At 40.7% G+C, this 144,179-nt stretch overlaps 2 protein-coding genes across 9 annotated transcripts; both read right to left on the reverse strand.

Annotated features, from left to right (window-relative positions):
• Positions 1–1,360: 1,360 nt before the first annotated feature.
• On the reverse strand, positions 1,361–14,229 carry Abhd10 (abhydrolase domain containing 10, depalmitoylase). Its single transcript, XM_051191550.1, has 5 exons — positions 14,070–14,229; positions 11,195–11,378; positions 8,082–8,193; positions 7,431–7,568; positions 1,361–1,957 (listed from the first exon to the last, which is right to left on the reverse strand). The coding sequence occupies exons 1-5, from the start codon at positions 14,182–14,184 to the stop codon at positions 1,613–1,615; spliced, it is 894 nt and encodes a 297-aa protein (XP_051047507.1). The 5' UTR covers positions 14,185–14,229; the 3' UTR covers positions 1,361–1,612.
• A 2,801-nt stretch (positions 14,230–17,030) lies between these two features.
• Positions 17,031–112,557, reverse strand: Phldb2 (pleckstrin homology like domain family B member 2). 8 transcript variants are annotated; one of them, XM_051191553.1, is made up of 19 exons: positions 112,479–112,557; positions 94,656–95,992; positions 74,821–75,204; positions 65,930–66,073; positions 64,728–64,865; positions 51,865–51,993; positions 46,056–46,211; positions 45,046–45,156; positions 43,788–43,877; positions 40,766–40,840; positions 37,938–38,078; positions 36,569–36,668; positions 31,944–31,964; positions 28,238–28,442; positions 26,153–26,243; positions 25,110–25,256; positions 22,857–23,076; positions 19,549–19,634; positions 17,031–18,775 (listed from the first exon to the last, which is right to left on the reverse strand). In XM_051191553.1, the coding sequence occupies exons 2-19, from the start codon at positions 95,976–95,978 to the stop codon at positions 18,635–18,637; spliced, it is 3,702 nt and encodes a 1,233-aa protein (XP_051047510.1). In that variant the 5' UTR covers positions 95,979–95,992; positions 112,479–112,557; the 3' UTR covers positions 17,031–18,634. The 8 variants fall into 8 exon arrangements, with proteins under 8 accessions (XP_051047510.1, XP_051047508.1, XP_051047511.1 ...); XM_051191551.1 differs by having other exon boundaries at positions 40,766–40,909; XM_051191554.1 differs by lacking the exon at positions 51,865–51,993 and having other exon boundaries at positions 40,766–40,909.
• Positions 112,558–144,179: the final 31,622 nt, after the last annotated feature.

A 144,179-nucleotide genomic window follows, 5' to 3' on the forward strand; every position in this document is an offset into this window, starting at 1 on the left:
GTTAATGTAAGCACAGTGAGCTACTGAGATCAGTGCTGGCCATAGTGGAAGTCCCTGAAATTCAAGTTCCCAGACAATCAATGGCCAACTCAAAAGGTCTGTTTCTCAGGATGTTCTGCTATCCAGGTGTAACACTTTCCTGCACAGGAATTTTATCACCGCCTTTTTCTTCAATGCCTATAAATACCTGTTTTTTTAAACTGTTCTTTGAACCAGGGTTACCATCTGCTGACTCCCATTTATAAGTTTTTGACACATACTCATTTTGTGAGTCAACTTTTCAACTTAATAATTCAGATAAACATAACTTTTATAGTAACATTTCTTGTTTCCTTACTGGCTCTACACTTCTGCCATCCTAAGGTAGAAATCACCTGACTTTGCACATAGATTGGTAGAAAGTATTCTTGAAAGCAGAGCTAATACAGAAAGATCATTTTTCTCTTCAGTCTTAACCAATGACTGTAAAAATAAATGCATTATTAGATAAGTGCCATTTAAATATAAGACATGTTTGCAGGAAAATGGGTAGAACTGAGATTCTATAAAGTGAAATACATTAGATATGGTGTTTTCTCTCACATGTAGCACGTAGATTTAATTTAAACACACATATATTATATGGCTGGAGAAAGTAGACTACGTCAGAGAAGAGTCTTCTTAAGGTGGGGGGAGGGGAGCACGAAAGGGTAATGGTGGGAGATTATGTTGTCTCTCACAGAGAGATGTGACTTGAAGACAGAAAGGTGATTGAAAAGAGAAAGGGTATGGGGAAAAGCAGAGTGAGACAGGACAGAGCAGTGGGATACGTATGAGTGATGTACAATGATAAAATTGAGGTGTTAGAAATTATAACTGGCTGGGCAGTGATGGTACACCTTTAATCCCAGTACTTGGCAATCCCAGCACTTGGGAAGAGGCAGCTAGATCTGTGAGTTCGAGGCCAGCCTGTCTACAAGAGGTAGTTCTAGGACACCTACCCATTATTTTATATAAAACTAAAAACAAAACAAAACCTGGAAGACTTTCATAAAAATGACAATACGAAATTTAGAAATACCTTTTACGTCACTATAAAAGTTAACCTTAAGAAAATTAAATAGTAATTTTAGTTTCAAATACAGCATGGTAGCCTCATTGTTTCAACTTTATTGTGCTTCAGACATTTTTAGAATAATTTCAAAATTTATTGCAATAAATGTCTCCCTCTATTTTGTGAATGGCATTTCAAGATCAGAATTTTACAAACTTCCACATATAATGGTACCAAACAAAAACCAAAATATTCAAGCTTTACTGAAGTAGAAGGGAACACAAGAGCTGGCACTGCTAAAGTATATGTAAGAAAGGTAAACATCTCTTGAATAAAAAAATAGGTACTATTTTAATGGGAAAAATATCAAAGATAAAAGGAAGGACAAAATTTTCCAAACAGCAGCTAATACTTTTGTCACAATTTGTGTATTTGTGCAAAGACATCATTAAATAAATACTTAGCGGTATTTACAAAGGAAAAGTAAGAGGGAACCCTAATGTGTCTGGGTCTTTGATTTACTACCATTCTTTCAATCTTCTGGATGCATTAGAGTGCATACCAATCACAAATGTGATTCTAGTTAACTGTAGTTGAGAGCTTGTCAATCAAGTCATCAATAGTGCAAACAAGCAAATGGATATCTGCTTTTTCCTTCATTCTATGGTCACCGTGTTTCCGGAGGATGACATCTACATCTGGGCTGACTACTCGGTCAGCCACTTGCAGAGATGTGTGCCAAGGAACTATGTCGTCCTTCATGCCATGGAGCAAGCGCACAGGGCAGGTCACAGGGATGGGGCTATGTAACAAGCAGTGGTGTTCCGCTTCTTTAATGAAACTGTATGGAATGTGGTAAAATCCGTCTTTGCTGTATTTAGATGGTAAGGACCACTCCCCTTTTGCTTCTATCTCCTTTTTCGCCTAGTGGGAAAAATAAAAGCAGGAATATGAATAACCCAGGGGCAGAGTCTGAGAAAGGCAGTCCTTAAGTGACAGGACAGAGGCAATACAGGAGCATTAAGAGTGATCACCAAAAATTGGGCCAGATGGGGTGCACCTTTAATCCCAGCAACCTCTAGGTAAAGGCAGGCAGATCTGTCAGTTTGAGGACAACCTGATCTACACAGCCTGTTCAAGTTCCAGGACAACCAGAGCAACACAGTGACCTCATCAAAAGAAAACATAAATTAATTACTACATGCAAGGCACATTATACATACTACTTCATGCAGTCCTGGAAATAATTCTGTAATTACTCTATTTTTATAAAAGAAAAAAGGCTTATTGTTAAAATCATATTCAAAGTCCAAAGACAGAAACTGTTTTAGCTAGCAATCAAACTCAGATTTCCCTATCACTCAAGTCTTTATGGCAAGTTCTGCTTTACCCCGACTGAAAGGGGAGATGGAAGGTAGATAAGTACAGCAATTTCTGGGAACTGGTCTCAAGACAGTGATGTTTATACAAAGCAAATCTTAGGATAATTGTTTTTGAAATTTCAAAACAATCAGTCACTTAATTTAGCAATTTAGGTTGAAAGAAATTGTTGAAGTGCACAGATATACCTCCCAGCACTCCAGGGGTGAAGATTTACTGGTTTGGGTAACAGAAGCCTTGGAAATGCTGAATAATGTATTTCTCTATATTATGATAAAATGAAACATTAACATATCTTTGAGGACTGATTTTTAAATTTCATTTATTTACATTCAATAATTTTTCTAATTAAAAATTGGAATTTTCTGATTGGAGGGATGGCTCAGCAGTTAAAAGTGCTTCCAGCTTTTACACAGGGCCTAGCTGGGTTCCTAGAACCCACATTGGGCACCTCATGGTCTATAACTCCAGCTCCAAGGGATTTGACACTCTCTTTAGGTCTTCATGCAGGTTTATGCAGGTATGTGCAGTTAAGGTATTGACATAATACCTTATGTCATAAACATGCACTGGCATGCACACACAGAGTTAAAAATATTTTTCAAAACCTGGAAACTATGCAAATCATAGAAAATATATAAAAGTACACTAAAAATCACTATAATCCTACCTTATGGCTATATTATTATTCTGATTTTCTTCCAATAGTTTTCTAAATGTTTTGTTTTTAAGTTTATAACATATAAAACATATTATCAATTATATATTTACATAATTCCAATTTTTTACTTATTTAGTACATGTATTTTAAGCTTCCATGAAAAGATTTTAAATGCTTATAAATTCCCATTTCCAAATTATTAAAAAAAAAATCACTGACATTTTATATCTGAAAAATACATGAATCCATGTTAGTATCACAAATGCAAAATAAGTTAAAGAAAAAATTATTATCCTCAAACAACACTGTACTATACCCCAGCAGTGAAAACTTTGTTCCACCTATGTTAATTATGAAAATACTGATTAGTAATTTTTATTTTAAACATCCCTGATCTTCACTTGTTATCTGCCCTCAAATGGAAGGAACAGTTATTTGAAGAACAAAGTTTTTCCAACTAAACTCTAAAAAAGTTTGGCAATAAGTAAGATGGCATTACCCAGAGCAACTATATAAGATGCATGAGTTGTACTCTCAGAAGCTTGTTCAAGGCAGTATGGTTTTTAGCTGGTTAAATTCCAAATGCCTAGGAACTCTGTCTGTGATCCTCTAAAACACAAAGAAGACAATGACCATAGACAGTTCTTTCTGGATAATAATGAGAAATACTGCACACGACAGCCCAAAGCTTTGGGAAGTTGGCAAAGTTCTCCACTTTGGCTCTCTTGACATCTTAGGACCAGTGGTTTAATGGGGAGGCAGGGCTCCCAGTGTCCCTCTGCTTTCTTCTGGGCTGTTTGGTTTTATGACAGCTTGACAAAGGCTAGAGTCATTTGGGAAGAGGGTCTCCTAGCTGAAAAAAATGCCTCCCTAATTAATACTGGCCTACAGGCAGTCTATAGGGCTTTTTATTGATTAATGACTGATGGGGGAAGGACCACTCACTGTGGCTGCTGCCAAACCTAACAGTCCTGAATTGTATAAGAAAGCATGATGAGCAAACCAAGCACAAGCAAGAAGCCTGTCTCTGTGGCTTTTGCTTCATTCAGTTCCTGTTTTCAGTTCCTGGCCTGACTTCTTCCTCAGTGACAGAGTGTGACCTGATAGTTGTAAGATGAAATAAAACATTCCTTTCCTCCCTAAGTACTTTTGGTCATGGAGTTTTATCACAGCAAAACAAATCCTACCCAAGACACCTTGCATTTGATTTTTAATGCCCACCTTCTCAACATGCTGAGCAATTTAGTTACACACATGCAAAAAGAATGTGCATAAATCTTGTAATTTACAAAAAATCAACAAACAAACAAAAAACTGTTTTTTAAAGAACTCCTTTTCAAGCTATATATTTTCCTTGAGAAAATCTCCTATCATGAAAAGCGTTGTATTGGTGAGTCAGAGTAATCTTTTTGTATACTGTAAAGAAATGTCACTCTGATTTGTTTAATAAAAAGCTAAACAGCCAATAGCTAGGCAGGATTTTCAGGTCAGAGACAACTCTGGGAAGAAGGTAGAGTTGCCAGCAGAGGCAGAGGGAACAGACATGCAAGAAAAGTAGTACAAGTCATGAGAGTCATGTGGCAACATGTAGATGAGTAGAAATGGATTGATTTATGTTACAAGAGCTAGGTAGAAACAAGCCTAATCAATGGCTGAACTTCCATAATTAATAAGAAGTCTTCAGATTGTTTACTTGGGAGCTGGCTGGCAGGGCAGAGAAAGACTAGCAACAAAGAGCATAAAGCATGGGTCAGTTTCAGAGTCACGAACAAGAAAAAGCTAATCACTGAGGGGCTGTATTTAAGGGGGGAAAAAAAAAAAAGAGTTAAACATTCTAGACATCAGAGATAAGCACAGGGAAGACCAACTTCATAATTTTAACTCTGACAGAAAATATCAGGACTCTCACGAGGTAAATTTGTATGTGAGAGTGCACAACCTCAGGTGACATTCCTCAGAAACACTGTCCATTGTTGGTTTACTTTTCAAAAAAGAAAAAGGAAACATTGTGTACATTGCTTATGCCTGTAGAAGACATGAAGGCCAGAGGAGGGGGCAGGGATGTTCCTCTATCATTCTCCACTCTTAGTCCTTTTGCAGCAAAGTCTCACTCTGAACTTGGTGCTCATGTTTTCCCAGCTAGACTAGCAGCAAGCCTTAGTGATCTCCCTGTTTCCTCCTCTTGGAATTGGGCCTGCAGATGTTTGTGGGAACACCTGGCTTGTTACTTGGGAGCTGGGATCTTAACTCTAGTCCTTATAACAGTGTAAATGATCTTAACTGGTGAGCCATTTTTCTAGCCCTCCTATCTTGTTTTTGTAAGCATTTTAAACATTTATTATTTATTTATGTGTATGTGTGTGTGCATGACACATGGGTGAAGAGGTCAGATGGATCAAACTCAGGCTATCAGGTTTGGCAACAAGTATCTTTTTAAGAAGATGTCCTGTAGGCTTCCTTCCAGCCCCATCTTATGGATTCATTTTGAGGCTGGATCTCTCACTAGCCTGGCATTTACCCAGTGGCCTATGTTGGCTGGTCAGGAAGCTCCAGGAATCTACCTATCTGCCATATCAGTACTGGGATTACAAGGGCACACCACTATACTTAGCATTATTATTTCTTAATTACATTTAGTGTTATTTTTGCAGAGGGAGAGGGGGGAAGGGAATGCTTGTATGTGCCACAGAACATGTGTGGAAGTCAGACGACTACCTGCAAAAGTTGGTTTTCTTTCTATCACGCCAGTCCAAGGGACAGAACTCAGGTTGTCAGTCTTGCTGTCAAGCATTTTTATCTGTTGTGTCATTTCCCCAGCCTATCAGCTTTCAAAAAGCAAAACAAAACAAAAAGCAGGGGTCTGGAGTTAGCTGAGATCCTTATGCTTGCACGATAAGCATTTTAACAACTGTGCTATCTCCCTAGCTCCAATAAGGCTGTCTTAAGAAATGAGAAAAACAACAGGAACTAAGGACAAACTCAGACATTCTATGGCAGAGATCAAAGAACCCGAGGCAAAAGTCATTAATACTTACTATTCAATGTTATGTACTTCATTTTTATTGTTTACCTCCCTGCTTCTTCCTGAACTCTTAAAACTGGTTCTTAGACTTTACTGTGGGGGAAGCTTCTTGAACACATTTCTAACTCAATATGAAGCTCAAAGTTGATCACTAGGTCTGGAAACCCATTTTGAAACACTGTTAACCTTTTTAATTTCTATGTCTTTGGCCTATCAGGAACTAAGTTTTACAGGAGAGGAAAACTCAAATGATTGCACTGAAACAACACAAATGTACAAAAAGATAGCGATTACATTCCATTGTCCTTGCAGGTAACTAGACTATCTGTGTTGGATAGTTTTGCGTCAAGTTGACACAAGCTAAAGTTATTTGAGAGAAGGGAACCTCAATTAAGAAAATACTTCCATAAGATGGGGCTGGAAGGAAGCCTACAGGACATTTTCTTAATAAGTGATTGATGGAGAAGGGCCCAGTCCATGTGGGTGGTACCACCTCTGGCTGGAGGCCCTGGCTTCTATTAAGAAAGGAAGCTAAAGAAAGCCATGAGCAGCAAGACAGTAAGAAGCACCCCTGAATAGCCTCCGAATCAGCCCCTGCCTCCAGGTTCCGGCCCTGTTTGAGTTCCTGTCCTAATCTCCTTCAATGATGGACTATAATGTGGAAATACATACCAAATAAACTCTTTTCCCTTCAGCTTGGTCCCAGTGATAGAAACCCTAACTAGGACACTGCCTAAACACATATCCAAACAGAGTTTAGGATCAGAAACTCCATTTTTACAATGAATCGCTGAAGAACCCTGATGAAAAGCACTGTTTCTCTTTTGCTATAAGACATGAATTAGTAGAAAAGAATGCACCAAGCACCCAAGCCAGAAAAAAAAAAAAAAAAAAAAAAAAAGCTCTCCCTCTTGTATGCTGTCTACAGAACGTAATGCTGTTTTTAGGCTTAAAAAAAAAAAAAAAAAAAGGTTTCACACTTGTTTAGTCCAGTTTCACACAATGTAAGAACAGGTACTCCCCACACTCCACAAACGAGACCAAGGGGATAAAAAAGGGAACAGTGATGTGGAATTCCATTGGGTGAATGAAATAAATATAGCTAAAAGAGAAAGTATGCAGCATGACTTCACTGGCATGGCTCATGTATTTGGCAGGATGTTTACAAGGAGCCATGAGAAAAGGAAACCTTAGGAGACCCCACAAAAGGGCAGCAAAGACAAAGGACAGGTCACTCTAATAAGTTAGAGGCAGTCAGTGTACAAGTACAGAGAGAAAAGGCAGCAGGATGTTAGTGAGCACTCACTGGGGTTGTCAAATGGCTTGTGACTTACCTCAACAGAAAGTGCACGGAACTGTGTCACCAAGCCATCTGCAGCAGTAGCTATACCAATCAGCGCGACCACCTTTTCAGGCCGTGCAACTGCAGCATGCAGCATGAGCCATCCTCCAAGGCTAGATCCAACCAGAATCTAAAAATAAACATCTATGCTTTAAAGATTCTCATACTGGTCTATAAAGAGAATGGCTTAATAGAAATGTATGGACTTTGCATTTTATATCCATGTAGATCCTTTTAATAGACTTTTAGTAGACTTTTGATATGTAACACAAAGTAAAATTCAATTAAACTATTATAATAACTAGCTGGTTTTTATTTTTTTTTGTTTTTTGTTTTTTTTCCTGGTAGTCCTAGCTCTGCTGGACTTGCTTTGTGGAGCAGGCTGGCCTCGAACTCAGAGATCCGCCTGCCTCTGCCTCCCAATATAACTTTTGCAAAGCTATTATGTCTATAATATAGAACTATGAAAACAAACTTTGTTCAATAAGTGTTTATTGCTTATTAGAAAGTAGAAATAGAATAATTTTAAATCAAATTGTTCATCAAAATCAAAATTGACAAAATATTATCAATTGACATATCTAAAGAAACAAACCAAATATTGCTTGAGTCAGAAATCATTCTACTTAACAAAAACAGTTACCTGTGGTCCTTCAGCTACATCATCAAGTATAGAAAGTACATCCTTTCTCCATTTCCCCACTGTGCATTCTGCTAAGTTACCATCTGAACTTCCAATTCCTGAGTAGTCAAACCTGGAAGAAGGCAAAATATATATTTATACCTAGATGTTTGCATGTGGAAATTTGCCCATGCTTGCTTCTTTGATTTTTAAAAGCAAAGTAGGACATTCTTCATTACTACAATGACAAAACTACAGTAAAACATCACTCAGCATGTACTTTCGTAAATCCTACTGTCTTAACTTCCAAGTACCTCTCACGTCAATCATTTTCTTATATGTTCCACTGCTACCCTTAGTTCAAGTTATGATCTTTATTAGACCAACACAGAGTCTTCTAAGTCTCTTGTCATTTCTATATTTCATCCTCATAACCTATCCCAGATAGTAGTCAGGACGATCCTTTTAAATGAAATACCATATCATACATGATTTGTATATTTAATAAAAGTCAAAACCCTTACCATACTTCCCTGACTATCTATCACTCTGACCTCCTTTTTTCAGAGATCTCATTCCCTCTCAAGTGAATTCTCACTTTCATTCTTGAAGTTATCTCCAGACATCCATGAGATACCCCTCACTCATTCAGTCTTTTAGCTCACACATTGTATTTCATGGAAATCAGGCTCTGGCCATTCATATGCTGAAACTGCTTCTTTCACAGCTCTGTATTATTATTGTTTTATTTTCTTCATAGCCTTTACTGCTGCTTAGGACCAGAATCAACTTCACCATGAAGTTTCACCTTCTAAATTTTCCTAGGGATCCAAGATCAAAGTCTGTCAATAAACTATGAAGTATCCTATCATGTCTGCCAATTATCAAAATCCCCAGTCATTCTAAACTACTCTATAACTATGAGATTTTGCATGCCATTCTACTGCCTTGAAAACTCCCCACCAAACCCCTAACCATTCTTTAAGTCACATCACTTCTTTTGATGTCCTCATTCAAGTACCTGTGCTGAGAGGCAGAGACAGGTGGATCCCAGGGGCTCCTTGTAGCTACTCTAGCCTACTTGACAAGCTTCGAACCAGTGAGAGAATCCTTGTGTCTGAAAATAAGGTGGATGACTCCTGAAAAATCAACAACCAAGGTTGTCTCCTGGCTTTCACATGCATGCAAACATGCATGCCTGGTCATACTCACACATGATCATGTACATACACAGTGGATTTGGAAGGCACTACACTCAGCATTATTACAATGCTACACACAAAGAACTTGATTAAACAATCTGTAGTAAAAGGGTTAGTTTACAAATGCATATATATCATCCAACATGCAGAAAACTAAATTATGTCTGGAATTGGATATAGCTTTTATTTTCAAATGAAACTGAAGAATTAATAAAATGGTGATTTCTATTTTTAAGTGTTTTGCTGTATGTGTTCCCATGTGTGTGGGTGCATTTATGTATGTGGTACACAGGAACATGTACACATGTTTGAAGGGGCCAGAGGCTGACATCCAGTGTCTTTCTTGATCACTCTCCACCTTATATGTTGACTCTGAGGCTCACTGTTGCAGCTCATCTGGCCCAGTTTGCTTAGGAGATTCCCTTTCTCTGCCTTCCAAATGCTGGGATTTCCAGGCAGGCAGCCATACCCACCAGATTTTACATGGTTGAATTTAGAGATCTCAACTCTGGTCTTCACACCTGCATAGAAAGTTCTTTACTCACTGAGCCATCTCCCCAGTCCTAAAATGCTCATTTTTTTTTCTTTATTTTTCTGACAAAAAAAGCAATGGCAGCAATATTCCTGATAATTATGTATGTTCTCAGTGGTCTCTCTCCATAGATATAACTGTCCTTCTACCCACATCTTTATTTTTTTCCAGAATCCCTTTGTAAAGTCTTGTCCATCAATTCCCTCCTCAGTGTCTCTCACCTTATGTAATTTCTTCTCTTTTGAATGACATTCTGATGAGTACTTCTGCCTAATAACATGCATGTATTTTCATCCATTGCTTAAGGGCAAATACTACATTTTATAATTCTTAATGTATTATTCAGCTCTAGTCTTCAAAGCAAGTTAAGTCAAGAGATTTACAAATAAATTCTGAGAATGAAAATAAATAATTTTGCTAGTCTGAAAAGGAACTGGACTAAATTCATCTTAATGACATAATATCTGCAAATACATTGAACAGATAATGCCTAAAGGTTTTAATGCAGCTGTATTTTCTAGAACTACTGAATGAGTACTAGTGAGACTATTCTTTTTAACATTTAGATGAATGGCTTTTTAGGCTGCTTGTGCTATTGTGCTAGGAAAAAAAAAAAAAAAAAAAAAAAAAAAACAGAAATTTCCTGCAGTCCAGCCTTCTACTGGATGACAAACCTCTATCTACTTTGTATTACTGATTTGTTTCTTCAGCTGCTGAAAGAATTCAGCCTTCGATCCTGTTTCTTCAATTCTATCATTGTTTTTTCCCATTAAATTATATTTCCCTCTTTATATTGAAAAATTTGATAAAACTAACAAACTTTGTTACATGAATAAATTTTTATTAAAGTATCTCAATGAAAAGGAACAAATAAATATAAAATTAAGTTTTAACTAAACACTACCTATCCTTTTTTATGCTCACACACATTCAGATTATAATAAGTAAAGGAGAAAGAAAACAGAAATGTAAATTACACAGTATCAATCTTACGGTTTTATATTACATTTAAAAATCCTTTTTGTATATGTGGGTTGTGCTAGGGATTGAGTCCAGGATTTTGTGCTAAACACATGCTGTACCCCTGAGAGACTTTAGAAAGTAATAATTAACAATGATCAGATTAAGTTCTATGTCTTCAGGACATAATCCATAATCACAAGTGATTACAAAGAATCCAATGAGTACATGTTTTTTGCCACACAGATGTATCTAAAGATCTAGTTGGTAGTTCCCTTATGATGCTCTTTTCTGCCAATCTAGCCAGCATGGCACAGAGACCTTAAAGATCCTAAACCACTAATAAAATAAATTCGTCTACTCAAATGCTGGCAATTACTTCAGTTGGCTCTATTACAATGCTAAATGGCAATATATCCTCTGAAATGTATTATTCCTACCTTATATAGGCGTGACCTAGAGATTTGCAAAATTCCTCAATTGCCAGTGCCTTTTTACCATTCATATCAGAAAGAAAGCCAGGGATGAAGATAATTCCTGGGTTTTTGCCTTTTAGCCTCTTATAAGCCAGGTTTGGAAGGTCTGGTCGGTTAAGGAAAGAGAGTGATACCTTTTGTCTGCAAGCTAAACAAAGTAGACAAAGTATGAATTATAGCTTGAAAATTATTTTTGGAAAATAACATATATTTTCAAATCTTAACTTTCTTAACTCATTGCATTTGATAGGAAATCAAAATAGGCTTCGAGCATAAGACTTTTAGTTTTTAAAGATACATCAAAATATTTACCTTCTTAGAGCAAGGCCCAATCACATAATCTTCTAAAATACACAATGAGGAGGAAAGTTCAGTGAAACAAAAGACAGAGACCCATCAAAAAATATCTTCATGTTGGTGCCACTTGATTTTCCTCAACAGTAGCAATTAATATTTAATTTAAATACAGCCCTTAGTCTCTCCCAGGAGATTTCTTTTTGTTTTAACAATGTTTCAGGAATTCCATGTTGTCTACTTATGGACATATGAGTGTGGAAAAGAGGTGCAGGCGTACTCTGTCTTTCCCTTTCTCCTGCCTTTAGAAGAATATTTCAAAGAGGAACTGGCAAAGTTGCAGGCACCGCAATCCCATGATCTGGGAGGCAGAGGTAAAAGGATCTGGAGAAGTACTTAGCAAGGAAGGAACGATGCCTTTAGTACCGGGCTCTTTCTGATCAGGTTACCACTGAGCAATCCTCCCCGGGAATATAAAGAAACAGGTAAGAAACCACTGTAATTTCCTACCAACTGGGGTTTCAAAAAGCCGTCCCTTTAAAAAATAACTTTGGATCAAGTATCATTCTTGGAAAAATACTTCTCACCCAACTCTGATTGCTGTGTTTACTTCTGTTGGCTGGCTTTTTGTAAGTGGTACACATAGAGTTATTTAAATATAGCAGGGCAAATTGTGAACATTGCAGGGCTAATCTAGTTCATTGTTTTAATTTCCCATTTTAAAAACCAAAGCCATATAAATATTTAAAAAATAAAATCACACTTTCTTCCTTCCAAAGACAGGCTTGAATACATCTGAATAGTCATTTTATGGACCAATAAATCTTTTAAAAAATTACTTATTTAGTGTATATGTACATGCTATGCATATATGAGGAATTCAGGACATAGTTCTCTCCCTCCACCTTATGGTTCCAAGGTGTCTTTACTTGCTTAGCTAGCTCTCATTTAAAAAAATAAATATTAAACAGTCTGTGTGTGGTTGGAGAAACTTCTGGGTCTCTCCCGTGTGTCCTGCTAAAACTTTTCCCATTTTCGGTTTACATTTTTAAAAAAAGATGGTTAGAGAGTCTAGTGTGGTGTTATACCCCAATAACCACATATCATAATACTTGAGTGCTACAGGCAGGAAGGTGTCACTACATGTCCCTGGAGAGCAAGATATTATATGGTGAAGCCTTGTCTCAGAAACCAAGCAAACCATGTACACTTCCCAAGCACACACTAAGAATCAAAAGCTTTAAAGCTATCGCTTTTACCTGCCAACCAGATCCTAAGTTTCAGGGTATGGAAATTTATGTCAACTTTAAATAATCTGTCAAAAAACAGAGCTTCTGGGGATCAGTTTGTGTTGGTCAATAGACTGTATCAATGTTCATTCCCCAATTCCTTAATTAAATGCACAAATAATCCTTTTATCTCCTTTCAGACATTATCTCTCATTACATGAATTTCATCCTACGAAGTTATTATTGATTTGTTTGAGGCTATAAAACAAAGTGCTTGCCGGGCGGTGGTCGAACATGCACTTGGGTGGTAGAGGCAGGCGGACCTCTGTGAGTTTGAGGCCAGCCTGGTCTATAAATCGAGTTCCACGACAGCCAAGGCTGTTTCACAGAAAAACCCGTCTCAAAACAACAACAACAAACAAAACATAAAAGAAAACATAAAACCAAAAACAAGAGGTTCAACATAAATCACCTCTATACAATATGATGCACATATGGTCAATGAATACGGCTAAAGAGATAAAGGAATATTTTATTTTTGCTAACAAATTGAAATACTATACTTTGATGAGATACATAATAGTGAAGTTTTTTTTTTTTTTTTGAGTGCAGTGTAAATTAAACTGGTTACGTACTTTACAAAATTTGACCATGTTAATTTATATGACATTCCTATTCCTAAACTCTATGCATCTAACAGCTGTGTGGCAAGTTGCGAAAGGCACCATAGATATTATTCAAGGTTATACCGTATGTATGTATGTATACATATATATATATGCACATACATGTATATATCCTCTGAATATATGACATATACCATATACTCTATGTATGTATTATTAATACAAATTCTAGTTTTCATTGTAAAGAAATTACAGTTCTTTCGAGAAGAAAAACCAGGTATTAGTCCAAAGGTAGCGTCTACATGTACAAAGAACGTTCCTCAGACTCTATGTTTCCTTAAGTCAACCCTGGCTGGGCAGGACTAAGCATTTAACAAAGTAAGGGCATGCAAAGCCCTAGAAGCAGCTAGTAACCAAATACATTACATGCACATCTGAAATTTTTTTTTCTTTTTCTGGTCTTAGCGTTTGATTCAGAGGCCGCAGAAACCCCTTAAATAGCAGAGTAAATCGCCGCCAAGGATCTCCAAGGGCGCGCCGGGGCTCCAGCAGAAAGTTTTCTCCCCCCCCCCCCCCCCCGAAGTGTTCACAAAGCCACAGAGCGCTTCTGAATGGGGCGCCAGGCCGGCACTCGGCGGCCGCCGGACGAGCGTCGGGAGGAGCCCGAGTCCCCGCCTTCCGTTCACTAACCTGGGGGCCACCATGCCCGCGGGGGCTTCCGAGCAGGCGACGCGCTCAGGCCTCGGTGCCGGCCCAAGGACACCGCCTCCCAGCCCCACCTCCGACAAGGTACCCAGGCCGCCATCTTCCCAGCTGCCCCTGCGCCTGCCAAGGACGTGCGCGGGTCACGGGGTCGTGAGGTCACGCACGCGCAGTCCGCAGGAAGGCGGAGGGTACCAAAGGGCGTCATGTGGGATTTGCGGTGTGCGCGGAGACGCATGCGCAGGGTGGCGACTGCCGTGCAGCTCTCTCTACTAGGCTCTTTTGTCTCCCCTAAGGGCGTGTGGCTTGTGACATTGGGGCGGCCTTGGCCGGCTTTCTCCACTGTAAGCTGTGGAAATCTCGGCGAGGAGCCAGGCAAACCGAACGTTCGTAGAAGGGAAACCGTGTTATCATCCGGAAGATCAAAGGCCTGAGACTTCTTGCATCACCAGTCCCCGACGCTCCGTGTCAGCCTGTGCGGGAAAGGTTTCCCGGAGGCGACCTTAATCTTAAATTATTCACATCACTGGAGTAGCGTCAGCATTCTTTGCTCTCCTCCAAACATTTTCCCACTCGCCAGATTCCTTTAAATTCAAATGAGCTCACGTAAGCCAAGATACTAGAGACATAGGGTTGCTAGGTGAGCGGCAGTCTATAAAGTCTTATGTCAGGCAATCTGGTCGTGTTTATTACAATGCGCATAATTTTCGGTACTCTGAACTACCGCCCCCCTTTTGACTATCCTAAATAAAAAGGACGAGGGTTCATAAGGTCGTGTATTGCCTATGACAGCAACTTTTTTTTTTTTTTTAAAGATGGAAAAAAAGGTGGGGAACAATCAATGGCTATAGAAAAACAATTGAACAAATTGTGATAATAGGATCTCTTAAATTCTGACAGCCTTCAAAGTAGTGGCGCGCGTGTGTGTGTAATCAAGTATCACTCAGTATATGCCTTATCTTGTCTATTCTAGTTGAAATGGTTGTACTTAGTGCAATACTTTAGGTAAAACCATGCTACTATTTGTCTTGGTTGGTTTGGTCAGCTTTGAGTATCTGCAAAGAGGGAACTTCGACTGACAAATGCCCACATCCATCATACTTGCCAATAGGCACATCTGTTAGGCATTTTCTTAATTGCTGACTGATGTAGGAGGGCTTAGCAGTATAAGAAGGTGGGTAGGTGGGTCTGGGTGTATAAGAAAAACAGCTGTGAGCCTGGAAGCATGCTAGTAAGCAATATTCCTTGGTGGTCTCTGCTTTAAGCCTATGCTGCCTCAGCTTTCCCCAGTGATGAACAGTGACCTGAAAGTTAAATAAACTCTTTTCTCACTTGAGTTGCTTTGGTCATGCCAGTCATCACAATGACAGATGCAAACTTGAACACAGTCTCTTTAGAGATTTGGGAGAAGTTATTGGTATCAGAGTTAAAAGCAAAGTCAGGCATGTCTTTGGAGTCTTGAGAATATGATCTGTTAAAACACACTGGAGAAGCTTGGTGGAGAAAAACAAAATAAACCTTGTTTTTTTTTTTTAATCATTTTGGTTTTGTTTCTCTATGTCCCATTCCTAAATTAACTAATTAAAGTCATCATTGTCTGAAAATATGAGAAAGCATTAAGGAACAGATCATAGATGTACATTCCCCTTTCAGCTTATAGGACATCCTGGTGACTGTAAACAGCATTGGAACTTCAAAAGTACTGCTTCAAGTAGCCAGGTGTCCCCCTAGATATGCTAAAATGAGGCTCCCCACAATCCCATGGACTCTGAATTTCTTCTGCTTCCACCTGCTAGCCTGGTGTCAATAAAACTCTGTTTTCCTGTCACTGTCTCTCAAGTCATTGCATGGTCTGTGTGTCCTGGGCAAAACTGAAGTTTTCACAGTCCTATTTTGGTTGTTTGGATATAGGACAGTTCAGAGATAGGACCATAGCAGATATAGTCACCAAAGGACTGAATCACAAAGGTAATGATGTCCAATGAATTCTACCTCACTCTTGTATCTTTCAGCAAGAAACTTATCTTTGATATTGTTAGCCCCCATCAATTTCTTCCACTCTATTTTTGAGCATCACCTTGTACTTCATATGAAGCAGAATTTTAAAAATCTGCTATACTAATGAGGAAAGTACTGTGATGCACACAGAAGTGGGGAAACCAAGTTTTGTTTTCTCAATCCACTCTTACCAGCCAAACAAATCAGGAACCTAAGTGGATTTGCAGCACTATCAAAATACCTTCCCTGACAGTAATAGGCTTGCAGTAAAACATTTTTGCTTACTCTAAAGGCTTTTTTTCCCTCATCATTCCTTTTGTCAGCATACAAAAGTAAAAGGCCATTTTTATTTATTTATTTTTTTGAGGGCATCTTCTCTCTCTGACATCCAGAAGAAAGAGGTCCCCTCAGGGCTTTCCTTCACTTTGCATTATTGAGGTTAAATAAGAATCAGGATAAACAAATAGGCCGAATAGATGTTTATTCAGGGAGAAATAACTTATAACCTAGACAGATGAACACCAGCAAGTTCCACCGGATGCTCTCCGGATCCACCAGCAAGAGCCTGTCCCCTGGATCCTCCTCAGATCTCCTTCTACAGGTCACTTCCTCCCCTGGCTCCACCCCAATGGGCGTGGTCAGTGCCATGGAAGGAGACAAAGTGAATATCCCACTACATTGCATTATACCCTTTAGGGAAGTAATAGCTAATCATTACAAAAAGATAAGAATAATATGTGAGATTTTTCAGTGTTAACCTCATTTTGTCAGTAATATAAATGTGGCCAGAGAAGCTTCCAATTATTTTAGTTTTATGAACTGCTAATCACAATGTCAGTACATAGCAAACTTTATGTAGAATCTACTGTCAAATTTTGCTGATTAACTCATCCTCTGTTATGTTACACAAAGGTGATTGTAGAGTGAAAGATAAGAGTCCACTTTCAAATGTGAAATCAGGTCAACACTTTAATCCAAACTCAATACATTTAACACGTATATATCTAAAAGGTTCAAACATGCAAATTGATTAAAACACCCTTACAATCCTATGGAGAAAGTACAGTACAGAAAAAGTGTGTCTTTTCATCAACTAACCAAATCTCAGCAATTGCATTTTAATGTTTTAGATCACCAGAGTTGAAGGGGGACGGACTGATGCAAAAATCACAGATGAGAAATACCTCCTACAGTCATGATATTTGTCCCTCATTATTCAAGTAGAACCTTGCACCATCCAGTTGCAAAAGTTGTATTAATGATAACACATATGCAGGTATAAAAGTACACTGTAAGTTTAAAAAAAAATTGTACCCAGTCAGGCCTGACAAAATTTTATGGACATTTCTAATCATTTCACGTGTACAAGTAAGTAATGTCATTATTTTCTACTTCTATCCATTTGGCATATTTTAGGAAAGAGTTCATTCATACTTAAAAACACAAAACACAAAAACTAAAATAAATGGCACTTGGAAAACTATTATAAAAGAGACTTGCCTGAAGTCATTTCATTCAACAAAAATTAGCTCTAAAGACAAGGTTATTTGTAAAGATGTATATAAAAGATATAGCATAGAGTACGTTAACTTGAATTTTGGTTGTCTCCAAAAAAAAAAAAAAAAAAAAAAGATATTTTAAATGTTCTGTTGTCAGCAAAACAGAGATGGTTTCATAGTTATCCATGGGAGGGCACAGGTAACAGCCTTGCCCATAAGCAAGAGGAACTGGGCAGTCTAGAGGAAACTGGTTACTGGTTGCTTTTATCTTCAGCACCAGGAATGGACAAATGTTCAACAGAACAGGCTCCTCCCACTAAATGTTCTCCTTAATGAACACTACCTAATGTCACAGGTTTCTCTTGTCTGAGATGGCTTTTTATTAAAACAAGGAGCTTTTAAAAAAATGTTTATTTTAAATTCCCTTAAGAAAGCAGTTTACTATCTATGCACAGCTTCTTTGGGAGGTACTACATGGTTGGCACCAAAAAAAAAAATAAAACAAAAACAAACAAACAAAAAAAAAACATTTTAAAGCATAGTTAGTGAGTAACACTGTTGTTGAACAGAGTCCAGCCATGTCTTTGGTTTTTGGGCAATTTTTAAAAATTAAGGCAAAAATGTCGAAAATCTGTTGCCTTCTAAATCATAATCTGCTTATTTTTATAAAATGCTACTTCCTCCAAAGAAGGCAGTTGATTACTTATGGCAATGATTTGGGTGCTAAAATAATCTCATTCTAAGTACATATTTACAGACACTGTGTAAACTGTTAAGTTTATTCAACCAACATCAGCTGATAAAAAGTTTATGAGAAATGCACATCTAAATGATGCTTTTATCAAAATAGTGTTTTGCTTTTGTTTTTGTCAAAGGAGTTTTTCACTATGAGCCCTGCTTTCCTTTTTTCAAAAGGCTCCCCAGTATGAAAAGAGTTGTGAATGCACACAATTAAACTGGTGGTCTGCTGGGCCTTTCCATCTGAGGCTGGATATGGCTTCATTCTTGCAAGAGACTGTTGCAGTCTGCCCTGAAGTGGACCATTGCCAAAGTTCATCACAACAGGAAGTGAGTATATCCTTCTGCCCCAGTTACTATTACATCCATCCAGATCCGCATGGCCTCTGGGGAAGGGGCCACCATGTAATAGATTCTGTCATGTGTCTTCACGCTAAAGGTGAGTAAGGGGTTAGGGCTCTGGAATTCAAAACAAGAAAAGAATGTCAAAGAAATAGTTAGAAAGTTGAGCATAATGTTCTTCTGCTTTAAAAGTTGCCCTTGACAGAAATTTATGGAGCTACACTGCAACATCCCCGGCACTCCTTCCACCTTCCTCAGGATGGGCCATCTGCCAGGCTTTTCTAGAAGAAATCTCATGCTAAGCTCACAGACTCACTAACTAGCTGGTAAACCATGGTGTCTAGCTGACGGGAGATGCTCAGTCAATAATAGTGGTTATTCCTGGCCTTTTAAAGGTTCTGATGAGTTATGATTTGCCTTCCTAACTATATACTAAGTAATTCCTTCCAAAAATGCGTTCAGAGTGGCTCCGCGGGATCTCCCAAATCATTATATCCAGAACCTTTCCTTATTTCATTTTGACTTTCCTTAAAAACAATCATTTACACAATGTATTTTCAATGTTAACCTGTAGCACTGTTCTGAACGTATTTGTCCACCATGTGAGAACACAGCCTCTGAATCACTTAAAATCCCAAAATAACCTAACTTAATTATACATTCAAATTGTAGAAATTGTCCAGGCTTAGTTGCACATGCTTGCGACACCAGCTACTCAGGAGGCGGAGGCAGGAGCACGGCAAGTTCAAAGCCAGTTCAGGCAACATAGTGAGACCCTGTCTCAAAAAACAGAACATGAAAAGGGGCTGAGGATAAAGCAAATAGCCTGGAGTACAAAGGGCCCTAGGGGGAAAAAAGCAGTTACAGAAACTGAGGAAATCGATACTCACCTTATTAGCATTCTTGAGGTGATCATAATACACTTCTTCGATGGCTTGAAAGTATATCACTCCTTTTAATTTAGCCTCATGCTTGTCTGCAAAGATAGGTAGTACTTTAGTGCCACCAACGAACAGGGAAAACCTTAAGTTCATGATTAATTATCCTCATTAAAATGTTTATCTAATATTTAAATGATAACTTAGGAGTAATGCAGTTCCCCCGGTGAGCCCACCAGGCTCCAGTGGACTGCTCCAAACCCCTGGTTAAACTCAATGGGTCACAGAACAAATACGCGAACATGGTGAGGAGACTGGTAGAAGACAAGATGGGGTGAGTACACGAATGATCAGAATACATCTTGTCCATGTGCGGAACTGTCAAAGAACAAGTTTAATGCTTTATTTATTTAAATGCATTTATTTATTTTGAGGCAGGATCTCCTTACATAGGCGTGCCTGTCCTAGAACTTACTATGTAGAGCAGGCTAGCCTCAAACTCACAGGCCTGCCTCTCCCTGAGGAGAGCTGAGATTAAAGAACAAAGCAAAAATAGCCGCTGAAAGAACAAACTGATCAGTCAACACCCTGTACCCTCTTCAGTGACCATTTTCTGGGGGTGTACAGATGAGGGGCAGGGAAGCAGCTATGGGGGACCGGGAAGCAGTTATGAGGGGCTACTGGTGGATACACCGAAGAGACGGCCCCTTTAGAGTCCAACTAGAAAAATAACTAGAAAAGACACACACCCCCTTTCCTTGAGTTCCACTTCAAAACTTCATCGCAGGAGATCTGTTCATGAGCCGCAACTGCTCTGAACGTGTGGGGGAGGGCCTGCTTGAATCTGAGGAAGAGACTGACTGAGTGACCAGCTAGCCACACACAGTGGGATCACTGCAGGGTGGAAACGAGTGAAGCCTGCGTGCGTTCACAAGTGAATGTCTTACATGACTCGACATGAGCAGACTGAGTAACTCTGTACTCAGACTGTGTAAAGCAGGTAGGAAAATAACCCAGTTTGAGCTTTGCCTAACAATCCAAGATCACAAGGTTTTCAGCTCTAGCACAATGCATGTGTGTGTGTGTGTGAATACAATGTATAGAAGGAGACATAAAACAGTCTATTTTAGGCTTACCAGTGGGAGGACGGAATGTGTAGCAGGGAAGAGACGTTTTGTATGCAGACTCCATTGAATTTTAGTATTTTTACTGAGTGAATGCCTCCCTTTTTCCACTAATAATATAGAACTGGTTTGTAAACAATGACCCAGAAAATAGACCTACATCTTTAGTTGCATTTAACTCAGTCTTCCCTAACATAAGTGGCCAGGGGCCATAGTTTTGTGTATTTGTTTTTGCTCTTCCTTGAATATTATTGCTTTAATTACTATCATGCTCAGTGGATTCCAATTAGAGCAAGTTGAGAGAGGAGGGCATTTCTTGGGAAAGATCCTGCAGTTAATTCGAGGAAATACAGTAACACCTTGTTAGCTCAGAACAGATGTAAGATTAAAATCTGGAGACAAAAGTAAATGTCAGTGTTCTCAGAAGGCAGAACATGGTGTAATGAGGGTTTTTTTTTTTTCAGGCTGCTTCATCTGGGATAATGTGCTCTGGAAAACACGAACCTCACAACTGCACTGAGCTGATGGGTATGGGTGAGATACTTGGATTCTCTCTCTCTCTCTCTCTCTCTCTCTCTCTCTCTCTCTCTCTCTCTCTCTCTCTCTCTCGGCAGCATCAGCCCATCAGTTTACAGACCTATTTCCATGTCTGTTTTCTTTAAAGACTCTCTTAAAGAGCTAGTATAGAGGGCAAGGTCATGCATACCAGGGGCCAAGTGCTCTTTAAAGCTTTCAGCATTCATGTTTGCATGTATCTATGCATGAGGCCATAAACTTTGATGATAAGCCAAGGGGGTGTGGCTTTTGTAGGGTCAAGGCTAGCCTGAGCTGCATCATGGTGAGTGACTGGAGATTGATCTACACCCATGCTTGAGGGTGTCTGGAAAAGGGATGGGGGCAGGGTCATATAGAGCACACATAGCTGATGATTGACAGCTGTTCCTCTGCTCAATCACTTCTGATGTGAATGCGAAAGAGCTGGAGGAATGTATTTCTTATCTGTTTGGGCACTAGGGTTCTGAACATGCCAAACTGGTATTTAAAATAAAATGGAAAAATCAGACATCAAAAGTTTTCATTTAGATACAGCCTTTGTATGGGTTAGAGGGAGGGAGGTTTGGAGAAGCTGGTAGGGTCCCTGAAATACACACCCGATTAATAGACACGAAACTGAAATCAGGTTCACAGACCAGAGAAACGGAGTAATGAAGATGCTCTTTCTTCTAAGGCCTTTTAATCTTTTCTGTTGGAACATTCTGAGTGAGGCTGTCTATACACACTGGCTTGCTACACACCGTGTCTGTGAGTTGTGTGGATGAAAGCTAGGTTGGATTTCTTTTGAAGCAGGTTATCTTTGCTATTGCACTAAAGGTTGCTAACTGTGGGTCTTTTTTGGGAGTCCGGATAGGAAAGCAGGCCCGTATGAGGGCCAGGCTGTTTGCTCTAATCAGCAACTTCAGAGCTAACTGGAGCCCACTCCAAAAGCCCCTCACTGGAAGGTGTGGGTCTCAGGCTGCTTCTCCAGCCCGAGACTGGGACTCCTTGGGTAGTATTTCCTTTCATCTATTGGTTCTGGCTTCTCATTCCACCCTCAGTGCAAATTGTGATTCTGACAAATGCTCTCCTAAGTGCTCCCACAGTGTCTCCAAAGCATGGGAACTGGGTGGTCTCACCCCTTCTTAGCAGCTAGAGATTTGGGCTAGACTAATGCCTATAAAGAGCGTGTTTCGCATTAATGGGATAATTTTTCTGGTCTTGTGTTTTAAAGGGCCATACTTTAATGTAAAAATACAGTCCATTTAAAAAATATTTGGACTATAGTCTATTTCAGAAACAGACTAGATTAATTCATGATAGATTAATTCACACTTTTAAAGCCACATGATTTCTATTTGTAAAAAAGTAATTCATGGCCCATTCAACTGCTTAAATAGGAATATAAAATAATGCATGCCTACCAAATATCTTTGCCATTTTTTCACATACCAACCTCTTCCTTCCCTCCTTTCTCTCTTTTCCTTTTTCTTTTGGAGATAGGATCTCACTATGTTGTTGCCTAGGTTAGTCTCACACTCATAGGTTCAAATGATCCTACTGTCTCAGCCTCTCAAATGTTCTAGGTTCAGATGATGAATTTCAATTTCCTCTTATTTTTAATGGATTCAAATGTCACTTTAATTTTTTTTTAATACTCACCTGCATAATAAGAAAATGTCCGCTTATTCCGGTCAAAAACAAACCAGCGTTTCTTCCATGTCTTAATTTTCCCACCCATTTTGATAAGGTACCCTCGGCAGGTCTTCTCTGTGATCGACACATGAAAACAGGTGTCAATATTGTGGCCTGCCGTCTCCACGTGACTCCGCAAATCGAAGTCTTCCTTCCGGACAGGCAGATAGCGAGTCAGAGGACGAGCCTGGAAAAGTGCAAAACCCATTAGAGAATGTTCTGCTTCAGATTGCTTATGTTAGATGTGAGAAGGAAACCCATTTCGTCTATAGAGAACTGCTTTGTTATGTTAGATCGTGTATGTTAAATCACATATGTTAGATTTCGAGAAAGAAGTGTAGAGCTGAGGCCTTCAAATGCCAAGTAATTTACAAGAACCTGAGATAAACAAGGCGTCTGTCATCTGGAGACTAACAGACATAATAACAGAATGGTACATTAGAGAAGGTGTGGCTAAAGGCAGGCCTGTTGCTTCCACTCCTTGAGGAGGGCAGAATCGAGAATGAAAAGACCTCACAAATGTAACATCAAAGAAGTCAGCCTGGAAGAAGCCATGTAGGGAATGAGACACAACAGTGCTCCCAAGGTAATCCCCACACAGCCCCATCCAACACACACTGTTTGTAGGTATAACCCTCAGAAGATGCCCCAGAGTTAAAACTGTTAGTTTGCCCACTTAAAGAAGAGGTGTATGCTTTGGAAAGAGAAGTTAAAATAAATGGAGGGGTAGGATCAATTCTGGAGCAGAGGCCCGAGGGATGTGCACAGATGTCTTGTTTTACTAATGATGAGGGCCAAGGTTCACATCATCCAGAGAGCACAGATCACATGGATGCCGCTTCCAAATGCTCCCTCTCTCTTTAAAATTCTGCTAAATAATGCCATGCTTTTGCCCTGGGGAAATGATCTAATCGTATAGTTGGCGGAAGAGCTTATAATCGAGACTAAAATAGAATTCTGCCCTTTGGCTTGGCTTCAGATGTTAAACAGGCATGGATGACCTTCACTGTCAGTCAAGTTTAGCAGAGTCCACATCATAAGCCAATGAAAGCATCCATTTCAGTTTCCATTTTCTTATCATTTTACCTTCACTGGAAGGCAGCTGCCACAGGCTTCCCAAAGCCCCAGCACACATAAAGTGTTAAAGACCAGTCGCTGTAGGACCAAATGGTCAGCAACTGGAGAAGATGAGGGAAATGATGCCTTCGGGTCTTCTAGATGAATGACCAACTTTTATGAAACTGATGTGAGCTTTACATGATGTGGTATTTTAAAAATCTCCATCCTCAGAAAATATGTACACTATTAGCAGCTATAGGGAAAAGAGCAGGGAAATCTAAGATGACCAAGAAAGAAAGCGAAACCAAATGGATGTTTTTCCTGCTTTTCCTGTCTTGGTTGAGTTTGTTAATTGAAGGAACATGTATTATAAATTGGTATAGGAAAGGGGACACATGTGTTTAGAAACAATCAATCAAACAAACAAAAAGGTAAAATTACTACCACCAGCCCAAGAAACTAGACTGGTAATATTTAAGTTTATCCTGTTTTGGAAAGTTTGCTTCTAGAGATTGTCTGATAGAATCTTCCCTCTATCAGTTTTTAGTTTGCATGGTATATATATCTATATGTATACTACACACACACACACACACACACACACACACACACACACACCTATACGCCAAGCTACGTGTTTTTTTAAACATTTTTAATTTGATTTTTAACTTAATTGTGTGTGTGTGTGTAAATGTGCACTTGAGTACATGTAGTACCATTGGGCCCCATGGAGCAGGAGTTTCTGAGCTGCTAGACATGAGTGCCAGCAGGGAGCAGAGCTCTAGTACTCTGGAAGAGAAAAAAGTGCTCTTAACTGCTGGCCATCTCTCTGGCCCTCTCTGTGTGTTTTTAATGACCACTGCAATGGCACTTTTCAAAGCTAGACAAAATATGTTCTCCTTTTCAATGTGCCTAGAGAATGGATGGACAGCTCTCTTTCTCCTGCATGTGAGTAGATCATGTGAGTCACATGTGAGTAGAGCAAAGTGTCTGTTGCCTGGTGATTCCCTAGAAGTTCTAAAATGAACACAGCCTGCACAATAATCCATTACTGAACCCTTCTGTCAAGCACAAGGTAGGTAGTCAGACAAATATAATATCTTCCACAAAATGACCACCAGGGGGAAACCTACACTAATGCATCCACATTGACTGACCAACCTGTGCCCTTTGTTTCTCTCTTATTTTCACTTCTTTTTCTATTAACTTCTGCCTCTGGCTGGTTTCTTCTTGCAGTCGTTTTTCTAGGATTTCCCGGCGTCGTTTTTCTTCTTCCAGAGCTCGTTTTTTGGCTTCCATTTCCCGTTCCTAATTATTATCATACAGAGTAATAAATTACTTAAAAGCATGGCATTTGAAAGGACCAATTAATAAATACCCAAACTCCAATTATCATTAGACAAATTTCATGTTGTATCCTAGTTTCTTGAAATATATAACTTGGGCTAACACAGACCATGATCACCTTCCGTCTATAGCTCCCAAAGTTATGCCATTAACTAATCAACCAATAAGTAAATATTAGTCTTCAGTAAAAATTTGGCTTGTGACTACAAGCAGGCATTTTGTTCTTCCTTGCAAACTGTCATGAAGCACTAGCCATGCAGCTTGGGTTGTTCTCTGGGAGACTGTCCTGGGTGAAGGCCACAGGTCCCTGCAATTCCTGTTATTGCTCTGTAGATTCCTGGCTGGAGGTCAGGGAGGAAGTTTTGTGGGAAGTGGGAAAGGAAAGGAGGTGCCCCCAGGGCAGGATGTGAAGGCCTTGGGAGGGGGATTCCTAAGGAAGTTCTCCTGATTCTGGCCTGAAATAAAGTCACAACAACATGGGGGTTTTGAATTGCACAACAGTGAGATCAGCAATGAGTTGGGAAGGACAAGAGAACACATAAGGAAACGTCCTTCCTCCTTCCTCCCTCAAGAAAACACCCACATGGCCATCAAGGGGAAACACAGTAGCAAGCAAGCATCCAGATCTCATTTCGGTCTGTGTAAAACACAGGCACACTCTACAAAGTTCCTGGACACAATAGCAAAGCAAAGGGCCTGGAAGCCACCTCTCTAGCACCTTCTCTTTTCGGACAAGAAAGGAGGCTGAGTGGCTACCCAAGGTCAGAGCCTTCAGTCAGGGCCCTGAAGCGAGGCTGCTGGCTCCTGGCCTCCACGCCCATCAGGGCCTCCCAGAAGGAGCTGTCTGCCTTCCTTACCCTGGACTCCAGCAGCCGGGTCTTCTCAGCGTGAGCCTGTTTCAAGAGTCTCTCCATTTCTTCTATTCTGCCAATATTGGACGTGCTGGCACTGATGTGGATAAAAATACCTTTTAAGAACATTTGCTGAGGGAGAGGAGTCTCGGAGGGTGACTGTGATTAAAATACGTGGTATGCACAAGGGAACTTCTCAAAGAATTAATAAAAATATACTTAAAACACATTTATTCAGCCCGGTGAGTCTCTCTGACACACACACTAAAGTTACATATCACAATCAAATCACACACACATACACACACAGAGTCAAGTTAAACGCCACAAATCAAAGATTTATAATTTGAAGGATATTACTCATGATGAATTGGTCTTCGGGCCAATCAATTCATCTCTGAAAATCACAGCTGAGATACCACAGTGTAGGAGTCAAAAAACAAGCATGCAAGCAAGGCCAGTGTAAACCGGTTAGAAACAAACAAGGCAAAGCTAATTCTTATGAAGTGGGCATCCAAAACGCAGCCTTCAGGTGTGACAGTGACAGCCATGTGAGCCTTTCCTTCAGTTACTGACTCTCACATTGTCATACAAACCAGATTGTCATCCTGTCCTATGTACATTATGCCTAATGTGTGAAGTTGCTTTCTTCAGCTAGGGACTATGTGTCACCCCTGCGGCTTGCTATGCCTTTGTATGTGTGAACATACAATGACTTTCTTTTTCTTTTTTCTCTTCTTTGCTGGAAGACACCATGATGAAGTCTAAGCAAACAAGTAGTTCAAAGACTATTGGGAGCAGGCTCTGTGGAGCACTGCCTTCCTCGGGATCATCTTGAAGCTGGTACACACAACAATCAAGGACTTTAAAAAAAAAAAAATGCTGCGCCAAAGGTTTTTTTAAACTATGCATTAAAACATCCCAAAATTATAAGTCTATTAAAGAAGTAATTCCATTCCAAAATTCTAGTGACACAAACTTGGTTTTGTGGTTTATTATGTCACAAAAAGCCATTTGCAGAGTGATAGAGTTACTTGGTTGTGGGCACATTTGCCTTCACTTTTTGTTGAAACATCGTTTTCAGGAGTACCAGAAAATGCCTGGAGCTGGGGTTGGTTTTGGTCTTTATTTAGACTGTCAATAAACACAAGGGTCAGAAAAACAGGTCTTGGTACACAGAAGTGGATGTCGTTCAGAGGCGGTTGGAGGGATAAGTGGGTAAGGGTGGTGAATGTGATCAAAATACATTACATATGTGGGGGTAGATTGTCAAAGAATAAATTTTAAAACATCTAGTCCATAAAGTAGGAAAAGAAGGTCTTAAGTCTCGGAAAACAGATAACTGAAGGCAAAGTCTGCAAAAATCCCATTCTGTTGAAATTCCAGAACTACCTCTTAGGAGAACATTCTGGATGCCACCTCCTTTTTTGCTTTTGCCTTTTTACTGACTTTGCAAACCCAGACTTTGTGCTCAGACTGTGAGAAAACATTAAGCTCCAGCTTTCTCAGTGTATTGGGAGCCCTCATCCTGGAGGAGAGCTAGGAGGAGGCCGGAGAAGAGGGACAGTTGGGGCTGGAACACTGGCTCCAGGTTTCACCTGAGCCGGTAGATGGCAGGGCATTCGTGGCCAGGGCTCCGGAAAAAGGAGAAGTGTTTGCTCCTGAGTCCATAGCACCACTTTTGCTTGTCTCGAAAGATGAAGGCAAATATGACTGGCTAAATCCTTTGCACAAATTTAAATATAGAATAATTAAAGCTTTCTCTCTACCAAAGCAAAAGGGCCAAAGGTCTTTTGAAGTTCTGACTCTGGTCTAGGAGATCATTGCCTTATTAATAAAAAGCAAGCACATACATAATTTGGAGTCTACCGACAGTGGTATCAACACAGCATGAATCAGAAACCAAGCACAAAGAGCTCAAAGTGAGAAAATGGATCATGTGATGCAAGGAAATGGCTTCCCAGGGTCCCCAGATTCCCTGCCCCATCTACACTGTAGATTTTATATCTAAAATTTGAGCTTATAATACACATTGTGTCTCAAACTGGTGTTTATGTTTGAAACCGGAAGATGGTTTTCATCAAGCGTTACCTAGAGATATTGTCTGGTGAACAGGCAGAAATGCTGGTCTCCATGCTATCTGAGCTGTCCAGGCTCAATGTGTCATAGGCCTGGTCCTTGTAGCTGTGATCTGGGTAACGGAAACTATTCAAGTAGACATTTGACTCAGATGCTGTGCGGTTGTAAAATTCAGGTTTCTGTCTCTGTCCTTCACTCATCTGTTGGTGATTATAACCTAAGGAGAAAGCCATAAATATGTAAATATGTCTCATTTATCAAGCTCAAAAATATCACAAATCTACAGACTCAAGCCAGCAATGAGAAACATCTGCATGTGAAATCTGGACACTGCTCAAATATAGTCTGAAGTCAAGAAAATCAAAGAAACAATGCCAGGCCCAGTGTGAGCAAGAATTCGAAGGAAGTGATCATGTGAGGGATTTTATTTGTCAGTGAGATCACTTGGCACTTCTTAAATCTCATCCCTACAACTCAGCATAGCCAGGAGTAATATATCAGGACATTAAAAGACACACACACACACACTCTCTCTCTCGCATGCATACATGCACACATGCACGCACACACATGTACACATGCATGCACAATCCCCCGAAGCCAGAAGCACAGTTAGAAGCTCTGAATCTTCTAGAAATTTCTGTGTTTCAGTGAAGCACTGTAGTGCCCAGTATAATGTCAGCATGACGGCACAGTTCTGCTGCTGCAACCCCATCCGTATCTTAGGAACATTCACAAAACAGCAAATGGATCACCCAGGCAGGGGTAGATGTTGGGAAATGTGTATTTCACGGTGTCTGTTTCAGATGCAATCAGCCTCTGCCTCTTTCATAGTCTCTGTCTTTTGTTCTCCCTTTCTCCTCCTCTAATTTCTCTTGTATGCCGATTACTTTTTAAAATAGTCAGGGTCAATAATCCTTCCTATAGACAGGTTCCTTCTCTTTGCTATGTTGCTAACTCTGCTTTCCCCACTTTAATAGTCAGCCCTGAGCTAACTGCTGTTAACTATTTGAAAATGTGGGTGTCAAAAGGATCAAAAGCACCATAAATGACAGGCACTTTCTTTCCCCTTGTACTCTGACAGCTGGCATATGAGGTCATTGCTCACTTGAGCTTTTGCTGTAGCTACCTCTGGGTGTTAACTATCACACTGTCTCCTTTTCAGTTGTCTACCATATGTACCCAGGAAGCAGGGACAGGAGCAAAAAATGGTTTATCATTTTTTTTTTCTGATAAGAGAAAAATCCATTTCCCATTAACCCAGGGAGTTGAGAGAAGTCCTATTAAGAGTTTACTAGACCACTTAAATATGGCATCTTTTCTTGGAAACTACCTTTCAATGAGGATTTTAAATAAGAGGGAACATTTGCCTAAAGGAAATAAACAACAACAACAACAGCATTACCACCACCACCACCAAAACAAAACAAAACAGTTTCAACAGCTGCTGGTTTACATTTGTTTAAAAATAGGGGCCTCACCCACGCCATGATGCCTTAATAAAGTACCATCTATCTAAAAGCTCTATAAAATTTATGAGCAACATGCTATTTTGTGTCTTTTGTATTTGTGTGGTTCTAAGGGGCTATGTGAAAATGTGCTGTTCAGACTGATGCATGTCTAGGACGATGAGATTTCCTCAAACGATCTGCCATTATTAATTACAGACACATATCACGGAACTAGGGGAAGACGTGAAGCACAGAGGCCACTGTGGAATCAGGCAGAACACCCTTTACAGCAGTGATCAGCACACACAGCTCCCACAAAGCCAGGCGTTCCAAGTTTCACTTGGAACATTATTCGGACATTTACCTTTTACACTTGAACTTTTGCAATTGTTAATTGTCCCTTTTCCAGATTTTCATTAGGAAAGGAAGGGAGAATGACAAGAGAAATTATTTGAGAAGGCTACCCGCAATTATTTCCTTATAACTTTCAGACAATGCCGAAGCTTCTTAGAAAGCCTTCACACTGGTATCAACTGCACCACAGACGGGTCCTCATGCTAATGTGAAAAATAAATCTCTAAATGACATGTGCATAATTTAGAGCATATGAGAGTTATATCCCTGGCTGTGATTTCTGTCCCGGCCCCTCCTTCTCCCCTCCCCCAAAGAGCTTTCTTCAGTGAAGAAAAGTCAGGAATGAAGATTCTGTGGACAGCAAAAAGGAGAGCTTGCACTTCTCAAACAACCCATGGCTTGTCTCCTCAATCTTTCAGAGTTCTTGGTTTTGTCTTGTTCTCTTCAGAAATATCCCAGACTAAGAAAATTAGTTTATACCTTTCAGTGAGAAAGGCAGGAAACAAAAAAAAGCTCAAAGTTTTCAGACATGCGCACAAGAAACAGTTACGCAACAATGAGAACTGCCCTGTGGCTTGTGGACCTCAGCTCCAAAGACCAACTCCGAATTTGCTGAGTTTTGCTCTGCGCTAAGGGGCTCACACCGTCATTCCAAACGCAGAATAAGGACCTAAAGTTCTACCGCAGTTTACACATCAAAGCCTGTGGACAGTGAACCCATTTCCAAGGCAGGATTTTCACTTCCTATATGAACAGGATATTCATCTCATCGAGATAGTCAACATTGCCAACTGGCAATATTTGTCTGTTACAACTATCAACCTGAGATGGATTTTCTCTACCAAACACATTTTTAAAAATGTTCTCCAGCCATTATAAATAAGGGCATGGCCATGGTACTGCGTGGCTGTCTGATGTATCAGCACTCAAGAGGCCAAGCAGTAAGGTTATTGTGAGTTCCAGCTTAACCTGGGATAAATAACAAGATTATTTTTCTTCCCGTTTTAAGAAAAGTAACAAATGAGTCAATAATAAGATAATAGATCTCTTCCTTGTAATCTTAGAACTTGAGTGAGCCAGTTTGGGGATTTGGGCTCAGATCTGACCATCCAAAGGCATGGACACGTTCTATGGAGGAAAGACCAGAGCACAAGCGACCTGGAAGAGCTGCACAGAGCAGCAGTCCCAGGAACTGCTGAGCCAAGAAACACCGCGGAGCAGCCTTAAACTGGTTGAGCATTTCCACTCTGGAGGTGCTGTGAGGGAGACACAGGTACCCACCTGGCTCACAGCAGACACCCTGCTGACGTACATCACAAAACCGGCACTGAATGAGTTCACCTTTTGTCTATAAACTCCAACGATCTGAGCGATCGCATAAAGCAGGAATGCATTTACTTTGGGGGATGGAGAAAAGAACTAGGGAAACTGGAGAGGTTTTTGACTCAAGTCTATTTGGTTTTGTGGCTACTTTTTTGTTATATAGCAAGAAAAACATTTAGTGGAATGAAAAGAGCTAAAAAAAAATAAATAGAAATAGAAATAAAGGCTCTTGAAAGTAGTGTGTGAAGGGGTAGTTCTAAAGTCTACAAAGCAAGACCTCATGCCTAGGCTTAGGCACAGAAAGTACCAGAAAACAGTAACTCTACCCTCATCCTTGCCCAAGAAAGCCATTAGATTGGAGGGCAAAGACCAGTCTTTTTTTAATTTTTATTTTTAATGCCAGTTTCAATAAATTCTGCCTTATTGGTACTCAAAGTTTCCTTGTGAATTAACCACACAATAGATGTAGTTTTCCCAACTTATTTCAAATACATATGATACATTTCTAATGACTATGTGTGTCTTAATTAGGAAATCGGGATGATTTAAGATTACAACCAAGGCTTAAGATGGAAGTGTGCACTTCTCACCTGCTGAGGGATTCATTCTTCCTAATGACAGTCCACAGCCAGAAGAATGGACCAGTCAGGAGGGGAGGGAAAGGCAGAGAAAGAGGAGAGATATAAGGTCAGAAAGGCTGATGAGGGGATGAAAAACTATTTACTCTAACATGCACTCTCTGGCTTTTTGTTAGTAATAACAAGTATGAATATGAATGACAATCACATCCAATCTAAGATTAGAAAGAAAAACTGAAGATTTTTTTTTTAAAAAAAGGCTCATGGTACATGCAGAGTTAGAAAAAAAAAAAAAAAGATTTTCTACAAAAGAAAAAAAAAAACCTTTACACATATCCACCAACCAGAAAATAGTGATGATAATAATAATAAAACTCCAAGATTATATTTATAAAAGCCTTTATTTTTCTCAAGCAGACAGTAGCAAATAGTATTCAAGAACTTAGGATAAAATGTCCTATTCAGGAGGCTGGAGAGGTGTCTCAGTGGGTAAGAGCACTGCCAGCTCCTCCAAAGGACCTGCGTTCCATTCCTAAAACCCATATGGCTGTTCACAACCTCCTGTAACTCCAGATCCAGGAGAGAGCTTGCTCTCTTCTAGAATCCCTGGGCACCAGGTACATATGTGGTAGATAAGAATACATGCAGGCAAAAACCCATACACATAAACATAAATAGACCAACCAAAATGTACATGCCATTCAATTATTGGATGCACAGCCCATGATACTTTTCAACAAGTTCTCTCTCATGCTATGCATTGCTACCTAACTTCACCAAGCTTATTCAAGCCAGGTGTTTACACTTTGCTTCACCCCGCAAAATCTTTCTTACCAAATGAGCTTAAGTGAAGCAAATATTGGAGAGATTCCCAAATCCTTCTATCCTTCCACCTAGCCTCTTATAAAGAGAAACATCCTAGTTTGCACTGAGCCTGGATACATTCCATGCCCACCCTTCTCTCTAAGTAGCCCCTCCAATGAGTGTAGGGCTACAATGGATCTTATTAATGACTGCTGTCATGATATTTGTGTCTCCTGCATGGTCTGAACTTGTTATAAAAGCCCACAAAAGTCATGCAGCTGCCTTTGAAGGAACAGCAACTGCCAGGAGCATTGCATGCCTTAAAAATGTACATCAATTGTTTTGTTTCATTTTGTTTCTCTCTATTGGATAAAAAGAACATTCAGACTAAAAATCTACCATTGTAGACTCTAAAATCAGAGCAGGCCATAAAGATGACTTGACAATGACATTTCCATCATGTTTGTTGGAAACAAAAACACCATACAAGGAGGTTGTCATACCTTTCTTGGGCTTTCCTGCATTTAACAAAAAAAAAAAAAAAAAAAAAAAAAAAAAAAAAAAGATAAAAATCTCATTCGTTCTAAAGCTTACAAAGTACAGTTGACAAGGTGCAAGCTGCATTTAAAAAAAGGCAACGACTTCTTGAGGAGTCCTCAGTTCTTGCCTTTGAACTCAGTTCCTTTCAATGTTTCTTGACTCACATTGTCAGTGCTATGAAAACAGTACTGATTGAAGAAGGCTTATACTTACACCATCATCCTTGATGTATCCATTACGAGTAGCAGCAAAAAAACAGTGCACTTTAGTTAATTGTGTACATAAAAACTAAATGATGAAGTCTACTAAATTTGACATAATGAAAACGTAGTAGATATAAATTTTGCAGACTGCAATTTTAATCACATTTGCTATTTTAATGACATCAACAAGTGCTGTGGAAACAATTCTAAATACATGATTCACCCCTCCTGGTCTCTGTGAGACACCCATATGGACTTTGTGTAAACTCCTGCCAATTTTTACCATCTGCTGTGGCTTGAAGAAATCTCATCCCTGGCTATTGCTCCTCTGGGGAGAGGAGCAGGGCTGAGTTCACAGAACACATTGGTCATGGTTCTTCAGAGCTGTCAATCAGAGGCCCATGAAGCTCTAAGCAAGTTGTTACTTTAGCAGGTACAGCAAAGCCTGAAGCTACAGTTTTCTCATGTGCACAGGAGTTACGGCAAAGGAGAACAAGAGCACCAAAGAGAGATAAGGCAGTAGACTTTGCAGTGCCTATATCCATAACATGACTTCAGAGATTGGTTTAGGTTCTTTACAAAACTACCCCATTATCCAAGGGTTTGAAATGCAGATTTGAAAAGTAGACCAGAAATTCCCCACCTTCATCTTCTCACAAGAACCCAGCTGCGTGGTGCTGCAAGCAATTCTCAACTTCATGGATCTAGTCATTTAGTAGATCCAGCTTTCCATGCTCTCCAATTTAAAAAAAAAAATGTTTTTGGTACTGTGTTGTGGAATATTAATTTAAGATGTGTTACATTTGTTTTTGCTATGGAAAATGTGTTTAATGATGCAAAGATGTGTTGCATTCTTTTATGATGCATTTGTTTAATTCTGTGAAGCTGTGCTACTTTGCCTGCCTAAAACACCTGACTGGTCCAATAAAGGGCGGAACCATCAACAGCTGTACAGGAGAAAGGATAGGCAGAACTGCCAGGCAGAGAATAAATATAAGGAGAAAAAGAAAAGGAGGGTCAAAAAAGGAGGAGAGGAGGATGGCAGAGGCCAGCTACCCAGTCATACAGCTAGACACAGAATAAGAAGGAAAGAAAAGATATAGAGAAACAGAAAAAGGTAAAAGCCCTGAGGCAAAAGATAGATGGGATAATTTAAAATAAGAAAAGCTAGCAAGAAACAAGCCAAGCTAAGGCAGGGCATTTACAAGCAATTATAAGTCTCTGTGTGTTCATTTGGGAGCTAGGTGGTGGGTCCCCAAAGAGCAAAGAGGTAAGAGTAGGAAAAACAAAACAAAACAAAACAAAAAAACCAAAACCAACTACAGTACTAGGAATAGTTATTTCTGATGCAGATTCCCTTTCCTCGGGGCTCTACCTTTTCCTAAAGCTCAGTAACACTAATAGCTCATGCATATGCAGGATAAAAAGTTCATGAATACGCAGAAAAGTCTCAGCTGCATGGCCACTCCAAGTTTGGATGCCTTCCACTAGTGTGGAATAAACATTTTAAGGGAAACATAGTTACAGAAAAATAGTTCAATAGGGAATAGATTTGACCTTCAAGTTAACAGACATGAGAGCCAAAATAGATTTCCATCCTTATTGTGAATACTAAGAAGTATTTTATATTCCTAAGAAATTATAAGTAAAACAGAAGTCTATCAAACATGTTTTATTTAAATATTACAAATATAAACCTCAAATAAACACTATAGCCTACCTTAACTCTTTTTTTTTTGCTACCTAGCTCAGGCTAGCCTTGAATTCCTGAAACTTTCTGCCTCCGTTTTACCACTTCCAAGAAAGGAGATTACAGGCATATGCCACTTTGCCCAGCTTTATTAAGTCCTTTCTTTTGAGACAAGGTCTCACTCACTATGTAGCTCAGGTTGACTTAAAACTTGTGATCCTCCTGCCTCAGCCTCCTGAAATACAATATTTACTACCGAGAAAAAATATTAATGTTTGCTCCATTAACTCATTAAATCACATTTAATGCTAACCTGAAACCTCATCCCAGTAATGTATATGTAGTATGTGTGTGTATATATGTACACACACACACACACACACACACACACACACAGTGATTATACCCTAATACCATCAGTAGAGAAGCCCACCAATTAGAGTTCAATTTTAATTTGCATAAAGGGAAAAATTTTAATCCATTAATTCATGAATGCATTTGATGGTCAAAACCTGACAGATTTTTCCTTTATATCTTCAATAGACCTCCACCATTACATTTGACATTTTATTAAAATCACCTGTTATGTGTCTCCATCCTTTCCCTCTAGACTCAAAGTATTTCAAAGTTAAATAATATGCCATTCATTTGCATTCTTGGTGTCTAGTACAAATCTGCTAAAAAATTAAAGCTAATATGAGTTATTGTTGTAAACTACTGTACTAACACAGCAACTTCATTTCATTAAGAGTCTTGCTTCTGGAATGATACTGTAGTAACTTTCACTTTCCCTTAAAGACTATTTGATAACCCTATTTCACATGTAATATGTTGTTTTAAAGAACATACACCAAGAACCCAGATCCACCTAAAACCTAAACACACAGCAGAAGGTCTCAAGCTTACAACCAAAAGGCTCAAAGAAATTCTCTTCTGGGCCTATTAACCATGTGGTCATTTAACAGTGTCAGCCACAGACAAGCCTAGTGATTCGGTGAAGTACCCTGGAAATTTCTCAGTATTTCAGTGATTTTCTTTCTTTTCTTGTCTTCTCTCTCTCTCTCTCTCTCTCTCTCTCTCTCTCTCTCTCTCTCTCTCTCTCTCAAATGGGAAGGTTAGTAATTCTCTCAAGGCCTTTCGAGTGTGGAAGTTTGACTGAACTTGTAAAGCACAACTGGTGTGTTTACAATGCACTGGCCATATGTGCAAACAGAGAAGTGTTACCGTGTTACAAAGGTGATGTCACACACGTCCTCTCCCAAAGGCAAACATACTAATAGTAAAATTTAGGACATGGTTGATCTTCCCCCTAGCACCTTCAACTTTGTTCTCATCACCTCTCCCTGGAGAATTCCCATGCTTAAAAGAAGACCATGATAGGTGATTTAAAGGGTGCATACCTCTGAGCATCCTCCGTGATTCCGAGTCCTTGGTCATTGTTGCCAACGAGTGGGGGAGCACACTGCCACAGCTGTTGCTCTGGCCCAAAGGCAGGTGAGCCTGAGAGAAGTGGAGGGGGGCGCAATTCAGGCAAAGTAGACTGAACATCAAATGGTACCCAAGGACATGGTCACACTCCTGTTTTGAACGCTCCTCTCTAAGTACAGGGGGAAGAGCTGTTTGCTCTTAAGTCCCACTTCTTGATGCCAAAAGGTGAAGGCTAGCCACCCACTGTTGCTCTCAAGAAACTCTACTGCGGTCTCCGAATCACAGCACATCTTTCACCAGCAACAATTTCAAAAGAGAACATGGGTGGAGAAAGACACTGTTTCGTGAGAGTGACGGAAAGCTCCTCATGCATAAGGTACAGAGGGCAGGTGCACGGCCAGGGATGCATGCACACCATGCAAAACCACAGGGACAAGCTGTCCATGCCCAAATGGTATAGTCTCTCTGCTACGCTGAAACCCAGTAAGAGCCACTGGCTTTAGCACATTTCCTTGGGTATTTGCTGTTTGTGATAAGGTCTTGCTCTATAGGCAAATTCATACTGAGCCCCTCTTCAGCCTTCACAGGTGTCCTCACCATGTACAGCTCTTAATCTTTTTAAATAGAGAAATCTATGTAAATCTAGTCCGTGTGAATGAAGTCCATTTAAAGCACCATTTTGTAAAATAGATTACAATACAGTTACTCTAATTATGAATATGAGAAGGGCTGAAGGTCTATCCCACTAAAAGCTTCCCCTCTACTCCATTCTCTCTTTCTAAATAACCCCCTGAACATGCCCGCAGAGGGCACAGGTGTCAGATCACTAGTGTTCATAGTCTGACTCCTCCAGTTTCCAGCTGAGGGATCTTGGGTTGTCACTTAGCTTCTTCTCCCCGTTCTTCTTGAGTTTATCCACTACTAGGGTGGTGACGAGTAAGCATTTACATAGTGGTGCTAGGTTCACATAAAGGGCTAACCCTGGTGCCATGCTTGCAGACACTGCCTGCTAACTATTGAGTACTGTTATTCCTGAAGCTCGGAGCCTATGTTCTGGGTTACTTCTAAATATGGGTACAGCCAGAGGGCATCTGTCCTATGAGTGAAGAGTACCCACCATGTGTACGGTGGTTGCAGAAAATACATTCTTTAGCCCAGAATGTGCAATTCTGGATACCCTCAGAATGGGACAGAAGAAGCAATTTAGTTATGACATCTGCCCAACAAGCAAATGTAACGACATAGTATTCAGTTATTTTTGCATTTGAAAGACTTGGCCTTTGTTGGCAACCACAGCAAGATGTTACAGAAAGAGAAGGCCTTGGCTCTTCTGAGTCCTACCTTCGGGGTGCTGTCTCTCCCCATGGTGGCACTGCTGAAGTGTGGGGAGACGGAAGGTGTGGTTTTCTTTCGAGGCAAAGTGTCACTCAGATAGAGACCTTCTTTGTGCTGTTTTTTCCTTTCTTCCAGACTTCTAAAGTGCTTTAAAAGCAAATGCAAAGCAGAACGGCAAAACTTGACTGACTGACACACATCATTGCCACAGGGAAGAAGCAGGGTGCTCGCAGAGGAGCTTTGAAGTTGAATTTTGAAGTTTCTTTCACATTAACAGATCAGAGTTAACTCTGGGTGTGACGAGACATGGGAAATTATTATTATTATTGCCCTATGACTTTTATTTTCTTTAAGAGAATCCACCTTTTACTTCTATAGTGCTGTTTACAAATTGCTGCATCACACCATTGCTGTGATGGTCCCACTGGGTGGATGGAGGAACAGCAGATGGACAAAGCAAGCCAGGGATTCCCTACTCCCTGTGTCTGTTTAGAGAGTTCTGTGTGGTGACACAGACGCCAGTGAGGGAGATGAGAAGTAGGAAGTGGGAGAGGATGAAGAGAATGGACAGTACCAGGACAGTTGTAAAATAGTAACCCTTCATATCACATTATACTCCAAACCAATGTAGATGGCTTCCGTCTGGTACTTCTATTTTAAAAGCTCATCATGGTCAAGGAGATCCCATAATAATCTCTCATATTTAAATGCTCCAATAGACTACTCCTTCCTTCTTTCCTTCCTCCCTCTCTCCCTCCCTCCCTCCCTTCCTTCCTTTCCAATCAGATTTCTAGGGCAAGATTTTTACCACCTTAAAACATCCAAATTTTGCTTGACCTCTCTACACTCCTCAAAATGTCTTGGGATAGTAAAACGACGTCATAATAAAGTATCCTTTCTTTAGGTCACTTTAGTGCTAATCTCGGGCTTTTGAAATACATAAAAGCTAATGTATGCTAGTGGTGTTAATGTTTGCATTTTAATGTTATAACGATATATTCCTAGCAGCTAGTATTTATTCAGAGCTTCCTATGGGCCAGGTTTGATGTTCCACGTTCACGATCTCATTCGGCTCTTCTAGCAATCTTCTGAGGTTGGTATTCTTTCTGTATTTCCTAAGTGAGGAATCTGGGGTACAGAGATATTTCATAAGCTTGCCTGAGGTTCTGCAGCCAGAAGGTGGCAGAGTTGGAATACATGGGGCCAGAGAACCCTCATCATCATAAAACCTCAACAATGATTGGGTGACTGATTTCAGTTAGAGAGCAGCATCAGAATACTTTTTGTTATCACTGTGACCAAATGGCATAAGTTCCTAGGCTTTGACTTTTCAGAATTCGATAAACTAAGTAAGATACTGTATTGAAATTGGTCTGTTAATACTGGGCATAAGGCTCAAAAACTGATTGTTTTGCCACCAAAGGTGTTGTGTGTCCTGAATGAAGGTGCTAATGAGGTTAACATCACATTAAAACGAAAGGCAAGTAATGCTTTCATTCTCCAGGTTCATCAGTTACTTGACTCAACTCTTTCACAGGTTCTGTTTTACATCAGTGCAGATGACAGTAGCAGGAGACACAGGCCTTTTACAAAGGTACCAAGTCTCAGATGGACAGAAATCCTTTTCTACAGGGTCAGTAAAAGGATGGAGAGTTGTAAGGGGCTTAGCAAATCTGGACAGAGCACTGGAATGACATCTACTATTACAGCTTCAATAACATAATAAAAATGTGTTGTCACAACTTTTTACGCTATGCATTTTATGGAAACACTTGTTGGCATATTGAGAAAGATGTGAGACAAGCCTCACTATCTTGTTGAATGGGAGCTGAAAAGCATGATGAAACATATCAAAGCTTTAATAGCCCCAGTACCCTTAGCTCACACTAAATATCTCTAAGAAGGAGGTAAGAAAGAAAACTACTCTGCAGCTTGCCTTTCCAAAAAAAAAAAAAAAAAAATCAGCTTTGGAAAAGACAAAGATACCGTATCAATGATGCTTTTATTAAGGTAAAATCCCCAAGCTCTGTCCACCTTTCAAGTTACCTGTTGCTCCAGCTGCTGCTGCCTTCTGTGTTTCTTAGCTGGCAGAGGAGGAGGGGTATCATTTAAAGGGAAAGAATCGACAGATGTAGCCATGACTTCAGGCCAAGGGGCTGATGAAGGCTGAGTGACAGGATGGAGAGAAAGGGTGGAAGGAAACATAGATCCGGAAGAGACAGCTGACCTTGGCTTTAGAGGAGAAAGAAGAGGTATACACAGACCAGCATGAGATGAGAGGGCTAAGGAGGCGGACATGAAATCCATAATCTGGTTGTTTAGACTGATGGTGTACAGGCACAATCTTCCAATTTAGCCTCTTGTTAAAATCCCACCCAGCAGGGAATGCGATCAGTAGAAGGTAATTACCTTTCACTTCACTGGCCACTCCCAAGAGTGCTTAACATTAAGTGTTATGCTTAAGAAAGCATAACAATTAAAGCATGATTCAATATTGCCAGGCAAAACAGACAACAAAACCCATCAGAGAAAGGTGAGTTTGAATCTAAGAAAACTAGGTTTGGTTATAATGCTAAGACATAGACCTTATTTGTTGGCACTTATGTCTAGCCCTAAAGTATTACCACACATTTCATGGTTTCTAACATTTTTAGTGTAGAACAATGTACCTTCCCCCCACTCCAATATGGTCTAATTCATATACTCAACATTTTTCTGGCCCTTTGGAACACAGACATTCATTTTGCTAATTTTCAGTGAACTGTGGGTTAATTTCTGACATGAGAAAAAGCAGTGAATGAATGAATGAATGAAAGAAATGCATGCCCACACACCTCTGAACTCTGGGGCTGGCTCACCGGCACAGCCAAGGCAGGCTCAGTGACAGCAGCATCAGCATCAGCAGGGAACTGAGTGGAAGGGGATAGATTCGTGGAATTGTCACATGACTCATTAATCTCATTTACATTGACATAGCCCTAAAAGGAGGAATTCAGAAGTTAAACACAAAGAAAGCAAAAGCTGAGGCATGCGAGAGGATTAATGTTCCCAGTACAATGAGTTAGCTGAGCACATCACAGCCAGGTACCTGGGCAATACTCAATGTCTCATGAAGTGAATGATCAGCAATGAAAATGGATTTGCAGTGCTCAAAATTGAAAAATGTCATTCAAAGTATTAACCATAATTTCTGGTGAAATCAAGATGACCATATGATAAATATCCAGAGGTCTCAGCATCACTCTGTCAACGAAATGTTATTATCTCTACACATATACTGAACAATCACATACACAATAGACAGTGTAACCACTCACTCTCTGATTCACAAGTTTTTTTCCACAAAGATGCATGGTTTTTATTTTCTCTTTTGAAAATTACAACATCAGAATAAGTGGGTTGATGGGCTACTGGGTTTTGCATCAAGAAAACATTTATAAAAATAGCAACTTAGTTTTAGTGGTATTTTGTTTTGGATATTTCAGCTCAGAAAGAATAAGAAGGATATTCTTTACAGAGTTGCAGCCTATCACTGAGTAATGCTACCACTCAAGGCAATTTCTCCAATGCAAACTCTGTTTCTAGGACAGAGACGTTCTAGTTACTTTGAACTCAGTGATCCAGTTCCATCTGTAGCTTAAAGAAAATGCCCATGAATCAAAATCTCTCAATCAAAATGCTATCTTTGTGGAAAAGGCACTCAGCATGATTGTCATGGAAAGTTATTACACAAGTCAATCGAGATTTTTGTCACATCAATGAAACATCTGAAACACAGGATAAAGCATACAAAATAACAGTTCTTTGAAAGTGGATTCAATTTGACCTTGGGGTTCCATTTTTATATCATTAATGATGGAGACACTACTATGATTTTCAACAAGTGACTCCATGCAGCAAGAACTCTAACCTGGAAATGAAAGGTTTGTATGGACAACCCATCATTACAGCAAAGCAGGGAAAATTAGAGCTGATTATTACCAACCAATGTCCTAAAGTCTTGCAGAGCAGAAAGGGACACAGGTATTAGGTGATATTTTATGCAGTTCAACTGAAGCAAGGGGTAAATTAGGCTGTCCAAATTTCATTTTGTCTGTGGTAGTGGATCAGAATGGAAATTATGTTTTTGCTGGGTTGATATAAAAGCTTTAAAGTTGGGCTTTGAAAATTCCCTTTTGTGAGTATTAGGCCATACAGTTTAATTGATTCAAAGAGCTGTCTCTGTGTCAGATGCAGGTGATCTGTAAGAACCTGGTAAAGTGATCATTCTGCAGAAGGAGGCTGGCAGAGAAAAGAGAGAAAAAGAAGGTGAAGGCAAAAAGATTGGAAACTAGCAAATCAAAACACCCTACCAGTCAAGTCATCATATTACATGTTGAGAACATGCAGATACTGGACAGATATTGTACAGACACACACACAAAGTAGTCAAAAAGTAAATAGACCTTTAGACACCCAAGAGTCTTCAGAAAAAGCAAAAGCCAACTCATCAATATGACAGGAGACATTTTTGCCCATTGGGGGGTAGACAGAAAGGATTAAAGGCCCATGTAATCCATTTGCTACCATTTGCTACCCTCCCTCAGGGTCAACCTCCATGTTTCCCTATAACCTACTCTTGCCTCATCTTTGGATACCCCAGCAAGAAGCATTAGCCATTCACCTCACCCAGAAATTGGGAACATGCATCATTCTCGAATGTTCCTTTGTCATCTCACCACAAAATCCAATGCATCATCAAGAACTTTCAATTCTATTTGCAAAATACATATAAATCCAACCAGCTTTCCATCTCACTGCCATTGCTGGAATCTAAGCTCTATCCTGCACTACTGGAGCCATTTCTGACCCAGTGATTTCTGAATGGCCCAGAGTGAGCTTTACAAATGTATATCAAATGTCACATCTCTACTTAAAACCATTTAGAGGCTTCCCAGAACACATAAGCAAGCTGTGTTACATTAACACAGCTCACAAGGCCTACCTTACACCTTACTGATCTTATCTTATTCCTATATGTTTCATTCACAACCATAATCACCTCATTGACCTTGCCTATTATATGTTCCCAATAATGAAAACTGTGAAATGCTATGACCTAACAAAGCTTCTAGAGAAATATTTTTAAAATGCTTCTAAGATACAAACATGGCCACACTAGTCATTGTGATGGACATTTTATTTTGTATACCTGCACATGCATGAATAAGCATGTGTACACACACACACACACACACGAATTTTCTAGCTATGAATTCCTCACTCTGCTTTCCTATAAATAAAAGCATTCTTTTGGTTAGGCAAATTTTTAGGTAGCAACAATCCTTTTCCTTAGTTTATAACTCAATATAGAGAAAGTTACTTTATCATTGGCGTCATACTCTTCCACAGCAGAGTCAAAATGTCCAATCACAGCAGCTCTGGGAGAGAATATTTGGACAAGAGTGATACTGGGGACAAGAGGGTGATTGTTCAAGAGTATGTATGGCTAATGCAAATAGGGGCTTCCAAGTGAAGGGAAAAGTAAGATCAAAGGGGGGAAAAAGACAGCCATCTTCTCAAATACTTATGTTCTTATTCTATAAGACTCATGAGGCAAAGAAGAAAAGAGAAAAGAGGAAGAAAGGATGAGGAAAGGAGATGTGTCTTGACACACACACACAAACATGCACACACACGAAGATGACCCCTAGACTCCTCGAAACATAAATAAGGAATGACATGAAACTTATCAAGCATTGCGAGTTTCCCCAAGCCATTTAAGTAAGCTAAAGTTTTTATTAGTTAACTTATACAAAACTGAGGTTTATCTGATTTTCAAGTTGACATGAGAGAACTTATAAAACTGTGGCTTACCTCTTTCAGAGTACTGGGGTTAATAGGAAATCCTTTTCCTCCAGTGAGGCTGGAGTACTTCTTTTCCAGATGACAAAGATTCTCCTTTTCCTAAAAGCATACAAAATCTATTATACTGGAGACAAACATCAAAACCCCAGACATTCCCATTTCTATTTTATTCCCTCATACTCACTAAAGGCTTGTCACTACAGCTGTCTCACCTACTATTAGCTGATATGATGCATGCACAATTTCCCAAACATATTTAGTTAGATAACCCATCATTCAAGATGAATTTTACAAAGTAAAATACAAAGTATTTTCTCAAGGAAAATACAGGCTGTTCTAATTGAAGCAGAAAATGGCACCACTCAAGGGTTTCTGGAAGCCAACAGAGCAGGAAGAAGCTGCCAGGATGTATGAGGGATGCAGAGGCCTCTCAAGTGGACTAACAGTTTTACAAAAAGGTCCCGTCTCTGCTGTCATAAGCAAAAGTAGCTGAGAAGGGAATGCACACTTCTTGCTGGTGGGTATCATGGTCCACCTCATTCTGGACTCTGTCCTCCTCCTGCTCTCTGCTGTGGGGCCATCACATATTTCCACTACCTCAATACATGTCCCCAGGTTGTGGCTTTGACCTGAGATCCCATCAGCTTTAGTGTTTGGTGTCTTATATCATCAGAGGTGGCTACAGCTTTTTTGTTTGTTTGTTTCATTGTCTTCATCCAAGGAATCCTTTTTAAGAGTCACTTTATGGGGACAGATAAAGACACAGGCCCAAGGGAGGATGCTGGTGCTCTTCTAACCAAGCCATATGGAATATCTCCAGATTCAGCTAAGTCAAACTAAATTCAATGAGAGCTTTATGAGGAAGATCCCCACACACAAATAATCGCAGTTGGAAACACTGAAGGACTTGAGTCAAAATTTTCAAAGGCTGTATAAAGAATATTTCCCCTAAATCTACCACAACCTATTGTTAGACTACCTTTAACTGCCTGATGAAATGTATGGTTTTTTTTAAAATAGGAAATAAGAGAAAATACAGATTTGCCACAGTCTTTTTCAGTGATTAAAGGATATGATGGAAATCTCCCGATGACTGTCTGAGTCGTAGGTAATCATCAGAGAGTATTGTTACCAATGGGGAAGATGACACAGCAAGTGAAAATAAATGACTTTCTCCGAGTATAAAGTATGACACCAGAAGAGACTGCCGGTGCCCGGCCGGAAGTAGTGATTTCACTGTTGCCGCTGCCGAACAGGAAGTACTCACTCTTTGGAGCATCGTTATTAGATTGTTCTTTTCTTTCACGAAGTGATCTTGTTCCCTCTGAGCCTGCTGAACAATGTGACTGGCTTGCTTTTTCAATGCAGAAATTTTTTCCTGGGGAACAAAAGTAATCGTAGAAAGATGCACATGAGGCAATCAAAGGTTTACCAGTCTGTCCTGGGCAAAGAAGAAAAAGGGCTTTGGAGCCTGAATAACGCTGCTCACATTTTAGTTGCCAGTGGACCACCATGATCACCTAAGGCTAAGAAGCATCGGCCTTGACCGACCAAGCTCAATGCTTCTTGATTTACAGACAATGCTGTAAGTCACAGCACTTGAAAGATTATTCTTAAAAAAACAGAATTCAATAGGAAATCAGTTGATGTTTTTTAACATGCTGAAAAAAAAAAAAAAAATGAATTCCTCCGTCAAACCAGAAGTCACTTTCTTTCTCTGGCTTTCATCCTCTCCATCAACTTTATCCTTCAAGTTTACCAAATTAGTACAATGTCCTAAGGTAAGCTTATGAATTCTGGAATAAATTCGAGATGCATCTAGGTGCTATGGGCTGAGTCCACAGTAATCAGAATGATTTTCTACTAGTCTGTTGCTAATGGTAACGGGCTCCCAGTTAGCACTGGAGATTATTAATCAATGGGAAGAGAAAATTCCAAAATAGATTTTGTCCACAGAATTATTCTAACTCTAGTTCTTTCAAATGCCAGAGGGAGAGACTTGAAACAAAGAGCTGATTATGTGGGTTTTCATGCAAGTTAAATAAAAAGGGAGGGCTGTATTATGCATAAATACCTTTATAATATTAGAACAGTGACTGTAACATGTCTCGATTCATAGAGCATAGAGCAACATTGTTGCAGGGCAAATGTGATAAAACAAAAAGAATGCTCAGATATAGAGACCGAGTCTACGGCTATATGAATGACCATGATTACTGTAACACAGTTAATAGTAAATTTTCATGTTTTAACCTCCAGTGTCCCAGAGCAAATTACCTTCCTAGCGACGATGTTCCGCTGATACTCCGCCACCTCTCTCAGGAGCTGTTGAGTCAAGTTCTCCTTTTCCTCGTCAAGACGGCTCTCATGCTCAAGCTGCTGGAATTCCAAGTCTTCAAAATGTTTGCTCTCAACATCCAACAGGTCAGCATCCTTTGGAGAAAATGGAATGAAAATGAAGCATGCCAGAGTGGCTGCAGCCTTCCCAACATGAAGAAAGAGCAATTCAAAGTCCTCATTCCAATACAGATACCCGGTTACACACCGTGTGGGGCTAGAACAAGGTAAGGTGGTAGAGGTAGTAAGCCCAGCCGTGGTTGTTCCAGGGAAGGGTGGGGGTATGGTGCAGAGGGCACTTTTCACCAACAGTGGTTGTTTTTCCTGTGTAGGCAAATATTTTTCCTGTAAAGCCACTAGATGGATTTGAATGGACAGAGAAGTATAAAAATATTTCCAGAAACAATTAAACGTTATTTGTAGACCAGTCTCTTAAGAACATTATTGTTTCCCCTAGTTTTCATATGAATTAGAAAATAAAATAATAACAATAAAATAGCCCACACGTTAGTCCATAAGTAGATGAGAGGTCTCTAAAAGGGATAAACACACCAAATGTGGCAACACAATCCACTGGAGCACAAGGAGAAAACAGTAAACGTTTTTATGTTTAGTGTTTATTTTCCTTTTCAATTTTGTTTCCTCTTATCTCTTCTCTCTTTGTTTTCTTTCCTTGCCTTGCCTTGCCTCTCCCTCTCTCTGGACAGGGTCCCTCCAGTTCTCCTGTAGCTCACCAGCCTCCCGCAACTTCCTGAGCACTAGGATTACAGGCATATGCTATCATACTCAGCCGGGTTTCTTAACAATTGTTTTCTACTATACACACAAGAAGAAACGTATATATGTGTAAGTTAAAATATATAAATATTAAGCAGCTATGCAATAAATGTATTTTATGTACTATTATGTCATTGACTATATAATATAGAGAAGGGTTGCATGCTCCAGAAATTTGACTGAAAGGAGCCATCAGCAGCACCCGAATTTGAACTCTGTTGAGAATGCAGTAGTTTGGAAAGGAACTTTAATAATGAAACCTAAGCCTGTATGAGGGAAGGCATGTGGGAAGCCTCTGATCTCAGTTTTGCTGGGAGCACACAATTCCCTAAAATCTCATTTGGAGGGCTGGCGAGATGGCTCAGCAGTTAAGAGCATACATTGCTCCAGAGATCCTGAGTGTGGCTCCCAGCGCACCATGCTGGACAGCTTATGACTGCCTATAATGCCAGTTTCAGAGAGATCTAACACCCTCTTTTGGCATCTGAGTGTACCTGTACTCACATGCACGTATCTACACAGAGACATGGATAAACACACATATAATTTTTAAAAAATACATCTTTTTTAAGAGGCATTGGGAGAACAAGATGTTTTCCACCGACTCTTTATGGATCCATTACACTTGTGCACAAATCTCTTTCTTCATTGGAAAGAATGGAACCAAAGCTCTCATCAGGAAAGAGCAAGACTTTGCTGCTCCTGGTATATGTCAACATGACACAATTAGTCAGGACAGAGGAAGAACCTCAACTAAGAAAAATGCCTCCCTAAGTCTGAGCACTAGGCAGGCCTGTAGGATATCTTCTTAATTACTGATTGAGAGGGGAGGGAACACCCCTGGGTTCTCTAAGAAGGCAGGCTGAGCAAGCCATGAGGAGCAGGCCAGCAAGCAGCACTCCTCATGTGCATCAGCTCCTGGCTCCAGACTCCTGCCTTGTTTGAGTCCTTGCCTTGGCTTCCCTCAGTGGACTGTGACTTGTGACATGTACATCAAATAAAGCCTTCCCTCCCCAAGTTGCTTTGGTCATGGTGTTTGATCATAGCAACGGTAACCCTAACTAAGACAGAGATTCAAAAAGTTAGGCACCATTACTCCATGGATAATCTTGAAGGAAGATGATGAGAAGGAATATGCGTTCTTCTGCCTCCAAATGTTCTTAAAAAACATTTTTTGTGCTGGGGCTGGGACACACTGTATAAATTATTTTTGAGTCAATTAAAAAAAACTACTTCTTTACTTTTGGATCCACTAACAGAATTACAAATGTGGTCTGTGTAGCATATTTTTAAAATTATAACAAAAAATATTTGGTCAAATGAAGAAAATACTTAGGCAGTGTGGTTAACAGAGCTGCAGAGCTCTGGGGCGTTCCTTGCTGCTGTCGTTCAATTGATCATTAAAGAGAGTTTAAAGTAATGATTTGATAAGTCGTATATCACTATCTAACTCCTCCTCCTTCTGGGTTTTGTTTGCTGATAAAGTATGATTTTTTTATTCAAGTGGAATCTTTCTATCTCTGCAATAAATTATATTCTAGAGATGAATCATAGAAAGGCTGTTGGTTGCCATGAAATTACAGACAACACCATACCAACAAGGTTATTATGCTGATGCACACTGGATTTAAGAAGCATAGAGTAGGAAAAACACAATTTGAAAAACATTCAAAGTTGGATGTGGTAGTGCATGTCTACAATCCCAGCACTCAGGATGTTGAGGCAGAAAGATCTTGAGTTGTGAGACTCTTTCTCGGGCAGGAGGTGTGTGAGTGTGTGTGTGTGTGTGCGCGCGTGCGTGCGCGCGTGCGTGCGTGCATGCATGCGCACGTGTATGTCTGTTGGGTATTGGGGAAGAATGATACCAAATGTGTCTGGGCCAAATTTTAAGAAGTCAATTATGAATACATTTTAAGAGGATTTGAATACATAGACACACTCATTGGTTTTCCAAGGGTATCTCGATGTCTAGGCTTTGATTAACATTTTCAGCTTATTAAAATTGTTTAATTATAGGAATTAAGGGAGAATTCCAATGTTATCTTGAACAAAATGTCTGAAGTCTTGAAATAATGTACTAGATTACATATTTATTCATACAAGCACATATAATTAGGTTTTCAAGCTAGTCTAATTAAGCTCAATTTGGGGTTAAAGGTAATTAAGAGGAAAAATGTAAAGTCCCCTCGATGGCTTCTGAATCATTTTTAAAATGTGCATATGGCTCATAGTATACACCATACTAGCCAGCTGCTTACTCCACATGTGGTTACTATACAGCACGTGTCGTTTTAGCCCTGAAAGACAGCAACAGTCACCCATTAATTTGTAGTGAATATTTCAACTACTCAATGAAAATAATAGCGCACTTGGGGTAGAAAAGCTGAAAACTCATCCATGGGTTCTATGAGTATAACCATCTCCGCGGGCTACTTAGTGCATAGAAACACTGAAAGGAAAACTGTGTGTGTGTGTGGAGGGGGGGGGGTTAAAGCCTTTAAAAAGTTTAGATAATGAGAATTTGGGAATGGAGTTTGAGACAGGAGAATGGACTCAGGAAGCTCTCAGTCAAGTACATGCATAGCTGAATGAAAAAGGGAACAAAACTTTCACTCATTGAAAGGACAGCACTTGACACATCATCTCATCCTTTTACTGGCTGGCAGGTGTAAGGGCAGCAGGAGACACACAACAGCTGCACCAAGAAAAGAAAAATTTGGTGCCATTCCTTTTTTTTTTTTTTTTTTTTTTTTTTTTTTTGGAGAGTTTTTAAGGAAGACATTTACAAGCAGATCTTTAGTTTTCATTGTCCAACAGAGGAATAGAATGAGAAGAACAGGTGTGGTATGGCTGGGTGTGGTTGCAGAAATAATCTCAGGATGGGTTACGGCCAACTCTGGAGGTAAACTGAGATGGGACACAGCGTGTGTAAACTTCTCCCCACATCATGCGGTGGAGTCAAACAGTCCTGATGCCTGTGCGATATGGGAAGAGACAAGTGTGTCGACTTCCCGTCTTACACAGAAAGACAGTGAGGACAACAGGAGCTGTATAACTTTTCTTAGACTGTGGAAAACCAATTAGAGCCAATGATGGAAAAGGGGACTTCCAGTTATAGGTGTTGTTGCATAGAATTTGTAAAACCAAAAAACCAAGATCAACAATCTAGACCGTTGGTTCTTCATTTTCCAAATGCTGCCACCCTTTAATACAGTTCCTCATATTGTGGTGACCCCCTCCCAGCCATAAAATTATTTCATTGCTACTTCATAACTGTAATTTTGCTACTTTTATGAATCGTAATGTAAATATCTGACATGCAGGATATCTGATGTGTGACCCCTAAAAGGATCACAACCACCATGTTGAGAAGCCCCTGATCTAGAGGGACAGTAACTATAAACAACTTTAGAATGCCACCCCAGCTAGGTTTCTGCCTCATCCACTATCCGACAAATAAAAGGAACCCTTAATCTCAGCTTTCTCCTTGGTGCTGATAGCTGCCCAGGACTGGCAAGTCTCTCCGGACTAAATGGCAGCCAGGGGCCACATGTCATCGTCTACATGTTTGTTCTGATTGGATGCAGTGATTTGTCAGTAAGGTGTCACGAGTGCACAAGACATTTCAGCTGGGGTTTTCAAGACAGCACACAGCTTAAGTATTTAATTATCCTCTTATTCCTTTTTATTCCCTGCAGCCTGCCATCTAGTGGAACATGCTGCCAGAAAATAGACTATTGGTTCTAGTGTTATGCCTCGGGGAAGCTTTTTGCAGGCTGAAGAGAAAGAAATGTGCTGTAACAACACAGGGGATGCTAATAGGGAATGAACTTCCTGTGGAGGGAGAAACTTCTACTGGTTAGGTCAAGAAACTGGTGAGGAGCTAAACAGACATACAGCCTCCACAGCAGAATTATGAGGTCTCTTACTATGAGGGGAGCAGATGCTACCACAAGTTAAGGCAAGGGCTTATGATCAGATTTTTTTTCTTCTGTTTGGAGAGGATGAGGAAGGAGTCTTTTTTGTTCATATATTTTTTTACGTGATGGAACGAACCACTGTTTATATCATTCTCGTCCTTCCCTTGAGTTATAATTCCTAGAGCATATTTAGATTTATGAGTGATCATAGAGAATCAGCTACCTCAAGTGGAATCATAAATTGTTACTCACTTAGGACTAATTAATATTCCTGTGATTCCTTGAGAGGCACAAGACTGATCATGCCTACTTCCCAGGGATCACTGTTGATTTGGACTGCTGGTTCAGAGATGACCCAGTTGTCAAATGCTCGGAAATGATATGTGGCTGAGCCAGCACTTGTGAAGTTATCCACTTATGAAGTCTCTTTCCAAAAAAGAAACCAGCAGGTACCATTAAACTCTACCAACATGAGGAATGGGAGAGTGAGCTGGTAACAACTTTCAGCTAGCAGGACCCTTTTAAAATTTAAGACGCCTATGTGAGATGTCAAAGGTATCTGTAATACTCTGCATCTTTGATCTTGATGTTTAATTGTTGTCATCATGCTAATAAACTCAATGTCTCTAAATCCCAGGAAGAAAAATGTAAAGGCTGGGTGCAAATAGCATAGGTTAATTTTTAAATAAGAGCTTAAAATCAAGCTAAGAAGAAAGACATTTAAGGACAAACAGTACATACGATCCAGTAGAGGAAGATGCTAGTTGATTTAAATGCTACAATCTTGGTGACAATTACATGTCTGGAACAATTTCTCCTTAGTTATCAAGAAAGTCTCCAAAAACATTTTTGCATTATAAACAAGAGACAGAAGTCTAATAAGGACTATTTTGGCTGGTTGACATTGAACCATACACACTGTTAGCATGCATTTTTAAAGATTTCAGAACTAGAATTTGGGCAAATGTGAAGTGGTAAGTCACAGATAAGCGCAACTTAACAGCAAAGAAAAAACAAACCAAACAAGCAATGCATTCCTGCTTGCTACTGACCCTCTTGAGTTGTTGCTGTAACTGCTCCCTCATGGACTCAGGACAATTGTCCAGCTGGGTCTTCTGCTCGGAGTAAAGCTCCTGAAGCCTCTCTAGCTTTTCCCTCTCAGCATCAAGCTTTACCTTCTCCTGAAGTTCAGAATCAGAAAATAGAAGAACAGAACATTAACCTTCACACCCCAGGCAGGTGCTAGTGAACATTCCCCGGTGGTGGTAACAAACAGGCACAAGCATACACTAGGAATGAACAAACAAAGCTTGTTAGTGGTTAGGGCAAAGACATAAAAGCAGAATGGAAGACCCTGCCTCCTTTAGTCAGTCTCCTTCAGCTGGTATTGACAATCACCTGCCAACGTCCCTTCCCTCCTTCCTTCCACCACATCCAGGGGGCCAATGGGAATGGCAAGTGCTGGCCACTGGTCCACAAGGAACAAAAGAGGTGTTAACTGTACCATACGCTATCCCAGCCAAGAGTCCTTTGTCAGAAAGCTGGATAAAAGAGCGGCAGTTTATTTACCTCGAAGAACTGTCATGATCCAAACCGCTAGAGTATTTGCTAGACTATTCAGGATTTACTGCAGCCTGTTCTTGGGTCAGAAGTGGCTGTAGGCACACTCCTGGCAGCCTTTTCATCTGAAATGGTTCTAGCAACACAGAAAGCTCTGAGATAAACCAAGAACATCCAGAGAAAAGATATAGCACAGACAGCAAGAGAGAGGAGAAACGATTGCCAGACTGATTCAAGCAGCAAAGAAGGGAAATCAAGCAGAACGGACACAAGGCAGACCCTGAGCCTGCAGACAGTTTCCTGACAATGCCACCCCATTGAAAGAAAGAAACGGTGAAGAGATAGACTATGAAATGAAGGAGAGATACCAAGAGCCAGCAAAGAAAAGAGGGAAGAAACTGTTAATCCCTCCGTCTAAGACATGCCCAAGTGACTTCGTGATATTATTGGTATATACTATGTGCAGTGGTGGTGTGGCCCCATAGGGCCCCTCTTGAATTAAACAGTATTTTAAGGAAACTTATGCAAGGTACTCTCATAGAGTACTCTCATGCAATTCTAAATGACCTATGCCTCTTCTATAACAAAAGATCCCTTCAAAAGATGAGGATTTCAAATATAACTGAAACATCGTCCTTTCTGTAATTTTTTTTTTTATAAGAATGGCCACGATTCCCTGCATAAATGCATATCTAGATTCTTGAAAAAGATGTTATAGTTCAAAAGCTGTGATATTAACATCCATCTAGGTTCAGGCAGGGCAAGTCTCCATTTTTTGGGGGGGTGATTTTAAATTTTCAAAGGTCTTTTATGAATCTGTTTTATTTTCCTCCAAATAATTGAACCAGGAAGTCACAAACTCTTAAATCCAACCCCATTTATCAATCTAGGATAATTCCACAACTACATTAACAAACTATAAGCCCATCCCTCCAAGCTTCAGCAAGCAGTCCACCTGCTCTCAGCGTGGCTAGAAGAAAGCCAGGGTTACAGCCAACAGAGAAGCTCTGCACAAAGATCACGATACTACAGTCCCTGCTAGGTGCACTCATTAGTTGCAGAATCAGTATCTGTCCCTTAATGTAAACAGCAATGCATAACACTTGCTGATTTCTGTCTAAGAAAATGTTATTTATTTCCAGTGGATCAAAGACAGTTTGATTTAAACAGAAGAAGAAACGTATCCAAAAAGAGTTCCATTTCTAAATACTGTGTCATCAGACTTGGCAACAACTCTAGGTCTAGATAGATAGTCAACAAAATAAACAAACAAACAAAAAGACTACACACCCTATGATTAAATATCAAAGGGTCAAAGACCTGCAATGTAAAGTTATTCCGGTCGGATAGAGTAATGTGATATTAGGATATTGGGTAATAAGCAGAAAACCACTGGTCTCCAACTCACATCTCAAATCCAAAGACACTACCAAATCCTTGCTCTATGTGATCAGCAATTCAAATTGTTAATAGTAAACACAAATAAATAACTTGTGAAGGAAAAGAAAAGTACCTCACGTTTACATAATGCCTTCTGTCTGAGATGCTGGAAGCCTTTCACAATTCCATACAAGGGTGCAGTTAAAAGAATTATGCAAGCAGGCACCATTAGAGCCTTCTGCAGCTTCGATGTGTGTTACCAGGAATGCTCTGACCACTGCATTGGTCCCAGAGCAAAATCTTAGTGGGACCAAAGCCAGGGCAAAGGAAGCAAGAGAGGGGAAGGATGCAGGGAGGATTAGTGGCAGGTGGGCTCACACTGACCACAGGGGTGACATCACTCCCCGGGAGCCCTGGGTAGAACAACTTTGAGCCAGAAAGAAATTAATATTCCTCTGTTCTATTGATAGTGCAGGAAGTCTTCAACTGAAGGACTTAGTAGCTAACACTTCACCTTCCACAGGGAAGGGAAAAACAAGTATTCCAGAGTTCAGGGATTCTTGCTTTTCCCATGTAAATTATTAAAATGGTGCATTATTCCCTTCCCTAGGCTCATGCGAATAAACACCCTATTCTAAAGACATAGTGGTATTTTCCAAACACCAAAGTAGAAATGAATATAATGTTTTTTTTTTAATATTTATTTTTCTTTTAAGATTTATTTCCACTTTAAAGAAATAAATGACTTAAAATGTAGCAAACTTTGCTTTGTTAAAAAAAAAAAAAAAAAAAAGCTTATATAAAGACAGGGAATTCCCCAGCAAAAGACCCAGTTTACAAGGAGACACTCATAAATCCAAGAGCAGAACGATGTGACCTCAGAGGTTGGCTGCTCCTTTAGGGACCATTCTCTGTTCTGGGTTGGCCTTGTTTTCTGGTGACGCTTGGGCAAAATTCAGCCGTGTCAATGCCCACAGCCTGCCTGTTTTGAACATTTTAAGGAAGCTCTTCCTAAACTTTCCTACTCATATAGAGTTAATGGTAAGTTATTCACAGGTAAACTGATGCAGAAATCATTGTATAAATGTTGGCTTGTGCAGTTGTCCCTCAGTAACTGCAACAGATTTCTTCTGGGACTACCAAGGTTAACAAAGTCAGTGCATGCTCAAGCCTTTTATGAAATGGTATAGCATTTGTATGTAACCCTCCTGCATAGCTTAAATCACCTCTAGGTTATTATATTTAATACGATGCAAGTGATGCACAGTTGTTATACGGAATTGCGCAAGCAATAATGACTGGGAGGTCTACATGTGTTTAATACAGATGTTGGTGGTTGTTAATATCACTGACTCTTGGGATTAGCTGAATCTGTGGGTGTGGAATGCAAGGATGCAGACAGCTGGCTATATTTGTTGTTATAGAGGATTTGTTCATTCACTCCATTAAGACCAAGAGAGAACTGGAGATAGACAAAAGAAGGGTCAGTCATTCTCCTTTCTCTGCAAAATGCATTTAGTCCTTTTCACTGCCCTGATTGCTCATTAGAATAGCACAGCAAGGATTTACAGATCCTATTTCCAAACCTTGACTCAGTCACAAATACAGAGATATAAGACAGACTAAGAAACCTTTCAAAAAAAAAAAAAAAAAAAAAAAGAAGATCCCTCTCTCCTTTCTTCCATGTTGCCAGATTGGGAACCCCTAACTTAGCCATCTGGGACTAGGAGAGGCAATTACAATTTCATATTTCTAATGACACAAGCCAGTAACTTAAATCAATCAAATAGTGTTCCTATGGGCTAGGGGCTAGGGAAATGACTCAAGTTTGAGGCCCTGAGTTTGAGTGTCCAGAGCCCATGTGAGGCTTATGTGACAGCATGTGTCGGGAATGCCAACAGTTCTCCAGTGAGAAGCGAGTGGAAAGAGGAGTGAGCATCTGGTAGCTGATGGGTTAGCTGGCCTGGTGTGTGCTGAAGCCAACAAAGATTTTGTCTCAACCAAGAAGGACCAAAGAAGGTAGCCTTCTGCCTCACAGGAATGTCATGGCACAAGTGTACCCACGCTCTCATGGAACACACGCTCCAAGAAAACACCTTCCTAAAGTCATCTACCCTGCTGTCCTAACTTCAGAGTGTATAAAGTCTCTCTTAGGAGTAAATTCCTAAAGAATGAATCCTATTGCCCAATAACATCCAGAAAGGAGGACAGAGTTCAAGTTCAGGTACCAATGAGTATTTTTGAATCACACAAATGACCAGGAGTGTGCTTAAGTTTACTCTAAACAATTTGCATTTATATGTAAGAGTGGCCGATATTCAGTAAACAACAACAACAAAAAACCTCAAGAGCCACATAGAAGTATTTATCTTGCTAGATCTTTTGGTTAGAAGACTGACATGAATTTTCTTTCTTCTAGGCTGTATTCTTGAAGGTCAAAGCTGAAATGTAACTTGCTGACTTTCTGTGAATTCTAACAGCATACCAAAAATACCCTAAGTACAATAATGATCACTGCACCACATATAAGCCTCCACTGCACTCTCCATAAGCAAGTGGTTCAAGGTCACCCTGAAAATATGCCAGACAAAATAAAGGGTATCCTGATAAATCTGATTGCAAATGAATAACTCATATTTTAGTGTAAGCATGATCCAAGTATTGCCTAGGGTATAGATTTAAAGACTTGTTCTCGGTTTACCTGAAATTCAAGCATAACTGATTTTTCTGTACTTATATTTGTTAGTTCTCCCATTTCTACTAGCTTTAAAGAATGATATCACATGTACATGCACTTGGATACTCACAGAAGCCAAAAGAAGGCATAACATCCCCTGGCACAATATCCCCTGGTATTGGCTGTTGTGAGCTGTTCTATGTGGGTGCTGAGACCTGGAGTCCAGCCCTTTGCAAAAACAGCAAGTGCTCTTGACTGAGGCATCTCTGTAGCCCTTACTGATAGTGCTATTGCATTTCCAGGCTTGTGAGGTTTCCCCAGTATCTATCAATGGTTTATCATTGAATTTCTCTGTAGTGGGCTATCACAATATTATGGACTGAATCCTCTAAAAAAAAAAAAAAAAGGGAAAAATGGTATCAAGAAGTAAAGTCTACTCTTGTAATTTTCAAATGCTTTAGCTCAGACCACAGCACAAACACACAGTAGGCATTCAGGACTGGCTCAGGTTTGGAGCTGATGCAGCAAGGTGTTAAATCTAAGATGTAAGCCATGAGTGCTGAGGGGAGGGCCTTTCATAGCTTTCCCCAAACCCCCTGAGCAACTTTCCTCCTAGTTCCTAAAAACCTGTGCTTGCTTGGGAGCTGAGAGCATCTTGTTGAACTCACAGATTAGCCAACAGATAAGCTAATGTTTCAAACAATCACTTACTTGACATTTATCTACAAAAAAGGAATATTCTATATATAAAAACAGGTAAATCTGAACAGTGGGTTTCCGTAAGCAAGAAACACTAGGAAAAAAAAAAATCCTGTCTAGAATCCAGTGGGTTTAATCCTCAAATCCCATGATCTGGTTCCACTTCCTTTTGCCAGGGAGCTGACTTTGAAATGTAAGAAAGAGGCCCTGGGAGGGCCAGTTCCTCCTAACCCTAACTGTGACCCTGGCAAGTGTGCTATGCTCCTGGTATTAACACCTGAGAGGAATGTGAGCCAGGCTGCTGGCCATCCCTCTCTCCCCCCATCCTCCCCAGGAAGGGCAGGGAGGAAGCAACAGCTACACTGGCAAGACAATACTGAGAAATAAAAAGTATCCACTTCATATGCAGTAACATTTGCTTATTGTTGAAAAGCTAAGACATCAAAGACTTTCAGGTTTTATCTGGGAGCATGTCATGGCAACAGTGTCCTACACTTGGGCTTGGCTGGCAGTTCAGTGTGTGCAGATGAGGGTGGACACTGAGCAACAATGTGGATACAAATATATGCAGAAAAGAAAAAAAAGATTCGCCTTCAAAAGGAAGGATGGCTTGAGTTTTATGATTACCATCCGGGCAATGGAAAGACTTAAGGGAAAGTAAGAAGTGAGGGCTTTCCTTTAAATTTCATGTTTGATTTTCAGCCCAAGTGACTATTTTACTTCTTATATGCTAAGATACACAGATGACACACAGAAACACAGATAACCTCCAAAGAGAGGAAGTGGAGAAGCTATTTTTAATATAGTCAAAAATAGACAAAGATAGAGAAAAAACAGATAACAGATGCGCATGTCCACACTTTCTCCCAAATCAAGGTTTGCTCTTGAAGTAGGAAAGGAATAAGAGGGGAAGAAGGAGAATTCTCAACCTTTCCAAACCAGCCTGGGTGTATAGGAGGCTGGGTGTATAGGAGGCTGGGTGTATGGGAGGCTGGGTGTATGGGAGGCTGGGTATATAGGAGGCTGGGTGTATAGGAGGCTGGGTGTATAGGAGGCTGGGTGTATGGGAGGCTGGGTGTATGGGAGGCTGGGTGTATAGGAGGCTGGGTGTATAGGAGGCTGGGTGTATGGGAGGCTGGGTGTATGGGAGGCTGGGTGTATAGGAGGCTGGGTGTATGGGAGGCTGGGTGTATGGGAGGCTGGGTGTATGGGAGGCTGGGTGTATGGGAGGCTGGGTGTATGGGAGGCTGGGTGTATGGGAGGCTGGGTGTATGGGAGGCTGGGTGTATGGGAGGCTGGGTGTATGGGAGGCTGGGTGTATGGGAGGCTGGGTGTATGGGAGGCTGGGTGTATGGGAGGCTGGGTGTATGGGAGGCTGGGTGTATGGGAGGCTGGGTGTATGGGAGGCTGGGTGTATGGGAGGCTGGGTGTATGGGAGGCTGGGTGTATGGGAGGCTGGGTGTATAGGAGGCTGGGTGTATAGGAGGCTGGGTGTATAGGAGGCTGGGTGTATGGGAGGCTGGGTGTATGGGAGGCTGGGTGTATGGGAGGCTGGGTGTATAGGAGGCTGGGTGTATGGGAGGCTGGGTGTATGGGAGGCTGGGTGTATGGGAGGCTGGGTGTATGGGAGGCTGGGTGTATAGGAGGCTGGGTGTATGGGAGGCTGGGTGTATGGGAGGCTGGGTGTATGGGAGGCTGGGTGTATAGGAGGCTGGGTGTATGGGAGGCTGGGTGTATGGGAGGCTGGGTGTATAGGAGGCTGGGTGTATGGGAGGCTGGGTGTATAGGAGGCTGGGTGTATGGGAGGCTGGGTGTATAGGAGGCTGGGTGTATGGGAGGCTGGGTGTATAGGAGGCTGGGTGTATGGGAGGCTGGGTGTATGGGAGGCTGGGTGTATGGGAGGCTGGGTGTATGGGAGGCTGGGTATATAGGAGCCTGGGTGTATGGGAGGCTGGGTGTATGGGAGGCTGGGTGTATAGGAGGCTGGGTGTATAGGAGGCTGGGTGTATAGGAGGCTGGGTGTATGGGAGGCTGGGTGTATAGGAGGCTGGGTGTATGGGAGGCTGGGTGTAAGGGACTTGTAGCCCCTTGTCGTCAAGGCAAACAGTCCCCTCTCCCTTCTTTGCTTAATGCTATGCAAAAGGGGGATGATGGTCTCTTTGCTTAGTGCCTTATTAAATAAACATCCCTTCTGATTCATGTTGAAATCAGGAACTCATGTTTGCTCAGGGTTTATCCATGTTTATAGAGGCTGTATGTGTGATATATTTACTAACCCGGAATAGCAACAGGCAGGGAGCCTTTATCTCAAGGATCACACAGAAACAAGCTGACCATGGTTCCCTAAAAGGAGTGAGGGCTAGACCAGGAACCAACAGAAAAATGTTCAGCAACTATACAATAGAATATTTTATCCATATTTTATCATGTATGTATAATTACATGTGTAGTTGACATTTTATGTAGTGACATATGAACATCATTTGTAACATGCACATTTTAAAATTTTAAATAAATAAAACAATAGTCCCCAAACCAGGTAAAATAAATAAAACAAAAGACATGTCTCAATCAAAATCTGAATTCTGTTATGATATTAAAAGCACTTTTTCTGTGCTTCTAGGCCTTCCTTGTCTGCAAGAAACTAGGGCAGGCACCGGGAGAGATGACTCTGTAGTGAAGAGCACCGGCTTCTGTTCCAGAGGACCCGGGTTCAATACTTGGTACCCACACAATGGCTCACGACCATCTACATAAAATTCCAGATCCAGGAGGATCTGATGCTCTCTTTGGACTCCTTGGAGACTGCAGACATGGTGCACAGATATACACTCAGGCAGAACATACATACACATGAAATAAAAATAAATAAAATTTAAAACAAGCTTGCCCACTGGGGATATCTTCGGCTTTGACTTTCCTCATTCCCCACTTTATGTCTGAGTGAAGGAACAGGTGTGTGGAAAGGGAAACATAATCCGAAAGGGCAAAGGCCATTTCCTCCTTCTGTCTTACACTCCGGCTTGACTGGCAGTGTGATTACAGGCCTCTGGCATGTGCACTTGGGCCACATATCCCAGCTGTCCTGACACTTGGCTGCGCACAGCTCTTTAGCAGGTGTCTGGCTCAGTTTCCTTTTGTCCTGCCCAGCCTGTACTGGCTGTTAGCAGGGGAGTCCAAGGACAATATTCCCAAAGCACACCGGGCAGTATTTTGGAAACTACTGCAAGCTGGATAAACAGTGGTGACAGTGCTTCCCCTGCCTCACTGGCTAGAGAGGGAAACAAATATCTAATAAACCCCCAAAATACAAACCAAGTATGATTATGAAAGGAATGAAAGAAAGATAGAGGGGTGAGCTCTCGACTAGAAAATGCTGGGAAACATTTTCTGGAAAACTAATTGCAAAACCCAGCCCCTGAAGAGAGAAACAAGGTGTAGACTGTGCCAAGGGAGTTCCAGGTGGGGAAGCAGTCGCTGAGAAGGGTCTGGAGGAGGTGGCGTGGAGGATGGAGCTCAGAACAAACAGTGAGAACTAGCCACGGCAAGAGTGCCATCAAGGGTGGGGAGGGTTTGCCAGTTCACAGGAAAGCTTAGGCGTGTGTGCCACTCCCCATGCTACAACTCTGACAGAATATAAGGGCAGATTATCGGATCTACTCTAAAAGGAAAAAGGGGGGTAGATAAATAGGTTTAAAAGTAGATTCAATGAGCTACCGTCTTATCCTCTTTTATATCCATCCAAGATATCACTACATATCCCAGTGTAATTTGAATCAGATTTAAAAGACTTCAATGATGTAACTTCTATTTTTTTTAAAAAAAGAATTAGCATGGCTGATATAAAGGGAGTGGACTGAAGATATGAAGGGAATTGACTGAAGATGTGAAGGAAATAGAGTAAAGATGTAAAGGGAATGGACCAAAGAGGCAAAGGCCAAACAGTGACGATTCTGATGAACTCGAAGAGAATGTTGTCAGGGGAGAAGAAGAGCCTCTGGTAATTAAAAGACACTGAGGTCATGGATTATGTCATGGTGAAGGTGTTGTTAAAATCAGCATCCAGGTTCCTCCTGGAGCCGGCAAATGAGTAGGGAGCCGAAAGTTCTCAGATTCAGAAAACTGGAGGATGTGTGTGGAGGAAAGAAAGCAGAGGTGACTCACAAGAAGTAGAGATCAAGAGTTGCATTGTGGGCATGTTCAGCTGAAAAGCCCCATGAAATATCTGTGCGGAGATGTAAGGTAGTCCACACATGTTCAGGAAAGAGTCGTGGGCAAGGAGCGTGCATGTGAATCACCAGCATAGCAGATTGTTTGAAGCCATGGCTTTATATGAAACACCAGGATAAAAGAACTGAGTTCAGATCATAGATGAATATCAGAGAGAAAAGAGAAAGGGAGCTGAGGAAATATCTCAGTTAATCAAGTACATGCCATGAAAACCGAAGGACCCCCAAACCCACATTAAAAGATTTCCATGTGTGATAACACACTGGGAACGTAGGGACGGTGATGTCTGGGGCTCACTGGTCAGCCTGCTTAGCTAAATTGATGACTTACAGGCCAGTGAGGGACCCTGCTTCAAAAATGTAAGGTGGAAAGTAGGATGATGGTTCATCAGGCGAGGGCACTTGCTGTTAAGCTGGATAACCTGATTTTGATCCCTATGTCCTCATGATGGAAGGCCAATAATTGTTCTCTCAGTTCCTATAATTGTTCTACCTCCAAACACATGCCACAAACAGAATCACTTTTAATGAACACAGCAAGTGGTGCCTGAAGAACAACACCTGAGGTTGACCTTTGGCCTCCACATGAGCCTATACACATGTGCACACACACACACACACACACACACACACACGCACACACGCACACACACACACACACGCACACACGCACACGCACGCACACCCACAAACATTGTGCAAGAGAAAGGACTCCAGAAGAGGATAAGCTACAGGGCAAAGTTGGAGAAGGCAGGAAAGCAAAAAAAAAAAAAAAAAAAAAAAACTGTCTACTGTATCGAATGCCACTCAGGAGCCTGACCACAAGAGTCTGAAAAGCAGAGTGGACTAGGAACTGTGAAGTCCTTGGGAGTCTCAAAGGGAGAAATCTGATGGAGCAGTGGAGACGAAGCCAACTGGGATGGGAAAGATGCTGAACTGGCAAATGAAGAAGAGACAAAGTGTCTGCCGGTAAAATTGTTTGAGAAGTGTAGGATGCCCAGAGAAGGTATCTATTTTAACTGATGATGCTCTAAGATAATAATAGTAGTATGTTAACAGGACAAGTGTGGTAAACTGGCAAGGTCTGTGCAGAAATGCTGAAGTCTTGAGAAGTAGGATGGGATGGCTGAACATAGTAGTCAGAAATTCCTGTGTCAGAAAATGCTAGAACAAGCTTATTTATGTTATAGGACAATTCTGTCAAGCAGTGGTAAGTCACTCTCTGTTTGGCTGTTCAGAATGTCTAGTGACACCATCTGGCCCAGCCTTTGTTTCCAATCCCCTGCCCCCACCCCCAGTCCTCTTTGGGAGCCCCTTACCCAAAGCCAGTTTCTGACATTTTCCCCAGCATGTGATGAAAGACAATAACTCCACCTGCCAAGGCCCATTAATCCCCTAACAGCTGCAGCATCCGGGCCACACCCTGACTCTCCTTCTTGAACAGCTTGTCAAGAGGGATGGAGGGATGGAGCTGGCTTCTGGGCTTGCTTCTGTCTGTGCTGTGGGATTTCCACCTCTACCTTAGGTCTTGAACACAGTGCAGCTTTCCCTGGGAAGTCAGACCCAGCAATGACCCATCTGATGCCAATAACAGAGAAAGACACGAGATGTGGAGACATTGCTATAGGGGAGCTATGCAAAGGTACACAGTTACACTTGAGGAAGTGGCAGTGTTCACAAGGAACCCAATGCTCTCTATTCATAGGCCCCCCATGAGATGTCCATCGTGGTACAAACTGCAATATGATTGCTAGAGCATAATTCAATTTAATTAGTACTTTTGAATAGTAAAATACTGACTATACCAAAACAAGACATCTGATATCACCAACAAAAGTTTCTGGATATCTCAATACAAAGTCTTTGAAAAGGAGAAGAGAAGCCATTAACTGAGACCACCCCTATTTCAGTGTGTGTGTGTGGGGGGGGCAGGGTGGCAATCACATGCCGTGGTGCACATGTGGGAGTCAGAGGACATCCTCTGTTAGTTGTTTTCTTTCACTTTGAGACAGAGTCTCTCTTGTTCTACAAATGTGTTGTATATTCCAGGTTAGCTGGCCTGAGAGCTTCTTGGGGATTCTCTTGTCTCTACTTCCCATCTTGCTAGAGGAATGCTGGGATTACAGACACATGCCTCCATATCTGGCTTTTCTCTTGAGTTCAGAAAACCCTAACTCAGGGTGTCAAGCGTGTACAGCCAGGGCTTTCACCTCCAGAGCCATCTGTCTCCTCGGACCCAGACATCAAGTGTATATCATTAACTCTTTGTCTTGACAGCAAGTTAGAGAAAAACGTGCCCACTACCTAAACAGGTTCTTTGGCATTTCAAAGGCTGGTTGCAGAAAGAATAGTTAAGTCTGAAATGAAAAGGCTATGCAGTTTGATTTTGACATTCAGAAAATGAAGTGGAATGTGTACATGAGCTTCCATTTCTCACAAAGTACTTCTGAGCTCAGCCTTCGGCAATGAGATCCAAGGCCTTTATTTACAGGTCTCAAACAAGAAGGGGGCCTTAAAAGGAAGTCACATTCAGTAGACATTCTTTCCACACATGAGCAGGAGAACTTACTCAGATTGAAACTCTTTTTCCTTGCTTAATAGAGAACAGCACAGCAAGGAAAGAATGTGTTAAATCTTGTTTGCTTCTTACTAACCCAATTTGGAATTTTATTTTAATTTTAGGCTTAGTCCAGCTGTTACGAAATCATAATGGAAGAAGAATGTATACTATTTCCAAGAGGGGGGAAATTCCTCACTAACAAACTAACACTTTTAATTCTAAGTTCTGCAGATTAGTCCCCACATTTTCCCTCGTGGCTGTCAGCTAACACATCAGTAAAACCTCAGCACACCGTCACCCATGGCCTGTAGATCACTTGCCAGTGTGTGGGGACTGGAAACAGCAAGACCTTTATTCAAGAAGCAGTGCACTTGCATTGGTGACAATGGCAAGGCTGGAAACTTGAGACGAATTTGAACAGAAAAGTAAACAGAAATGAGGCACGCTTGTTTGACTCTGCCCAAGCCAACCTGCAAGGACACCAGGGACAAACATGCTCAGTACACTAAAAATAATAAAACTTAATAAATGGAATCACAAACCAAAAAACAGAATCAGAAGAGGAGAAAGGCTAATGGGAAAAAAAAAGAACTTACTCATGAACCAGGCTGCCACGAGATGTCAGGGTTTCTGAATACCTGCTGCCTATTACCTGGCTTGTCTTTGTTTGAGACAACAGAGGACTTAAGAATGTTTCTCTAAAGCCATAATTTTCAGCCCAAATCATGCAATTCAGTTTAACATTTAAATTCCAGTAGCTGGAACACCCGCCTCTCCCCTAAAAAGCACATTCTAATATAGTCTGTTTACCTTGGTCTTTTCGCCTACGATGTTCTTTTCTAGTTCTGTGATTTTCCGGTTTAGATGATCCAGAATCTCCTTTTCTTTCATGAGTTCAGCCATCTCAGATTTCTGCTCCCCATCCAAAAGAGCGCATTCCATATCCAACTAAGGACATAAAAGAAAGCTCAGAAACATTTCACCTTCAGGAACGACTGCCCACCACCAAGGTGCAGGCTTAACAGGTTCTCAATAAGTGTTACCAAACAGCCAGATTGTGAGGTTTAGGCATAAAATCTGGGAGGCCTGCCTAAGAAAGCTGGATCAGGGGAGCCCACTATGGATTGCCTTAAAATGCTAGTTACCTGAGCACTTCACTTTCCAACTGCAACTTCCCTTCAGGGATACTTTGCCTATTTGCTTAGGCTTTAGCTCAAGAATAAACGGCCTGGAGTACAGCCAGCTCTTGTTTGTCCCTGGAGTCTAAGAAGTGAGCACTATTCCACCCCCATAAGAGAGGCCCACATTCCTAGAGGATTCCAGGGGTACAGGAGATGACAGGTGAGGAGTCCCCTCACTGTACTCAGTACTGTTGGCACCATCTGTGACATGAACACTCCACCTCCCAACCCAGGCAGAATTCTGTGTTTTCTGCCACTCCATACGATGGTAACATTTAAACGGTCACTGTCTTCTGCTTCTATTAAATGAGGGAATCTACCTCCTGTTCTGCAAATCTACAGAAAGTTGGTTTTATGTTTAATTCGCATGTGAATCCTTTTATACTATCTACATGATACCAATGTATACTAAGAATGCTCATAAAATGTTAGTCAGATTTGAACTTGAATGCTTCATAAGTAGAGGTTAATTTAGCAATTGGTTCTGCAATCAGAAAGCACATATCTCATTAATCCAAAAGCTTGGCTAGATGTAAAGTGTATTAAAGCTGACTTAATATGTTTATATCATCAGATTACACAACACACACACGAGCACACACACACAAACACACACACACGCACACACACACACACACACACACAGAGAGAGAGAGAGAGAGAGAGAGAGAGAGAGAGAGAGAGAATGTGAGGCAGGGGTCTCTACAAATGATTCTTACTGAACAAAAACAGAGAGGAGACTGTTTGGTCATGTTGACCTCCATGCAGTCACCTCTCAGGTCTGTTCCACAATGAGCTGAAATACCTAAGAGAGAGATGATGAGCTTATACCTCTCTGGAAGATTCGTCCATTTGGTCATTTATGTCTTTGATTTTCTGTTCAAGCTCCTCAAGGTTGTTCAGAATCACCATCCGGGCGTCTTCCATTGCAGCCAACTCCTGAGTCCTCTGTTCCTCATCTATATCCTCTGGGGTCTGTGGTCAAGCAAAGCAGATATGGGTTATTCCCGCTTCAGCTCTAGAATTTTCCTCTTAGACTTATAAAGCAGCTGCAAGGCTTAATGGGCCGGTGTTCCTCCACGTGGGTATAATTGAGAGGATCAACCTGAGCTACAGGAGACCTTTCTCAACCAAACAAAATAAATCAATCAAAAATCATTTTAAAGAGCACCTGGGACAATCTCATTGAACTCTAAAGCATTTTCTCCCAGAGAATACACTGCTCTACTCAATTACATACCTAGACAAGAGCCAACAAACCAATGTCCATCCACAAATTCATATTCTTTTACAGCTTCAAAGAACTAAGAGGCTATCCAGATGAGGGAGTGGTAGAATGCGGAGATGAAGTGGCCTCTCCAGTATTGTAAAGTTCAACACAGCGTGCACACACACACCAGGGAACCAGAAACAAGGCTGGACCTTTGACACCTTCCTTCAGGCGATCTCTCAGCACGGTGCTATGTTGCTAGCTTCCTTAAAAACTCCATCTGTAGAAGCCTTTTAACCTTCTAGTCACACTGCTAGGTCTTGCTATCAGGGTTGCCTCTGATTAAATATTTATACTTATTTGCTCCTCATACAAGGTGGACATCAGCTTTGTAATGACAATGTCACACAATGTCAAATGGCATATTTGATACTGCTAGTGGATGCCGCATGTGTTGTGTTAGTTCACATAGATGTCCTATAGACCATCTTCCTACATGGTTAAGATGTCAAGAGGACTGAGAATAAGATACTGGTCACCATTTATTACACAGAATAACCCAGGTTTCAAGGAAAGAGATGAGAATGCCCAACACTTGCAGTGACAAGGCATTCCCATAGTCTCACACATTTAATGGTAAATTTGGGGGGGGAAGGAATCCTGTGCATGATATACAAAGCCCAGCATGCAGACCCACTGCTTAAAAGGAAAACAGACTTCATCAAAATTGCCTCTTCTCCCTAGGAGTTTGGATTAGGTATCTTGAATGTCACCTGGTGGAGATAAAAAAAAAAAAAAGCTTTCTGTATAAAAAGAGATGCCAGGGGTGTTACATTATTATTTAATTTTTGTATCTTTTGAAATAAAGTGATTTTGGTGGTAAGTTGGTGACCAGAAAGTCCACAACTTAAAAATGAAAACAGCAGCACAGTTAAGTAAATTCTTGAGGATCCCTCTTTAATACTTAAAAAGATCATTCACAGGACATGGTGGTAAATATTTATAATTCCAGGATGTGGGAGGCAGTGTTAGAAGGACTGCTCATACTACATGACAGCCTGATCTACTCAGCAAAACTGAGGCTAGCCAGGGCTACAAGAAGAAGACCAGGTCTCAGAAAACCCAACCAACCAACCCAACCAAACCAACCAACCAACCAACCAACCAACCAACCCAACCAAACCAACCAACCAACCAACCAACCCAATCAAACCAATCAACCAACCAACCAACCAACCAACCAACCCAACCAACCAACCCAACCAACCAACCCAACCCAACCAGCCAACTACCACAATAATTAGAGTAACCAAACAATCACCGCACTTAAGCATACCTTACTGCATTCATTTGGTTCTTAATCCCAATATAACTTTAAGAAAATGTGTACCATGTTAGTGTCTACATGATTCATCTGTATTCTTCATTTCTTTACCCTATTTTGTAGTTCCAAAAGGAGACTGAATGACTAAAAATTCAGTCTTGGCCCAGTGTGGTGACTCACATCTTTAATCCCAGCACTCCTGAGGCAGAAACAAGCAGATCTCTGTGAATTTAAGGCCAATAGATACAAAACATTGGACTCACAAAGATATGATAGATGATAAAATATTTTCTTTAATTTTGCCAAATACAAATAGACTTGATATTGTAACTACAATTCTTACTTTATAACTTTTTGTTGTATATAATCTTACTATGTTAAAGTTAAAACTTTCCTTTTTTTTTGTTTTAGACAAAAGGGGGAAATGTTGTGGAATAATCCTCTTTTATACTATAAATATTTGTTACTCGAACTGGTTTAATAAAATGCTGATTGGTCAGGTAGGAAGTATAGGTGGGACAACCAAACTAAGGATGAAGAAGGGTAGAGTCAAGAGACTCTGGCCAGACAAGGAGAGAACAAGATGAGGATAATGTATGGAAAAGAGGTTCTGCCACATGGCAGAGTGTAAATAAGGAATGAGGATTAACTTAAAATGTAAGAGCTAATTAATAATAAGCTTAAGATATTGGTTGAACCCTTATAAGTAATATTAAGCTTCTGTGTGCTGATTTGCAAAGCAGCTGCCATGTATTTGGGCCCAGTGGCTCTGAAACAGGAAACTTCTGTCTATACAGTATCTCCCTATGACACACTACAGCTACCACAAGATTGTTTTTTTTTTTTTTAAATTTTATTTTATTATTTTGCAGGGAGCTTGCCAGAGCAGAGGGCAGATATGAGGGAATGTGTAGATGAATGGGATCAGGATGCAAGATGTGAAATCCACAAAGAGACAATCAAAAGTTAAAAAAAAAAAATCTAGTATCTCAGTAGGTTAGAACAAAGGCAGATAGGTCTTTCAAGGTTTGACATTTAGTTTTTTTTTTATAGTCATCTTAAACCCACTATCTCACCTACTAATAAAACAACTGCTGACATTTTCTATCACAAAGAGTGAAGTTTATTGCCTCAGTGCTCAGGCATTTGCTTTAGACTGTGAATGGCACTCAACACCACTACCTAGTAAGTGCAGGAAAGCCTGGTGGCCTTCAGTATCCTGTTGGGTCAACATCGAATATTAGGTTTCTACTTCCAATGGCTTTTAAATATATCTGTCGCCAGTGGAAGCAATGCATTAGGAGAAGACAAAACAAAAGAACAGTCTTCAAACTGTACACTTTGTAGGGTAAGGAGTGATGATAATTAATAATAGACATGTTAAGTATTTATATGCTCCAAAGCTTTTACAAACTCTATCACAATGGAAATATTTAGCAGACAGGAGGCTACTTTCTTCAATAAGGGCTTTTGGAAATTGTTGGGACATATTCAAGAGGCATTTTAAAACTGAATGCATTCATTTGTTTTTGAAGAGTTAGATGGGAGATGTCATTCTGTATATGTTTCTGGCCAAAGCACTGTTGGCCAATAGGAAAGGAGGATAGGAGGGACTAGGAGACGAGGAGGAAGAGGAAGTAGTAAGGAGGGCCAAGATGGAGAGTCTGGAGAGAGCAGTATGCTGCAGCCGGCTCCGGGTAAGAAGACCCACGGGAAATACATAGATAACACAAATGGGTTAATACTTAAGACAGAGCTAGCCAATAAGAAACTAACACCTGGCCAATAGCATTGTATCAAATACAGAGTCTCAGTGTGTTATTTGGGCTGGCGGGGCGGCGGGACAAGACCGGGCGGAGGGTGGAAAAACCGTACACCTTACAAGAGTTCTTTATTTGTATATGTTTTGACTGCACCCATGTCTGTGCCCAAGAGCAGAAGAGGGTGTCAGATTCCCTGGAACTGGAGTTATAGCAGTTGTGAGACATCTGAGGTGTGGATACTGTGAATTGAACCTAGATCCTCTGCAGGAGCAACAAATACTCTTAACCACTGAGAGATCTCTGCAGTCACCAAACTGAGTGTTTTGTGACAGAATGGAAGGAAAGTTGTATTGCAATCTCATTAATAACAGAATAAATAAAATTGGTAGAACCAACCTTGTGACAGAAGATGGATATCTTTAATTATATTTAATTATATGGTGACTAAAACGGGAAATTTTGAACACATTGCCCTTTATTTCAAGTGTGGGATGCATTTTTATAGTAAGTGTAGAACTATATCAGCAAATACGTCATCTTTGAGGTAACTTGGTTCACAAAGAAGCAGAAGAGAGGGTAGGAATATGATTTCTACTCCCATCACATTTTATACACCTCCTGCAGCTTGCTGAGGTGCATGGCTTGTCACTGTGGACGGAACAATCACCGAAAAATAGGCCAGGAGCTGTCTATGAGTCAGCTGCCTCAGATAGTGGTAGATAACTTCATGAAGACCATTCAAATGAGTGTATTTCCAAGGTCATGAACATCTTTCGGTGTTAGGTAAACTAAGTTTCTAACTGGTAAATTTCAGCTTTCCTAAATGTCCTAAAAATCTTTGTTTATGATAGATTCTGAGTGTGTGTTTTTAATATTCCTCTCTTCTCTACTTTACCACTTACCAATTTAACTAATAATAAGCGCAATTTCAGCTTTCCTAAATGTCCTAAAAATCTTTGTTTATGATAGATTCTGAGTGTGTGTTTTTAATATTCCTCTCTTCTCTACTTTACCACTTACCAATTTAACTAATAATAAGCACTGTACTTCATTAAGCAAATAATCCAGGAGCACAGTTTTAGGAAGAGGACACTCCAAACAGAGGACCAGGAGGTTTGTCTAAGTTTTCTGCTTCTGTTCTTGAGTTATCAGAGGCCTGCATTTGAAAGCTAGGTGAAAACTTATCCCTTGGAACCCATTGCCCTCTCATTTGCACCCTCACGTGCTTGGTGGCCCTCCGAGCTGAGTTTGATGTTTCCTGGATCTACCAATACACTCTCAGACAATGGACTCTGCATTACTCTCCAGGGCCTCCAATTTCACAAGACCTTGTTTGAGCAAATTAAAGCCTCTGCTGCATCTGCTTATTTAGACAAGCTTCCCTGTCATAGCCGTCTCCCAGAAGACACACTTTATTTAAAGAGAATATACAGCTCAACGATATTAACAACATCAAGCTACTCTCTATAAAGGAGAAGAAATAGAAAATAAAGATGATGGGATGTCACAAATCTGTAAGAAAGCCGCTGATGATAACTCTGCAGTTTCAAAGGGATTTACTTACTTTTCCTGAGTATCCAATAATTTTCTCAAAAAATGTATTTTTATTTCATCTGTATAGGTGTCTCACTTGCATGTATGTCTTTGAACCATGTGCATATTGTGTCTATGGAAGCCAGAAGAGGACATCTGATTCCCTGGAACTGGAGCAACAGACCACTGTTTCCTACCACATGGATGCTGGGAAGTGTACCCAGGCCCTCTGAAAGTACAGCTAGTGCCCTGAAACACTGAGACATCTCTTCTGCCCCAACACAGTAATTTTTCACTTGCCCCCCACCCCCATCTTTCCATCCTAATTGCTAAGTTTCAACTTGTTATCAGGAAGGCCAGATGTGCTATTGAGAATTTCTCTCCTCTGAGAATTTATGTAAGAGAAATATGGCATAAGAAGGAGGAAGTGATTGATGTACACCATATATTTAACACGCCACAATCCTGGTGTGTAACAGGAGGTGCTCAATAATACATGAGAACTTCTGACCAGGAAGAATCAGTATGAAAGTACTGCTATATAGTTAAGCTAAAAACATAAAACCACACATGCAAGCTTCCTTGAATAATGATTCATGTGAAAACTGGGACTTAGTATCATGGTGTGACATTCAAATGTCCCTTTTTAAAGTTAATAGTGCTACTGTTAATATTTACATTTTTGTTTAGGGTAGGTTTTGGTGTGTGTGTGTGTGTGTGTGTGCTTGTCTTCTTTTTGTGGGTAGTGCTGGACACTAAACCCATGGTTTTGTGCAAGCCTTTTACCACTGAATTATATCCCTGATGTCTCTCTCTCTCTCTCTCTCTCTCTCTCTCTCCCTTCCTTTCTTTTTGTTTTGTTTTAAGACAGGGTTTCTCTGTATTGTTTTGGAGTCTGTCCTGGAACTTTCTCTGTAGACCAGGCTGGCCTCCTGATGTTTCTATTAAAGGATCAATATTTGGACTGGAGAGATAGCTTAAGGGTTAAAAGCACTTCCTGCTCTTGTAGAGGACCCAGCTTCAAAATCCCAGCATCTACATGTAACCAGTCCCAGGGAACCAATGCCCTCTTCTGACTTCCAGGGGTACCAGGCATGTATTGGGGGAGGGACACAGATATACCTGCTGGCAAGACATTTAAACATATAAAATAATTTTAAAAAAAATGTTATGTATCCTTCTAACAAAGAAACAAACAAAAAACAAACAAAAGCCCCAAATTAAAAGATCTTTTGTTAATATAATTTTGTGGCTATGAGGGTTAAAGATTGTAGATGGCATTATATTAAGATTTACTTTAGTTAGTAAAATCTATTCATTTTTAAATATATCAACCCACTTCATACTTGGGGTAGCATTTCTCTCTTATCTTGGTATTTTAATTTAGCCAAATTTTAATTCTAAACATCCTTTTTGCAAAAACAATTTTGCAAATTTTTAGAAACTTCTCTAGAAAACAAAAATTCTTAACCTGTGTAGAAAAAAAGTAACACTAAAAAATGTCATTGAACTTCATTTTTAAAACCTTCAAATTTGGGAGATTTTTGTAAGCCAGTATACAATCAGAAGACTGGGTAATAATTATGACTACCAGTAAATATTAAACCCTTACATTTCTAAAACGGGTAATAAATAAAGCCACTGGGAAGGTCTCCCGTAACAAAAGACTAATGCTACCAACAATCACTTCTTATAATTATTTTGTTTTGTTTTGTTTTTCAAGACAGGGTTTATCTGTGTAGTTTTGAAGCCTTTCCCGGAACTTGCTCTGTAGACCAGGCTGGCCTCAACTTCAGAGATCCGCTTACCTCTGCCTCTTGAGTGCTGGGATTAAAGGTGTGTACCACTAATGCCTGGCTGCATTTCTTATAATTAAGTAAAGGTTGGATAAATAAATTTTAAAGAAAGAGTCAAAATGAAAAATATTTTGAAATATGAAAAGGTACCGATTTTATGCATAATTACAGATAAATTTAAAATACCTTTCAGCTTGGAAAATTGAAAAATTATGACAGTACACAGCCTTAACAAGGGCATGGGGAATACATTGTGCCATAAACTAGTGAAAGTGAAAGGCAGAAAGATGATCTTTTTAAAAAACTTTTTGAGATTATAATAATATTATAGCATTTATTTCTCCCATTTTCTCCCCTTAAATCCTCCCCACCCTCCCATATACCATTCCCCACTCTCCTTAGAATACAGGGCCTCTTTTCAATACACACACACACACACACACACACACACACACACACACACACACATATATATACTGACTCAATATGATGTTGCTTGTGTGTGTGTTTTCAATACTGACCATTTGATACTGGACATGTTGTCTTCCCTGGGGAAGACCATCTCTCCCATTCCCACCCTTTCCCAACTGTGCAGAGCAACTATATGTTAAGGGAGTACAGCTTGTGTATGTTCATACATAAAATGAATAATGTACAAGCTGGGCATAGTGACTCATACCTGTAGTCCCAGAACTCAGGAGACTGAGTTTCAGTAAGTGACCTAACAGGTACATAGAAGTATATATCACAGAAAATGATTACATGTGAATTTTATTATCCCAAACTGGGAATGATATGTGTGCTCCTTCCACTAATCCTAATCCAAACAATAATGTTGCAGAGAAATGCAACTTAAAAAGCACATTGGCATTCCATCTCACCCTGTAAGAATTTCTATTGTCAAGGAAACAATGTGTGGTGGAGTGGGGGAGACCTAACACACTGATGATTGAAATGTAATTTAGTGCAGACACTACAGAAATCAGTATGGAGATTCCGCAAAAAAAAAAAAAAAAAAAAAAAAAAAAAAAGAAAAGAAAAAAGAAAAATAGAACTTCTGTATGAGCCAGCAGTATCACTCCTGAGTATATACCCTAAGGGTTCCAAGTCAGCATCCCACAGAGGTAGTTTCATATCCAAGTGTATTGTCTACTGTACAATATAGACACACACACACACACACACACACACACACACACACACACACACACATGCATGCCAAAGCAGTATCACCTAGCCACAAGAAGGAAAGAAATTATGCCACCATGGGACAATGGTTGAAACTGGGGACCGCCATGTTAAGTGAAATAACCCAGTCTCATGTTTTCTTTCATATATGAGGTGGGAGGAGCAGGCAAGTAGAATGGGGACTATTAAGAAAGTGAAGTGAGAAAATGGGGAGGGACAGGGAAAAGAAAGGGTAACAGAGGAGATGAATATGATCCAGTTACGTCCGTCATAGGCATGTGTGGACGTTTCATGATGAAACTCGCCCAACTAATATATGCTCAGCAAAACAATTTAAAATGCTATGAATAAAAAACTTCCATCAGAATTCTGAAACACTAAGTAGGATAGTGCAGCATACACAAATGCCCCTTTAATGGAGCGAGGTCATGAAGAACAATGGGTGTGTGCATGAATCCACGCGCAGGCAATACAACAAGGCACACACATAGCAAGGCACGTAAGCAAGACGCACAGCTTTACTTCACTTAAGTGAATGGCTGAGATGTGCAGGGAGAAGGTATCGGATGGCCGCATCTTCACAGTGCAAATGTTACTTTACAGCAGTGGTTCTCAACCTTCCCAATGCTGTGACCCTTTAACACACACATTTCCCATGTTTTGGTGATCCCCTCAACCAGAAAATTACTTTTGTTGCTATTTCATACTGTAATTTTGCTACAGTTATGAATTGTAATATAATATCTATGTTTTCTTATGGTCTTAGGTGACCCCTGTGAAAGGGTCATTGCTCCCCAAAGGGGTCGTAACCCAACCCTAAGTACCTCTTCCGTGGAAGCTGTATTTCCATGTCAAGAAAATGCCTGTGTTTGGCCCTGTTCCCCAGTGGTCTTTCCACCCAATATTACCTTCGGTAGGATACTGAGGTAGGAGGACTCATTGGATGTTTTCAGAAACGCAGCTGAGGATGGCGGGGGCGTCCTGGTGAGGTCGCCAAGCAGTTCATCATTCCTGCTGCCCCTGGGGGCCAGGAAACTGGCACTGTGACTGAGGCTCCCGAAGCCAGCGACATCAACATCCTGGAGAGAGCCTTTCCGATGGCACCTGTACCTGGCATCCGGGCACACCAGAGCCTCCTCAAACACAGACTCTTCATCAGACAGCTGCAGCTTCTCAAGCTCCTTGTTGATTTTCTGCACATCAGCCACCGTGGTGCCAGCTGACAGGCGTCGACCGTCCGGCTTCGTGTACTCAGCACAGAGACTAAGGATGGTCTCCAGCCGCTGCCGCTCCTACAACATGAAAGGAGGCGAGGTCACTCACTGAGGGTGGCAGAAGGGAGTCAACTCCGGACTGACTTTGGAGCTGGAGGGCTGGTTCACATACTGATCCTTCCTCCTGCTTGCCCGCCTGTCCTCCCTGCCTCCTTCCTCTTTGAGATAAGATCCCTTGCTGTCTATCATTGAATTCATAATCCTCCTCTCTTGAAGGCTGGGAATAGTATGGAACAGTTTGTCATCCCTGGTTTCTCCTCTAAACCTGCTGCTAGCTTCCTGCCCTTCACCTGTGTATACTTGTGCTGACTTGTAGCATACATCAGATTCCAATAAGCATCACCTTGATTTTTCAAGTCTCCAACACTTTGAATATGAATATTTTTCTTTAAGTCTTCCTTTCTTAGCTCCCTCCTTCTAACCCACCTTTAACAACAACTAGCTCTCCCAGTATTACGGATTTAACACTTGCGCTTAAAACTGAACACTCTAGCTTCACAGAGAAATGCTCTTTTTCACTGTTAGACACATCAAGAGAAATTTGGCATTTAAAGTATCTTTCAACGCATAGGCTTTGTCTGTGTCTTCCTTTTTTTCTTACATTAAAATTTCAAACCTTTTAAAATGACTGGTCACTGTGTAAAGGTCTTCTTTAGTTCTTCATATGAAGAAAACCATCTATTAAATGTATAGATGGCTCCACCAGAACAGACATGAACTGACAAGCTGGGTGACCTGAGTTCAGTCCCTAGGACTTCCATGATTAAAGGAAGAGAGCTGATTGTTGCAAGTTGTCCTCTGACCTTCATATATAAGCTATGGCATATGTGCAAACTTGTGCTCCTGAACACACATGCATAAACACACACACACACACACACAAATAATATATAATTAAAATGTATAATTGTTGCAATAAAATAAAACACATTTCATATCAAGTCCAGATAGAATGACATCAATATAGCTCAAACCCCAAAATCATTGAATGTGCAATTTGTGTACCTGAAAAATAAAATGGTAATTGACTTAAAAAAGGAAAACAGGCCACAGGCCATCAAGGTCTCTAACGATACCACTCACTAACTGACCCCTCATCAGACTCCATATAAAAACCTAGACATTTATAATTTTAAGCAAATTAATAACATAGTTATGAACAGCAGGAAATAATTTACCAAGTGGTTCTCATAAGCCTAGACAGCCAGGCCTGGGGTGGGGAGCCTCACATAAATCTAATACCAAAATGAAAACAAGAACCCAGACCGAAGGCCATCTGTTATGATTAAATTCTACCACACTGGAAAGAGACTTCAAAGCCCCCCATAGAAAAAACATTTCACAAACTGGCCATCAGCAACAAAACAGAAACATATTCTGCACACTGTGCTGCTTATTTTCATTGCAATTGCAGCTAATTTGTGAAGGCAAATTCAGAGTTACTTCTTTCTCAGTCGCAGTAGTAACAAAGAAGTAACACACCACTATGCTTCCCTGGTTTCCATTCAATGTTCTAACTGACTAATTTGAACTCGTTTCAAGTGTCCCTGATGGATGTGTGCCTTGTGAAGTAGCCCCCTCCCTCTAAAAATGTAATAACTTGATCAAAAAGTCCATTGAACTGGTCCCTGTAAACTCCCACCTCCCTGCCATTGCATGAACGTCTGGGCTCCAGCTGCAGGTCTGTCCTCATGGCCTCTTCCCAGGCCGGCGCTTATAGCTGGACAAGCCCAGCTCTTTTCATCCAGGAGTGCTGGCCCTTATTTATCTCTGCAGCTGCCACCAGCTGCCAAGCCCTTCCCACCCCAGCTCTAGTGGGAGGCAGTAGGGGATACATCATCTATCATTTTAAAGGACCCAATAATAAAGACTAGTCTACACAGGAATACATTAAAAAAAAAAAAAAAAAAAAAAAAACCAAACAAACAAAAAAACACTTTGTGAGGGCATAGGTAAGAAGGGACATGGGTTAGTTACATCTTCACCTTTCTGTACAACATATGCATTCAAGACTAAATCTCCAAAGAAAACCCCCCTTTCTGCAATTTGGGTTTAAATGGAGGCATCTAGAATCAGTCTTGGTCTTCATAAACCACATAGGATATACACAGTTATCGTTGTCATTTGGGATTATCTGACATTATTGATTTGCATTTCCCAGGAACCCAGGAAACCGTATAATCTTCAAATGAAGGAAAGCTACTCCTGCCTAGACTAGGAAACACAGCAACATTCCTCCCACATCTCCTTCCCAAAATAGTTGCCTTTGCTGCCCGGGCTGTTGCTTAATTTCAGAGGGAATAAATGATCCCATCCCTAAGATGGATGCTATTTCAGACAGGGAGACGCAGTATTCAAAGGCTTGTGCACAGGAAGTTTGGTCTACTGGTATGTGTCTTGCTATTCTTATCACCCCATTCGCAGCCAATCTGTCCAGATTGAATCAGACACACATGCAGCACCGCTGCCGACAAATCTAAAAGAAATCCATGTGGTGCCAAGACACACTGGCCTCTTAGAAGCTGCACCGAAGAATAACATGCTGATACTGAGAAGTACGTCAGAAGGGGGACTGCAGAACATTTCAGAAAGCGCTCCAGCAAGCCTTTTAAGGAAAGCCCTGAGCTGAAGGAACCCTCTAGATACTCCTCCCTTCAGCTGCATCCACTCTGGTGTCTGGTTCCACAGTAGTCATCACATGGGGATCCTCCTTCTTTCCTGTATGACCTCAAGCCAGGGCACAAACCCCCCTCTGAGACTCAGTCTTCCTTGAAGCTTGGCATTGCAGTGTGCAAAGCCGGGGGTGGCCCACTATGAGATATCCACATCATCCTGTCCAGTGTCCCACATCAGTAATCTCCCATTTAGAAGACTGGTGGCTGCGAGTTCTGATGCCAAAATCACTGTGATGTTAAGTATTTAGGAAGCAAAACTATTCTAAAAACATTCCCTCTCTCTTATTTCTCCTTCCCCCATCTCTGTATCCCACACATACCCAGGAATTTTCAAGGGGTCATAATAGCTTAGAAAATGTAATGAAAATATTAATGCACAATTCTCTGACCTTAGACATTAACATTTTTTAGAGGTGTTGAAGGCTGGTAATACATTTTTATTTCCAAACTTTCTACTTTAGGTTACTTCTGCCATTGTTCTATTACATCCCCTAAATGAGACAATAAAAAACCACCCATTCACCCCAAAGCCAACATCTGCTGGTCTAGCTCACAAGATTGAGAAATACTGAATAAATAAATTATGTAGAAAACCAGCTAACAATGCACAAAACAGAAGTGAAATGCCTGCTGGATGATTTGTTATAATGTACTGAGTCAATTATTTCACAGGACAAGAAGTGTCACCCTATAGTAGTTACATATGAGTTAGTCAAAAGAAGTTCTCTCTTCAAAGGACCTCTTTTGACAGGTAGACATGGCTTTACTTTTCTCCCCCCCCCCTCTCTCCCTTTCCCTCTCTCTCTCTCCCTCTCCTTTTTAATGCTAGGGACTCACTTTTCCCATAATCATGAATTTTGGCAAAAAACTATTAAGTGGCTCGCTTCCTGTTGGTGTGCACAGAATATGTAGGTGAAAAAGGAGCCCTTCTTTATTCATATTTCAATAGGAGGTACAAAACAATGACCAGCTACAGAAACAGCAATTCACACAGGCTTACAAACACCCTATGGATTAAAGGTGGAAAGGCAGCTCAATGGCAGAGCATACAGAGATCTAAAAATGACTGTCAGAATGCCAAGAGATAGAGTTAAAAGCATGTATACAGAATTTCCAGGATGCCAGGAGCACAGGCTAATGTCTCAATTAAGTAGGCCTGGCTTGGTAATGGTGATGTACGCCTATAATCCCAGCATTTAAATTGTTACGACTCTTATATGTGTGTGTTTAAATCCCTTGAGATTAGTAACTGAGGTGTTAACATTTTCTCTTTTGGGCTCGGCCAAAATGGTTTTTCTCCACCCCATCCCCAAACTACATGGTCTTCAGATTTGTGCTGGCCAATGAAATGCAAGATGCAGTGGGTGACACTCCTGTACAACAAGAAAGTATCATTTACTACATGGCTTCCCTAGCTGGGGCAGACTGACACCAATAGAGGAAATGTGGAGCTGAGGTCTTAATCAAGCCACACTAGCCATGAAGTGTATACAAAAGAAATAGATCTATATTATTTTAAACCTCTGAAATAGATTGTACTCTTTCTTTTCCTAGAGAACAATTATGACTGATAACTTGTGCTTCATCGTATCAGGAAACTGACCCAATACTTGGAGACAAGGGACACACGGATCCTGGTAAAGAACCCTCAGTTGCTTACTGAATAAACATTATCTTTGTCCAAAGATAGACCTTCATTTAGGGCAGTCAGTAGGTTAGTAGTATTAATAAATGTAGGGTGGAGGTTGGATACTGCAAAGGGACTAATCATGTGATTTTCTATGGAAGCCTTTGGTCAGGGTCCACTCAACAATGTCTGAAACTCCATGGTCAATCAATCATCAATGAGACATACATGGCAAAGGCTCAATAAAACAAAATCTATAGACAACAGGCTTTCTGGTGTGCGTGTCCTGCCACATACTGCTGTCCAAGGCTGGTAGAATAGTGCATCCTGAGTCCCCTGCGAGAGATGATCCAAGTAATACTTCTGTTATCCTCTGGACACTGCCCAGTGGGCCTCTTCTTTTGGCTAGTGTCTATTGATTCCTTTCTCAAATGTTAGAACTGTAACCATTATTATGGCCTGCAAACACTTTTATGAGAACTTCTGATGGGAGATGTCATTCTGTACATGTTTCTCGTATTGGTTAATGAATAAAGCACTGTTGGCCAATAGGAAAGGAAGATAGGAGGGACTAGGAGATAAGGAGGAAATAGGAAGTAGTAAAGAGTCAAATGGAGAATCTGGAGAGAATAGAACCGCCAGCCGCCTCTCGCTGGTAAGACCACGTGGAAATACATAGAAATGGGTTAATAATTAAGACAGAGCTAGCCGATAAGAAACTAGCACCTGGCCAATAGCATTGCATCAAATACAGAGTCTCTGTGCATTATTTGGGGCTGGTGTGGCAGCAGGACAAGACTCGGCGGCGGGAGGAAAAAACCTTGTTACAAATGGCGCCCACGTGGCTAGTAAGAACTTCCACTTAAAATTTAACAGAAGCTTAAAAAAAGGGTTTTAGAAACAAAAGAACAGAGACAAGCAAGGTTTCTTGGTAACAACATTTTCTGGGTTGCACTCTGTTTTTTGTGAGATAAGCAAAAATTTCTGTGGCTCCTTTAAGAAAAGTTTCCTGACTCAGCATAAGCGGCAAAAAACCGCACTGCTAACAATTTATTGGTGTGTATGAGAGATGGCAATGGCAGTGACCACATCTCCAAGCCGGCTGCATGCCTGCTGGATGGTAGCGTTGACCAGGGCAATGACCACAGCTTTCATTGCTGGCAGTAAAGGTACTCGCCACCATCTTTGATAACCTCGGCAGAAACAACAAAGACTTTCATTTTAGCAATGTTGTTGTTTACCAGATAAAGACACGTGGCTACAAAAAGATAAAGATTTACAGTAAAGACAGATTCACATTAAGAAATCCTCTAAAGGTTTACAGTGTATTGTAAAATATATGTAGGCTTGGGAGAGAAAAGAAATAAAATGGTTTTAAAAGGACAGAGAACAGCTGGGTGTGGTGGCACACGCCTTTAATCCCAGCACTCCGGAGACAGAGGCAAGCAGATCTCTGTGATTTTAAAGTAAACCTGGGATGCAGAGTGAATTCCAGGACCGATAAAAGTTACACAGAGAAACCCTGTCTCAAAAAATGAAAAAATAAAAGTAAAATAAACAGTAATAATAAAGCCACGTAAAGATGAAAAGCTCAGAGAGAATCTGGTTACTGTATGCTATTGTGTTGTCTCTGCATTGTTTGACTGCTGAGAAAATAACAACAACTGATAAAGGAAATGCTGCTGCATTAATTCAATTTATATATTTTAACTGTGATTCTTACTTGATAACTGTTGTGTTATATATTTTGCTATGTTAAGCTTAAAACCCTTCTTTTTATTTAGACAGAAAAGAGGAGATGATGGGAGATGTCGTTCTGTATATGTTTCTCGTACTGGTTAATGAATAAAGCACTGTTGGCCAATGGGAAAGGAAGATAGGAGGGACTAGGAGACAAGGAGGAAATAGGAAGTAGTAAAGAGTCAAGATGGAGAATCTGGAGAGAATAGAACCGCCAGCCGCCTCTCGCTGGTAAGACCACGTGGAAATACATAGAAATGGGTTAATAATTAAGACAGAGCTAGCCGATAAGAAACTAGCACCTGGCCAATAGCATTGCATCAAATACAGAGTCTCTGTGCATTATTTGGGGCTGGTTCGGCGGCGGGACAAGACCAGTGGCGGCAGGGTGGAAAAACCCATACTCGTTACAAACTTCTAATGCATTATTGAATCTGATGCTGGCTTAGGGGACTATAGCTGGTGTCAGAGATGAAGTGCAGTGCAGAAAAAGCAATGTTTCACTTTGGAACTGGCCTTCCCATTTACCCAAACTCATCTTTCTACTGTCCTGATCAATTCGGAACATACATCTCACTAAGAAGCTGTAGATTAGAGTACCTGGTTCTTATTACTTGGCCTTATGCATTACCTTCATGTGACATTTAACATTTAACTAAGAATATTATAGACTGTCTGAGAAGTCTACTTTCAGATTCATAGTCAAGGAAGTACCTCTTTTCTACCACATTTGATTGAAATAGTATTGACTCTGTGCCCATTAGTAGGGTTGGGCTGAAATCTGTGCCCATCAATAGGGTTGAGATGAAATGGGAAGCATCTACAAAATGAAAGGTCAGTAGCTTTATGTGGTTGTGTCTACTTGGGAGGCAACTGCAGGTTTTTGGAAAGAGGCAAATACTAACTGATCACCAAAGTTGTCTTATGCACAAATTGCTTTAAAGATTTTATTAATGCACTTATTCTCCTCCTCCATGACAACAGTCATGGGAATAAGACATAAAGAAATAACCAACACATTTAACTCTGATTTTCAATATTCCTTCAAGATACTAACTCCATTGAAATAAAACAACACATTGCCTAAGGAGATGGAGACCATCTTGCATAAATGTCCTAATCTTCCTCCTCTGTCCCTCTTCTGTGTTACTGCAGCTAAGCATACAACTCAGGGCCAGACCCCTAGAGTTTGAATTCTGGTTCTGGATATATTTGCAACTTTATGTAAGGCAGGTGCCTTGTGTTTTGCTTTAGCATTTCAAACTGGGTAACAAGAATGTGAATACTACAGTGCTGTGCTGAGGAGACCTCTCCCACTGTTATAGTAACCTCAAGGAAATAGTTTAAATGTCTCATTGTTATTCACTCCTCTATTCCCACCAATGCAGACCAACATATATTGGTCTGAATTTAACATATGGCATGTTAAATCCAATGGTGTAGATTCTAGAATGAATTAGTCTTAACAAGATCTATTTTCTAATATACATTTGATCCTTGACATAAAACCTGGGGTGCTACTCACAATGCCCTGGGCTCTGCCTTAAAACTTCAGAGGTCAGTTGAGTAATTGCATCACACCAACACCTGAGCAGTTTGTCACTTCCTGCCTTTGCTTGGACTCAGAGACTTTCAATTCGTTCAGCATCACATCATCAAGCACTTCTCCAACTTACACATATATAACTTACACACACATGCTACGTCTCCCTCTCACCCATTGCCTGTACTTCTATTACTAGCTGTGTCCCTATGTTAGGAGGGGCTAATGATTTAAAAAGATGTAATAGAAAAATATTTTAAGTAGTAAAAATTTAGTTATTAATACATGTAATAATGTAGTCTAAAACTATAGATTCATTATATATATATACATATATATATATATGTTGAGGTAGTGTTTATTTTTTATTTTCATGCATACCAAACATGCTAATATAATTTAACTACTAGTAATTTCTACCCAGCAATGTTTTCTTAGCTAAAATTTCCACCTTGTAATTATTTGTATTTTGTTAGGCAAACTCAGGTTGACCTTGCCCAGCAGATCCTTCTAACTAGGGTCCTCTGCATTCCTATCTTTTTGACACATTTTGTCATTTAAAGCCAACCAGCAAGTGAAGTTTTATTTTGAAACAAATTAAAGGCGAAAGGCCCTTGATATTAACATATATTATGCAAAAATACTATGAGTGACATTGTAGCATTGGGGAGTGCATATATGTATATTTCCTTATTGAAGCACTAGTTCAAAAATAAGGAAAATTCATGACAGAAAAACAACATTTCCATATAGCATCTAAGAAAACCTCCAGATGACTTTACTGTCACGTTAACAGTGTTTCAGAAGAACTTCCATCAAGACATGAACCCCATTATAGAAGCCAAGTGGGGGCTACACCATCAGAGCACCAACATAACCATTATCTGCCTATTCTTTGCCTTGACCAAATTCTTGTCTCTTCTGAAACAATATAGTCTACAAAACACAGATGAAAAATTATTTCAGAATTTTACATACTATTTTATTTTGTTCAATGAAAACTGGTCTGTGGTTGGCACCAGATGATTAAAACTTTACACTCTAAGCTCTATCCTTGGGTCTAGAGAGATGACTCAGCAGTTAGGGGAAGCTCTTATGAGAGGATGAGAGGATCTGGGTTCAGTTCCCAGCACCCACATAATGGCTCCCAACCATCTGTGACTCCAGTTTCTGGGGATCCAATGCCCTCTTGTTTGGTCTCTACAGGTACCAGGCATGCATATGGTACACATACATACATGCAGGCACAACATTCACACATATAAAACAAAAAATAAATAACTAAGAAAACCTTTATTTACCTTCTTTTAAAATGCAATGATTCTTCGTACATGAAGAAGACAAAGAAAAATGTAGGAAAACTACATGTAAAAAAAGAGAAAGTGGACTGCCACCAAAAAAAAAAAAAAAAAAAAATCATGTAATATGGTTAGTTATTAGCCCTAAAACATGGAAAATGCTATATGCTAAAATTTAAAAACATCACATGAACCCTTCTTTATACATGGGAAATACATTTGCATTTGGGAATGTTAGGAAGCTGATAGCATTTCACAAGGACAATTTGTGAAACTGTAGTCTGCCTGACATGGTTTAGACCCCAACTACATCATCTGCTAAAAGAGTAATAAATATTAAAAAAGAAATGACACTCTTAGGCCAACTCAGCATTTCCTACAGATTCTGTCTTTTCTCAAAATCCAAATAACAATCCCAGAGCAATGGTATGAGGAACATCAACTTCTTTAAAACCAATTACTTCAGTCGAACATACCACACAAAAAGATGCACCTAAAGCCAAATGGACTTCATCTGAGCCAAGCCTGTGACTGTTCTGAACTTCATTAAGCTAATCTTCCTCATTTCAGCCCAGGGCAAGATGAAGGAGACACACTCTCCCCTATTCCTTCCTCTTAACTTCTGCATATTTTACATAAGATGAAAAGACCATGAGAAAGAGGACAGAGGGAGGCAGATGAACTGGGGTTGTAGGGAATAGGGCTGGGGGCAGGAGGGGGGTGCCACAAAAATGTAGCCAGTAAGATGACACATGTCTGAAAACCTGGGTTTGACACCCAGGACCCACATGGTAGAGTAGGAGAACTTGACTCTTGCAAGCTGTACTCTGACCTCCTCAGACATGATGTGCCATAAGGGCAAGTGTGCATGCGCACGCACGCACACAGCTGTCCACAAAGTAAGCAAATAAACACGTAATTAAAATTCTTAAATGAAGTTTTTTTTGTTGTTTGTTTTTTGTTTTTGTTTTTTGTTTTTTTTTCTGAAAAGACAGACATGATCTGTGGGTGTGACTCAGTTATTCTGGGACTTGTCCAGAATGCACAAGGCTCCGAGTTTGATCCTAAGAATTGCAAAAATTAAGCAATGCACACTTGCACTCTCATCATGTGGGAAGTAGAGACGGGAAGATCAGAAGGTCAGGGTTATGTCCAGCTACATAACAGTTGGAAGGCACCCTGGGCTACATGAACCCCTATCTGAAAAGGAAAGAAAAAAACAACAGAGTTTGGTGTGCTGGCACATGTCTTTAATCCCACCCAACACCTAGCAGGCAGAAGGAGGTACATTTCAGTGAGTTGGGACCAGTCTGGTATGCACACCAGTTCCATCCCAGCCAGGGCTATATATACAGTGAGACCTTGTCTCAAAACCAAAGCTGTAAGTATGAGTCTGGGATTCTCTTTGCCTCGTGCACTATTGTAGAGCCTAGAGGAGAGACAGCATACAGAACCATGACTCAGTCTCCAGAGAACAGGGAAGCCTATAGGTTAGACTGTTGAGTCATTATAAAATGAACAACATTTTTCAAAAGAAGAACCTATCTGTGATTACTAGAGGGTATGAGAGGGAGCGAGTGTAACATTTAGAAGGTCAGCGTAGCAGAGACTGTTCCAGTGCCTAGACAGCCCGAATGCCCTGTTCTCTAGGCTAATGCACTCTATCCTGGAGGAAACTGATTAACAGGTACAACAGAGCTCTGCACTCTAACATTTCTAATCTTATCAGTTTTAATGTTTGCATATGAATCTACAATTATCTGAAAACTGAATGTTTAGTATTTCAAATCAGTCCCCCTCTAATGGGTCTGAACATGTACAACGAGACAACCGAAATGAAAAATTCCTGCCTTGGTTAGAATTTTGTCGATTTGACACATGCTAGAGTCATCTGAGAAGAGGGGACCTCAGATGAGGAAATGCCCCCATCAGACTGATCTGTGGACAAGACTGTGGGGCGTTTTCTTGATAGATGATTGACATGGAAGGGTCCAGCCCACTCTGGGCAGTGGCATCCCTGGGCAGATGGTTTTGAGTTGTATAAAAAAGCAGGCAGAGCCAGCTATAGAGAGCAAGATAGTGAGTATATTTATTCCTCTGTGGCCTCTGCTTAGGTCCTGCTGTGGCCTTCTGTCTTCAGGTCCCTGCTTGAATTCCGGTCCCAAGTCCCCTCAGTGACCATCTGTGGTGTGTAAGCATAAGCCAAACAAACCCCTTCCTCCCCATAGTTATTCTTTATCACAACAATAGGAAGAAACTAGGAAGGTGCCCATGAATGAAGTGACAAACGTGTTCCTATGGTGATACTTGTAAGTTTCTTTGCTTCTTAAAATATCAATCCCAAACTTTAGAAACATTGTCCATTGCAAATCTTCCCCTGAGCCTTTCCAGAATGAGGGAAGAGTAATAAACATTATCACATTAACCCAAAGTCACTGAAAACTATTGTCATACCCATTACAAAGCTTTTAATTTAGATACACTAATTAATTTACCAATGAGTATGAGGGTCACACTTACTGAAAAGTCTCAGCAGGCCCCTCTCAAGTGCTCAGATACTTTTGGCATCAACACAATGTATTTTCAATTTTCCTTTGTTTTTTGCACACGTGATCCATATTTTTTTTTTCCAGGAGCTTTGTTTATTATTTAAAAACTGGTGTTTCTTCTGTTACTGCCATAATGGATTTCAGGGATCTCTTATCAAAGCAGCCTTCTGTATTTTAGCACACAACCTGAGAGTGAAAAGCTTTGATACTTCAGAAGCCTCGGCGTTCACCTTCTGTGAAGCATTTCTAAATGCATGGCGCCATCAAGAGGCAGTAGCTTGTACTGCCACTGTAGTAAGAACCTAGGGCTTGCACTCAACTGTGTAGGAGCCATCAGTGCCACAGCCTATTGCAATATGGAATCACGTAGCCTTTTAGCTCTCTCTGCATTGCTCTCATGTGAGATCATGACATTAATGCTAACCACTGAGCTTCCTCCACACTCCTTTCCTGCATGTGTGTCTCCAGCAGGAGAGGGAGAAGGGGAAGGAGTGGCAATTCCTTTTCTGTTTACGGAGGATACCGGGCAGTCCTAGTTTGCTAATGATTGATCCTTCAATATTTAATGAATGCCTATGTATATGCCATCACTTTTCCATTTGAAAAATAAGAGAGAAAGCTCTCACTTGTTTCTCCAATGAACCACGGTGGTCTGAAGATAGATAACGTTGTATATATTACCCAGTGGTTATAGATTTATTTATTTAGAGACCAAGGAAAGCTGTTTACTTAGGAACATAGCTTATTTGGCTATAGACAGAACTGTCAACCCAATTCTGTGCTGCCCGATGCTGTGTACTTACTTTCAGCTACTTTTTAAAAAGCTTTGCCTAATGTGAGAAAGTTTAGAATGACTCTACCGTTCATAATTATTGCATTCTGTTTCTAAGCTGGTCCCATAGTACCTGAAAGTGGAAGAAGACAGACAAGGAGTTGTGGGGAATTACTGGCTACTTCAATGCGGAGTCTAAGGAAAGTTTCCACAGAAATCACTCAACTCAGTTCTCAGTCTGAACCTTAAATGAGCTAATGGCTATCCTAATCTAGAATACAAAGACAGTCACCATATCTGAACATTGCTTTAAAAACCTGGACCTGCTGCCCAACCTCTCACACCCTTTGTAGCTCATCTGGCTAACTTCCAAAAAGTACAGACAGGATGTAGCAAGCAAAAGGGACGCGTCAGGAAGGAGAACTGCTTTAGGAGGATTTGAAGGACAAAATCATCTTCCATATTTAAGCTTGCTTCCATGTGCCAAAGACCCTCTTGGCAAGGTAAAAAAGATTAATGCTGCAATAAAGCAACAACAACCGTTCTATTAGCATCAAATTCTACCTGTTCTCCTATTCAGCCAAGAAATGTTGCCAGATCTAATTCAGCCCAGTTCTGGCACAAAGGAATGGATGCTTTAGGCTGTTCTGCCTGGTCTGGAGTGACAAGGAGGCAGGGAAAGCAGGGACAAGAAGAGATGCACAGGGGAAATGGATTTGGCCTCCTTGTGCTCACCAGTTTTGGATTCCTACACAACTTTGTCTTAATGACAAAACTGAATAATACTAGCCACCAACTCTCTGATCTTCAAAATGGTATCTGTGTTTGCATTTGGAGATTGGAAAACGTGAAAACGAATGGTATAAACACAAGAATTTCTTAAATTTGTTCAATGACACTCTATTTTTGGAAACATCTGATTTATGATCTGATCAACAGTGCATACACAAGGTTTTGGGACCTGCTGGGACCCACAGCCCTCATTCTCATATGACCCTGGAGAACACCAAACTTTACTCAAAAGACAGCAACAAAGAAACAAATACATGATGGTTTGATTGTCAGCTTGACTGAAATGAGACATCTGGATGAGTAATGTGCTGGCAGTGCCTCTGTGGGCATTTCCAGAGATAAGTGGCATGGAGCACAACAACTACAGGGTTGTCCTAAATTTCTCCTATGAATATCAGTGGCACCTTCTTAGAGGCTTGGGGATCCAGGGGGACAAAAGGCTAAAGAAGGAAAAAGCCAGTCAGCCGAGCTCTGCTCTTCCTGCGTGAGAGCATCTACGGCTGCTGTCATCACCCATGGATATCAGATTCTGGGTTCTTCAGCCTTTCAACAGGGACTCACACCAGCAACTTTACAGGAGACCTTCCAGGCCCTCGCCCTCAAACTGGCGCTCACCATTAGTCCCCCTTGTCCTGAGGCTTCCACCTCCTTTGACTGAGAAGCTACCATGTTCACTGGCTCAGACACATAAATGGCAATATACTACCTCTCTCTCTCTCTCTGATTATATAATAGATACATAGACCATAGATAGATGAGAAACACACAAACACACACACACACACACACACACACACACACACTATTATTGAACCTGTTCCTCCAAGAATTCTATTATGGAATGCTACCAAATTTCCAAAGTAAGGAAAAATAACTCTTTCAATCTTTTTTGTTTCCCAATTGAAAGAAAAACAGAGCTCATATTGTCTAGTGAGCAAGGGTGCAACCAATAGCTACTGAATGAAAAAATCTAGAATGGATGTGAAAACTGGGCAGAAAAAAAATTGATTTCTCTCTAGTAAAAAAAAAAAAAAAAAATGTGTGCAAGATCCCCAATACTCCAGTTATCAGACTCTAAGGCTAATCAGCTAATCTCCAATAGAGAACAAGACAAACACTAGCCTAGTTACTACAAATTAAAATTCTTTCATTGTAAATTGGTGTAAGAGACACTACAATTATAAAATACCTTCCAAATATCAACAATCACTGACTCAGACATGCCATATGACTATTATGGAAGTACAGATATGTGGCTTCCAAACAAGTTAACCTAAGCCTCAGCAAGTCTCATAGACTATGTTTAAAAAAAAAAAAAAAAAATTCCAGCAAAACCTCATTTCATGGCGTGCCTCAAGGAAGCTGGCATTCTATTACCACATGTTTAGGAACTAAGCATCATTGTGGTCCTATGCAGTTCTAAACCGCAACAACCAAGCCTTGCAAATGACTACCATCAGCCCAAAGGAAAATACTGCACAGCCACAGTGCAATTTGTGGAATCCACTGATTTCCCACAATAGAATGCAGATGCTTTTGGCAATGTTGCCAAATAATGCACTTATTTGAGAGAGAGTTAAGTTTAAGTTTTTAATTTTCGCTTATTTAAAATACCTGGGCCATAAGGGGCCATCACTACAGCTGTATGACTGGGAAATACTTAGATATCAAACAGATGAAGCCTGATTACTTTATCGTGGTTTCTCTAGTCTGTAGAACATCTTATTAGTCAGTCAGCATCTCAGCTCAGAATGAGAGAATTGAAATGCCTACCAACCAGTTCCACAGACTCACACATACATACTTGGTGAGAACAGCACCATCCCAAGCCCTCACACGCACACAGGTCAAAACAGTTTAAACAAAGCCCTACTTCTTGTTTCTAAAAAAAGTCACACAGTGGAGGAGGGGACCTATAGACAAGGGCAAGAATAATGACTGAAATGAATAGGTAGCTAAGAACAACAACAACAACAAAAACTATGGACAAAAAAAATGTTAAAATAGAAATTTTTCAAATTAACATGACAGATGGAAGCTACTTAATATAGGCCCTCAGAGGTTCATAATTATAGTTTCCTCTTTAATGATAACTTTAATTATCTTGGGTTTTCAACAAAAATTGAACAAGTTAGAAAAAAAAACACAACTAAGTTAAAAATATTAGATATTATAATTGCAACCCCACTTTCTGATGCATGGTTTGCACATCAGTGGGTTAAATAACTCTTCAGTGTTTACCCATTCTACAGCCATATCACTGTGTGTTTGCTCTCTGAAACTGCCATGTTCAGGTGGATTCACTCTGGGAGTTAAATGACCCTCAGTGCCCATGGAGCAAGCTCATCACACCTGCTGGTAGGGCAGGCCTATCTTTTCTCGACTTCTGAAATAAATTCGTAAGTCGGTAAATGTTGCCTTCAATGACTGTGAAGTTTTGTTTTCCTGGTTCTCTACTATTGATTATTTTTCCTGCTTTTTAAATAAATCTGATAGGCAACAGGCTAGGTCTGCACACAGCTGTCCCCACCAGTGGTAGCAATCTTCAGGCTTCTGGTTTTTGCTCTGGCCATTGATTGTCCATCACTTAAGCCTGAAATCCAGCCTGGACAGGTGAGAGATGGCAGAGTATTTCTTTGTAGTTGTTATAATCTATAATTTGTTTGTATCTAACCAAGAATACATTTTTATGTCAATTAAAAAAAAAAAACAGTGGGCCTTAAAGGAGAGGCATTTGTGTTTTGTTGTCTACTTGGGGCTTGTGGTTGAAGAAAGAGAATTCATGCTAAGTCCTTGAGAAAAAAAGAAATCACGGTGTGGAGGGGAAACATGTTCCTGTCTCTCAAGGACAACAATAAAATAGACTCCAGGGGCCTGCTGTTCGGGTTGGCTTATCGAGATGAAAGAGCACTTAAATAAATTCAATATTCCCCCAAATTCCAAGAAAACAAAGTCAACTTCTGACACTTCAGCCTTCTATCTTAAGCAAAAGCCCTTTCTTTCCCACCCAAACTGATGACTCCACAGCATTGTTTTTCTGTTGGAAAGTGAGGTAGACAGTCAAGGACAGGCCTGTGTGTGCCTATAACCCTAGCAGTTGTGAGGGAGAAGCTTTGGCTACACGTGGACTTCCAGGCAAGCCTATGTTATATAAAACTTTAATCTCTGTCTATTTAATCTCTATGCACTATAATCTAGCATGTTTCAGTGAAATATTTTTGGTTTTATGACCGGGTTGTTCCAGAACTTGAAAGAAGGTAATAAAGATCAGAAGTGAATAGAAACTGAAAATTGTATGTTTGAAGTACAAATCTTGGTTCCATTGGTTTTTAATACCTGAAAATTCTGTCTATGAAAAAAGTAATACAGAGCCAGCAAGATGGCTCAGCAGGTACAGGCACTGGTTGCAAACCTGGGTGACCCAAATTAGATCCCTGGAACACATAAAAATGGAAGGAAAGAACCAACTCCACAAACTTGTCTCCTGATCTACACATACACACACCACACCATGGCACATGTACACACATGCATACCCACCATGCATATAATAATAATAACTTAAAAGAAAAGTGATACAATGTTAACATTTGGCAGAAAGTATACTATCGTGAATGTGGTGTACAGTGTGTATATGTGTGGTATACATATGTGTACGCTGAGTATGTGTGTATGATATGAGTGGTTATATTCAAGCATGTACATGTATATGGAAGTCAGAGAAAGCTGTTAAGTGTATTCTTCAATAGTTTTTTTTTTTTTTTTTTTTTTTTTTTTTTGCCTCTTTGATGAGATAACATCTCTCATTGAACTGGAAACTCACCATTTCAGCTAGATAGCCAGTGAGTTCTCAGTACCTGTCTCTGTCTCCCTGTGCTAGGGTTACAGCATGGAAAGATATGCCTAGCTTTTACATTGGTGCTGGAGATTTGAGCTTACATTCTCATGTTTACAGAATAGCGGCTCTTACTCACTGAACCATCTCTTCAGCCCAAAGTTGAAATATTTTTATGGTTTACTCATAAGGTGTTTTTTTTTTTTCCAATGTAAAGAATGACAAATACACTATTGATGTAAAACTCAAATTCAGTTGTTCGCACTGGAATGAGACTGGTTTTGAAGAAGTTCACCTGATGCTTACAAAAAGCAATAAAAATATGTTCCATCTAAAGCCTTTGGAACAAAATTTTAGTACCATAAAAAGTAATTTTCAGGCTTAATGCTAATGGAGATCTACATTTATATAGTTAAAAAGACAAAATTATACCATTTCGGAATGAGCTAATGCTTTGTTTGGTTTTGGTTTTGTTTTGTTGCTTTGAGACAGGGGACTGAGTTTTCTCTGTATAACAGTCCTGGCTATCCTCAAACTCACTGAGACCCGCCTGCCTCTGACTTCCAAGTGCTGGGATTAAAGCCTTGCAAAGTTTTTATTTATTTATTTTCCTATAGTATACAAAAGAATCAATTTTAAGCATCCCAAAGGTCCATGTGTTTAAAGTGATTGGGACTGATGGAAATTCAAAGATAGAACCTAGAGAGAGAACTTCTAACTGTTGGGAGTGTGTCACTAGGAGATTGGGGGACCCTGGTGTCTTTTTCATCACATCCTGTCCAGGAGATGGACAGCTTTGCTCCACCACATACTCCCTGCCATGAGGCATTGCCCAGAAGCAATGGGGCAACTGAATCCAAAACTGTAAGTCAAAATGACACGGCTTCTTTATAACGTGTTTATCTCATGTATTTTGTAATAGAAAGAGCATTCAGTGAGGTCACTTGCAATAGATAAGTCTCATTTTGTACAAGATAACAAGGCATTATTAAGGAAAAGGGATTACCAGTAATATTCCTAACAATATTATCAAGAAGTTTATCTTGTTCATGATTTATTGAGTTCCAGCCTTGCAAGCAACAAGTAAAGTCACTACTGGGACTTCCAGGAGCCTTAGGTTTGGAGAATCTGGAGGGCAGAGAAATTCACCAGCACTTACATATGCTACATGACATTCAAAGCAAACGAAGCTCCTGGTTGATTTTCCATCTCATGATATAAGAGTTATTATGTAGACTAAAGGAAGATCTCTAGAGTGAATAAAATTCACAGGAAAGGCACTTCTAGATTCCATAGTAAATTACCAAAGTTAATTCTCTGACTTCATTAGTAATAGTTGCTTAGCACAGTAGTGGCTGTGCTAAGAATCTATTTGCTAACTGAATGGGTTTCTGAATTATGGCAATTGATCAAGCCTAGACACAATGCTTTGTTGTGATCATCTAGTGATGATTTATGACAACAAAGGGAATGTCATATTGGAGTGCTGTGTAACTGATATACACAATGAATACTTAATTATCTAGGGGTATGCATATGTGTTTTTATCCACGACTCTTAGTTAGGAAGAACATGAACTTACCAAAACTTTGAGTGACATGTGATTCTTGTTCTGAAATGTCAAACAAATGTTTCATAGTGTAGATGATTTCTGTCCATATAATGCACATTTTCTTGTAATTTCCATGTGACTGAGAGACCTTATTCCAACATGCCCTTTTGAGCAATTAAACACTTCTGATAACCTCACACTTTTGCAAACCAGCTTTGCCATGCCATCATAACTTTCTCTCATTAAGGAGGTCATTAATCACTAGAGAAGCAAAACAGTCTCTGACATGAACTCATTTTAAAATAACCCACTAAAAGAGAATGGAAAATTAACCCTTGAATGTACTCCTTCATCAGTGGGGCTGTTGAGGGACTTTCCTTCCATGGCTGTTCTTTTACTTTCAGTATGTTTTCACTTTAAGCATAAACTCATTTTAAATTGAAAAAGAGAGTGAGCTCAGTGTGTTTTGTGTTTTCAGGTGATGCCGTATGAAGTGAGGGCATAGCTGAAGAGAGACTGGTTATGTGAACAGCGTTGGGAAAACCTGAGCATTGTGGAGACTGGGGAAACCCTTCGCCATTCTAGATGACTTGCTGTACAAATTCTTGCCTTATTGCCTCACTGACTACTTCTGTCTCAAGTACATTACCAGTGAGTTTAATGCCATAAGTACCACTATCATTTCAGCAAAATTCCCAACTAGACATTAGCTTCTCCCAGAATTTCTAATGGTTGTGCAAGTCCTTGCATTCCATCCCTAGCACATGAAAAAGAAAAAGGAAAAAAGAAAAAAGAAAGAAAGAAAGAAAGATGATGAGAGAGAGAAGAAACTGTTAGAATTCTGCACAACAACTAAATAAACATGAGGCTCCAGCTCTGGTGAGCTTTGGGATCTTCAAAATGCCCATAGGTGTGGGATGTAGTACAAGAAAGAGTTACATGGGACAGAAAGCAAGAGATGGAATGGACAGCAGCGGCTGGCTGGTCCACATGGAAATTCCATACCCCTACCTACACCCTTGGAGCCTGTCTCCAACCCTGTGGATGCAAGCCAGGTGAAGAGTAAGGTTAGAAGAGGAAGATTACCAGGCGCTCCATCTCCTGCTCCCTAAGTCTCTCCTCTCTCTGTCGTCGGTGATAATCCATCAGACTGTCACGGCCAGAGATGGAGCTGATGCTACTCTTCCGTTCTCGAAGAACAGGCTGGGGAGTCTCTGAGGACTGTCGTAGACTTTCCAGATCAGAATCATCAAACTCCATAGATCCACAAGAGAAGTTCCTCCTGGACATGAGCACTCGGTCTGGTTCTCCGGAAATGAAGGAATGACTTGGGCTGGTCCCTGAGTAGGAAGCCCTATCAAAGTCATCTGAGGAGGTGGAGGCCAGGAGCATCTTCCTAGCCACTCGAGGGCTGGCAGGGACGCTAAGGGTGGAGCTTACATAAGGATTTCCCTCTGACAGAGAGGTTTTATAGGGTGAAGCCCCTGAGCTTAGAGAAGAAAAGTTAAGGTAATTGTCATTGTCCACTATGCTATGAGGTAGATCCCTTTCCCCTAACTGACCTCGTTTGGTATTGCCCAGGGAATTTCTTGGAGGCAAGCTGAGAGGCGACATCTGGCTGTCTGTGGCTTTATACAACCTGGGAAGTGATCGGCTGTAGACACTCATATTATTCAGGCTGCTCCCCGAATACTTCCTCGTTCTTACACTGATGTTCTCAGAGGCTGGCTCCTTGTGCCTGCTTAACCTGGGCTGAAGTGTCAAGTTGTCCTGTAGGTTCATTTTCCTAGCTTGCTTTGGGCTTGAAGGCATGCTCGCTGCCCCAGATCTGCTGGGGGGTGCGAAGCCAGCACCACTGGAGGATCCTCCATTCCACATGGCCAGGAGTGAGCCAGAGGCTTTTCTTCCTTCCAGTCCCCCAAGAAAGTAGACGTTGTCATGTGATTTATTCCTAGAGCTGTATCTGGAATAGGGAGGCTTCTCGGAGAGCCTGGAGGACCTCTCACTGTCCCGACCCGCATATTGATCCAAATCTGCTCTCCCGAGTGGATAACCACCAAGGGAAGATGCAGAGCTGAGGAGCGAAATAGGAGGTTTCATGGAAATGGTTCTTTCGGTTCCATCACAAAACTGTTTGCTTCCCTGGAGTTTGGCCAAGGAGGGGCTGCTCCTGATACTGGGGCCCAAGGGAGCAGAGCTTCTCTTGGTAGACACAGGCTGTGAGAGGGTTAAATATGAGCCAGAATAGTCCCCATTGGTTTTAAACTTCAGACTGGATGAATATTTCCTTGGGCTTAGGCTCTCCATCATCTTCTGGGGCTCGGTCTCTTGGGACTGTACCACAAATCCTTCTTCTAAGCTACCATTTTGTAGTTCCAGCTGCTTCTGCATGTGGCTATCTTCTGCCATAATATTGCTGGACCCTGTAAAGGGGAAAGGGAGAAAGTTTTAAATGAAAAAAAAATATGAAACTGTACTAGAAGCTGAATAAGGGCTACTCATCAGGGATATATGTCACTCAAGATAACAACAATAGTGTCTGAGGGAAACAAAACCCTAGTGCAATGGTGGTTCAGGCTTAGGCTGGTATGGAATGGTGGCAATTTTTCCCTCAGTGCTCTCGTCTTTGGAAAATCACCCGCTTCCTGAATGTTTTTCATAGGTCTAACAACATTCAATAGCTTTTCCTTTAGATGTTTCTGCTAGACTCATTACCAGCTCAGTCCTGAAGAAACAAAATCCGCATCTTGACAGAAGGTATATGTTACACACTGATCCATCATGTGAGGGCTAAAGCGTGGTTCTTTTGGAGCAAGAATGTGGTTATTGCCTGTATATGTTATATAAACTTGTTATATATAGTTTTTCTTATGTTAGTTGTAGCCTTATTCTTTTTATATTAGACAAAAAAGAAGAATGGCGGGGATATATTATTTATGATTTAATAAAGCTTGCCTGAGGGTTCAGGATGCAAAGCCAGCCACAAGCTACAGAGGTCGCTCAGTGTGATACACACCTCTAATCCCAGCAGCCATACTAGTTAGCTATAAAAGCTAGGTGGTAGTGGTACACACTTTTAATCTCTACTCTTCAAGTTTCCTTTGTACCCTAAATGTGTTGTGTTTATCCTTGGCATCGAGCCCTTTTCTCTAACAGAAACACTTTTCATCTTCTGGTCTACCAACCAAACTCTACTCATCACTCAAAGGACAAAGTAGGATACTATCTTCCTTGAGTAAATATTTTCTTTTCAAAAATAAGTATATGTTCTGGATCTTAGATGCAAGCATTGGCCTAAACTTTTAATCTATGAAAGTACCCTTGAATTAAAACTATCACTGAAATTGAAAAGGCTTATATTTCTAAGTGACAGAAACTATTTTAGACATTAACAAAGGAACAATGCATTGTGATGTTAGTAAGCACATACAGGGCTAAGGCTTTCCTCCAGCCCTCAGGAACCTTGGACACTAATGTTTGTGGAAAAGGATTATGTCTAGAATTTTTATCTTATGGGCACTGCTAACTCCCGTTGTTGTATAGGCAAAAAACTCAAAACATTTTTCAATCAGGCCCACTGCTCACTCTCGTGCCATAGGAGGAAGACTTCATTCCCTTTGCTTTGCCTCACATTCCCTGGGCAAACACAAGCAACTCAGCATGGAACTTCTTACCCAAAGGCTGGGGTCAGGAAAATTTCCCTGCTTACTTCCAGGTGGTGCCTGGAATTGCCTATTCAGAGCTACCGTCTTCCCCCCAAGAAACACTGCCTTAGATTCACTATCCTCCAAAGCTCTGTGTGGATATATGCTGAAATGGGGTATTTTTTAAGAGTTATTTTATACAGTATTTTGCCTACATGTATGCTTGCATGCCAGAAGAGGGCACCAGATCTCACTACAGATGGTTATGGGCTACTGTGTGGTTGCTGAGACTTGGACTCAGGATCCCTGGAAGAGTATCCAGTGCTCTAACTGCTGAGCCATCTCCCCAACCCTAAAATTGTGTATTTATAAAGAGCAGCAAAAAAAAATCTCATAAAGTATTAAAGTTATACCTAAAATATTGTTCCTGCTGCCTGGCTCTTACCAAGTCCTTCATTGCCTGTGGCCAGTGCCTATCGTCCCCAGACAATGCCCTTGTCAGTTACTTCCAATTCCAACCTTGAAGGCAGCACCAGTCTGTTTTGAGACATTTCTTGAATTGTTTTTGTTTTTGAAGATAGGGTTTCTCTGTGTAACAGTCCTGGCTGTTCTGGAATTCGCTTTGTGAACCAGACTGACCTCAAACTCACAGAGATCCACCTGCCTCTGACTCCTGCTAGGATTAAAGGTGTGTGTGGTCACTGCCTGGCCCCATCTTGTTTTTAACACGATCAGATTCTTGTGTTTGAACACTCGGTCACCAGGAGTGGCTCTGCTTGGCCTTCAGGCCTTCAGGCAGTAGGGAAGAAGATCCTGTGGGAAGGGTTTTGGGTGCCCCATTTCTGTGTTACTGCTTCCTAACTACAGACGAATGTGACCAGCAGTTTCTCATTCCTCCTGCCATGCTTTCCTTACCCTGCTGGACTGTATCCCCTCAAATGGCAAGCCGAACACACCCATCCTTCCTTAAGTGGATTCTTGCCAGGTATTTTGGCAAGGCAATGAAAAATAACAAACACACTACTTTTGAAGATATGTCATCAGATATGGAATTCATTCATTTTTCTTGAAACTGAGTTTGTGTGCCTAGCTGAATGTATGTATGATTACCTGTACTTAGTATCTCTTAATCCTGAATACCAACTCAACACTAAAGGAAATATGCCCGACAGATGTTCTTTCTAGCTCCATGAGAGACATCCATAGCCACAGACACCTCTCTCCTTTCCTACTTCCAGGGCGTTCTTCATGTGAGGTGTGACACCATGAGGAGAGGCCTGGAAATAGGAAATGAGTAGGAAATGCAGGTCAGTAACCAGTAATGCACTTAAAATGGGGAGTAGGGCATGGACAAGAGCCTCAGAGGTAGAGGTAGAGATCCAAGAGGGAATGTGTTGATTAATTCCCCAAGCACTGGAGGACACGACTGCAGGCAGAATGTATCAGAGACCACAGTTGGGTTTGAGGAAAGCAGAAAAGACAATGACTGCAAGGACTGTCCCCACCTCCCCCACCCCCGACCAAAAAAGCCTAAGCAAGAGAAATGAGAGGTAGCAAACACATTAGAAAAGAGCTGAAGAAAATCCTGGGTTTACAGCCATCTTTATGCTCAATGCTGCTGTGTTTATTAGGAGTTTCCTGAACACTCTATGTGAACAAAGATGAGGTCTCAGTGAAATTCTGAGATCCCTGCATTGTGTTATTGGGAAAGCAAAACAGACCCAAAGGATGTGATGGTTACACGCACTCCTCCATACACAGCCACAGAAGGCCTGTGAGCCGGAAGGAATGCATCTGGTGCCCATCTGAGAGAAAGGACAACTTGGGGAAGTCTAAACAGGAAAGAAGCTAATGTGTGTTGAAACGTTTGCATTTACTTTCCAATCCATAAATTTAATCCTTCCAGACCTCTTGTTATTTTACCACCTAAAACACACATTCATCTTATTGTCAATCAGAAAAACGCCACAAAGTCAGGATGTAGTCTTTTGAAAGACGGTACAGAAAAAGCACAGCACTTTTCCCCCAGAGGATAAAATTGCTTCAGCGAGCAGTCTAGAGGAACGCTCTGAAACATTTCTTCAGAGAGTCGCTTCTCTGTAGTATGGTTTAAACTGTTTCTTTCAAACAGTTCTCCGGTTCCACTCACTCCAGATGACAATGAAGCTCACCTCATTCAGATCGTAACTGTTCAATCATAAGTTACAACAAGGCCATCACCAGGGCTGTGTGCATTGTCGTTTCCAGCTAAAGAAGGCATACCCAGAAAGCCAAGCTTTTTAAAACAAATTGCTTGCAGCACTGCAAATGCAGAAGAGGACTTAATGTCTGGCTGACAGGTGCAAGCATCCAGCAGGTTTTGGCCAAATAAGTGGCTTTGGAGGATTCCTACAATATACACGAGAGACATAGGCACTTCTGAGGATTACCCGATACAACAGGAATTAGTCCTAGAAACACTGCAGAGGTGACTACAGAGAAGTGGAAACTGGGCCATACCATTGGTGAACAGAAGCAACTCTAGGAAAGCCAACTTTTAAAAGTCTGCAAGGTGTAGGCCAAAATGTCCGTAATAGAGTGACTTGAGTCCATACTGTGTCCTGCCAGAGCTCTGGAGCTGGGAGGTGGGAGGGGTCTGCTCCTGCGTGTTTTCTGGCAGACAGTGGTTGATGCCTGGTATTTAGGGCTCTCCAGCACCCTGGTGGTCCACAGGCAGGCTCAACTGTCAGCCCTGATGTTTATGATTTGGCACTGTTAAGATTAAAGTGTGTATTGATGACATGTAATTGAATTCAGGGCCAGTTAAGAAGTTCCTGAAAAGCAGAGCCATTCCTCACTGGCGTTCCGTGGGGTATTTCTCTGGCAACCTATGGCAGTTGATAGGGCCTGGGGGATACTTTGACAGGACTGAAGGGAAACGCTGAAAAAATCTATTTTAAACACAGGGCCTGTGCTTTATAAGAGAGAACAATAGGCACACAGAGTCTTCCCTGTCTCTCTCCTCATGCCATCAAAATGTGAGGAAGAGTGGACTAATTAGAAGCCTCAGGAACAAACACTTGCTTCTCTCCCCTCGTCCCCTTTCAGAATGCAAAAGCTGCCAAACATCCCTTGTTCTCCATTAAACCTTTGGTCTTCTCAGTGCATGGACTGCAAACAAGCCCTCCTACTTTACACATAATTATTCTTGGCCCTGAACCCTCCTCAGACTCTTCTACCTCTGCAAACAAGCCTCCCCTCTCCACATGTCCCCACCGCCATCTGCAAACACCCCCTCCCAGCAAATGCTCCCAGGCCCTCTCTTCTGATAGTGCTGCCTTCTTCCACAGTCAACAAAGCCCGGACCTTCCCATTGTCTCAGTCTCAGTCTCCATAGGACTTGGCTTTGCTTCTCATTCATCCCGGCTATTTTACCTCTATTCCTTCAAACTTCTCCTCCACAATTAGGATTATATATCTCAGGACAGGGGATGAAAAGACAAATTGTGTTTGTAGACATACTTGGTTGTTGTTTTTGCTTTTGAAGACAGGGTTTCTCTGTGTTATCCTGGCTGTCCTGAAACTCACTCTGTAGACCAGGCTGGCCTCGAACTCAGAGATTCAACTGCCTCTGCCTCCCAAGTGCTAGGAATAGAGGCCTTCTTCAGCACTACCCTGCTATAGACATAGTACTCTAATTGTTCTGTTTTCTTCAACAAATGGATTCCAACCCTTTCCTTCTGTATCATGTTCTTTGCTCAAGGATCTAACTGTTTGGGCAAAATCACTAGATTCACATAAGTAGGTTGATGATTTCCAAAGAAGAGGCTTCATTGTCTCTCAAAGATCTAAGAAAAGCATTTCCAAGGGGGGAAATATATTTTTAATGACTGAACAAAGGTCTTGTTTTATGCTAGAAGACCTATTACAACAGACAGCTGTAAACCTTAGTGTGTACACACATACATACAAGAACTCATTGTCCACATATCCACAGCAGCCTCAAATACACAAAGCCTTTGTTGTAACAGGCAGAGAGGATGCTTCTGAAGCCTTTTTTTTTTTTTTTTTTTTTTTTTTTTAACTTTATCATTTTCTAAAGCCATCTAAAAGAAGAATGATCACTACGGAAAGAGAAAAAGGTTACACATGAGTCTACAAGGAAGACAAAGGAACGGAAAGTGATGGGAGATAATGACATCACTGAATACACATAGAAGAGACCAGGACACAAGGGAAAAAGGAATTTCAGTTCCATCCAGTCACTAGAAAGGAGCCCAACCTCAGGCGACCAGTCCTTCCAGCTCCCCCCTAGCTGCCTAGTTGTACCAAAGTCTCAACTCTGTCATCAACACTGAAGATGGTCCCCGAAGGAGTCTACAGGGATCAAAGTCAACAACCAGTGACCATACTTCAATAAGGTACCTTCTCAGCTCAGAAGCTATTTAGTCTGGATTGTTCTGTTTTATCAATTCCTGGGAATGTTTGAAAGTTTAGAAGAGGCGGTCACAGGGCTACAGCACCAATTATAGGACTTTTTAAAAGAAGAGTTTTTGTGCTAGTCCCTTCAATAAAATGCTTGCCTGCAGGAACTTCATAGCATTCTTTAGACTATCCAAGGAATTTGGCTGCTGCTTCCTGTGATAAGTCTCTGCAGTGGGGGAGGGGGATAGAAAGCAGACTCAGCCTCAGAAAACCGGGGTCACTGAAGATTCCCTCCCACTGGCAAAAACCCAAGCCAAACCTAAATTATCAAGACATAAGTTTTATCAATCAGACTCATATGTGTGTTTAAATAGTTATTAAAGAAGTTTCAGCAATATGTAAAAAGATAACATACATCCAATGAATAAATGTATAACAAATTCAAATTCAAGATTATTCAAATTAGAAGTATGCTGTCTTTCATTATAGAAATCACAAGGGACAAAAGAATGGTTTTTGTTGTTGTTGTTTGTATTTGTACAAGCAGAATGTGCTGGGATGGTGCACATTCCACGGGCTGCATGGGGAAGTCAGCGGATAACCTTGCAAGTACCTTTACCTGTTAAACAATCTTGTCCAAAAGAGTGCTGTGTTAAAAACAGTAAAGACCACCTTGGCAGCACACACTTGTAATCCCAGCAAGGAAGGCTGAGGCAAGAGGATCATAAGTTCAAAGCCAGCCTGTCTCAAAAACAATAACAGCAACAAAATCTCACCACAAAATTCTAGAACACTGGAAGGTATAGTGTGGGAAAAGTCTAAAACAAAAAGCATGTGTTCGCTCACAATGGGGGGAAAAAATCTGGTCATGAAAAAGCTATTCTAGGTTAAAAGACACAAGAGACATACCAACAAAATGGAATTGGATGTACATGGTTTGCATCTTATGTGTAGCAATCCATTTGCTTAAAAATTGTCTGAGACAACCAGAATTTGAATGCTGTCTGAAAATCAAATGCATTGCTATTTTCAAAGCTGCAATGATATATTCTTTAAAACCGTAATTGTTTAGAGTCACACTGTAAAATATTTAAGGATAAAAACCTAGTTGTTTGGAACACACTCTGAGGGAAAATGGGATCTCCAGATGAAACCAAATTAACAAATGTCTAGGCTCTAGGTGCTGGGTTCACTATAGTATTCTTTTTATTTCATTTTTGTTTTCTCAAGACAGGGTTTCTTGGTGTAACAGCCCTGGCTGAACTGGAACTCGTTTTGTAGACCAGGCCAGCCTCAAATTCATAGAGATCTGCTTGCCTCTGCCTTCCAAGTATTGGGATTAACACTTGGAATTAACATCATCACAGACAGCTCTTACTATAGTACATTTTTAATACGTGTTTTACATGTTGGGTATGTTTAAATTTTTCACAATAAAATATTTTCCAAAAAGATAAAAAGATAAGAGTAAGTAAAATTATGTATATGTATGTATGTATGTATGTATGTATGTATGTATGCATGTATGTATTGAAGCCAGAGTAAATAAAAATAAAATCTATATGTATTGATGTAAATTATAATGGCTCACTATACAAAAAAGGATTGGGTCTCAGCAGCTTGCATGAAAACTAGCTTATTATACTAAATCAAATTCTCCAAAAGAGCATCATTTCTTTTTAAAGTACCCAGGAGAAATCTGAAAGCAAATACACTGTCAAGATTATAAATAAGTAGGCCATTCTGTTAAAGATTCTTACAAGATAATGCTGGATAGATTACCTAAATTTCAGCAACATCTGTGCCCAAGTCAAAACCACTGCCACGAGCAGGAGGTGATGAATCAGAGGCAGGAGGACCTTCAGATTTTTGTCAGCCTAGGCTCCTAGGGAAGCCTGAACTATATAATGAAAATAAAAGCAGACAGGGGGTGGGGAAAGGGTTCAGTCGATATGGTTAAGAGCTTGCTCTTCAGATCCCAATAACCATGTGAAAGCTGGGCAGTGGTACAATTCTGCAACCCTAGGGGAAGAGGATGTGGAAGGGGATGAAGACAGGGGGTTCCTAGAGCTCACTGTGCAGAAAACCTCTTTGAAGGGATGAATTCCAGCCAGGTTCAGTGGGATCCAAAAGTAGAGAGCCATTTAAGATGACAGTTGATGTTCATCTTTATTCTCCACACAAAGGGCTACGTGTAACACAAACATTTGCCACACATACAACATATCACAAGCAGCACACTACACCCACAAAGTACACAGTGAAGAAAGAATAACAATAAAAACAGATAATTAAAATGTACAAATATCCACAGAAACTATCATCAAACCTTCAGGATTCTAAAAAGTTCCAGCCTCAAAAAAAAAAAAAAAAAAAAAAGTACAAAAATGTTAGCATATTTATGCTGAGAAAGGGGTTGACATGCTTTGTAGGTTTTTTTCAATTCTCTTACTTGGACTGACAAGATGGTTCAGTGGGGAAAGGCACGTAATGGCAAGTCTAAGAACATTATCTCCAGGACCACAGGGTGGAAGGAGAAAATCAATTCCCAATTCCTGTGGGTTGTTCTCTAGACCTCACAGGTATGCCATGGCATTCATGTCCTCCTCCAACTCCTCACACAGAGAAATAAATAAACATAATAAACAAAAGTTCTGTTATTCATTCTCAGAAGATGGGGCAGTTCTTTGGCTAGGAAGCCACAGACCCATATTTTAGGGTCTTTCACTGAAACCCCAAATCATTTTCATTCAAGATAAAGATTTCTAGAATTCATCCAGATGAAATCAAACATCTTCAAAAGTTACTTCTTCCTGCTCATGGGTACAATTCAACCCCGGGTTTAGGTGATTTAGACCAAGTCCCCCATGAACCCAGACAAATCCTCCTCCATTGTAGAATCATCCTGGGGGCAGTGACTCTGGAAAGGTAGAGAGTCCTGGGGTGTTAGCTGGAGAGAGAAGCCATCACTGTGTATGGACTGCACTCTTCCCCTTCAGTCAGGAAAAGGTGCTCATCTCATCCCTTCCAAGCAAAGCTACTTTCAAGAAAGTATATGAACATAGGCATTCTATGACATACCTTGAAGCCATGTCTGTGGACTTAAACTGAAATTCTCTGACCTTTTCATCCTGCCTTTGTTGCCTGTAACCCGACTAATTGAAATATATATGTGAATAATATGTGATTTTTCTAAATAACATTCCCCAGGCTGAAGTGCTTATGATTTACCCAATATTATGATCTGGCAATGGTCAGAGAATAAGTAGGTTCTAGGAGAGGAACCAAATGGAAGTCAACGATGTCTTCCACAGCTGGAATGTTGTTAACACCACCCTACCCCTGGGCTGAGAGATCATATCTAAGGCTTTAAGCATGCTCAACCAATGTTCAACCACTGAGTTACCCCGTCACATTTTCCGTGTTAACCCAAACACTGAGGTGGATAAGCTTTAAAAAGATGGCCATATACTTCCCTTTTTTTTTTTTTTTTAAAAGATTTATTTACTTACTTTATGAGTGCTCTATCTGCATGTACACCTTTATCCCAGAAGAGGGTATCAGATCCCACTACAGATGGTTATGAGCCACCATGTGGTTGCTGGGAATTGAACTCAGGACCTCTAGAAGAGCAGCTAGTGATCTTAACCACTGAGCCATCTTTCCAGCTCCTGGTTGTGTACTTCTTAATAGTAGAGATACATTCTGAGAAATACATGGATAGTTGATTTCATCATGGACAGCATCACAGAGCATGGCCTCATACATGTAGCCGGACCCACATCACAAGGCCATTTCATCTTATTCAACACTATCTTGTAAGAGGTCAGTTGAGCAAATGTCACTCTGTGGGCCAGTGAGAGAGCTCAGTGAGTGAAAGTGCTGGTAGTAAAGTTAAGAAGAGAGGGCAGAAGGCAGCTTCAGAGTTATTTCCTGGCTTCCACATGTAGGCCATAAGCAGACACCCAGGCACCTCACCCCTCCCCAACACCACCCCCTTTAATTAGTTGATTTTTGTTTTTTTTTTTTTTCCGGAGAAAAATCAATGTGAGGCTCACAACCACAAGCAAAAAGTTATAGTGGGGATGTGATTTCTTCATTACTTTTAACAGTTGATTATGCAGGGTGGGTGTTGGAAGACACCCCTTGTTTTCTCTACTAAAACCTGCCTTTCAACCCCTCACTGCAAGAAAGGGGGGGAAACTTGACCCTATAAAGATCAGTAAAGAACTAAGTTCAATTTATTTTTAATCAGTGTTGTTTTTTTTTCAAAACCTTTACTTTTATTTTTACTTGTGTATGTGTGTGCATGCATGTATGCATGTGTATATTTGTGTGTGTGTGTGTGTGAGAGAGAGAGACAGGCAGGGTGAGAGAGGTAGAGACAGAGAGAGAGAGAGAGAGAGAGAGAGAGAGAGAGAGAGAGAGAGAGAGAGAGAGCTAAGACTTGTGTGCTCATGATTCAGGAGACCAGAAGAGGGCGTCAGAGCCGCTGGAGCCATAGTGAAGGCAGATGTGAACCAACTTGTATGGGTACTGGGATATGGGTACTTGATTGTCCAGAAAGGCAGCAAGTATGTTTGACTGCTGAGCCATCTCTCCAGGCTCTCAATGCTATTTTTTTTAATAACTCTGCCCAAAAGACCTAATAAAGGAAATTGTCATTTTCTGATGTTATTTTTATTGTAATGGCTAATCCAGTACAAAGAACACTGGACAGCTTGCCAAGGACACAACTCAGGAGGTTGGTCCTCTTTCTGTGTTCACCAACTAAGAGGAATAATATAGGAGTAAGTTGTTTATCAGTCTCCATCTTGCTGAAGCAGAGGTTTGCCGATGTTTGAAATGCTGAGAGTGAACTAGACATTCCTTGCACCCCAAGGCTCTGTACTCCCAAGATTCCTGGTGAAATCACCCAGGAGTGCCTGTTACATAATGCAGGAAATGGAAATGACCGCAGAACACAGGCATGTTTTAGTGATAAGATAGCAGCTACCTAACTGGGCAAAACTTTCCCCAGCTCTGCTCCCCACAGCATGCCAAGGGCATGGTAAATCATCTCAGTACAACACAGTGAGTTCTGGTCAGAACTGTGTTAACACAGTACAGCATAGAAGCTGCTTCAGCATTATATACAAGAAATAGTTGTCTGCATTCCTATGTCTTGCAGTTTCCTTAATAAGTCTTAAGTTGTTTTTGAAAACCTACTTCAGCAATGATGCAAGCAATGTGGCAGCCAGATACCTCTTCCCAGCCCTTTTGAACACCTCTTGGCTATTCACACCGGATCTGAGTTGGTCAAAAGAATGAAGGAGTTGGTTCTCATCACTTTTATCTACTCTGAATTTACCAGTGGGGGTGGTGGGGAGAGGTCAAGAAACAAATCTTAGAGAACACATGTAACTTCCCCCTTTTCGTCAGTCATTTGGTAGGCTAATTCCTCGATAACACTGCCTATGGGGAGAAGTCACCAGCAGTGTGCAAATAATCACTCTAAGATGGTAAACACCAGCTTGCACTGACCTGCTTAGCAGCAAGTCTTAGAAAACACTGAGCCTGTTTCAGGTAGCAATACTAAATACCGGCTTGTATGGATAAGAAACCCCCTTCATCTAATAAAATCAACTGCGCTCATTTAAGAAATAGTTCTTACATGTACTAAAACCATCTATGCAATTTGGCCCATTGTCTTGTGTTTGTCCCAGCAAGCTTCTGAAGTCCTTGGCATTCCCACACCTCCATGGAATGATTTTGACTTGGCTTTCTCTCCCTGGCCACCGATTGCCAGAATGCTTCAAAATGCTTGCCTTTAAAGAAGAGACAACACAAAGCTGTTTTTCAGCGATGTGTAAGAAAGATCCCTAAACATCACAGACATACCTATTTTGCAAATTAACCCCTGGAAGATTAAATCCCTGTATGAGACAAACACAAACGATTGTTTACTAAATTTTATACTGAAGGGACTTGAAAACATGAACTACCCCTTTTGGCTTTATTTATTTTCAAAAGACAAGAGACATATTCTTCAAATCCTAGGAAATATTTCCAGTCACTAAATTTCTTATTTTAATTACTAAGACCTCCTATCATGGCAGGGTATCATGGCCTGAGAAGAGGTACCAAGAATGATGAGGTAGAAGGTGAAAATGAAAGGGTTGCTACCTCCCTCTAGTGAAGAGCCTGCAAGGGGCAGGTCTCCTAGGAGTCAGCCGGTTCAGAGTTATTCCTAAATGATTCCATATGCTTCCCTTTGAGACGAACCTCTTGGCTAGTTGCCAACATAAGACCATCCCTTAACAGCATTTGGAGCTCTGACTTCCCCCAGGAAAGGCACCCCAAGACCTTTCCTGTATCAAGCAAACCTCGAGATAGAGGATCAGAAGGAACACGGATCACCCTGCCTTGAATCCACAACCACAGACCCATTGTCTAACCCTAGTCACGTAAACCAGTTAGTGGGTGTTGCCATTTGTGACTGATACAGCCATACAGGCACAACTTTTCTGATACCCAAAAGCTCACTGAAGATCTCATGAAGATCTCATGCCTGTGATTTCAGTATCGTGGAGAGTTTGAGGTAAGCCTGGGGTACAAAGTAAGTTCCAGGCCAACCTGGGCTACACGATGAGCCCTTTCCCTGAAGCAAAGCAACAAAAGATCAACAACAGATGAAAAGAACTCATTGAGGTGGTTCCTTTCTCGAAATGGAGCCATTCAGTAATATCATACCTCGTAGACTCTAACAAAAAATAATCAGCAATAAATTTGTATTGCTACCAAATCTTTAGCATTTAGGAAAACAGATGGAATGGCAGAAACTATATGGTGCAAGATACATTGGAAATCAGAAGTCAGATTTGTTCTGTCCTGTCACTACCACGTCCCATGTAAGGCTTGGGGCAATGGTTTGAGATAATTTTTTTTTTTTTTTGAGAGGGCGCCTCACTCACTCTGCCTAGCTCTGATCTAGTACTCACTGTATAACTGTGGTCATGTGAATGAAACCAGCTCATATATATATACATATATATATGCTCATAAATACTAGTCTGTAGTTGATGAACTTGAGAATGATTAGTAGATGCAGCCTTGGTGAAGGAGGTGTATGGATGGGGGTGGTCTTTGAGGTTTCAGAATTCCAGGCCCAGTTCTCTCTCTCTTTCTCTCTCTGCCTTCTGCCTGTAGATCAGGATACAAAGCTCCTGCCCCAGGGCCACACTTATCAGTTTCCCCCATGATATGAACTAACCCCCTGAAACTGTAGCTGACCCACCTAACTAAATGCTTTCTTTTATCAGAGTAGCTGTGGTCCTGATGTCTCTTCACAGCAATGGAACAGTAACTAAGACAACAGACTGGTCTTGAACTCATAGCATACCTCCTACCCCTGCCTCTTAATCCTGAAGTTACAGGTAGGAATCTATCAAGCTGCAAATAAGACCTCAAGTGTTTTATTTGTGTGAGATAGGGTCTGATTTGGTCCAGATTTAAGCTTGCCAAGCAGTCAGGTATGACCTTGAACTCCCTATCCTCCTGAAATTATATACACCACCTCTGCTTCTTTTGTGTTTCTGGGAACCAAATCTAGGGCTTCATGCATTCTAGGCAAGCATATTACAAACTGGGCTACATACCAGCCTGGGAAGATTTCTAAGGTTCCTTTTACTCCCAGAATTATTTTGCCCAGCTTGCCCCAAATAATCAAGCTTGAATTGTCTTCAGATTTCTAATCTGAGCTTGATACAACTGAATACATTGTATATACCCACCCATCAGTTTATGGATCTCTCCCACCTACCCACCCATCAAGCTCATTTGCATAGATGCCAGGCATCTTTGCCCCTCCACACACAGGAGGCTTCTTTTTTTCCCTTCTGTCTAAGATAACCCTATCCATTCATGTGCTCTGATCCCGATACACAGAGTAGAGAGCAAAAGAGGAGAAGCTAAGATGCTCTGTTTTGTACCTGCATTCAAAGGCAGCATCTGCTGTGTCTGCAGGACCATCTGTTGCTCACTTTGACATGGAAAAGATAGTGCAGGCCTCAGAAGTGGTGTCACAGGTCACACACACCCAGACATATGTCCCATAGTCGCCAAGGCTTACATCACTGCCCTCATCCAGGAGTGTATTTGCTTGTGAAGAATGGTATTGCTAAACTCTCACAAAGGGTCAAGTACAGTTGGTTTTTTTGTTTGTTTGTTTTTTGTTATTTTGTTTTTAAATTCAGCTTGTTGAAATATCAATTAAATTCTCTAATCTCAGGTTCTAACTAGAGCTGTGTCTTCCACTAATTCATTCAAGGTCTTACCAGTCTTTTAAAGATATATCACCTATTTAAAGTGAGAACTGAGCTTAAATCACCCAGGTTCCCTTGTGTTCAAACTCAACTTTAAGCCAATTCAAAAGCATCAAAGAAACCCAACAAGTTCCTTCATCCCCCACAGTATATTAAGACTCTTAATGTCAAGGACAGAAGGATCTACTGCAGGTGAACAGACTTCTGGGACATGAGCAACAAGAGTTAAGTAAGTAAATTTTGTGAGGATCCAAATTAAATTAAAGTTCCTAATTTGCCAACATCTTGCTGACCTGGGGAAATGCTCTAGAGAACAGGGCCAGATAGTTCTGTATGTTCCAGTCACTGCAGGATATTCAGCAGATCTCTATTCAATGGACACTGGTTGCAATTTCCTACCATCAGCTGTGATAATCAAAATATTGTGCCAGCATTCCCTTCAGACTAGATGCCACTTCCTCTTCCTGAGAACTACTCAGAAGGTGTTTATGTTTCAAAAGGATGGCATTCCTGCATCTAATGAGTAAGCACAGAGAGATTTAACAGCACATTATAAAGCACAGGTATGTGTAAATGTGTAAAGTCCCTGCCTTTCTTTCCCTGTCACCTGGGGCACTACCTCTCTGCCAATGGCTGCAATTTAGCATCCTGTAAGGTCAGTTATCATACCCACAACCCCAGCTGCTTTTTAAAACTATGCAAAAACTTATCTGGGCTCTGGGACTTGATTTCTTCATTGCACTCCATAACCCATCATGCTTAGAGTCTTCAACACCCATGAAAGGCATGAAGACCAGAGTTTGATTAAATCAACTTTGGCTTTCTCTTCTCTCTCCTGAGAATGCCAGAGATAGTGGTTACCTTTGGGCTGAGCTATTGAAGACATATGTTGACTCTTTGCCTATCATCTTATCTAGCATTTCTTGCTTGCCCCAAAAGGATCCAGCAGACATTTTTATGGCCATTCTCACCCCAAAAGAACAGCAGCTGCCAGCTGCAGAGAAACAGACTGAACCCTGAAAATTAACTACAGTGATGACGGCTCTTAACCAAACATCTCATTTTGCCTTTTGTGAGAGAGCTAGGATTTGCAAACTCCCCTGCTTCAGGAGTAAAAGCTGCATTAGCTGAAAGCAAAAACTCAACTGTCCTCCCTTTGTCAGAGTTTGGAGACATTGTACAGAGTTTCTTAATTATATGCCATATTGAAGTTCCATAATACATTTATCAGGAAAAATAAATAAATAAAAACCTTTTAAGCAACTAGATTCAAGATACGAAAAAGGATCCTTGAAAGATACAACTGTTTCATTTCAGAGAGCCTTAGCTCTTTATTCAAATAAATATTTACACAATTGAAGCCAATGGCACTAGGCATATTCTGTTAAAATAGGGGGCTACTCTAAAGGTTTATTTATCCGAAATCCAACTACTCTGTTGCTATCCTACCAGGAACAAAGAATTCAAGTGATCCAAGGGCAAAAGTTTAACCCTATGGAACTGTGAACCATATTTGGTGGATCCCACTAAATTCAGACGTTTGAAGCCCAAAGAAAAAAGTCTCAAACGTCCAAATTAAGCCCACATTGGAAGCTTAGTTACAAACATCATAATTGAAAATTACACATTCATATTCTGGAGGCAAATGCGGCTGGCAGATATTTATACTAACAGACTTCACATTTTATGTCTCTTCTAGACCCCTCACAGCTGCGACGGGCTATGGCTAGCTGTGCATCCTAGAACTCGAGTAATTTCAGAACCACAAAAGGAAGACTTCCAGGGAAGAGGGTTGGGTTGAGCTAAAGGATTTCCAGCCCTAGCCGGTCCACATAAAAGGCTGCAGGAGTCTTCCCTCTTTTAAGTGAGAAAGGTAAAAGAGGAGCCGCTGGAAGGAGGTTGGACTTGTAAAGCTTTTTCAAACAGGAAATCCCAATCCGGGAAGGGACAGCCCGTCAGCCTTTTAATTTCCTGGCAGTGGCGGGAGTTAGCTAGGTCCTTGGTGCTTCAAGTGCTGATAGTTAGGGCAAAGTTACTGCTCCTCCCCTGGTGAAACAGGGTCGAAAAGATCCCAGGACTTGTAGCTGCCATCATTAAGGGCGGAGGGACACACAACACCATACCATTTACGTTTAGGGAAACTATAGCTGAATCGCAATCATGGGCTCCTGGTGAGAATACCGGTCCGGAGGTTCGCCCTGCAGCCTCACTCTGGAAACAAAGTGCAGCTAGAAACCTAATTCAGAAGGTCCTCTAGGAGTCCCATACTCCTCAGGATCCAGCTGTGGACCCTCTCTTTCCCCGGTGTCCAGATCTCTGACTAAGCGAGTTTTCACGAAAGTTGCCTTGGGGACGCTTAATTAAATCCTGCCTTTTCGCCTCAATCACTGTAGAGACGTCACGGAACCCACGAGCCCTCCACCCGACATCATCTTGCATAAGGAGGGCAAAAGTATCCTAGGGTTGTACGGTTCGGGCTCTACCGACCCCTGCCCAGGCTTTTGTCCCTACAGCCTGCAAGGGAAGCAAAGAAAATCTGTGCCCAGAGTGCCACTCACCAGCTCATCTTTCTCTGTAGCCGCAGCTCTCTCCACCGGTCCCGCTGCCCTAGGGCCTGGCTCTCGCTACCGCTCTCCCTCCCTGGGGTCCCCGCAGCCGCCACAGCCGCCGCAGCCAGCCAGTCCCTGAGGCCGCGCACCGCGCACTCCGGGCGCCCCTCCCGGTGGGGGCGGCCACCGCCTCCTCTCCGCCCCCGACCTCCGCAGCGCGACCGGCGGCTACCAACTCGTCTGCGGGGGACGCCGTGTCCCCAAGCAGCCGCCAGGGATCGCAAAAGCAGCTCAGTCTGCTCCTCCAGGCCCACTCTAGCCCCCCTACTCGCCTAGGGTGACGAGGCGTCCTGGTGCCCGCGGCCACACAAGGCAGACACACTGCTTTGCTCCGTGCCACACTCAGCAGCGCCCCTCGGACCGCGATGGTGGACTCCACGAAGCTCGGTCCCCGGTGCCGACCCCCTCCTGAATTACAGCAGCGGGTCCTTGGAGTTCCAGCCGTGAAGTCGGTCCCGGAACCTTCCTCCTCCTGGGCAGCTAAGTTGCTGCTGCTTTTACGGCTGCGGGAGTGGCCCGGCTCCACTTTCTCAAAACCGTGTTCGCAGCTTTGAGTAGTAGTAAAACCTCTGTGATTGGCCTTTTTCTTTCTTTTTTTTTAAGAAGGTGGAAATGGGACCGGAGAACACAAGTCCTCGGGTGGTGATTTCCTCCCCATGATGAAGTTTCTGCACTGGGAAACTCCAGGTGACCGCACCTATGCCACACACTGTTTTCCCCGGGGCAGGTTTACCTGATGCCTCAGAAAAGCAGCTGTGCCAAACAGCAGTGCAACGCCTGGGGTCAGGGCAGGAGTGACGAGTCTTTAAAGCTCTGTGACACTGATTTCCTTGGAATGGTGTCTCATAAACGATTCTGTGTTTTCCATGTTTTAACATAACCAGTGAAAACTATACTAATGTGGACTTTTTTCACTATTGCTTCGCTGAAAGACTAGGATGATGCACACACAGTCTATCTTGACACACGCAGATGTGACTGTCTGCAAAGTTCTGGCCCAGTGGGGTTACAATGATGAAAGACAACCCGTAGGAACTCAAAGCGCAAGCGAAGCGCAAGAACTGGCAAGTTCTTTAACTAATAACAATGTAGCCTGGGTCAGTTGCTTTACCTACAAGCAAGGATGTCTCCAAGGCTGTACAATAGAGGTGTGGGTGTGGCTGGCGCCGCAAGGCAGCCTCTGCATCATCTATGCAAAATGCCTGGAGCTGTGAGTACACTCACATAACAAAATGCTCCTTTAAAATGTTTCATTTGTGTAAGTAAAAGTCTGACTTTTTAAATTAAATATATTTTACTATCTATGTAAATGTATGTGTGTTGTTGTGCTTGCATGTGCACGTGAATCCAGGTAAGTGGGGGGGGGGGGGGAGGCAGAAACGACGTGGGTTTTGACAGCCAGACTTGATCCTCTGCAAGAACAGTACAGCTCTTAGCAGCTGAACAACCTCTTCGGCCCATAAAGTTTGACTTGTAATTTCTGTGAGAGCCACTCCTATAAAAATGGTTTGCGTTTTCGAGTATTATCTGCCCACCACCCCAGTTGGATTTACCCCACAGTAATAAATTCGCATGAGTTCCTCTCATCTCCATCAACTTATAATCACTTAGCACATCTCAATCAAAATGAAGACATTCTCGACTCCACTTACCTTTCCATTCTGTACTGCTGAACTATAACAGAACACCTTTCAGGAAGTGAGAAACGCTATGCTGTCCCCACTTTCTGCCTTCTCGTTTACTCCAGTCAGAAGTTGCCTTTATTGTATCTCCTTGAGCTTGAATCACCCAAATGAAAGATTGCTCCTCCCCAGGTATGATGGTACATGACAATAATCACAGCACTTGAGAAGCTGATGCAAAAGGACCAAGAGCTCCAGGCAAGCATGGGCCTTATAACAAGTTGGGACCAGACTGAGACATGTATTGAATACCTAACTCAAAACACCAAGGGCTGACTAGTGAAATCAATATGGTCATTCCTCAGAAAATTGTGAATCCATCTACCATAAAATTCAGCTACAACATTCTTGGGCACATACCTAAGGGACACACCATCCTTCCACAGGCATCCTTGCTCAGCTATGTTCATTGCAGATTATCCATAACAGCCAGAAACTAGAAACAACTTAGATGTCCTCAACCAATGAATGAATAAAGCAAATGTGGTATATTTATACAATGGAGTATTACTCAGCTGTTAAAAAAAAAAAGACATTTGCAGGCAAATGGATGGAACCAGAAAAAAAAAACCACCCTGAGTGAGGTAACCCAGACCCAGAAAGATGAACATGGCATGTGCTCACTAACTTATAAGTGGATATCAGCTCTTTAAAATGATAATCAAGCTACAACCCTCAGTCCCAGAGAGGTTAGGTAATGAGGAGGGTTCTATGGGGGGTGCATGGATTTCCCTGGGAAGGGGTAATAGAATAGATTTTGCAGGTGGACTGACAGCAGGTGTAGATGAGAGAGAGGGAACAATTGTGTGTTGGGGAGGGGTGCTGGACTAACTCAGCATAAGCAAATTCAAGCTCTGTGTTCTTAGTCCAAGGGGCTGGGAAAAGCACGTATCACTCCTCAGCAGCAATGACCAGCTGATCAGTAGTTCCTTTTTGTCTTCTTGTTCCCTTTGACCTAACCACTGAGTACCCAGAGATTTGGGATTTCCAATATATTGTGTTTAGTAGTGCTGGTCTTCTGCCCCATGTCACTAAATCCCTTCATGTGTTGACTCTTCACAAATGTTGCCTCCAGACAAACCCACTCCCCAGAATCTAAGGCTCCTGCCAGCTGCCCACATGGATGCCTACGGACCTCATAGCTATCATTGTCAACACTGATTCCCTGAAATGGTTTTTCCTGTTCCCAACCACTCTTTTCCAACTGAAGTCATCCCATATCAGGGATAAAACCTTACATCAGCGTTAAATTTAATTTCTCTCCAACCCATCAGGAAGTCTTTTCTGCTTTTATTAAAATAAAAACAGAACTCAACTACTTACTGCCTCACTGCTCATCTCAGCTAGATCTCATCTGTCATACTGTCTTGACTTTACCCTTGCACTGTCTTTACTCTCTTATGGGGTATTGTCAACACGGATACCAGGGTGACCATTGTAAAATATTAGGCAACACAGTCTACTCCTTCCCTTGTAATTCTGCAGTGACCCTATTCAGTCCAGGCCAAAGCCATGTGTTGGCCTAGAAAGGCATTGTTGACCTACCCTTCTCTAACATTACTCCTGATTCTCTTTGTTCATTCTTGATACCATGTCCTCCTCAATATCTCCACATTTGATTCCTGGAGACTTTGTATCTGCCTCAGGACCTCTGAGCTAGCTGCCCATCTGTACTAAGCTCCCTAACCCTCCCCACTCCATGTATCTGTATAGTTTGGCCCTTCATTTCCTTTGCTTAAATAAAACTAAGTTGCTCCTGCCTTCTATGACCGCTCTGCTTAAAGTCTAAGATGAATTTCCCGTACAGATACATTTTCTCTATTTTGTCATTGTAATTTGTACTGTAACAAATATCTGAGATAATAAATGTATAAAGAGAAAAGGTATATGGCTCACAGTTTTGGAGATTTCAGGTCACAGTTCATTGGCTCAGTTGTTTTGGGTATGTATATGACAAGGCAACACATAACAACTGAACAGCCAAAACTCACTTCTAGGAAGCAAGAGGGTGGGGCTGGTCAGTGGCCTCTGCCTTCCATTTTCCTTTTCTTTCTTTTCCTTCTTCTTCTTCTTCTTCTTCTTCTTCTTCTTCTTCTTCTTCTTCTTCTTCTTCTTCTTCTTCTTTTTAAGACATGGTCTTCTTGTATTTCACAGGCTCACCTAGGACTCCCTGTATAGCTCAAGCTGAACTGAACTCAGAGATCTGCCTGCCTCTGCTTCCAGAATACTTGGGTTAAAGGTATACACTACCACATTGGGTTTAGGGTTTTATTTCTTAAATCTTCCATGTCCTTTCAACAGTAAGGTAAGTGCTGAAACAAGTCTCCAACAAGAGAATTTTGGGTAACACTCCAGATCTCTAGATGTAAACTGTCCAAGTCACAAAGTGTACTCCTAAGTTTCATTAGCATCTGTATAGCCTTATTGGAATGGGAGTTTCAGACAGACATAGATTTTTAACATGCTATATCACTAACACGCCTAGAGTGTTCCCTGACATAGAATTCACATGCATGCATGAATGATGGCTTTGACCCAATGCTTATAGATATCTCCCTGTCTGAAATATGGTAACTGATACACTTGACCTAGATAATTATTCTCCAAGGAATATGTGCACTAAAACAATACATAAACAGGCTGTATTTAAATTGCTAACATTCATGCACAAGAAAAACATCACTGATATTTATGAAAAAGAACAATTACTGTGCATTCTTCTAAATACATGGTGGTATACAGACATTTAGCTGTGCTACTGTGTTCTCATTGTAAAGGAGAAAAGGAGGCAGAGAAAAGTCCCATTTGCCCAAGCATTTGAATTAGTAGAGGCAGAGTTGGAGTGCAGGCAGCAGGATTCTAGAGTGCTCACACCCTTAAATGCTAATGTACACCTCACCTCTTCTCTAGAATGAATACTATCAGAGGAATGTCTGCATAGTGACTAACTCCTAATCAGTAGACAAAAACAAATGTTCACTGTCCTGCTGTCTCTGATGATAACTACATTCCTCACAGGACAAGGGGTCATTTTATTCATATTTATGTGACTCACACTCTAGGACTTGGGAGATAGAGAAAGGGGCCATCAGAAAGTACTTATTTAATGTGATTTTTAAAGTCACTAAATGCCGTAGGGATTCTCTTGATGAGTCAGTGTGGTTTTCCCTCTGTTTTATAATATCGGGGCAGCCTAAAGACATAAGACATCTACCTCAGAGGTACAAGTGGTAAATTGAATTAAATTAAATGGTAAAATGAGACCTTTAATGTCTTAACACATGTGGTGGGTCACTCAAATAACTACTATTAGCAGTACTATCAGATTTACTCTTAGTCATGATGTTTGAAAAATATAAATTAAATGATAGAAAGACCTAAGCTCTTGCCTTTTACTTTGTCATTTCTTATTTTATGATTTATTTATTTATTTATTTATTTATTTGAAGTAACTCAAGCTGGATGTGTAACTGGACTGGTCTTGAACTTCCAATCCTCTTACCTCCATCTTGTGAATCCTGGGATTGCAGTCCCCATTATATTCACATTATTCCCATAAATGGGAATGCAGTGGATTGCACCCAGGGCCTTGTGCAAGCCAGGCAAGCACATTACCAAATGAGTTACGCAAACTCCCCCTCCTCTCCCACTTCTTGGTTCTTTAAGTAAAATTACCTCTTGTATCACAAATCAGAGCTTTATCTCCTAATCTCTGCCATTCCTAATCATCCACTTAGGGTATTGGGCTGGAAACTGCACAACATTCCTTCTCTTGTTTACCTCTCTGGGATCAAACAGATTTACAAAACTTGTTCTTATTTGGCTGTGTTTTTCAACTTTTCAAGTGGGGAAAAATAAAGTTTTGTTTTATACACACACACACACACACACACAATAAAATAATTCAAAAGAATGGCTGGGGGTATCATCACTCCTGATTTTAAGATATTTACAGAGCTATAGTAATGAGGACCACATGGTATTGTCATAAAAACAGACACATTGATGGATGAAATAGAATTGAAGACATGGACATAAGTCCACACACCCATGGATGCCTGATTTTTAACAAAGAAGCCAAAAATATGCATTGGAGTAAAGACAGTATCTTCAACAAGTGGTGCTGGTCAAACCAGATTGCTGTGTGTAGTAGAATGCAAATAGATCAAATCTATCACCCTATACAAAAGTCAACTACAAATGGATCAAAGACCTTAACATAATACCTCATAGCACAAATCTTACAGAAAATAAAATAGGAAATGTGCTTAAATTCATTGGCACAGATAAGGACTTTTTGAACAGACTCCTGATAGCACAGACATTAAGATCAACAATTAATAAATGGGACCTTTTCTGAATAGCAAAGGACACTGTCATTCAAGACAAGAGGCAGCCTATAGAATTGGGGGGGGGGACTTTACCAACTATGCATCTGATAGAGAATATGTAGAACATATAAAGAACTAAAAATCAAACAAATTGAACATTGAGAAAACAAAGAACTCAATTTAAAAATGGGCTACATATCTAAAGAGAGACCTTTCAAAAGATGAGACACAAATGGCTCAGAGAAACTTAAAAAGTGTTCAGTATCTTTAGCCATCAGGGAAGTGAAAGCTAAAACTACTTGGAGATTTCATCTTACTCCAGTTAGAATGGCCAAGATCAATAAAACAAGTAACAGTATATGTTGCTGAAGATGCAGAGAACGGGCAACACTTGTTTGTTCTTTATGGGAGCACAAACTGGCATATCCACTAAGAATGTTGAGGTACCTCAAAAGCCTGAAAGTCAATTTACTACAAGATCTAGCTATACCATTCTTGGGTCTATACCAAAGGACTCTCTCTATCTTACAGAGAAACTTGTCAGTCCATGTTCATTGATGTTCTGTTCATAATAGCTGAAATTGGAAATGGCTTCAATGTTTATCAGCTGATATATTGGTAATTGATATAATGTGGTACATCTACACAATAGATGTTAAGAAAATTGAAATTTGAAGTAAATGAATGGAGCTAGAAACAATTATTCTGAGTGAGGTAACATGGACCCAGAAAGACAAGCATTGCATGTTTTCTCTTCTTTGCAGATGTTAGCTGAAGACACCACATCCTTAGAGTACAGAACATGGAGAAACTGGGTTGGTACTCTACTAGAACCTTTACCCATACCAACTGTTGTTCACAGAGCTGGAAGGTGCTATCCGTGCCACTGGTAGATAAAAGTAATCATCAGACACTATGAACTATAATAGCATCCTATTTGCAAGATACGACAGAATTTTCCTTTAAAAAAAAACTGTCATATGTTTTCACATGGGAATTAAAAATCATTGCCAAGGAGAATTATATATGACTATATTAATAATGGGCATCTCTTACATAATGGTGATAATTTGTACCACATAAGAGGGTAATGGCCATTTTTGATTGAATTTAAGGTATTCTTCGTGAGATGGAAACAATACTTGACACAGCTAATAAAGCCAATAATCTGAGGCTAGAATATTGGTCATGGACCCTAGGGGAAATCTACTGCTATTATTCTGCTAAATGAACACAGCACTAAAATGACTTCTAGTGACATATTGTTACGCCTATAAATCATTGCATCTCTCAGTTCTCATCAGAGAAGCTTATTCATGCAGTAGATGATAACTAACACAAAGACCCACAACTGAACATTGTGAAGAAAGTGATACACTTTGGAACACTCAGTCATAAATGATCGTAAGAGGCAGAGGTGGTAGAAGAATCCGATAAAGTGTCTTCTAGATAGGAAACAGCTGAAATACATGTGAACTCACAGAGACTGAGACAGTACACACAAGACCAACATGAGTTCAAGCTGATGGAATCCCATCGGGAAGTAAATGGAGTTGGCACAAGGCCCACCCTTAGCCAAGAAGCTATTTGCAATGAATAGCTGCTGAGAGGGAAAATCCATTTTTTTTTTAATGGAATGACAACTCGTGTATCAACAACAGTCTAGGACAGGCCCCAAATTTAGGCATCAGTGACCAACACGAATCCAACTTGATTTGTGTGTGTGTGTGTATTTTTTGTTTTTATTGTGGATTTTGTAGAAAAAGACCTGGGAGGAATTGAGGGAAGGGAAACATTAAAATGAAAATAGATTGCATGAAATTCTCAAAAAATAAATATTAGAAATAATTACATATGGGTTATTCCACATGGAATTTATATTATCATTGTTGTTGTTGACATAATCTCTTACAGTCTATACTTTCTTCAAATCCATGATTCCCTTGCTTCAGCCTCCCAATGCTGTTATTACAGACATATAAGCCACTTTGAAATGCTGGAAATAAGTTTGCAATCGTTCCTTGTCATTTACAAAAACTATTTGGACCTGGTCTGAATTAGTATATTCTTCCTTTCTCTGCAGTGAGAGCTACCAAATCTTTAGAACCTTGAATCGTCCTCCAACACTTGTAGCAATTGTCTGCACTGCTCTTCTTTCAATATTATAATCTAAAGAACAGTGAAACTTTTCAGGGTGCTGTAGAGAGGCAGTTAATTTGGAGGCAGGCAGGCCTAGGTTTAAACCATGACTTGTTACTAGTCATGCAATTTGAATGCATTGTTTACCCTCAGAGAGAAATAAATGGCTACTCTGAAAAAACTTATACTATGAACTAAGATGATAGTGTCCAGACCAGTTTCCCTCCACAGATAGCACAAAGGGAACAATCAAAAGAAAAATTTGCACCTGTTACTAATGGCTTTGGCCTTGACTGTCCTGGAACTCACTGTAGACCAGGCTGGCCAAACTCAGAGATTCACCTGCCTCTGCCTCCTGAGTGCTGGATTTAAAAACATGCACCACCATTGCCTGGATAGATGACTCGATTTTTTTTTTTAATCTCTTTGGCACATGAGACAACTATGCCCAAAGTGATTTAAGCTATTATAACATTGCCTTCTAACTAAAAGAAAGTTCTAAATCCATTTGCCCTGACAAATTTGTGAATTTGTGCATCAAAATGTTTTTTCTTGTGTGTGTGTGTGTGTGAGAGAGAGAGAGATATCATTTTTTCCTGTGTGTTTATGTTGTAATCAGGAAAAGGATGCACTCTGTGTGTGTGTGTGTGTGTGTGTGTGTGTGTGTGTGTGAGAGAGAGAGAGAGAGAGAGAGAGAGAGAGGGGAGAGAGGGGGGAGGGAGGAAGGGAGGGAGGGAGAGAGAAAGGTCTTTTACAGATTAATGTATCCCAGCTGCATTTACTCTGGCTCACTTTTCTAATCATAATTAGTTTTCATGCATGAAGGGTTTAAAACAAAGAGGTGGGTTTTCTATGTTTTTTTTTATTACAGGAAATAAGAGCTCTATGTTTCTTGATCCTGCAGGGAGCACAGGTCCTCTCCTGTCTTATGGTTTTTATTTTAAATTCCATTTGAATTTCTCCATCTGTCGAATTATCTCATACCACGGTTTCAAGTTTATCGGTAATAATGCATGTAATGTACTTGAGACTTCTGATAACTCAGAGGAGGGGACCAGGGCTCAGGACATGTAAAATGTCAAAACAGAGTCTTTACTAAGCACCACCCTGTTCTAATCAGTGAGTTTAGACATGCAGATCATGACATGTCCTTCCATAGGAGTTTTACTGACCAGCACAGAACTATAACACAGTGTAAAATGTGACACAAATGAGTATAGATAGAAGAGTTTCTGTAGTCAATCAGAGAAGTCAGCACATTTTACCTTCATATTACAGGAAAAGAGCTTTAAGACAGAGAGTATGGCGTAAGCAATACAGGAAGACAGGAGGTCCTGGGGTAGGGGGAGTGGGAATATGGTAAGTAGCGGCCTGTAGAAAAGAATGAATGTGAGGATGGAGAAGGAGGTAAGATCTAAGAAGCTAGGGTCAGATTTGGGAGTAAGGGTTGGGGAGACATGGATTGAATTTCAGACTTCATATCTAATACCATTTAAATTATATCCTGTCCTTGCTCTAAGTTGTTCTAAGTTTTTCCTTGCCTGACAAACACAGGAAGAAACAGGGACTGTAGGAAGTAGAGCCTGGTTATACAGAGAGAGGATGCAAGAGAAAGATGAGTTCCAATTACAAAATTAATAATTCAGTAAAACCCTAGAAATGTTATTTCCTGTGTCAAACTAGAGGTGTTGCTCTCATCGAGGATGCTCAACTGAACATTCTCAGGTGCAGTTTGGACTCTCCCATCTCTCACAGCCATCTCATTTTTCTCATGTTATACTGACTCCACAGTTAGAGATCTTAAAGTTCTTACATGAATAAGCATGACACAGGTATGACTGAGTTGTTGAACCAAGTGTTGGATGAAAATGGCCCCCGAAGGCCAATAGGGAGATGCACTATTAGGAGGTGTGGCCTTGTTGGAGGAAGTGTGTCACTGGGGGGGTGGGCTTTGAGGTTTTAAACGTTCAAACCAGGCCCACAATCTCTCTGTTCCTGCTGCCTACAGATTCAGATGCAGAGCTCTCAGCTACGTCTCCAGCACCATGTCTGCCAGAGTGCTGCCATGTTTCCTGCCATGATGATAGTGAACACAACCCTGAAACTCTAAGCAAGCCTCAGTGAAATGTTTTCCATTGAAAGAGTTGCTGTGGTCATGGTATGTCTTCCCAGTTAATAGAGACCGTAACTAAGACAGTTGGGCTGGAAATTTAGTGACATACCCAACTGTGCCCCAGAGGCTGAGGCCTGCTTGCTTGACCTTTTTCAAATGTCCCACTTCACAGGGTCACTTACACTGTTTCTCTCAAGGCAGTTAGAAAGCCAGCCATTCAGACCATTTTCATATGGCCCCTAGCTCTGAATGGAAATATGTTTTAGTTCCCAGTGTGTGTCAATGGATTAAAGAACTAATTCTGATACTAACAATGATGTGTATGAATGCTACCATGGCTTTAGTCATACTTGAATTTCTATTTTCAAGAACAGGAATTTTTGTAAGTTACAAGTGATTCCTGAAAAAGATGATTGAAATACATTTATTGTGTTCAAATAAGAGCGCGCGCACACACACACACACACACACACACACACACATACACACACACACACACGAACAAAAGTTCTTTGTAAGACATTCTCTTATGTATGATTTCCAGAGATTGATTTCTTAGGTATCAGTATTATATTTACAAGAGTAAAATAATTTCTAGAGAGCCTGGCATGGTGGTATGAGACTGTAATCCCAGCATGCAGGAGACTGAGGAAGGATGTCATGAGTTCTGTGTCAGCCCAGGTGACATAGTGAGACCCTGTCTCATAAAACAAAACAGCCTACAAAACAAAAAAAACAAAAAAACAAAAAAACCAAAACAAACAAACAAACAAAAACCCAAAAACCACCAAAAGGAATCTCTAGAACTTTAGCATAATTATAGGACTGAACTATACCTTCATCAGTAATATTAGCATTACCAGAAGTTTCACAACTTAATACGTAAAAGGGAAGTTAAAACAATGAACTGAATTTGCTGCTCAAGAAGCATATATGTGTATGTCTAAAGCATGCTTTTCTTTTCTACACCAGGATGACAAGAGAGTTTCCTGGGCATCCATTTCCTCTAAAAACCAACCCTAGAAGGCATCTGAGGACCTTCTCTATTGCCTCCCACCTGCACAGCTGAAGCGCTAGAGGGAAACCAAAGAGAGCCTCACTCTCCAAGCCTGTTGGGCGCTAATGAGCAATGGACAAAAGTTCTTAGGCAGTTTAGCATTTCCTTGCTGAAGAAAGCTGTTTTTGTCCCACATCCAAGGCTGTCAAAGTGACTATCCATGTGGAAAACGTCTTACAAGGTGGCTTTGAGGAGTCCATATCTATGGAGTGTAATGTCACCCATGACAAGTAATTCACTGATAATTACTTCCCAAAAGAAAGTTGTAGCTTTTATGGATCATTAGCATTTCTTGCAAAATGTTCAGTGACTTTGCAAATTCTGAACACTGTGGTCTACTGGAGATATTGATCCCTTCTTTTCCACTCCAATCTCACAGTCCTCAGTATAAGGGAGAAGGGCAGAAGGAGTGCATGTGGAAGTGTGGAAGTGCACTGCATCCCAACATGGGGACATCCCTTGAGCACAGTGGACTTCACAAATGTAGAGCATCATCATCACCTTCTCCAGGCCCACCCCAGTCCTCCTTCCTTACTGTGTTCTGCAATTAATTAATGGAAGACCAGCCTTATTTCTAATCACCCAACTCCTTCATCGGAAAAAGATCTTCATTCTTCCTAACCCTGGTAACAATTCATTGTTGAACCACATCACTTCTGCCACTTAGTTGCATTAGTTCATTTGGATGTTTAGCAGCATTGGGGCCAGAGTCTCTCACATAGCAGGCAAGCACTCTATCACTGAGCCACACTTCTCAGTTTTACCCCTTATGTATCTATCAGCATTATCTTCTCTCTATCTCACTTCCTTCACTGATTATTTCTTCTTTTAACTCCATTTCCTTGAGATGGCTAGGATAATCATAGGAGTGAAGGGAACCTGGGGATGGGTGGACAGTGGGTGTTGAGTGCAAGAATCAACAAAGCAGGGAAGATGTAAGAATCTGCAGGGGAAACTGGAATCCAAAGGTTGAGAAAAAGACAGGATGTATCAAACCTAAGATTTTGTGCCTTTGCTCTCTAAGGAATTACTCATATTTATTTGTTTGTCTTTTAAACTACATATATTGTAGCTAGAGAGATGGCTCAGTGTTAGAGGCATTTGTTATTCTTTCAGATGGCCCAGGTTTGATTCCCATCACTCATGGCAGCTCACAACTCTAGTTCTGGGAAATTTAACATTCTCTCTGACCTCTGGCACCAGACATGCACAAGGCACACAGACATACATGCAAGCAAAACACTCATATACATAAAATAAAATAAACAAATCTTTAAAATTGCATATATTTGTATGTGTGCCCATGTACATGTTGTGCCTATGTACATGTGTGCTTGTGTTGTACACAGCACACATGTGAAAGCGTGAAAGTCAGAGGATAAGTTATGGGAGCTGGTTTTTCCTCCTACCATGTGGGTCCTAGGGATGAAACTCAAGTCTTTGGGCTTGTCAACAGATGCCTTTACTAATTGAGTCATAGAAGGCCCATTAATTTATTTTTTGAAGCTTGAGTTTATTGTTGGATGTCTAGTCTCAGGAGGCAGAGACAGCAAACACTGGAATGATAATTTCCTAAATGAAGTTTCTAATCTTTTTACCACCAATTAAAAGTTTTAGTTATTTTATTAGTTTCCTTCCCTCTCCACAAAATTCCAGCTTGGTGAGGGTAAGTCTCTAACTCACCCCATATGTCCACTCTTTTGACTCAGACTACAGAAACACTGTAACACATTGGTTGAGTGAATGGTTATATAAATTGCTCATCCTTAGCGAAAATCTAACCTCACTGCTGCAGGTATGCAGCTCTTCTGTGACCCTCAGCCCATTTAGGTTTGAGACAAAACAAACCAAGAATTCTCAGGGTGGCATGAGAATAAGGGCATGGGAATAAGCCTTCTGGTTACTCCAGGTTGTCTCCTCCCTAACAGACTGCTACATTCTCTCTCCCCTTCTGGTAAGAACGAATCCTATCTCAGAGTAAATTGTTCACATGCTTGTTCACATATGTCCCCCTGTTTACATCTTCAGAATCAGTTTACCCAATGTCAGTCAACTGAAAAGCTATCTTCTTCAGAAAGTATTTTCCAGCTCTGTGCCTGGTCTTGGTTAGGTAGCAAAGTATCAAAGTGTTGCAATCTTTCTCTTTCATCCTATTTCTCAAGATACACATTCCCTACAAATTACTGACTTTCATACTCTCACAAAAGAGTAAGAGGAGTCTCTCTGTTTATACAGAAAAACAGTGAGGGAGGGAGGGAAGGAGAGAAGGAGTAAGGGAAGAAGGGAGAGACTGGGGTCGGGTGAGTATGGATCTATGCTTGCTTTTCTTTTCCTGGAAAACCTTAGCATCGAAGCTTTCAATTGAACTCCTTGGTTCTAGAACTAAGCAGAATGACTAAATGAAATACTAAATCTCATTTAAATCCAATTTCCTATCACAAGGGGATTCTGAGGCGCGGAGATGATTTCAGGGGATACACAAGCTACCTCGTATATCTCCAAGTCTTGCAGTGACTTGATCACTTGATACAAAATAAAATTAATGAGGAACATTCACATTTTACAAGTCCATTTGTTCTTTTTGAATAGTGGGGAATACCTTATGAGGATTTACCAGTTCTATAAAGCCTTGTGAGATGGAAGGAGTTGAGTACAGCCTGGTCCATCCTGTGAGGATCAGGACCAGTGTTCTGTTAGAGCCAGTTCCTGGTGCCTTTCTCTGTAAGACTCATAACACTCCTGTTGGTGTGAATGTTGATTTAAAAAGACAAATTGCTGGCTGGGATATTACCTCTTTACAATAACCACCTTGATTTAAACTGATCTTCAACATGTGCTTGGTGAGATAGGGAACTGACCTGAAAAATAGCATTTAACTAAAGCAACCACTGGGATTGCCTGCCTCAGGCTATCTTCCATATTTCTTGTACTTGTTAGATTCTTGAATTTATACTTGAGGGGTCCAGCTAACAGTGGTTTGGATGAGAAGGTCCCCAATGGGTCCATGTATTTGACCTTTGGTCCCCGGTTGGTGAAATTGTTTGGGAGATTTAGGAAGTGTATTCTTGTTAGAGGACATATCATAGTGAGGGGTCTTTTATAGTTTAAAGACTTGGACCACTTCTAGCTTGCTTTCTCTGCTTTGTGCTTGTAGGTCAAGATGCGAGCTCTCAGCTTCTGCTCCAGCTGTCATGCCTACTGCTTTCTGCCATGCCTCTGTGCCGTGAGGGATTCTTATGCCCCTGGAATTGTATGCGCAAGTAAACGCTTTTTCTCTAGAAGTGGCCTTGGTCATGATGCTTTGCCACTGCAATAGACAAGCAGGTAGCATATAGTTCAGTCCTTACCTGTGCTAGTGAGTCAAGAGAAACACTGAAGAATTATGTATACAGGAATAGAGGTCTCACCAGAGTGCTGTCGGTCACCAGCTCTGTCATCCATGGGCTTCTCTCTGGGTTTGTCTTCCTCCTCCATCGGGATCTCCTGATGATTCTCAGAGGAGACCGTGGGATCCATGACAACCTGTTCTCACAAAGAAAAAAAGTAGGTGTTATAACTGGGAAGTCGAAAGCTGAAATGAACTATGACAACTGAAGGTCAGCAATGCTTCATTTGTGAAATCCAGATGTTGAACATCTGGGAAACGCTAACTGCTGTTGGAGCTGAAAAGCAAACATCCTGGGGTCAACATAGTATCTCATCACTGACTGTTCTTTAGACCATCAACACTTAAACATCAGCCTCATCACCATCCACAAAAGCACAGTTTTTTGGGTAGAGTAGTTCCTCTGGAAATGTACTCCAGAAGATAAATAAATAGCTCTATTTTATCCATTAGGGCTACATTCAAAGAATTCCTGTGGAAACCTTAAATTGTAGATAGAGCTAAAACCTATATATGTCATGTGTTCCCCTTTATATACATGTCTTATAAGATTTGATTTATAAATTATACATATTAAGGAATTAACAGTAACTAATAATAAAATTATTAGCAATATTAAATAATTAAAGTAATAAAAGAATAAAATAAAAGCTATGTGATTTTTTTCTGTTGTTCTCTCAAAATAACTTATTGTAGATCTTAGCATCTTTGCTATCAATTTTAAATTTTACTTTCTTACTAGGGTAAAAATTTTCACCCACTTATAGGAAACAAAGGCTTTTCCTTGGGATAGTATTCTTGCCTCACCCCAGTTTTGGATGTTTTCCTCATCACATTCCAGCATTCCTGACACAAACCACTTGAGGAGGGAGAGTTTATTCTGACTCATGGTTCAGGGGATCCTGTTCATCATGAAAGTGAAGAGGCATGGCAGCCGAGACGCTTCACGGCCATGGTAATGAAAGTATATGGTAGTGTTCAGGAAGAAAAGAAACTGGGCTGGAAGCCTCTGACCCTATGGCCCATGTCTACTAGCTAGACCCCAAGCCCCAAAGGTTCCTCCTACATATTGCCACCAGCCCAAAATAATCACTAGTCTCCTCAGAATATTAGTAAACAAAATGGGAAGTATTGCAATACAACAAACAGGAGTCGGATAACTAAGACAGCTAAAGTGGAGGGCAGTGTACATGAGGGGGATGCTCTGGACAAAGAGTCATCTCAAAGGTAAGGTAAAATTTGATGGAATAAAATTTAATAACGCTAGTCAAAAGGGAGTAAAATTCAAAATGTGTGAGTTGTTTGTGAGCAGAGTTTTTTATTTTATATTTTCACACCACACTTGACTGTGAGTTATGAAAACCATGGGAACTGAAAACTTACATAAAAGGAGACTAATAGAATGTGCTATAGTTAGGTCAAGTAACTTGTACTAGTTGGTGTTTTACTTTCTAGTTTTCAGCCTATGCTTATCATTTAACACCCACCTTCTTAGGTGTTTCTATATTTCTTTTAGCATTTGCAAAAGCTAAAAGGAAATGGACATCCTTATTCTAAAGAACTTCCTGAGAAACTCTTGGCTTTTAGGCAGGATTCCATAGCTTTCACATGTCCAGCATTCTCTCAGACTGAAGGAGACAGAGTGATTCTATTGGCACATAGTAGCTCTTACTTTTTATACACATACTGGGCAAAATAACTTCTAATTTTCTTCCCACATTGACACTCCAGGATAAGCATTGCCATTTACATTTTACCCAATGAGACAGAGACTGAGGAAGACTAGCAGAGTTGTCAAAAATCACAGAACCAGAAATATACATTAGTTCATAAAGTCAAACCCCTGTCTCCAAGTCAAATGCTGAAAAAGAAGAGTAAGTTTGATTTAAATTGTCCCTGATGTATCAAGGAGAACTAATTCTTAATGGTGGTAGAGCTGGACTCAGAAGATTAAATAAGTAATTCACAAATTTCAGAGGCAAGAAACTAAAAAAAGGAAACCTGGACATTTATTTAAGAAAACAAGAGCCTTGGAGACAGAGATTTGGCTCGGTCGTTACATCTGTGTCCTGCTTTTGCAGAGGACTCACGTTTGCTTCTCAGCACCCACGTGAGGTGGCTCACAACTAACAGCTGGTAACTTCAGCTTTGGAGAAACCCAGTAAGTTTTACCTCTACATCATGTGCACATGCAGTGCACACATACACAATTTTGAGAATATATTTTTAAAAGAAAGCAGGTCATAGGCTGAGATATGTGGGAATTAAAATTCAGTAAGGTAGTATGATGTATGACTTATTGGTACTTATAGGAGGGTACAAAGCAAGTTTTTTCTTGTTTTTTTTTTTTTAATTTGGCGAAGTGATGGATGAGGGGTCATTATCTGAGAATAGAAATACAGGGAATGGAATAGATATGGGAGGAGAGAGAGAGACAGAGAGAGACACACACAGAGAAAATTCAATTTTCATCCTCCTTAGCTGTGATATACGTGCAGAATGGAGTGAGAGGTAAAGACAGTGATTAGGGACGTGCATCAGGAGGGAGTTTATCTTCAGATGTTTCTTTTTCCTTGAGGTGTGAACAAGTAATCCAAGCTAGTACAGGGGCTGAGGGAAGAAAAACATCAAGAAGAAAAATCAAGGAGAGAAGAAGATTAAGAAAGCTTTTGGGAAAAGAAAGAGAGGGAAAACATGGTCAAGCGCAGAGTTGGTGTGTTAGTCTTAATTAAAATCATTTTTCTCTTTAAAGGGATGAATAGAAGGTAGATACCAGGTAGACAATGGCTGTATCTCAGGAAGGCTCAACAGTGGAAATTTTTCACAGTGTCTCATCACTTTTGTCAGTGAGGTACAAGGACAAATCTTCCACTGAAAGCCCACTGGGCTGAGAACTCTTACAGGAATGCAGACCTATGACTTCTCTACATGACATTAAAAAGAAATGTGCATCAGGAGAAAATATTGGTAAATCACACATCCAATGGGAGATTTGAATGTATACTATATCAAGAACTCTTTTTGTTGTTACTGTTATTGTTTGAGACAGGGTTTCTCTGTGAAGCCCTGGCTGTCCTTGATTTTGCTCTGTAGACCAGGCTGGCCTTGAACTCAGAAATCCACCTGCCTCTGCCTCCAAAGTGTTGGGATTAAAGGTGTGTGCCACTATTGCCCAATGTAAGGGCTCATAAAATTTAAATGTCTGACTACAATAGTTTTTAAGGAAGATGTATTGCTGTCCAAGGAGCACAGAAAGGAATGCTAAATATCATGACCCACAAGGAAAATACACACCAGTATGTAATATAATACTACCTTATACATATTATTATTGCCATGATGAAAAATATATCAAGCGTTGTAGATGTTCTTTGTGTGAATGTAAAGTGTGGGTGTTTAAAATAGCATGTTAGCTTCTTAAAAAGTTAAGGGATGGAGAGACAGCCTAGTGGCTTAGAGTGCTTCCTGTTCTTCTAGAGGATCCAAGGTCAGCTCCCAGCATCCACATTAGGTGGCTCACAACCTCCTGTAACTCCAGCTTCAGGGAATTTAATGCCTTCTTCTGGCCTCTAAGGACATCCACACTCACGTGATATCACACACACACACACACACACACACACACACACACACACACACACACAGAGAGAGAGAGAGAGAGAGAGAGAGAGAGAGAGATTAAAAGATTTGCATTAAAGAGTTAAACACAAGAGCTGCCATGGGGTCCAGAAGTTCTGCTCCTATGTACTCACCCAGAAGAAATGAAACATGTTGTTTAGTATCTTGGATATAAATGTTACTCCCACTATTTACAATGGCAAAATAGTGCAAGCAACCCAGATGTCATTACATAGGTATGAGTAAGCTGAATGTCATTTATCTACATAGCAGGACATTGTCAGCCAAAAAGACACAATATCACATTACGGCTGAACCTTGGACACATGATGTTATGTGAATGAAGACAGTAAAGGTTGTGACATATTTTGTGATTCTATTTTTTCATTTGATTTTCAAAACAGCATTTATTTATTTGTAAATGCACATGGGTTCATGTATGCCAAGGTATGTAAATGAAAGTCAGACTCTAGGCATTAGACTTGGGTGTAATGTGAACTTTCTGGCCCGGCAGGTCCCTCTGCCATTCTCAGGCCCAAAGAAACATACAGACGCTATAGTAGTTATAAAGCTGTTGGCCGTTGGCTATGGTTTCTTGTTGGCTAGCTCTATCTTAAATATTAACTCATTTCTGTCAATCTAAGTAATTCCACATGGTCTTGGCTTACTGGGAATGCCGGACTTGCAATTTCTTTGCCTGCTACATCTTCACAGAAAAGAGAGCAAGTTCTTGTTTGTCCTTGCTTATATTCTGATTTTGCCCAACCATGTCACTTCCTGGGATCATGTGATGCCTCCTCTCTGCCTATACTTCCCAGAATCCTCCTTGTCTCCTCCTTGTCTTGCCTGTCCAATCAGTGTTTTTTTTTTTTTTTTTTTCATCAAGCAATAAGACAAATATATAAACAGAAGGACATTCCCCATTGCTGGGGGCCATATGTCACAAGTAAGGTTTTTCTTGCTGACCTGGGCCCAGAGCAGTGCCAGCCCCAATTAACACACAGACACGCTGTATTTGATATAATGCTGTTGGCCAGTTACTTGTTTCTTATTGGCTAGCTCTGTCTTAAATAGGCACAAGAGCTCTTACCCACTGAGTTGTCTCCCTGGTCCTGTGTGATTCTATTTTAATGAATTGTGTAGTGTAAGCAAATCAGAAAATACAGCAAGTATGCTTTTTACACAGTTGATACTGCTTCAATAGTATTAAAAAGAGAAGGTTTAGGTTTGAAGAAAATAAAATTGGCAGAGGCAAGAGCTAAACACTGTTATTGATCAGATAATAGCATTGGTAATCAATTAGATACTCAAGATATACGGGACTTAAAGTCAGGCCTCTCTATCTCAACATAATCATCTTTCCCTTGTCTTTTCTTACTAACAAACCCCCTTCCATGGACATTGTCCTAAAAACAATATGGATGAAACAGATCACAACACGTAAATATATTTACAAGGGATCATCAAACATCACCGTAAATATTAGTTAATAATTAGATTAACTTTTAGAATACAGGATCCATTTGTACTAGAAGATATGCCATGGGGCTAGAAAGATGACTCCAAGGTCAAGAGCCCTCACTACTCTTGCACAGGATTGGCGTTTGGTTCCTGGAAACCAAGTTGGTCCTCCCATAATGATCCCTGACGTTAGGTAGGGGGTTCCAATGCCTTCTTCTGGCATCTGTAGGCACCAGCACACATATGCACACACTTGCATTCAAGTGTATACATACACACACACACACACACACGCGCGCGCGCGTGCGCGCGCGCACACACGAACAATAATAAAAAGAGGGATCATGACCAGCTAAGATTTGCTGTTAATGGGCAAGACTCAATATGACAAAAATCTATTCATTTAAATATAAGAGAAAATATATAAGGTATGTTAATAATCATTTCATTATCTCCAGATGCATACAAAAAAACTTTTGACAAACATATGACCCTGTTCCCAATTAAAAAAAAAAAACAGTCAACAGAATTAAGAATTGATTGTACTTCCTAAGCAAAATGCTTTGGTCCAATAATTAGAATTATGGAGAAATAGTAGAGGAGTTTCCATTTAAGCTAGAAAGGAATAGGAGTGCTCAGTACTTCTACTACTCGTGGTCATTGCTCAAGAAAACAATACGTATAGAAAATGGAAATCAACAAACAAAACTCTATCCAATAGATGATAGAGTTGTTTACATTGAGATCCCGAGGAAGTCAATAATAAAACAAGCAAATTGCAAGAAAAGCACAAAGATTTTTATTTCCTCCTGGGAATAATCTGTGCGCATAGTGCCCAAGACTCTTGCAGACTTTAATGTGAAACCCTTCAAAGAACACACTCAGGCAACTACAGCTGAAGGATCCAAATCAGGAAATGATCCCTGACAGACTGACTTAAAAAGCCCAAGTTGAATCAGTTGTCCCAGTAATCTCCCATCTAGAAACACATGTTCCCTTTGGATGTTGTGTCTCTTTAGCCTTTTTTTCAGCGTGGAGGAACACAGCATCTGACTTCTCATAGACCTCCTCATCCTCCTTCCCTCCATTGACAAATAAAAACTCATGGAAAATGCAAAACCAGAGACCACAAACAAAACCCATCTTACCAGACATATAAAATGGCTAATTAGCTGATTGTGGAGCAGAACATGGAAGTGATGTCATGCTTTTATCTTCTATGAAGCAGAGAAGCTTTGAAGCCAGCTATAAAGATAGGACTACGTTAGCCCATTCACTCTTCTCTACAGATAGCAATATGTTAGCCCATTTACTCCTCTCTGAATTCTTTCCAGATCCAAAAGCACAATTTGAAAATGGATTTCAGATCTGACTCATTTCCAAGGAAGTTTGTCAAAAAAAAGCTTGCTCTTACAGTAAATGCAAACCAGGCTTTCTGAGAGCACAACTGTCCCTTTGTGCTAATGTGTGCTCCTTGGAGGTGAGTAACCTATTGCTTCAGGCTCAGCTGACATTTCATAGAAATCTGCCAGGTTATTAAATAGAATGCTTGTTTATATTTCTTTAAAGGCAAAGCCTGCAATTTTTTGCAATTAAATATTTTGGCAATAAAATCACTAATTTTCATCCATGTTGACTCTAAAGGTTGTTTAAAGTGTATTGTTCCACGAATAGCTAACTTTCTCAGCCTCTGCAGATACAGTTAAAGAAGACACAGCTCTCCCCTGTTACTTTCAGCAGCTTGAGAAGGTCCTCTAGAGCATTGATTCTCATCTATGGGTCGTGACCCCTTCAGGGTCAAATGGCCGGCTCATAGTGGTCATTTAAGACCTTTGGAAAATACAGAAATTTTCATTACAATTCATAACAGTAGTACAATTACAGTTATGAAGTAGCAATGAAAATAATTTTATGGTCAGGGGTCACCACAACGTGAGGAACTGTACTAAAGATATCAGCATTAGGAAGGCTGAGAACCACAGTCCTAGAGTTTTAGAGGCCTCAGCTCAGGCCAAACCAGGGTTCATTGCTTTGACACTGAAAAGAATTTCGGGGAGCTAGACAGTTTATGAAGCCAAGTTAGAAATTTTATGAAATGTATTTGAATACAAGCTTAAGCATGAGGCCTGAAAGAAAAAGAGGTGCTTAAAGTAAGTGGTGAGCATCCTCGAGTGAGTACTGAGTACTGGAGACAGGGATTGAGGTTGGTCCTGCAACCACGTCATACACATTCAAGCCTTAAGCCTGGCTCACTGCCAGTTTAACACACAATGTCTGTGTATGAAATAAGTGTTAACTCTATGTTGGCAGCCTCCACAGCAAATGCTGGTAATCATTCTGGAGTTCCATTTCCCAGCTAATGAGAAGCTTCAGTCAGACTTGGGGAAGACAGCCCCCTGTGACTCCCCCCCAGATTTCCCTTTCTATGCTGCTTCTTAATGGCCATGACTTATTAGAGAGTATTTGTCTTCATTATATCTTCTGAATAATTTCCACCAAATATGACTGGATATTTCCCCTGATTACCCAACAGTGAGCCAGAGTAAATACCTCACATGGAGAGTTCTTATTTTTCTTTCTATGGAACAGTCTAGATTTCTTGGCCCTCAGTGCCCATACTTTGGAGGAACTTATAAATAACTGACATTTTATTTCCCAGAATTCTTTTCATCAGCAGAACCGGCTCCCCTTTTGCTACTGTTATTTTTAAAGTAAATTAATTTTAAGTTAGTTTTGTTGGCATGTGCTCACTAATGGGGCCCACAGAGCCATTGTAGCTCAAGCCCACTGCATACTATGACCCTTTCCTCCATGCCATTTTTCACCCCACTTCCTACAGGTCCCCATTGTTCCCCCAGACAGTTTGCTTCTACTTGTATGTCATATGCACACAACCAATTTTATGTAATCTATGTAAAAATCTAGAATCCTCAAATGGGAGAAAGTAGACACCATTTGTCTTTTGGGTTCTGAGTCATTTTACTTAAGGTCCCCAGTGGTATCTGTTCTTCTGAAACAACATGGCTTCCTTCTTGATACTGAAGTAGCACTCCACGGTCTACTTGTCCCTCACTTTATCCATTCATGCGCTGGCAGACCTAGGCTGATTTCCTTCACTGGGTGTCACATTGCAATAGATGTATGTAGACAAATCTTGCTCTGGTCTATTTGCCTTGAGTCTTTCAAGTATATACCCAGGACTGGGATAGCTGGGTCACGTGGTGTGTCCATTTGTGGTTTTCTGGGGGAACTTTCACATTGGTTTCCATAGTGTCTGCATCACTTTAAATTCCTAGAAGGAATGGACAGGGGTTTCTCCCTCCCCACATCTCCAACACTTGTTTTTTTTCTTAGCTTGGTTTATATTTATTTATTTTTATGTTTTATGTGTATGAGTGTTTTATCTGCATGCATGTATATGCACCCCATGCATGACTGGTGCCTGTGGAGATGAAATGAGAAAGTCTGATCTCCTGGAACTTGAGTCACAGATGGACATGAACCACCATGTAGGTTCTAGGAATTAACACCAGTTATCTACAGGAGCAACAAGTACTGTACACTGCTGAGCCATCTCTCTCTCTCTCTCTCTCTCTCTCTGTTGCCTTTCTCAGTCACGCTTCATCTTTTTTTTTTTTTTTTTTTTAAACAAGGTCTCTCACTGAACTTGGAGCTTACTGATACAGCTAGAGTAACTAGCCAACAACTCCCTGGGATTCTTCTCTCTCACCCCCACAACCCGGTGGTGGAATTGCAGGCATGCTTGGTTTTTTGTGTTGTGGGTGCTAAGAAGCTGAATGCAGGTCTTTATGTAAGCACTTTACCAACCGAGCCATCTCCCCAGCTGTGCACACACTTTACTTTTAACACAAGTCTATTGCCACACATTGCAAAGAGTGATGGCTCTGTGAAAGGCTGATAAGTGAAATACCGCTGTCCATCTCACCCCTCCTTATTGCAGGTCTGCAACTGTTTGATGTCATGAAGTTCAGTAATAAGCACAACTGTAGTCATCCATAAGGGCTATTATACAATCAAAGGCCTTCTTGTCTAGTACTGCTCTATGGTTTTTATACTGTTCATTCACAAGTTTCTGATCTTAAAGAAAAATGACAATAGCTATGATAATACCTATTGCTTGCTATCTGTAGGCTGTGCTCTAAGCACTTAGCAAGCATTATCACTGGGAGATGTGAGGTGGCCAAATGATCTATGGCAAATCAGTGGCATATTTAGCGGTACAGGTTATATTCTCAAGACAACACAACAACTACATGATGCCCTTACCATGTGGCAGTGGCAGCCCTCCATCATTAGTTGGGCATCTACGTTTCTTCCCTCAGACAGACCTCAAAACAGTGGAAATGATGCTGTTGGCTTTCCAAGGAGACAAGATGTGAGAAGACAAGAGCTTCTGCCTGGCCCTTGGCGAATGTTTCCCATTTGGACCTAAGCTGTGAGGAAGAGGAAAGACTACAGTGAAGTTTGTATATAAGGCATTTCTGCTGAGAGCCTCTGTTGACCCAGCTGAGAGCCAACCTTGACGAGGAGTGAGCAAGACCAGATGCTTTTTATACTTGCCCTTGGATGACTCCAGTGGATGCCCAGTGGGTCAGACAAGATGTTTCCTCTAAGCAGATCTGAGATTAATTCAAAAGTTGTCACTGTTTAATGCTGATATTGGGGGGAGTGTCTTACTAAAACGAAAGAACTAGAACTTTTATTTTAAGCTGCTCTTGTTGGGAGGGTCCCTTGGCATGATGCTGGGGAGAAATACACTATTCTCACGTGTCATATATGCATCATTCTTTTAAAATGCTAGACCCTTGTGACACTTAGTAAAGTGTTTTCCATGTGGTATGTGTTGTATAAACTTTTGTTGGTTTGAACTGAAACAGAGCAATGACATGTACTAGCATTTAGATGTGGCACTTTGCCTCTGGCTATCCCAGCTGTGTGGCAGACAGTATGTCACCTCCTCAGTCTTCAAAATCTTCTTTTTGGAAATTGATTGTAGGATAAAATATTTAAAAGATGCCGTAGTGCAATGGTTCTCAACCTGAAGGTCACAGCCCCTTTGGCAAACTTCTATCTCCAAAAAACATTTATATTATGATTAATAACAGTTCTGAAGTAGCAATGAAAATATTATGGTTGGGGTCACTACAATGTCAGGAACTATATTAAAGTTGGGCAGCATTAGGAAGTTGAGAACCACTGCTACAGTGTCTCAGATTGTATGATTCACGGTAGCTTCTCTGTGTCTCTGTCATCCCTGTCTCTTTCCATCCATCCATCCATCCATCCATCCATCCATCCATCCATCCATCCACATCCATCTATCTTTTCCTTGCTCTCCTCTCAAATTTGTAAACAAGAGAAACCAGGAGAAAAGTAGGAGTTAGGCCAGTCGTACAGGATCTTGCGCACACAGAGAAGGCTGATCTTTGGCACTGAGAGTTCACAGACATTACAGACACACAGAGGGTAAGTTTTGAGAGAGTTGATAGAGTGGTAGTAGAACTGGATATGTGAGAGACTGGATACTCAAAAACCAGTCAGGAAGCTAAATTCAGGATATCATGAACCAGATAGCAATAAACAAATATATAGCTGGGTGGATGTCAGGTCAGGAATAAATGACAGGCTGATATTATGAAGGCAAAAAGTGTGTTAGAAGGCCTGAATTGGAATGTTTATAGGACATTTGACTAAAAGAAAGAAATGTCCAAAATAATCTCAATAGGTATTAAAATACCTACACCAAGTAATTTATTGAAATTTGTTCACATGGGATACTTTATAATCAGGCTATCTCAGCTGCAAAATGTTGTATCAGAAAAACGTGATAATAAAAGCAAATCAATAGCCTTTCTAACAAGACCTCTGATGAATTATGAGACTTAGGTGAAAAAACCCAAGCTAGAGGTCAGTACAAGTAATGACATCTTAGTTTTGTCTTCTTTTAATTAACATTTTAGAGTGGTGGATGGGCCTCACCATGACATCATCTGTGTGTCATTACACTTTGTTCTGCTATTCTCTTCCCTTGTTTCTGTACCTCACTTCCAGCTGGTACCATTTTGTCCTGCATTTAGTGCCCCCTTCTGCTCTTTTATTACGTGACATCTGATATTTGTTAGAAGCAGAAGAAAGTCTAAAATGTCATAAAAGAATAACAATAGATAAATGCCATCTTCTTCTGGATACTAAGAATAGTGTAGCATTAAAATATCTTCACCAATTAATTTGTATACTTTTATAGTTCTCTCTCCCTCCTTCTGCCTCTCTCTCTCTCTGTGTGTGTGTGTATGTGTGTGTGTTTGTGAAAATATATTACATTCTCAAGTGCCAAACTATTACAAGCAAATAGAACCATTGACAGAAAAAGTAATGTCTGAACAGATTGTGGGATTCTGGGTAAAGCTGATGATTAGATGTAGATTAGTTGCATTTGATTAAAAAAAAAAAATGGGATGAGCCAAAGCTTTGGATTGTGGGTAGACATGCCCCAGCCATTCTTTCTAGGTTTTCTTTTTCTTCCTCCCTCCCTCCTTCCCTCCCTTCTTCTTCTTTCTTTTTTTTTTTTTTTAGGACTCATACAAGGGATGGAGTCAATGTGGAACAAACTTACTATAGCTAGTGCTATAGAATGAAAGTGAGGTTCCTGAGTCTGCACTGTGGGTAGAGAACTTAGATCATTCTTCCTGATGTGTGATCCCAGGGTTGGAGGAAATGTCTCTCTGAAGGGAAGCTTATTTCACCATCTGTTCTACCAATACCCACCTCTTGGCTTTCCACTCCAATATGAGAGCTGGTAGGCAGTACAATATTCTATTTATGATACTAGTCTTCATGATCTCATCTCCCTACTTTGAACTTGCTTATGTCTTAACCTATGGCATGTAGCTATATTTATACCATATTCATTCCAACCATGCCTGTTTACATAGGTGGCTATAGATGAATAGCTCTATCTGCCTATTCTTATATAGAATACTTGGTACTTATCAAAATTTGTCCTTGAACAGTTGTATACTGGAATATATTAAGTAGAGTGCAAGCATATTATAAAAATCAGTCCCACATGGTGTATTATGATGGTATGCTATAAAGCCAGTGTTTTATTACAGGACTACTGATTACTTCTCCAGATGGATTTAAACTGATGCTTGTAAGGATGCCCTTGCAAAGGAGGCCCTAATAGCTCATCAACTCTGGAAATGTGCTCCTGCAAAGATGTCCTTTTACTTTACCTTCATCACTTCAGATCATTCCCAGGGAAAGGAACACTTGATTTTTCACTAAATGAACAATGTCTCCAAAACCTAAGAAGACAATTTTGAAATGAACAAAAGGCTTTTTTTTTAAATTTCATTTATATTGCTTTAGGTAAGTACAGGTGACACCTTATAAATGATAAAATGCATATGAACATTGTTTTGTAGAGTCTATAGTCTCTATGATTTTACTATCTACAGTTTCCTTTTAATTCATTCTGCCTTATGCAGATTTTTAGTAAAAATTCTCTGCCTCTCTCTTTAAAACTACACGTAAAAGCATGATGTCATAGCTCCCCGAGGTCCTTCATACTCACAAAGATGTGGGCTGAGTTGCTCTCCCCATTCCCCTCATTCATGACTTTTAGAAACAAAGGGTTTATACAAACTCATGAAACTACGTGCATTCTTTTTGAAATTGCTGCTCTTAAGATAATTAGTCAAAAACAGGCTTGATTGTTATAATTTTTCAGCCTTTTCTATAAGAAATCCAGCCTCAGTTTCTCTTCTTATCATGCACTAGTGGTGACCAAGCAACTAAACAGTAAATGGAAGTTCCTTTAGAAATGACTTCACGTTTTCTTCCTTATCTAATGGATGCCTGGAAGGGAGAGGGGAAAGGTAAATGGCCAGAAACAACGCAGAGAGTGTAAAGGTCTTCCATGGATTTTATTTTTTTTCTTGAGACAGGGCCTCTCTGTGTAGCTTTGGAGCCTGTCCTAGAACCAGCTCTTGTAGACCAGGCTGGTCTTTAATTCACAGAAGTCTGTTAGCCTCTGCCTCCCAAGTGCTGGGATTAAAGGTGTGCAATACCACCTGCCCTACTGGATTTTAATAGCTTTATATGCATCATTTAATGTGACCGTGGGGGAGAAAAAGAATTTTCTTTTTTACATAAAATTACCTCACTCCATTTTATTTAAGATTTTTATCCAGTTAGTAAAAGAAAGATGTGTCTCTCTTTATACATATGTCCAAGTTCAGCTATAAAAATAGACAGCACATTCAAAGAGAAAACGGCTTGGCATTTTTTTGGTCCTCTCTAAAGAGCATCTGTACACAGGAGTCAGGGTTTGGGTAGGGGAATCTTTAAGATTTAAATTAAATGTTTTGGGGAAAAGAATTATTAATTGATAGCTATTCATGATAGCTTAGCCAAAAAAAAAAAAAAATACTGTATTTGAGCTGGGTGATGGTGGTGATGGCATGGCCCATAGCACATACACACCTTTAATACTAGCATTCGGGAGTCAGATGCAGAGGCAGGCAGATCTCTCTGAGTTCAAAGCTGGCTTAATCTACAGAATGAGTTCCAGGACAGCCATGGGTACACACAAAGAGACCCTGTCTCAAAAAAAAAAAAAAAAAAAAAAGCTGTAGTTGGTAATCAACCCTGAATCTGATTCTTTTAGATAGTGGAATCTCTCTTAATAATTCTGTCAGTTTAGTGATAAGAAAATGTAAAATACTGTGTAATAAAAGCATAACAATAACAATTTATATTGTGAGTTTAGGATCAGTAATATGAGCAGTCTTTTTGAATTCAGATAAATGTAAGAGTGGAATTATGAAAAAAAACAAAAATGCAAGGATTAACATGTTCTTTTTCTTTCAAAGAATAGGAGGTTCAGGAAGGTAGGGATGAGGGCTTGGGAGAGGACTGTGTGTGATGCCTTCCTTCAGGGAAAAGGGATCATCCCTCTGTTGTCTTGGTTTGCTTTTCAGTGTGTCCATAGATTTGAACAATCCTCTCGCTGCCAATCAGAGGCTTCTGGGCAATGAATGGCGTGAGAGCTGAGGAGGTGAAGGAAGACAAGTTTGGCCATCCCTAAATCCATGGCCTTATAGAGTTGGTGTCTTGGTTCTAATGCTAAGGACATATGTCTTAAACTCCGGGTGAAAAGTCACTTAACTACCAGGAAAACATTTGGAAATTAGAAAGAAGAGCAGCATTGTAAATATTTGTCTATGCTGCTTTTGATCTGGCCAGCTGTCACATTTCCTCTTTTTCTGTCTGAGACAGAAGATGCTGCATGCTTTGTGATGCTGAGGATCAGGAGTCTTAATCCTATGGGTGTTTGGCCCTTGCCAGGGGAGCAATAGGCACTTTGTAGGTTTGATTGGGTAGAGTTAAAGGGGAGAGCTAAAGACGTCTAAAAGCTAAAACCATTTGAAAGTCTTCAGAGAATCTTACCCAGCGCTGCCAGTATGGCTTGGTGGTAGTGCACACTGCCTAGCATAAAACAGTCCCTGAGCTCTAGTACCAGCACCAAGGAGGAGAATTATCTACACACCCTGTGTGACCTGTGTTAATAGGCCAGCTGAATAGGGAACGTTAGAGAGAGGACATCAAACGGTGATGCGTTGACAGACATGATGAGGGGGGTTTTCTCTGTGATCCAGTTTCCTGCTTCACGTGGGACACAGAGCTGGCTACTAATCAATCTGAGCATGCCCTGTGCAGCTGTTGGGGGCAGGGCAGAGCAGCTTCCCTGGGCTCTGTGTTTACAGTATGTGGACTTCGTTACTGTTGGCTTCCCTTCACCACTTGACTCACTCTGTCCTTGAGAAGGGTCAATTGTCTCATTGTTGTGTTGAAAAACAAACCAATTCTTCATAGCTGGGGGCCAGCTGACCTTGGAAGTTACAGTTGCTGGCCCCTTTGAAGCCCTTTACACACTAAAGTTCTCTGGTCAGCGCAGGTGGCTGTGAGAGCCTCATTCTGGAGTGCACCTTTCGCCAGGAGTCCTTGTCATGCACCTAAGCTGTGCCAAACTTTGTTAGCTTTTGAGTAATGGAGATGGTGTTTTTATCTCCACCTGCCAGACTTCCCTGTCTGTCTCTTCATTGTTTCCAAGCGTGTTTGGGGAAATAATGCTTTTTGTGTTTTCAGCTCCTTCAAGCTCTTGCAAAGGACACTAGGTCGAATAAATCTCACACGGTTTCTAACCTCAGTCACACACCCTGAAGACACACTGTAGGGCCTCCATGCTCTTCCACCTCTTGAAAAAAAAAACAAGGTTTATGGAGGTCTCAGCCCGCAGGCATCGAACGGGAGATACTCAGGCTTGTCTGGCCAGCTCACATTCGGAAAGCTCTGTGCTTTATCAAAAGCGTCCCTCCACTTTACAAAACCTTTCTTTAGACAGTGTCTATCAACCGCTTTTACGGGATCCTTAGGTTAGCTTGCAGTTCACTCCAAACAGTTGCTTATTCTTATTAAAAAAAAAAAAAATCACATCAAATCACAAAAGGCAACTGGTACATAGATGACCAAACTAATATCTCCTTGGCCAAATTGTAACCATATGAATACATACAGAGAGTTTATATAATGTTTATTTCAACTTTCTATTTAATTTTTTGTAACGAGATTTCCTGTTTGCTTATTTGTGGTGTGTGTGTGTGTGTGTGTGTGTGTGTGTGTGTGTGTGTGTGTGTGTGTGTTCATAGCCCAGAAGTTGACATCTGGCATCTTCTAATACATTTCACTTTCTTTTAAGGCAGAGTCTCTGCTAAACCTAAGCTCATCAGGTCTCCTAGTCCAGCTGGACAATTTGGCCCTGGAAATTCCCATCCTTACCTCCTGCGTACTCGGATTACAGGAAGGGCACCATGATTGCCCACCTTTTATGTGGGTGCTGGGGATCCGAACTCTGATCTCACAATTACACAACTAACAGTTTATTCACTAAGCCACAGCCTGTCCCCCAACTTTATAGAGCAAATTTTAATTTTAACCTTAAACATCCTGAAAAATCTAATTAAAATAATAGCACAAGAAATTCATTTTAGTCATGTCCTTTGCTTTGGATCATTTATCATTAATCAAATACTGACATGCGTACTTTATGCATGATTCCTTTTAGAAGGACGGGAAGTTAAAATCAATAACTTACTTCAGTTTGCTGACTATGCATGGCTACATCTGTGTTAGTACTCCGAGGAGCCAGAGGTGTGTTTGCAGAGTGACTAGGCCAGGCGAAGACAGAAAAGGAGGAACACCATATAGACTCAAGCATCATATGTTAGCTCCCCCAAATTATTGAGTTTTAGTCCTTGGAAGCGTTCAGACCATATTTTTTTCTGTCCATATTAATAAGATAAAGGTGATTACATTGCTTGTTATTCATTTAGAACACACAAGCAGATCTCTATCGATTTAGAATTGTGTTCCAATGCTTGTGTTAGCATTGCTCTCTCCAAACCTTCTGTCTTTGAACGGATACCCCCAAGTGCTATAATAATTAGTTCTCTTTGACAATGTATAGACTTGAGCTTGTAACAGGTAAAAGGATTAATGATAAAACAACACAGCAAATCTGTCTGGATGCCATCCTATAATTAGAAATTACAGATATGCAGTCTGCTTGTTCCCAGAAGTAGTCTGCTTGCAGGAATAGAGAGAAGTGGAGCTCTCTGCCAAGAGAGCTCTGATTGAGCTGATTAAATCATTCGCACTCTATCACCCACCACATGACCACACCTCTCTAGGCAGGAGTGCCAAAGGAATGTGGAATGGCAGAGCTCTTGCATTCCTACCTTGGCATGGAGCACACTTATGGCATTTCTACTGGTCTTCAA

This window comes from Phodopus roborovskii, unplaced genomic scaffold (assembly GCF_943737965.1).
Source record: "Phodopus roborovskii unplaced genomic scaffold, PHOROB, whole genome shotgun sequence".
Classification (NCBI taxonomy): Eukaryota; Metazoa; Chordata; class Mammalia; order Rodentia; family Cricetidae; genus Phodopus; species Phodopus roborovskii.

Bases quoted from the DNA above. Each gene is read 5' to 3' on its own strand.
- Abhd10 (XM_051191550.1), bottom strand. From the start codon at position 14,184: ATGGCGGCCTGGGTACCTTGTCGGAGGTGGGGCTGGGAGGCGGTGTCC. The intron at 11,379-14,069 runs GTTAGTGAACGG...TACTTTGTTTAG, and splicing joins GCGGGCATGGTGGCCCCCAG to CTTGCAGACAAAAGGTATCA. The intron at 1,958-7,430 runs GTAAGTCACAAG...TTTTCCCACTAG, and splicing joins TCCGTGCACTTTCTGTTGAG to GCGAAAAAGGAGATAGAAGC.
- Phldb2 (XM_051191551.1), bottom strand. From the start codon at position 95,978: ATGGCAGAAGATAGCCACATGCAGAAGCAGCTGGAACTACAAAATGGT. The intron at 75,205-94,655 runs GTAATCTTCCTC...TTCATGTTGTAG, and splicing joins AGCAGGAGATGGAGCGCCTG to GAGCGGCAGCGGCTGGAGAC. The intron at 66,074-74,820 runs GTAATATTGGGT...GCTTGACCACAG, and splicing joins ACCTCAGTATCCTACCGAAG to ACCCCAGAGGATATAGATGA.